This window comes from Elgaria multicarinata, chromosome 7, assembly GCF_023053635.1.
Source record: "Elgaria multicarinata webbii isolate HBS135686 ecotype San Diego chromosome 7, rElgMul1.1.pri, whole genome shotgun sequence".
In the NCBI taxonomy this organism is placed as follows: Eukaryota; Metazoa; Chordata; class Lepidosauria; order Squamata; family Anguidae; genus Elgaria; species Elgaria multicarinata.
In genome coordinates, this window is record NC_086177.1 from 34,270,006 (window position 1) to 34,403,577 (window position 133,572).

The 133,572-nt window shown below is 42.6% G+C and overlaps 3 protein-coding genes across 4 annotated transcripts; 2 read left to right on the top strand and 1 right to left on the bottom strand.

Annotated features, from left to right (window-relative positions):
* Nucleotides 1-23,937: 23,937 nt before the first annotated feature.
* On the top strand, nucleotides 23,938-71,609 carry GCNT2 (glucosaminyl (N-acetyl) transferase 2 (I blood group)). 2 transcript variants are annotated; one of them, XM_063130362.1, is made up of 3 exons: nucleotides 23,938-24,872; nucleotides 70,104-70,196; nucleotides 71,315-71,609. In XM_063130362.1, exons 1-3 carry the CDS (start codon nucleotides 23,951-23,953, stop codon nucleotides 71,506-71,508), a joined length of 1,209 nt encoding a protein of 402 aa, XP_062986432.1. In that variant the 5' UTR covers nucleotides 23,938-23,950; the 3' UTR covers nucleotides 71,509-71,609. The 2 variants fall into 2 exon arrangements, with proteins under 2 accessions (XP_062986432.1, XP_062986433.1); XM_063130363.1 differs by lacking the exon at nucleotides 23,938-24,872 and adding an exon at nucleotides 45,423-46,354.
* Nucleotides 71,610-81,279: 9,670 nt separating this feature from the next.
* LOC134401060 (transmembrane protein 14C-like) lies at nucleotides 81,280-88,203 on the top strand. Its single transcript, XM_063129770.1, has 5 exons — nucleotides 81,280-81,401; nucleotides 83,873-83,949; nucleotides 85,682-85,783; nucleotides 87,299-87,386; nucleotides 87,548-88,203. The coding sequence occupies exons 2-5, from the start codon at nucleotides 83,874-83,876 to the stop codon at nucleotides 87,603-87,605; spliced, it is 324 nt and encodes a 107-aa protein (XP_062985840.1). The 5' UTR covers nucleotides 81,280-81,401; nucleotide 83,873; the 3' UTR covers nucleotides 87,606-88,203.
* A 4,084-nt stretch (nucleotides 88,204-92,287) lies between these two features.
* MAK (male germ cell associated kinase) lies at nucleotides 92,288-125,261 on the bottom strand. The gene is made up of 14 exons (XM_063129771.1): nucleotides 125,215-125,261; nucleotides 118,961-119,253; nucleotides 118,521-118,575; nucleotides 116,721-116,842; nucleotides 115,571-115,650; nucleotides 114,520-114,652; nucleotides 114,265-114,436; nucleotides 112,193-112,360; nucleotides 109,937-110,272; nucleotides 106,532-106,722; nucleotides 105,083-105,213; nucleotides 103,506-103,634; nucleotides 97,237-97,362; nucleotides 92,288-92,587 (listed from the first exon to the last, which is right to left on the bottom strand). Exons 2-14 carry the CDS (start codon nucleotides 119,059-119,061, stop codon nucleotides 92,421-92,423), a joined length of 1,911 nt encoding a protein of 636 aa, XP_062985841.1. The 5' UTR covers nucleotides 119,062-119,253; nucleotides 125,215-125,261; the 3' UTR covers nucleotides 92,288-92,420.
* Nucleotides 125,262-133,572: the final 8,311 nt, after the last annotated feature.

A 133,572-nucleotide genomic window follows, 5' to 3' on the forward strand; every position in this document is an offset into this window, starting at 1 on the left:
ATCGCCTGGTGCTGCCTCTGAAGATGCATCTTCATGCTGCTGGTTCCATAATGCCCTGTAGATGAACCCCTGCTTAGGGTGAGTTTGCAGTGGCGACAGACAGCAAAGCGGGGATCCGTTCCCACCTCAAAGTGGTCCCACACTATGCTTGTCTTTCGCTTCCGTGGTGACACCTCCAATTGCCCGCCTGAGCTCTCTGGTGTTGCCACAGAAACAGGGGTTGCAGCGGAAGAGGGGTGGGATGAGACTGGGGAGAGTGCCTCGGCCTGCTGCTGCTCCTCCTCAGCACCCACATCCTGGAGGACCACCGCCTCCTCCTCCTCCTGCCCCTCCACTGTGCTGAGGACTTCGTCTAGGAGGTCTGGAGACAGGTCCATCAGTGGGCTCGTGGGCTCAAACGATAATGAAGGAGTTGGGGATACTCCTCCTCCTCCTCCTCCTCTAATGGCAGTGCTGCCACCTGCCTCTTGCAAACGGGCACTTTTCCCATTCCCACCCTCAAAAAGAGAACACCGGGCACAAGTTGCAGAAGAGACTGCCTCTGCCTGCTGGTTCTCCTGCTTCTGTTGTGGAGCAGCCAGCCAAGGAGTTGCCCGTTTGATTTTCACAGCAGGAGAGGCAGCCTGCTTACTGGTGCCAGCCTGAGCCTTGCCTTGAACACTGCTTTCAGCACACCCCGCCACAGACATGCGCCTGCTCCCTCTTCTCATGATGATATTATACTAATAATAATAATAATATGTATAAGAATAAACTAATACTAATAATAATATGTATAAGAATATACTAATACTAATAATAATATGTATAAGAATATAATAAGTATAAGAATATTACTATATGTAGGGAAATGGGAAAAGAAGTGTGTGTATGCTTTGCCCAAACAGGATTTGAAATGCTCAATCTGTGGCTGTTGCACTTCACAAACAGTGCACACAGCACACTCACACAATAACACAGTCACACACACACAGTCCAAGTAACAGAGAGAAGAAATAGAGAATATATTTTTTTTGGTATTTTTTGGTATTTTTTTGTATATAGAAGGAAGAAGGAAGATGAAACACAGCCAGGCTTTAAGAGAGGGAAGGGGGGGGGACAACCAACCAACCTAACAAACAAACACTCCAAAATTTAAAAATAAAGTTTATATTAAATCAAAGTAAGGGAAAAACACAGAGCAAACTAAGCAAAAAGTCAGAAAGAAGCAAACACACACACACACACACACCCCAAGCTAAATCCTAAATCTATCTCCAAACACAGCAGCAGCAGCACCTAACTAGCTCCACTCCCCACAAACGCCAAAACCCACAAGACGCTAAGAACTCAAAGCTCTGAGGGTGCCTCTGCCTTAGTCCCCCCCCCTCGAACGCTGGGATTGGAGGATGCTTCATGAGGTGATCAGTTCTCATCAGGATTGGGAGTTGAATGTGCCTGTCTCATTACAAACGTCTATGCAATGGCCCCTACGCTGCGCACAGGCACATGAGGTTTCTTCAGAATGGCCATAGGAAAACAATGCGCCTATCTGGCAGCCCCAGAAAATCAGGGGGAGCCCCGAAATTCTCGTAGAGGCTAGTAATAACACATTAAGCATGCTAAGAGTTTTTGGTGCAGTTGTGCTCCATTGCAATGGCCCCTACGCTGCGCACGGGCACATGAGGTTTCTTCAGAATGGCCATAGGAAAACAATGGGCCTATCTGGAAGCCCCAGAAAATCAGGGGGAGCCCCGAAATTCTCATAGACGTTTGTAATGAGACGCTAAGCATCCTAAGAGTTTTTGCTGCAGGCGTGCTCCATTGGAATGGCCCCTACACTGCGCACAGGCACATGAGGTTTCTTCAGAATGGCCATAGGAAAACAATGGGCTTCTCTGGCAGCCCCAGAAAATCAGAGGGAGCCCTGAAATTCTCATAAATGTTTGTAATGAGACCCTAAGAATCCTAAGACTTTTTGCTGCAGGTGTGCTCCATTGGAATGGCCCCTATGCTGCGCATGTGCACATGAGGTTTCTTCAGAATGGCCATAGGAAAACAATGGGCCTATCTGGAAGCCCCAGAAAATCAGGGGGAGCCCCGAAATTCTCGTAGCCGCTTGTAATAACACACTAAGCCTGCGAAGAGTTTTTGCTGCAGGTGTGCTCCATTGGAATGACCCCTACACTGCGCACGGGCACATGAGGTTTCTTCAGAATGGCCATAGGAAAACAATGGGCCTATCTGGAAGCCCCAGAAAATCAGGGGGAGCCCCAAAATTCTCATAGATGTTTGTAATGAGACCCTAAGCATGCTAAGAGTTCTTGCTGCAGGCGTGCTCCATTGGAATGGCCCCTAAGCTGCGCACGGGCACAAGAGGTTTCTTCAGAATGGCCATAGGAAAACAATGCGCCTATCTGGCAGCCCCAGAAAATCAGGGGGAGCCCCGAAATTCTCATAGCCGTTTGTAATAACACACTAAGCCTGCTAAGAGTTTTTGCTGCAGGTGTGCTCCATTGCAATGACCTCTACACTGCGCACAGGCACATGAGGTTTCTTCAGAATGGCCATAGAAAAACAATGGGCCTATCTTACAGTGACCAAATGACCGGATTTGCCCGGACATGTCAGGAAATCCCGCCCCCAAGCGGGATCCGGAGGGAGATTTCAAAATCCCCCCAAATGTCCGGGAAAATCGCGGTCTCGTGGTTTATCCAGGCCTTCTCTTGGCCGGCACAATCGCCATGCTGGGAGGGGCAGGGGCCCAGAAAAAAACCCAGATGGCTGAGTGGGCAGGCCTGGAGGATGCGTCTCCAGCTCTTTCCAGCACCATCCGGGGCTTGTTCGCTCCCCGGTGAACACCATGCCCCTCCCCTTCCCTCTCATCATGCTGCGACGAGGGCAAGGGCTCACTTTGCTCTTCCTCCCGCCTGGATAAGGCTTGGTGCAGCTGGGAGAAGGGGAATGAACACTGAGCCCCTCCCCTTCCCACTTGTCATGCTGCGATGAGGGACAAGGGATGGAGCTCACTTCGTTCCCCGTCCGGGCCTGGCACAGCCGCTGGAAATGGGGATTGAACAAGGAGCCCCGCCCCTTGCCCTCATTTCAGCATCCTGTATCCTCAGCGAGGTGGCCACTCATTCTTTCTAAAATCCCTTCGGGGAAAATGTCATTCTACTGGGTGAGTGGTCCCTCTCCTCTTCCATTCCTGTTTGTTTTGCTTATTTGTTTGTTTTCACTTTGCTCCCAGCCTTTTACTTATTAATTAAGTAAAACGGCTGGACCGCTTTTCAGTGTTGTTGCGTTTAGGGTTTGGGGCGTGTGAGGAATGCTTGCAAGGGACTGTGTTGTGTTTGTAGGTTGTGCAGAACGGAGGCAGGGCGCAGACCTCAGAGGGGCGCAGTACGGCCCTTTAAGGGTTACAGTTTTATACTGTATGTGGGATGAGAGTGGAGCACATGGCAGAGGAAGAACTGAGGAAGACACTTTGCTTCCTTCTTTTTTCCTCTCACCCTTCCCAAGTTTGTTGCTGCCTCCACTGCCGCCCCCGTCATGCAGGAGCTTATCGCCACGTGGATCACATCAACAAGATCACGGTGGAGCAACAGCTTAGGGCGTGGCTGCTGCCCTTCCCAGGCATGGACGAGGGAAGGAGGGACAGAAGGGAGAGCCCAGGCATAGCAGACCCGTGCACTGATCCACCACCCTACCAGGCTTGGGAAACACTTTTCTTTCCTTTTAATTATTAATTTTCTGATCTTCTTCCTTTCGTTAGTTTAGGGCGTGATCCTATGTCGGTTTAGGGGACAGAGTAAAAGCCGGAACGGAACGGAACAGGCCGGAACGACCCCATTATATTAAAAAACCATACCAAAAACAGTGGCATGTGTTAGCAACACTTGAGAACAATATTTTAGGAATAAAACCATGCCAATATTATATCACTATTAACCCCAGAACTCCCAAAACAACGTCTGGAAAAGAATGGGATGGCCGGAACGGCAACTACTGAACGAGCAATATCAACCAAACTCACCAGTCATGCATAACTCCATGGCAGGGATGCAATAAGCCACAAAACGTGCAAAGAAACTGCGTTCCGATAACCGTTTCGCGCACAGCGCATATTGCGCAAAACGGGCAGGGACAGCAGCTTCAAAGTGAAGTATGTTAATCAAACTCACCAGACACACATTACTAGGTGAGCCTGATGTAATAAGCTCCAAAAATTGCCCCAAAACCACGTTCAGATACCCGTTCCGGGCAAAAACGCATATTGCGCAAAACGGGCCGTAATGATAACTTACCAATTAGGTTATTTATTTATTTATTTATTATATTTTTATACCGCCCAATAGCCGAAGCTCTCTGGGCGGTTCACAAAAATTAAAACCATCATAAAGCAACCAACAAGTTAAAAACACAAATACAAAATACAATATAAAAAGCACAACCAGGATAAAACCACGCAGCAAAATTGATATAAGGTTAAAATACAGAGTTAAAACAGTATAATTTAAATTTAAGTTAAAATTAAGTGTTAAAATACTGAATGAATGAAAAGGTCTTCAGCTGGCGACGAAAGGAGTACAGTGTAGGCGCCAGGCGGACCTCTCTGGGGAGCTCATTCCACAACCGGGGTGCCACAGCGGAGAAAGCCCTCCTCCTAGTAGCCACCTGCCTCACTTCCATTGGCAGGGGCTCACGGAGAAGGGCCCCTGTAGATGATCTTAAGGTCCGGGTAGGTACATATGGAGGAGGCGTTCCTTCAAATAACCTGGCCCCAAACCGTTTAGGGCTTTAAATGTCAATACCAGCACTTTGAATCGGGCCTGGACCTGGACTGGCAGCCAATGAAGTTGTAAAAGGACTGGCGTAATGTGATCTCACCACCAGTCCCTGTTAGTAAACGGGCTGCCCTGTTTTGTACCAGCTGAAGCTTCCGGACCGTTTTCAAAGGCAGCCCCACGTATAACGCATTGCAGTAATCCAAATGATTGTGCAAAACGGGCCGTAACGGCAGCTTCCCAATGAGATAAGTGAACCAAACTCACCAGATGCACATGACAAGGTGGGACAAATATAGAAAGCTCCAAATGTTGCCCTGAAACTACGTTCAGGTACCCGTTCCGGGCAAAAACGCGTATTGCGCAAAACGGGCCGTAACAGCAGCTTCACAATGAGGGAAGTCAACCAAACTCACCAGATGCACATGACAAGGTGGGACAAATATAGAAAGCTCCAAAAGTTGCCTCGAAACCACGTTCAGATACCCGTTCCGGGTAAAAACGCGTATTGCGCAAAACGGGCCATAACGGCAGCTTCCCAATGAGTTAAGTGAACCAAACTCACCAGATGCACATGACAAGGTGGGACAAATATAGAAAGCTCCAAAAGTTGCCCTGAAACCACGTTCAGGTACCTGTTCCGGGCAAAAACGCGTATTGCGCAAAATGGGCCGTAATGATAACTTACCAATGAGGCAAGTCAACCAAACTCACCAGACGCACATTACTAGGTGGGACACATATAAAAAGCTCCAAATGTTGCCCCGAAACCACGTTCCGATACCCGTTCCGGGCAAAAGTCTGTATTGTGCAAAACGGGCCGTAACAATAACTTCCCAATGAGGTAAGTCAACCAAACTCACCAGACGCACATTACTAAGTGGGACACATATTAAAAGCTGCAAAAGTTGCCCCAAAACTACGTTCTGATACCCGTTCCGGGCAAAAGTCCAAATTGCGCAAAACAGGTCGTAACGACAGCTTCCCAATGAGGTAAGTCAACCAAACTCACCAGACACACATTACTAGGTGGGACAAATATAGAAAGCTCCAAAAGTTGCCCCGAAACCACGTTCAGATACCCGTTCCGGGCAAAAGTCTGTATTGCCCAAAACGAGCCGTAACGGCAGCTTCCCAATGAGGTAAGTCAACCAAACTCACCAGAAGCACATTACTAGATGGGACAAATATAATAAACTCTGAAATTTCCATGAAAGTCAGGTTCTGTTACCCATTCCGGGCCATAGTTCATATTCCCAAAATTAGCTGGAAAAGAAAATTATGGGGGAGGAAAATGAGGCACTATCTATTGTCGGGAAATTGCCTCGAAAGGCAACTTCTATGTGTGTGAATGCAATCAAATAAACCACTTTCATTGTACTAACTGGAACATTTAATAAACTTTCTCAGAATCCAGAGTGAAGTTCTGCAAAGATGGTTTTCTACAGAAGCCCATAGTTGTCATGTGGTTTGGTAGTGTGCTTAAAATATCAGTCTATGATGGCATTGTTGCGATTGGGCTGTCTCATTCTATCATGAAGCTTACAATGACCTGTGGCTATTCACATCTTTCAACCTAACCTATCCCACAGGGTTATTACAAAATTGGGAAAGACCACTGTAGTTCACCATGCGTTTCTGGGTGACGGGTGGGATATAAATGTTCTGCCAAAAAAGCCCAGGTCTTTTGAGGATTGCCATGGGAATACTGGAGGCTGCGTTCCAGGAAGTCCAAAAACGCGGCCCCCAACCCCTTCCAGGGCTGATGGAGGCCTTCCCCCTCAGCCCTTCCCTCCCAGGAAATTGGGTGCCAGTCCCGGTTGCCCTGGAGATCTCTGTTTTTCCAGAGGTCTCCTGGGTTTTCCGGGTCATCTGGTCACCCTTATCACACCAGGAGACAAAGCATTAATGCCCACATTCCAAAATCTTGACAGGTACCCCTCCCCTCCCCAAACATGGAATTTATTTTTAAAAGCCAATCACACAATTTTTAATGTGTTAGGTGTCTTGAATAGGTTAGCCCCATGTGAATAAGAGGGAGCTAGGTTGACCATTTGTTTGATTCAGTATAACCCATTGTCATTGGCTGTGATGTTCTGAAGCTTTATTAACATATACGCTTCTTTAGTCATATTCTTTATGAAAACAAGAATACAAGAAAAATAACCACAAACAGTAAGAACAAAAACAATGTACATAATATCTATATCTATATCTATCTATCTATCTATCTATCTATCTATCTATCTATCTATCTATATACTCTCTCTCTCTCTCTCTCTCTCTCTCTCTCTCTCTCTCTGTGTGTGTGTGTGTGTGTGTGTGTGTGTGTGTGTGTAAATGTAAATGCTAACATATAGCACCTGTTAACATAAATTTTTGCCTACAGTGTAGATTATTCATTTCTCACAACACTTTGGACATTTGAATATACCACGAGAAGCTTGATTTATCTCAAGGCAAGAGAGATGGTGCCAGTCCTGACATGCTCCCTCGCACAGAACCATGGTGTCCTCCTTGGGTTTCTTGCACTGATCACCCATTAAGCACAAAGACCAAGATGAAGTGTAATACTGTTGTATTGCTGAAGACAATGCTCCTTTTGGTGATTTTCTAGAAACAGGACTATTGAATTGCTTAATTTCTCTCTGATTTATTTGCTTCTTTATTCTCTGCTGCTGTCTCTGCATTAAACTTGGCTGTGGAAGAAATGATTTGTGCTTGAGAAGTTCATTTGCAATCCACTGCCGTACAGGCACCATGTCTGCTGGGAAAAGGACAGGTGAGCCACTGTGTAGCACATGTGCAAAGAGACATACAAAGAGTTTGGTTGACTTACCTCATTGGGAAGATGCTGTTACGGCCTGTTTTGAGCAATATGGGTTTTTGCCCGGAACGGGTATTGGAACGTGGTTTCGGGGTAACATTTGGAGCTTTTTATATGTGTCCCACCTTGTCATGTGCATCTGGTGAGTTTGGTTCACTTATCCCATTGGGAAGCTGCCGTTACGGCCCGTTTTGCGCAATACGCGTTTTTGCGGGTATCTGAACGTGGTTTCGAGGCAACTTTTGGAGCTTTCTATATTTGTCCCACCTTGTCGTGTGCATCTGGTGAGTTTGGTTCACTTACCTCATTGGGAAGCTGCTGTTATGTCCTGTTTTGCGCAATACGGACTTTTGCCCGGAACAGGTACCTGAACGTGGTTTCGGGGCAACTTTTGGAGCTTTCTATATTTGTCCCACCTAGTTATGTGCATCTGGTGAGTTTGGTTCAATTATCTCATTGGGAAGCTGCCGTTACGACCCGTTTTGCGCAATATGTGTTTTTGCCCGGAACGGGTATCTGAACGTGGTTTTGGGGCAACTTTTGCAGCTTTTTAAAGGTGTCCCACCTAGTAATGTGTGTCTGGTGAGTTTGGTTGACTTACCTCATTGGTAAATTATCATTTCGGCCCGTTTTGCGCAATACGTGTTTTTGCCCGGAACGGGTATCTGAACGTGGTTTCGGGGCAACTTTTGCAGCTTTTTATATGTGTCCCACCTAGTTATGTGCATCTGGTGAGTTTGGTTCACTTATCTCATTGGGAAGCTGCCGTTACGGCCCGTTTTGCACAACACAGACTTTTGCCCGGAACGGGTATCTGAACGTGGTTTCGGGGCAAGTTTTGGAGCTTATTACATCAGGCTCACCTAGTAATGTGTGTCTGGTGAGTTTGATTAACATACTTCAATTGGAAGCTGCTGTCCCTGCCCATTTTGCGCAATATGCGCTGTGCGCGAAACGGTTATCGGAAGGCAGTTTCTTTGCACGTTTTGTGGCTTATTGCATCCCTGCCATGGAGTTATGCATGACTGGTGAGTTTGGTTGATATCACTCGTTCAGTAGTGGCCGTTCCGGCCATCCCATTCTGTTCCTGACGTTGTTTTGGGAGTTCTGGGGTTAATAGTGATATAATATTGGCATGGTTTTAGTCCTAAAATATTGTTCTCAAGTGTTGCTAACACATGCCACTGTTTTTGGTATGGTTTTTTAATATAATGGGGTCGTTCCGGCCTGTTCCGTTCCGTTCCGGCTTTTACACCGTTCCTCGGTTTAGACAGGAAAGAAAGTCCTACAGCTCCCAGCATGTCCCAGCCAACATGTTTACTTCTGAGTAGACATGCATGGGGTTGCACAGGGCTCTTTTTAGGGTTAAGGTTAGAACTAGGTCCAAGAGAAGTCAGCTTGAGTTAGGGTGCAATCCTATAGACAGAAAAAGTCCTACAGCTCCCAGCATGTCCCAGCCAGCATGTTTACTTCTGAGTAGACATACATGGGGTTGCACAGGGCTCTTTTTAGGGTTAAGGGTAGAACTAGGTCCAAGAGAAGTCAGCTTGAGTTAGGGTGCAATCCTATAGACAGAAAAAGTCCTACAGCTCCCAGCATGTCCCAGCCAGCATGTTTACTTCTGAGTAGTCATGCATGGGGTTGCACAGGGCTCTTTTTAGGGTTAAGGGTAAAACTAGGTCCAAGAGCTTGTGCTTTTGTGAAGTTAGCTTGAGTTAAGGTGCAATCCTATAGACAGAAAAAGTCCTACAGCTCCCAGCATGTCCCAGCTAGCATAGATGGCTTGGGCATTCTGGAAGTTGTAGGACTTTTTTTCTGTCTGAACAGGCAGAGGATTGAGCCCAAGGATGGTAACAATATATCATAGAATCATAGAATAGCAGAGTTGGAAGGGGCCTACAAGGCCATCGAGTCCAACCCCCTGCTCAATGCAGGAATCCACCCTAAAGCATCCCCCACTTTATACTGTATTTTGTATTTGTGCTTTTAACCTGTTGATTGTTTTATGATGGTTTTAATTTTTGTGAACCGCCCAGAGAGCTTCGGCTATTGGGCGGTATAAAAATGTAATAAATAAATAAATAAATGAGTGGAAGTGTGCATGAGTGTGTTTTTGGAGTCGGTGATCTGAGTGTGTGTGTGTGTGAGTGCACGTGTGGGGGTGCTGGCAGTGTGTGTATTGATGTCTGAATGGGGTGCATGGGGTGTTTGAATGCATGTGCATGTTTGCAGTGTGTGGTGGGGGAGGGCTGTAGTTTTCTGTGTGTGAGTTGGGGGGGATGAGCTGGAGGTGATATTCCTATTAAATAATGCATTTTGACTCATAGACCTTCCTCTCCAATTTGTTTGCTATAATTGGCATGACGTATATTTTGTAACAATGGCTGTTAATTGTTCATCCTTCTTTAAAATCTTTTTTAAAAAATTACAGGGTAACCATTACTATTATTATCATCATCATCTATCTCTCTTTTCTTGCTCGTGGTGGTTTTTCTAGTTGAGCATGATGGGCTTCGCCAAGTCATGCTGTCTTTTACTGATTCAGAAATTTCCTGACTATTGAACATGTTTTAAGTAAGATTGCTTTCTGGATGTTGGTGTGCATGTAGGTTTTCTCTAAAAAAATAATAATGAAGTGATGCTGGTGAGTGATGTGATTAATGGAATAATTGTAATTTTTTCCTCTTGCCAAAGTTCTTTAACTTCCATAGCCAGTGGTGTATATTTTCCTCTCTTTTCCTCTTCCCTTTCTGCAACATTTTTGTCATTAGGTATTGCTATGTCAATGCGGTAGGTGTGTTTTTCTTGGTTGTTTTTGACTGTTATGTCTGGTTGAAGCTGAAACAAGCTAAGAGATGCTAGCCTTTAGTCCATTTTGTTCCATGGCTAATGTCTGCAGGGTAATAGTAGTTTATACTATTTCTGAATGCTTCGTTGCTTGTTCGTTGTACTAGATTTTTCTGTACTTGTCAACTACTTCATTTGTCCAGTGGTAGCAGTATGCTGAATGTGTGATAATGGATATGAGAAAGGTGATGGGGAAAGCGTGTTAAATGTTAGGAAAGGTTAGATTATGGTCATCCAGTGAAGGACTTGCAGTCAGAAAAGATATTTGAGGGAAGAGGAGACTGTATCACACAGAGTATAGCAAAAGCTTCAAAGTACAGCAAAAGTTACAAAAGTAGAAATGAGTGAAGTTAATTTCAGATATGTTGAATGTCTCACTTGTTCTTTATTCCAGTGATTTTAGCATTAAGATGTTATGTAGAAAAGGTTTGTTTTAATTGTGTGATGTGAAATCAGACCTGTGACCAAGGCCATGTTTGGGTGGGCACGCCCCCTTGGAGGCTGGGCATGTTGGTGGGCACGCCCCTTTGGGGGCTGGACATGTTGGTGGGCATGCCCCCTTGGGCGGCCATGTTGTCCTCCTTTTTGGTTTCCAAAATATGGTCACCCTAGCCTATCTGGAAGCCCCAGAAAATCAGGGGGAGCCCCGAAATTCTCGTAGAGGCTTGTAATAACACATTAAGCATGCTAAGAGTTTTTGGTGCAGGAGTGCTCCATTGCAATGGCCCCTTCGCTGCACACGGGCACATGAGGTTTCTTCAGAATGGCCATTCCAATGGAGCACGCCTGCAGCAAAAACTCTTAGGATGCTTAGGGTCTCATTACAAACCTCTATGAGAATTTCGGGGCTCCCCCTGATTTTCTGGGGCTGCCAGATAGGCCCATTGTTTTCCTATGGCCATTCTGAAGAAACCTCATGTGCCCGTGCGCAGTGTAGGGGTCATTGCAATGGAGCACACCTGCAGCAAAAACTCTTCGCAGGCTTAGTGTGTTATTACAAGTGGCTACGAGAATTTCGGGGCTCTCCCTGATTTTCTGGGGCTGCCAGATAGGCCCATTTTTTTCTATGGCCATTCTGAAGAAACCTCATATGCCCGTGCGCAGCTTAGGGGCCATTCCAATGGAGCACGCCTGCAGCAAAAAGTCTTAGGATTCTTAGGGTCTCATTACAAATGTCTATGAGAATTTTGGGGCTCCCCCTGATTTCTGTGGCTGCGTGACTGTCCAATGCTTTCCTATGGCCATTCTGATGGAACCTCATGAGCCCATGTGCAATGTGGGGGTCTTTCCGGTGGAGCATGTCTCCAGTAGAAACTCTTAGTATTTTTTGGGTTCAGTTCAAATCTCCATGAGCGTTTTGGGGCTCCCCCTCTTTTCTGTGTGCCTGCTTGTGACAGCCTAATGCTTTCCTATGGCCATTCCGAATGACCCCCCCGTGTTATGGCTATGCGCAAGTTGGGGGCATGTCCAATGCAACATGTATCAAGCACAGAGTCTTAGGATGCTTGGGTTTCTAATTTCAACCTCCGTAAGCATTTTCAGATTCATCTGATTCTTAAGGGGCTTGTGGTATCATTCCCATGTATTCCTATGCCCACTTTGAAATGTAAGCCTGTTGTGAGGAGAGGGTGCCGGTGGTGGTGGGGGGCATTTGTAAACATGGAAATAATCTGTGACTGTTTTTGGCAACCCCCCTCCACTTATTTTGGTCTTTTAAAACTGGTGCCTATGAAGCATTGTATGAAACGGCAGTCACCTTCTCTTTATTGTATTCTGTCTTTTTTTTACGTTTGGAGATGATCGCTAGAAACCACTGTGTTGGGGGTCATAGGAATTGTTCCCCCAAACCACTTTGTTGGTTTGTATTTTGATTCTGTGTGGTTTTCTATGAAAACTAAATGTTTAACTCCTTTAGTTATTTTAATTTGTAGATGATCCCTAAACTCCTTCAATGATTTCCTATGGCCATTCGGAATGACACAATGCATTTCAATAGCCATTCGGTGTCCTTCGGTTTAGTACGTCCCTCCAAAGAGAGGAGACACAGGCAATAGAGTTCAGACAGAACCGGTATGATTAAAGAAGCAATAAATTTCAAATGGATTTCCTAAAGGCGGGGATAATAATCAGGGATTTCTGAGTTGTTTTAGAGGATGAGGTTGCCCAGAGCTATTTTGAAGGAGGAGGAGAGGAGGGAAAAATCCATTAACAGTGACTTAGTGGGTGTAACAAGACTGAAGAGAGAAGCACCTCCTTCCAAAATAGAATTCTCTCCACTCCCTTTTCCACACAGGGATAGCATGGGAGTGTGGGAAAGAAAGTGTCACAATATCAGATTATTTACATATGCAGGACCAATTACCATCCTGGGAACATCCCGCAGCTGAAGAATAAGAGGTGATGACAAGGCTGAAGACTGTACACAGCCAAAGAAGATCAGCCAGAGACATGTTTGCCCTAAGAGAAGATACAAGAAGATAACTACTCACCATAGTGGACAAGCTGTAAGTGGGAACTGGGAAGACTTAAGGGGGGAGATGGGGGGAGGAGATGCAGCCCTGTAACCAGCTTTTTTTGTTCTGTGGGGCAGCCACATTTTCAGGTGGGACATTTTGGGGGCAGGGAGATGCCTAGCTCCAGCCAGTCACCTCTTCCTGCTCCGCACACTGCAGGCCAGGCCTTGCCCCTCACTCCTACGCCCTGCAGGGAGGCTGTTCACTTACATAATGGGCTATGTAAAGGTGAAGTTAGCAGAAAATTTAGCACGAACACCAGGAATTAAATGATTGGCATGTTTTATTTTATTTTATTTTTGTTTCATAAGAAAAAAAAAAGGGATGTTAAGGATACAGTGAACAAGGGGATACCAAAAGGCGTAAAGCAAACAAAATAATCTTTGCTATAACTAAGAAGTTTAAAAAAAACTAATGTGGCACTTGTTTCCCCCCAAAATCAGTTTTAATCTTGTGTCACGGCAATACTAATAAAGAAAAACAGGTTTAGAAACTGAGTAAAAGCACATTGCAATGCAACCATAGTCAAGAGTTTAGGGCGAGTGGTGCTGAGAACACTGTACATAACTTTGTTGTTGAAATCAATGAGATGGAATCCTCAATTTTTTAACATATTTATTATGTAACAGATTTCCTTTCATGCAGTTACAAAAATGCTTGATAAACATGCAAGGAAGCTTTCTGAGTGGTAGGTTCACAATGCACCTTTTCAAAGAGAGAAGTAATATATAGCACCTAAAAACCATACTTCAGAACAGCTGCTGTTTCAGTATGAATGAAGTTTAATCTGTTGAATTCTCTCACCTTGGGTGGGGGGTGGGGGGAGATCCCCATGAATACCAGATTCAAAAGCCACTTTCACCTGTGTTCTGTCCCTGTGTTCTCATTCTTTGATAATCACAGTAAACTCCTGAACTTGGTTTTAATGCTAGATTAGATATCTCGGTTTTAGATTCCACCTGAAAAACAATCTTGTCTGTATTATAAATTTAGGGAAGAGCAGAAACAAAATAAATAACTTAGGGTCTATTTGTTAACTCCTCCTTGAGGGCCCTCCTTCTAGTCTTGTTCCTGACTTTTAGATTTTCCAAACTGTTGAACAATCAAGGGGGAAATGTTATGGGTGCAATCGTATGCATGTTTTAGACAGATAAAAGTCCTACATAGTGGCTGGGGAATGCTAGGAGGCGTACGACGGTTTTCTGTCCAAACGTGCATACGATTGCACCCTAACTGGATTAACTCCTATTAACCATGGGCATTCCATTGGGTTGAGAAGATTCCAGGGATGTCAAAACCCTTCCCTCTTTCCAGACATTCACATTCTATGTGTCTTCACATTTCCCCATGTATTATTCGAATTTACATGTTACACAGAGCCATTGGAGCCTGTGGTTTAATTTCATCCTAGGCACTGGGAACACCTCTGGGGTTGTGGGGGCAGGAATTGAAGTCAACTATGAACACGCTGGACAGAACAATATCAAAGAGCAGCTGCCTGCCACACCTGCAGGTATATCCCATTTTCCAGTTCTTCCAGATTTTCTAGCTTTGGTTCCTTTTCTTTCTCCCTCCCTGCTTTCTACACACTCTCCGCCCCCCCTCCATCCCCTAGTTTAGATGCATCATTCCTGATTCCATCCCTGTGTTGATGAATAACTTTGCTCAAGGTCCCTTTCAGGGCTTCACTCCTCCCAGGACTTGGCTCCTCTGCTTCAGTCTTGCTTCCCTCTCTTGCATGCACACAAAATTATGCGTGGTGTGGAGAATGTGGATAGGGAGACCTTGCTCTTCCTCATTCCATGAAGCGGATTGCTGGGAGATTCAGAATGGACAAAAGGAAGTACTTCTCCAAGCAGTGCATAGTCAGACTATGGAATTTGCTATCACAAGAGGTAGTGATGTCCACCAATTTGGGTGGTTTTAAAAGGGGGTTGGATAAATTCATGGAGGATAATTACGACTAGTCCTGGAGGCTATATGCTCCCTGCAGTATCAGAGGCAGTATGGCTATGGACACCCGTTGCAGGGCAACATGGGCGTAAGGGTGCTGTTGCACTCATGTCCTGCTTGTGGGTTTCCAGCGGGCAGCGGGTCGGCCACTGGGTGAACAGAATGCTGGACTAGGTGGACCCTTGGCCTGATCCAGCAGGGCTCTTCTTATGTTCTTAAACATATATTGTACCTTGGCTGGCCATACAAAGCCTTCCCCAATCTGCTGCCTTCTGGATCATCTGGACTACAAACGTCATCATCCCCAGCCAGCATGATCTACTTGGGCGATGAGTGTTTTAGTCCAACCCATCAGAAGGGCACCAGGTGGGACAGGCTGCCCTAAACCAAGGGGGGATCTACACTACTGCTTTAAAGCACTTTAAAGCGCTTTATAACAGTTTTGACAACTGTTGGAGCCCAGGACACACTGCATATACAGTTTTCAAAACGTTTTCAAAGTGGTTTAAAGCGCTTTAAAAGCAGTAGTGTAGATCCCCCCCCCCAAATCCTGCCCCAGGCAAGGAGGTTGTTCAGTAAGACCCACCTCACTTCTTCAACTTTTGAATACCCCTTTAAAACACACACACACACACACACACACACACACACGTAGCCTCTTTCATGACTTTGATGTATGATTTGCACACTTGATGAATCTCTGTCATATTCTAAGTTTCCAAAGGGGAGGCCCGTTAGTCTATTGCAGCAAAAACAAGCAAAAAGAGTCTTGTGGTACCTTAACGACTGACGCATTTGTTGGCATGAGCTTTTGTGGACCGTAGCCTGCTTCATTGGATCTAATGAAATGGCCTATAGTCCACAAAAGTTTGTGCCATATTATAAATTAACATGCTAGGATCTGTAGAATTATATTATTCAGAGCACATGAACTGTTTGTACTATGTTTCAGCTGCAGAATGGCTATTAAGTGATGGCAGGGACCTCCCAAGCCTGGCGCCCTAAATCAAGTCCTGCATCTCCCCATCCACCTGCTCAGGTGTAATCACCTGGTCCCATGCAGCAATTAACCTTCCTTCCCCTGTTTTTTCATTCTTCATTTTCCTTCTTTCTTTCCTTGTCCTGCATTACGGCTGTGGATTCTAGGCACTGGAAAGCGTCTATAGCTGTACATGTCTCCCATTGTGGGGAGGGACAGTGGAGAATCCGCTACAAGCCTCAGTGAAAACAAAACAACAACGAAAGAGCAAATCAAAATTCTTGCTCTGCTGGCAGGTTTGCAACTGAACAAGGCAGGCAGTTTTGCAAATTGCTCCAGCAATTTATTATGTGTCGATTTAGTCCAAGGGTAAAGTCAGCTAATAATAATCATGGAATTATGTATTGCATGAGGAAGTACATTGCACAAGTCATTTAGGGTGCATTCCTATGCATTTAGATTTTAAAAAAAGAGAAGTCCTACAACTCCCAGCATTCTCCAGTCAGCATGGTATCATCACAGATTTGTAGAATCTGCCTAGCTCTGGCTATTGATCTGGAACAAAAGACTGGAGTAATCCCTGGTGTGATCATCACTGTGCTGTATGAGCTTTGCGGAGAAGTGTGTGCCATCATTCCATCCATGCCTTGTCATTCCTGCTTTAAGCAGTGTCTTGCAAATCCTCTCCACGTCATTCACTGTACCTGATTGGCATGAGAAACTGGTAAAGGCAGGGGAAGAAATTGACTAAGTTCTGCAGAGCTATTTGTCTGGTTGTGACTTGATCCAGATCAGGGATGGCTAACCAACACCCTTTATGCATCATTCAGCCCTGCCCTGTTTCCATCTGATCCACTTCTTGGTGGATAGAATTGAGAAGCATTGCATTTGCCCTAGCCAGAAAGGCTCCCCAAGTATTTTTGCTTGAGAAACATCACTGCCGAGTTTAAATTCTCTCTCTCTCTCTCTCTCTCTCTCTCTCTGTGTGTGTGTGTGTGAGAGAGAGAGAGAGAGAGAGAGAGGTTCCACTTTCAACTAGGCAGGTGTGTCTCCCATCAGGAAATGAGAATTTGCTTGAGAGGCCTCCTTGAATTGCCCTCCCAATTCTGTATTGCAACCTGTTTGAGCTAAGGCTGTTTGTGTACATTATCACCTTATTGACTTGAGTGACACAGAGAAGTCAAGGGATAATTGCTCTCCACGTTTTAGACTACAACTCCCATCATCCTGAGCATTGTCAGGCTGGTCATTTAATGTGTTGCCTAATGGCCTCTTGTCTGCTTCCTTTCCCCTTTCAGTCAGGGTTCCACAGGGCTCTGTGCTTGGCCCGTTGTTGTTTTTCCTTTATACATTATCATTGGGTAATCTTATTCATTCTCATGGTCTTCAATACCATCTGTATGCCGATCAGGGCCAGCGCGACCATATAGGCGAACTAGGTGGCGACCCTCAGAGGGGCGCAGAGTAAGCCCTGCAGCCGCGCACTGCCGCCACTGCGCCCCTAAATCCCAGGCCTAGCGTTTCCCACCATCCGGCAGGGCCCAAATTAACCTGAGGAAATGCGGGGGAGAGACACACCAACACTTTTGAGAGGACCGGGGCGTAGGAGACAGCTTCATACCGCCATGGAGCCACTCCTCCTCCTCCTCCTCCTCCCCCCCGCTCCCTCTCAGGTCCGCTGCCAGTCGCTGCATCTCGCCGCCCACTGACATGGCCAGGGCTGGTGCCAAACTATTTTGCACCCTAGGCAGGTGAGCTGCTTTCACCCACCCAGCCCCACCCCAGCGTACCTGGGTGCAGGGCACCATCTCGCCTGCCCAGCCAAAGCAAAGCCAGGACGCTGGGGTTGGGGGAGGGGGTGGCTTTGGAATGGCGCGCCCGGCCAGAAGCCACTTTGGGAGAGCGACTTTCGGGTGCGCCGTTCCAAAGCCGCCCGCCTGGCCCCCCCACCCCAGTGTCCTGGCTTCACTTCAGTGCCCGCCCAGCCAAAGCGAAGCCAGGACAATGGAGTGGGGGGGGGGGGCAGGCGCGGCTTTGCTTTGGCTGGGTGGGTGGGCGCCCAGCCAAAGCGAAGCCAGGATGCTGGGGCGGGTGGGAGGCTTCAGAACGGCGTGCCCGGAAGCCGCCCTCTCAGAGCCGCTGTGGGAGAGCGGCTTCTGGGTGCAGCGTTCGGCGCCCCCCCTTACCTTGGTGCTCTAGGCGGCCGCCTGAGTGGCCTCTATGGTAGCACCGACCCTGGACATGGCTGTTTCCCCGCCTAGCAGCAACACTAGACCAACAAGCGGGTTCCCTAGTGCTTGCCCCTCTCCCACCGTGCAAAGAGTGGCGGCGGCAGGCAGCAATAACGCTGCCCTCGGGGAAGCCTAGAGGCTGACAGCAGCAGCAGCAGCAGCACTACAACGCCTTGGTCTGCGCTTCCCCTCCCCTGTCTGTGTGACTGACCCACGCAGGAAGGGGCAGACGAGCAGGGAAGTGTTCTCTCCTTCCTCCCGAGAGTTAAGGCTGTGGATGATACAGAAAGGAAGGCTGTTTTGGCGCTATAGCAAGTGCTCTCCTAAGCGTGCTTACTTGGAAGTAAGTCCTCGCTGGGATCAATGGGACTTCTTGGGGAAGGGCATAATCTAAGCATGTTTCCACCCAAAAAATGTCCTACAATTTCCAGCATGCCTCAGCCAGCCTTGCTGGCTGGAGACATGCTGGGAATTGTAGGACTTTTTTTCGTTCTAAACATGTGCAGGGTTGCGGCCTCAAACTGCATTCTTGTGACTGGCTGTTCGTCCGGAGAATTTAGGAGGAGTTCCCCCAGAAGGCATCTAGGCTTCCCCCCAAACCGAATCCCTGGTTTTTTAAAAAATATAAAACTCATTCACCTCCACTATGAATGCCCATGATATGATTCACAGTTTAAATTTTCAGAGCACTACAGTAATTAGACCTGTCAATACACAGATGAGTACAAGCCTGGTGAAGATTTTATTTATTTGTTTCAACACATACACACACACACACACCATTCCATCGAAGCCAATAGCCTAGTTTCCCAATAGCATTTATTGACTTGCACCCATGGAAGGGGCATAATCCCATCTTAAGTCAGTATTGACCTTCATGAAAAAATATACTGAAGATGTACTTAAGGACTGCAAGAATTTGGAAAAATCATTAATGCATAATGGAAACAAAGATATTGATGCGGAAGATCTGTGTTGCAAACTTATAGCAATAGCTCAAAGACTTCCAAAGTCTATGCTGCCACAAGACATACTTCTCTTCATACTACAACAAAAACTCCTGGATAACGTGCCTAATGTTTCTAAGGATCTAAGGATCCTTCTCACACGTCCAGTATCAGTGGCAAGTGGTGAACATAGTTTCTCAAAGCTCAAACTTATAAAAACTTACATACGCTCTACAATGTTGGAAAAGAGACTAACTGGCTCCAAAACTATATCAATTGTTCTTAAAAATCAAAGTCGCCAAAATATATATATATATTGGGGTGGGATGCAAGTAGCTCGCCTTGCCTAGGGCGCAAAATCGTCTGGCACCGGCCCTGATGCCGATGATACCCAACTATACCTTTCATCTCCTGATTTGTCTTCCGATGTTCAGGATCATATCTCGGCCTGTCTCACCGATGTCTTAGCCTGGATGCTTCGGCATCGCCTGATACTAAACATGGCAAAAACAAAACTACTAGTTTTCCCTCCTAAACCCTCTCCTCTTCTCCCATTTTTTATCACTGTTAGTAATGTTATACTCTATCCTGTTGAGGAAGCTCATAGTCTTGGTTTTATTTTTAACTCTTCACTTTCTTTTCCTTCCCATATTGAGGCTGTAGCTAAGTCTTGTCATTTCTTCTTGTATAACATCTCTAGAATTTGCCCGTTCTTATCGGTCTCTTCCGCCAAGACTCTCATTTATGCCTTGGTTATTTCCCGCTTGGACTATTGTCATCTCCTGTTGACTAGTCTTCCTTCTTCTCATCTTTCCCCATTGGTTTCCATTCATCATTCTGTGGCTAAGATTATTTTTCTGGCTCATGGTTTTGATCACGTCACCCCGCTTCTAAAATCCCTTCACTGGCTCCCTATCTCCTACAGAATTCAATACAAGCTTCTCCTTTTGACTTTTAAAGCTTGTCATGGTCTGGCTCCTCCCTACCTTTCATCTCTTATTTCACCTTACCGTCCTGCTCGCACCCTTCGCTCTAATAACACTACGTCTCTTACTCGCCCAAGAGTTTCTACTTCTCTCGCTCGTCTTCTCCCGTTTTCACTCGCTGCCCCCTATGCCTGGAATTCTCTTCCAGCGCATTTGCGAGCCGCGACGTCGATCACAGTTTTTAAATCTTATTTGAAAACATTTCTTTTCTCAAAAGCTTATCATCTGTAGTGTGACGATACTAGTTTTTATTATTTGTTTTATTGTCCCCCATGCTGGTTGGCCTTTCCCCTCCCGGTTTGTTTGTTACTGTGATTTTAGAATGTATGCCATATGGCAGGCTGTTTTGGATTTTGTTTTATTTTGTTCTGTACACTACCATGAAAACTTGATGGCGCTATATAAATAATAATAATAATAATAATAATAATAATAATAATAATAATAACAACAACAACAACAACGGTCATGCTGGCTGGGGTTGATGGGAGTTGTGGACCAGAAGGTCTGGGGGGCACCAGGTTGGGGAAGACTGTACTAGTTACCATCACAAAACAATTTGTTGTTAATAATTTCTGCAGACATTATAACAACCCCCTGAAGAAGGCCTAAAAAACAAGAGGCTGAAACGCATCAGGTTTTTGTATAAGAAACCTTTTTATAGCATCCTGAGACTTCTCTCCCTTTCTGTGTGCATCTTGGATACTAGGGATGTGCTCCGCTCCGATGTGAATCAGAGAATCAGAAGCGAATTGGCCTGCTCCGCCTTGCCCAGAGGCGGAGTAGAAGCGGACTGTGGACCCGTAGAAGCATGGCAAAGAGAAGCGGCCATAGGAGAAGCGCTTCTCTTTTCATGGAGCGATCCGCCCGCCATTTTGGATAATTTCGCCCATAGGATTGCATTGCGGAAAAGAATAGGGGATAACTGTGTTGTTTTTTAAGCTATCTTTCTGAAAGTTCTTGTGCTTAGAGTGTCGTGGCTGGGGGTCATTTTGAGCCTACTCTCAGCTCTCTGTGTGGTGTGGTTCGCTTGCTATAATCTTTTTTAAAAATATGTAAAAATAGCGGGAGAGGGTAAAAGCGGCGGGTTTTTTTTAGCGATGACAGGCAGATTCAGCTCCCAATCCTGATGAGAATTGATGACCTCATGAAGCATCCTCCAATCCCAGCTCTCTGCCTGCCTGTCCTCCTCTGTGACCGCCTAGCAGGGATGGTTTGCAATGCATGACTTACTGCTGGCTTTGCCTCACTTCCTTGTGCCCCCAGAAATGTCTGCTGCCTGCCTGCCTTCCTTCCCTCCGGGGTGCTGCTGTGGTGGGGCATCTGCCGGGACTGACTGCCCCATACTAGATCTATGGCGTATCTCTGCCTGGCTCTCTGCCCGTCTGTCCTCCTCCTCTGTGACCGCCTCGCAGAGTTGGCTTGCAATGCCTTACTGCTGGCTTAGAAAGAAACAAGCCATCCTTTGCTCACTCCTTGCGCCCGCCTCGCAGGGTTGGTTTGCAATGCATTAATGCTGGCTTAGAAAGAAACAAGCCATCCTTTGCTCACTCCTTGCGCCCGCCTTGCAGGGTTGGTTTGCAATGCATTACTGCTGGCTTAGAAAGAAACAAGCCATCCTTTGCTCACTCCTTGCGCCCGCCTCGCAGGGTTGGTTTGCAATGCGTTACTGCTGGCTTAGAAAGAAACAAGCCATCCTTTCCTCACTCCTTGGGCCCACCACGCAGGGTTGGTTTGCAATGCGTTACTGCTGGCTTAGAAAGAAACAAGCCATCCTTGCCGCACTTCCTTGTGCCCCCAGAAATGTCTGCTGCCTGCCTGCCTTCCCTCCCTCCTCCCCTGCCCGCCTCGCAGGGATGGTTTGTGTGTGTGTTGCTTTGACTCAGGGCATAAGTCCTTCCTGTGCTCACTTAGACTTTTTGAAGTTCCAAATAAATTTTCAAGTGTGGAAGAAGATTCATATTTAGGGTTATCTACTCCCCAATTCATGGCATGTTGGGATTTCCTTTGAAATGGCCCCATTGGGCTGTCTGCAGCTTTAAATCCCTGAGATACTGGGGTGTCCAGTTTTCAAAAATTCCCCAAAAATCAGGGGAGGCTTGGATTGGCTTGAGTCTTGGCATGCGTGTGTATACGTCTATGAGGTGTCATGGTGCCAAACTTGAGGTTTCTAATGTGAAAATTGATGGAGATATAGAAAGGGGTGTTGGAATTGGGGTTAGGGGTGCTGCAAGCCCCCCAAATCAGGGGATGATGGAATCTGCTTGAAACTTGCCATGACTGTGGATGTGCCTGCTTCCAAGTTTTATCTGTCAAAATGTCAGAGAACAGTCCGTGTCTGAAAATGGGGTGTCCAATTTTCAAAATTTCCCCCAAAATCAGGGGAGGCTTGGATTGGCTTGAGTCTTGGCAAGCATGTGTATACATGGATAAGCTATCATGGTGCTGAGTTTGAGGTTTCTAAGGTGAAAATTGACATAGTTCTAGCATGGGACTTGATTTGGGGTGAGTTAAAAGGTTAAAGCCCCGCCAAAAATCAGGGGATGATGGGATTTGCTTGAAACTTGCCATGAATGTGGATCTAGATGGCATCTGTGAGGGTGCCCACTTCAATTTTTTTTTATCTGTCAAAATGTCAGAGCGAATCCCATGTTTGAAAATGGGGTGTCCGGTTTTCAAAAATTCCCCAAAAATCAGGGGAGGCTTGAATTTGCTTGAGACTTGGCATGCATCTGTATACATGCATGAGGTGTCATGGTGCCTAATTTGAGGTTTCTAACATGAAAATTGATGTAGTTCTAGCATGGGACTTGATTTGGGGTGAGTTAAAAGGTTAAAGCCCCGCCAAAAATCAGGGGATGATGGGATTTGCTTGAAACTTGCCATGAATGTGGATCTAGATGGCATATGTGAGGGTGTCTACTTCAAAAAAAATTATCTGTAAAAATGTCAGAGCGAATCCCATGTTTGAAAATGGGGTGTCCGGTTTTCAAAAATTCCCCAAAAATCAGGGGAGGCTTGGATTGGCTTGAGGCTTGGCATGAGGTGTCATAGTGCCTAATTTGACATTTCTAACATGAAAATTGACGGAGATATCGAAAGGGGTGTGAATTGGGGTTACGGGTGATGCGTTAGAGGTTAAAGCCCTGCCAAAAATCAGGGGATGATGGGATTTGCTTGAAACTTGCCATAAATGTGGATCTAGATGGCATCTGTGAGGGTGCCTGCTTCCAAGTTTTTATCTGTCAAAATGTCAGAGTAAATCCCATGTCTGAAAATGGGGTGTCCGATTTTCAAAAATTCCCCAAAAATCAGGGGATGCTTGGATTTGCTTGAGTCTTGTCATGCATGTGTGTACATGGATAAGCTATCATGGTGCCAAGTTTGAGGTTTCTAACATTAACAGAAAAAAAATTGTAGGGTTTTTTGGATTTCAATGCAAGCCTATGGGGGGGAAGCGGAGCTCCGATCCGGATCCGGAGCTTCGCAGCGAAGTGGAGCGGACTATAGGTGGAGCGGAGTGGAGCGGAGCAGACCCGATCCGGAAGTTGCGGATCTGGAAGAGAAGCGGATCAGGGGGTCCGTGCACACCCCTATTGGATACTCACCCATCTTGCACCTTCAATGGTCTAGATCAGCCTCCCCCAACTTGGTGCCCTCCACATGAGTTTTGGATCATCATCCCCAACCATTGGTCATGATAGGTGAAAATGATAGGGGATGTAGTCCAAAACATCCAGAGGGCACCAGTTTTGAGAAAGCTGGGCTAGATAGATGCCTTTGTTTCTTCAAGCAGTATAATGTTAGGGAAACTGTTTCTAGCTATAAAAACCACACCACTTTGAATGTTGTGTATCTTGTGTTTTTAAACCTAGGATTGGACAAAACAGCCATTTTCAGCATGAATTTACAATTACATCGCATTCTGGTGCTTTTAATTTTTGGCGTTTTGCTTTTGATCCTATTTTATACCATGAAACTACCTGATACAAACATCCCAAGGTCATACAACCAGTCGGCTGTGTCTGCCTTAGCAGATGCTTGCCAGGCTATTATTGAAGGAAAGAGACTTTTTGTGAAAGAAAACATGCTGAAGACATCCTTTGGGAAATTGAACTGCTTGGATTATGTGAACCAAAGTCACTACATTACCCAAACACTCTCTGCAGAAGAAGCTGCCTTTCCTTTAGCCTACATTGTAACTTTGCACAAAGACTTTGATACTTTTGAGAGGCTCTTCAGAGCTATTTATATGCCCCAGAATGTTTACTGTGTCCATGTGGATAAGAAGGCTGCAGGCAAGTTTAAGAGAGAGGTGAAGAAATTGCTGGGCTGCTTCCCCAATGCTTTCCTTGCTTCGGAATCAGAGCTGGTGGTTTATGGTGGGATATCCAGACTCCAGGCTGACCTGAACTGCATGAGAGATCTTGTCAGATCAGTGGTGCCCTGGAAATACCTCCTCAACACGTGTGGGCAAGATTTCCCCTTGAAAACCAACAAGGAAATAGTTTGGTACCTGAAAGGATTGAAAGGGAGGAACATCACTCCTGGGGTGTTGCCTCCCCCTCACATTATCAAGAGGACGAAGTACATCTACAGAGAACAAGTGTACAGTCTCTTTACCTTCATGCTGGGGACGTTTGTATGGAAAGAGTCTCCTCCGCATGATCTGACCATCTATTTCGGCTCTGCTTATGTTGCTCTTACAAGGGCATTTGCAGACTTCATACTCAAAGACCAGCGTTCCATTGACCTCCTAGAATGGTCCAAGGACACCTATAGTCCCGATGAACATTTCTGGGTGACACTGAACAGGATACCAGGTATGCTTTGTTTCCTCCACGTTTGGTCTGTTATTGTTGAATTGATCCACAGTGCAATCCATGTTTTGCCTGCTGGGTGGGGATAGGAATGTTATAACTCTTACACCAGCATCTCATAACCCTGTTACACTGGTATAATACTGACCAGCGCCGGCGCTACCATTAGGCAGAGTAAGGCAGAAGCTGATTTGGGACAGCATGAAAGGGCAGCAAATGGTTATTTATTTAACATAATGTCATTGTGTTTGTATTGCCCGGGAGCAGGGGAGGCGTTTGAGGAATTTTCTGCCTCAGGTACCAAAATAGCTTGATTGGCCTTAGAAACAATGCACCTTGATTTGTGTGTGTGTGTGTGTCTGCATAGGGGAGCATTTTCTGCTGTGTCTCAAGCACCGAAATGTTTTGGGCAGGCCATGATGCAGCCAGCACTGGGGGGATGGGGGATGGGTAGGATTTAAGACAGGTTGGGGAAAAGTTAAAGCATTGTTGAAAACCTATGCTCGCTCAGTCCTACTCTCAGTTCAGGTGTAACATTATAGGGTGTTCATATGAACTCCCTTATGCATTTAGTGAACACATAATGGGGTGGGTGGGATCATGGCCATTGGCCATATGCCCCCCCTCCCAATGTAGACATACCTGCTGGCCATGGTCCCCTTTGGCACCTACAAAATGTAAAAACTGGAAATTTCTCCCAACCCCTTACAATGCAGCAGTGAAACAGAACAACTGGGTTGGGTACACTGGTGACAATATAAGCGGTGATAGTAGCAATGAAATAACAATGAAGATGAAACAATTTAAAATTATTTAATCAATGAAAACAATTACCAACATATATTGGGCCGCTGTAGTATAATGTTAAAAAACTGATACCTAACGCGTCTCGACCAATGGTCTTCTTCCGTGGTAAAGTAAACATACACTCTTGTATAATACAATACATACAACACAAATATCAGTAAAGCACTATTGAAGTGTTAAAACCAACTTAAGACTCTTGCCAATCCTTCCTCTAATATATGTAGACTTATAGAACTATACATCTTCTAAAATAGATAACTGTGTTGAAGTCCTGGACTGGACTGGTTTTTGTACTTTTCCATATTTCTGTACAAGTCTGCAAAACCTGGAAGAACTGAAGACTCAGCATCAGTCAATCAGCTTAAAGGTCAAGTTTGCAGGTGGACTTTATTGAATAATTGAGATGTTGCACAAGTGTAATTTTCTCATGATTGCCAATTAGTGGTTTCATCATTTGTTCAGGGAAGTGTATATAAAGAGAGATTTGGATCATTGTAACCAGATTAAATGCTCTCTCTGCTGCTGTGAAAAATGCTGTAAGCTGTATCTATGACCAAGTATGTGAGTATGTTAGTGTGCATTGTCTTGCCATAACTGTGTTATTTCTATCAGTAAAATACTTTATTTTTGTACCAAACAATATAGACTCTGTCTTGAAGTTAATTTGGTCTTTGCTGATTTCATAGTTAAGAACCGCTGTTACTCTGCTACTTCACTGGTACTAGCTGTAACATAGCATAAAAGTACAGTGAATAAAACAAAAGGTTTAAAAATACAAACCCCAAGAAACTGTAGAGGGGGCCAAAGGCTCCACAAAGGAGGATGGGGTTTGGAGGTTTGGCAAGGAACTGCTATAGTCTCACATATGAAGATCAAATAATAATATCACAATAGCTCAAGGTGCTGCCTAAACAAAAAACATTGGTCGAAACGTGTTAGGTGTCAGTTTTTAAACGTTATACTATAGTGGCCCAATATATATTGGTAATTGTTTTCAATGATTAAATAATTTTAAATTGTTTCATCATCATTGTTATTTCATTGCTATTATCACTGCTTATACTGTCACCAGTGTACCCAACCCAGTTGTTCTGTTTTACTGCTCCGTTGGCCCCCTAGGCATTTGGTATTAGTGAGACAGGAGCTCTACACAAAGAGCTCTCAAGGGTATGGAGGAGCTCTATGCATACAGAGCTCCTCCATGCCTTTGGAAACCCTGATTGGCTAGAATCCCCCAAAGCATGAAGGGCCCTTACATGCATAGCCCCCCTTTACCACTACTGTTGAATGCTGTGAGGTGTGGCTAGCTGAGAAGCTGGCATTTATTCATTCATTACATTTCTATTCTGTCCAAGAGTGAAAGCATTTTGGGGGCTCAGGGGCCTGACCAGCGAGTGCGACCTTTCTCTGCTCTCTCTTATTCATGAAACACAGGAGGGATTCCTTGAGTGATGGCACGTTCCAGGGCAGTGCTTACCAAAGCTTACCTCCCTTTTGGCAGAGAGGTACCTGGGGACCTAATGGACAGTGTTTTTTCTCTTTTCGTATGACATTTGACATAGTTCCAAATATTGATTGATTGATTGATTTGATTTGTACCCTCCCTTCCTTCGAAAAAAAAATGACACTCAAGGAAGCTAATACTCAAGTAGAATGACAGTAAGAACTCCTACTGAACTCAATTTTGAGCCTCAGCTGACTGCCCCATCTTCCCTCTCCACCTCACACCGAGCTACTAACATCTGAACAAACTGAAAGTAGTTCACAAAACCTTCTGGCATAATAAAGGTGTTGGGGCACCATCCTATGGAGGTAGTCAGAAGCCTCCAAATATGTATCCAGTGCAGGGTGGCTGTAGAAGGGTGATTTTACCCATCTAGCAACAGTGCTCCATCGGGAGAAGGAAGAGGGCTGGAGGGGGGGCGTCCATAGGAAACATCATATTTATTTATTTATCCCACCTTTTTTTCTCCAAGGAACCCAAGGCGGCGTACATAATCCCCCTCCTCTCCCTTTTTATCCTCACAACAACAATCCTGTGAGGTAGGTTTGGCTGAGAGTCTGTGACTGGCCCAAAGTCACCCAGTGGGTTTCCATGGCTGAGTGGGGACTAGAACCCGGATCTCCCGACTCCCAGTCCAACACTTTAGCCACTACACCATACTGGCTCTCATATGGCTGCCACTTTGAAAAAACCATCACTTGCTCATCCGCCTTTTTAATCATCATCATCATCTCTAAATTGCACAAATGGGGTTGTATTCATTTCTTTATCTATTTTTGGCAATCTTTCACAAGTGCATAAGAGTACAGATTCAGCTGTCCAAGATGTGTAGTTTTGCCTGGTCAATTTCCTTGTATGGTTCAGCTGTCAAGGGGAGCAGGGAAGTCAAGTAGGTAACATGTAAGGAAATTGACAAGACAAGGCTGCATATTAGGGCTGTGATCCACTTCTCCTTGGATCAGAGAAGCAGAAGAGGATCAGGGTGATCCGCCTCCGCTACAGGCGGAGGAGAAGCGGATCGGGGGGCTGGAGAAGCATAGTAAAGAGAAGCAACCATAAGCAGATTGCTCCTCTTTTCGTGGAGCGCTCCGCCCGCCATTTTGAATTTTTTCGCCCATAGGATTGCATTGCGGAAAAGATTAGTGGTTAACTCTTTTGTTTTTCAAGCTATCTATTTGAAACTCACTGTGCTTAGAGAATCGTGGGTGGGGGTCATTTTGAGCCTATTTTCAGCACTTTGTGTGCTGCGGTTTGCTTGCTAGAATTTTTTTTAAAATAGGGTAAAAAAAAGCAGGAGAGGTACCCTTTTGAAGTGCTGAGAGGCAGATTCAACTCCCAATCATGATCACCTGATGAAGCATCCTCCAATCCCAAAGTTGGAGGGGGGGATAAGCAAAATGGGATACTTAGTAACTTGGGATACTGGGAAACTTTTCTTTCTTAGTCTCTGAACGGACTTTTCCCAGTGTTTTTTTAAACAATAGCCCCACCAAACGCACAAACACAACCTGAAATCATATACTAAGCAAATAAATAACAGATAGGAAACACAGCACTGCTACTCACCCTAACCTTGGTGAACAACTGAATAGATATGGTGCAAGGGGATGAGGTCCCCTAGGGCATGTCGACGTGCCCAGTGCACGCACTCCTGTCCTTGGAGGGTCATCAGAACCCTCCAAAGATTAACCAGTGGAGAAGCTATGCCTGTCATGAGTTGAAGTGTCAGGTAGCTTCTTAAAGACTGGTACTTAGGGCCAGTCAAATTGGCACAGTTCCCCCTCCCCCTGGGCACATCCACTTTCCTCTTACTGGTAAAAGACAGACATAGCCTTTTTTTAAAAAAATCTTGCTGTTGTTTAATCAGCAACACTGCTGCTTTTAATTCCACTCCTCCTTTGTTTATTTATTTATTTATTATATTTTATACACCCCATAGCCCAAGCTCTCCTGGCTTTTCCTCTTCAGTGAAGTCAGGCAGGCTTTCATTGTGGTTCAACTTCTTATTGTTGTTGTTGTTGTTATTATTATTGTTATTATTGCTATTAATATTAATTAGTACTGCTATTATTAACGTTATTATTTTGTTGTTGTTTAATAATGGCTGTGATCACAATGCAGTCAATCAACTCTGAAACCCTCTCTGCCCGCCTGGTGCCTGGGAGCTGTACTACATGATGGGCTTTGTGGCTCAACCCCACAAGCCTCGGGCATGCTTGCTCCCAGTGCTGCCTGTCCTCCTCTGTGCCCGCCTTGCAGGGATGGTTTGTGTGTGTCTTGCTTTGACTCAGGGAATAAGTCGTTCCTGTGCTCACTTAGACTTTTTGAAGTTCCAAATACATTTTTCAAGTGTGGAAGAAGATTCATATTTAGGTTTATCTACTCCCCAATTCATGGCATGTTGGGATTTCCTTTGAAATGGCCATAAATAAAGCCCATTGAGCTGTCTGCAGCTTTAAAAATCCCTGAGATACTGGGGTGTCAGATTTTCAAAAATCCCCCCAAAATCAGGGGATGCTTGGATTTGCTTGAGGCTTGGCATGCATGTGTATACATGGATCAGCTGTCATGGTGCCTAATTTGAGGTTTCTAATGTGAAAATTGACGGAGTTCTAGCATGGGACTTGAATTGGGGTGAGTTAAAAGGGAAAAAACCTGCCAAAAATCAGGGGATGCTTGGATTTCCTTGAGGCTTGGCATGCATGTGTATACATGGATCAGCTGTCATGGTGCTTAATTTGAGGTTTCTAACTTGAAAATTGACGGAGATATCGAAAGGGGTGTGAATTGGGGTTATGGGTGCTGCGTTAGAGGTTAAAGCCCCGCCAAAAATCAGGGGATGATGGGATTTGCTTGAAACTTGCCATGAATGTGAATCTAGATGGCATCTGTGAGGGTGCCTGCTTCAAAGTTTTTATCTGTAAAAATGTCGGAGTAAATCCCATGTCTGAAAATGGGGTATCACATTTTCAAAAATCCCCCCAAAATCAGGGGATGCTTGGATTTGCTTGAGGCTTGGTATGCATGTGTATACATGGATAAGCTATCATGGTGCCGAGTTTGAGGTTTCTAACGTTAACAGAAAAAAAGTTGTAGGCATTTTTGGATTTCAATGCAAGTCTATGGGGGGGAAAGCGGAGCTCCGATCCGGATCCGGAGCTCCACAGCGAAGCGGAGCAGACCATAGGCAGAGCGGAGCAGAGTGGAGTGGACCCGATCCAGAAGTTGCGAATCTGGAAGAGAAGCGGATCGGGGGGGTCGTGCACAGCCCTACTGCATATAACCTAATTTGCACACAGCTGAGAAAGAGCAGGGAGGGAAGTATACTAAGAGAAAGGAAGGACACAATAGAACAATTCAGAAGCACCATCCAAAAAAAAAAAAAAAAAACAGTCTTGGGGAGGCATATAGAATAAGTGCAACGAAAGTGGGCGGACACAATATGTCTTGCTTGGTAATGTAATTTTTTTGCTTTTAAGTTTTGAACTGAAACTTCTCAGTGTCCTCCACCTTTTTGCAAAAGTTGTGGAAGAATTAATAATTCCCATTTCTGGAGTAGCTGGAGACTTGGGGAAGTATTGAAAGGTTGGAGGCTGCAGGATCCCATTGGCTTGCAGAGTCCCCGCCCCATCCCTAGGTTACCACTGGTGTGATAAACTTAGGTCTTCTCCACATGAAGCTAAACCCCCACACCTTTACGAGGGTTCTGCTTCCAGATTCCTTGTGGGATTAAGACTGCCTCCTTTACACATGGTGGGGTTTTCTTCAGAGGGGCTTCTTTCTAGGCAAGTTCTATATGTTTCATTATATAGCCACTAGATGGTGCTGTGGAATCGCTGCATTATAGCAGGATTCCAGAAATTCACTGGGAATTAATTGCACTTAAGAGCACAATAAAATTGTGCTCTTAATAAAAATAAATAAAAAATTGTTGACAATAACCACACTAAAATGGCCACAAATCACAGGAGGGGCCCTGGAAGTTGATGGGAAAAACTGAGTGCCCAATCACAAACACACAATAAAAGCCTCATGTAGAAATGCCCTGAGCTTTCAGCTACATGAAGTGGAAAGTGATCCCCCAGGTCTTCTGGGGAAAATAGCCATCGTGATCAACCAAATGAATATGGGGGAGGTGTGGCTGGCTGAGATGAAGGGAACCTGGAAAAATTAAATGTATCCCTAAGGGCCAATTGAGGCAGCCGGCCATCAGAGCAAGCCCGTTGACTGGTGCACACATGACACATGGATTGAATCTGGGGCCTCTTGTTTACTTAGCTGGTCCATTGAGCTCCTGATCTATATAAAAGCACTTTGGTATGAGGCAAGATAGCTGGGATAATCCCATGCAGGAGAGGGAATGTGTCACAGGGTACAAGTTCCTCATCAAAAGCTCATACCACAACGACCCCTCCAGCAAGAATTGCATCCCTGAGGTGCCTGTTGCAGATCTGCAAAGGCAACATTGTGCCCAGGGGTAGGATTATTGGAGAAGGTAAAAGTGTCAGGATGAGAGGGGGGATGCTTAACACTTCTCACACCCATCCACACCCTTTTTTTTTTTCCTCCCTGCAAAGGCTCCTCAGCCAGGGCTCCAAAGCCAAGTTTGCAATGGCCCTTTAAGATATCAGAGGACTCCCACCATTTTCAGTTCTTATGATGGATCCATTCCTTGATGCTTGTTTAATATGCTTTGAACGAAATGTAGTACATTTCCGTTTTCAGGCTGGTCTCAACAAACAGGGAGAACTTTGGGAAGAAGCTGCTGGAGCTGCTTCACTCCATATTGGTATGGTGGCCTGGCACCAGGTTGGGGGAGGCTGGTAAAGATCATCATGTGGGGTGTTGCAAGTTTTATGCTATTGCCTACACTTCTGCAAAGGAAATGAATCATATGCAAAGTGCACACACCCAGCATCTTTTAATTCTCAGGCTTCCAGTCCATTAGGACAGAAATAGACCATTTAAAAAAACGAAATAAAACACAAGATAGACAGAACAAAAAGGAATCCTTACAAAACAGGCTAAATTGTATTCGGATGGCTTGCCAAACCTTTGAGTGATTTGTCCTTCAGCGCCTTCTACCGGTAATGTATCAATGAGTTATTCTAGCAACATGCCTCAAATGCTATCAAGCATTGGAAGGAAAGAAACTAGAATAAATTGTCCTCGTATTCGATTAAGAATACTTCTCTGCATCACAGTGCAATCCTAGACCTGTGTCCTCAGAAGTACGTTCCTCTGTGTTCAATGGTGCTGTCCCTAGATAAATGTGTGCCACACAGATTGGGAGCCTTTTTTTTCCTGTCGTGGCTGATTGGCCCACAAAAAAATCAGTTGGAGTGGGGGGACAGACACACACTGTATTCATTAATTATATTGAGTGCTTAATCATATTATAAGTAGCATAAATGACTAAAAAATACTGTCATGCTTAGGAAGATTTATTTATTTATTTATTTATTTATTTATTTATTTATTTATAGCATTTTTATAGCACCGCCTCACCATTTCTGGCATCGAGGCGCTTTACAATAACATATAAAACAATTCCATTAAAACCCTCAACCCACATTAAGACAATTCCATTAAAACCCTCACCCTCAAACCATTAAAAGCCCTCAACCCCAATTTAAACCACCTCCTCCCCAGACTCTTGTGAAAATAAAAACGCCTTACAAAGGCGTTTGAAGCAATTGAGAGTGGGAGCCTGTCTAATCTCCAGTGGCACGTTGTTCCATAACCGGGGACCAGCCACTGAAAAAGCCCTGGCCCCCACACATTCCAATTTGTAGTGGGGGACCATCAGGGCACCCTGCTCCTGAGAACGAGTCTGCCAATGGTGAGACACAGGAGAAAGGCGAGTGCTCAGGTATCCGAGACCCAAGCAATGCAGGGCTTTATACACGGTCAACAAGACCTTGTAGCGCACCCTAGCAGCCACCAGCAGCCAATGGAGCTCTTGAAGCACCAAAGTGATAGAAGACCACTTTGGGAGCCCCTTGACCAAACTGGCTGCTGCATTTTGTACAGCCTGTAGGCGTTGGATTTGCTTCAAGGGAAGCCCTGTATACAACAGGTTGCAATAGTCCAGTCTGGAAAGAACCAGGGCCTGGTGAGGTCTCATGAACTTCTGGATGCTCAGGTTGGGATCTCTTGACTCATTAGAACAATTATTATAACTGTCCCTGGAGAAGGAGATCAGTGAAGACCCACACCTACTCCCATTATTAGGGAATATTTCTGCCAGAGAAGAGCAGAGAAGGCCCAGTGAAACTGCTTGAAGGTGTTTGGGGGACCTCCCAATGGTAGCTCCCAAAAAGTCGCTCTCCTCTCAGGGAAGCCGTGTGTGTGTGTGTGTGTGTGTGTGTGTGTGTGTGTGTGTGTATTGTGCACTTTCTAGCAGTAGCACTTAGTGTTGTGGGTTTTCCAGGAGGGGAAACTGAGTTGGAATGTTTTCCTATGCAAATTACCCTAACTTTCATTGGGTAATTTGCAACAGAAAATTTCAGTTTGCATTGGGAAAAATTCTGAAGCCCTAGAGAGTGATCGAATTTATCGTGATTATGTTACCTGTATTTTGTAAACAAAACTACTTTACCACAACTGTAGGAATGGCAACACTCTTTGCAAGATGGTTTGCATTTCTAATTAAAAGTGAATGATTGCATTTGAACTGCCTGGAGCTCTTTAGTTAAAGCTTAACTTGTTTTATAAGCTGGAAGCTATACACTCAGAAGAAAGCACCAGTGAGTTCAATGGAGTGTTGCCCCAGGTAACTATGCATAGCATTGCAGTTATTCTGATCCTAACAACTTGGGTAATATGCTATGTTCTGCTGCATGTGTGTGTTTAATTGTAAATTGTATGTTCAAGTTTTTGCAATATTGTAAGCTGCCTTGTGAGGGCAGTGTGAACTGAAAGACAGGTTGACATTCTTTTAAATAAATACATTTCCAGGTGTGGTGGCCAGTGATGGAAATGCTAGAAGCCAGAGAAAAGTATGTTAGGGTGCAATCCTATGCATGTTTAGATGGGAATCCTACAACTCCCAGCCAGTATGGCTGGCTGGGGAATGCTGGGAGTTGTAGGACTTTTTTCCCTATCTAAACATGAGCCATCAGTGTCCTACAGTCACTCTTGTTTTTATGATGTGAACCCTTAAACAACCTTTGGCAGCTACAGTTATTGCCTTTCTCACACTTCCTTGTGTTCATATCATTCAAAATGTCACCCACTTGGCTTCTTTCCTATTGCACCTGATAAGAAATCTTTCATTCTTGGTTTAGAGTGTGTGTGTGTCTGTATGTGTTTCCTACCCAGGGCTGGTGCTAGACTATTTTGTGCCCTAGGCAAGGCAAGCTACTTGCACACACACACACACACACACACACACACACACACACACACTTGCCAACTTCGATTCAGCTGTTCAAGAAGAGTTTCTGAACTATTATATTTTCCCTTTATTGTGTTTTTTCTTAAAGCAGCTAATTTGTATAAAACTGTGACCCTTAAAGGGCGGTACTGTGCCCCTCTGAGGTCTGCGCCCTAGGCGGCTGCTTAGTTGGCCTAATGGTAGCGTCGGCCCTGCTCCTACCGTCTACATCCAGATGTACCCTTAAACAGGATTCCACAGCACTTTTTCTTCTTCCCAACTTTCCCCCATCCTCATAATGAATTGGGCCGATGTACCTATCATTGACTCAAATACTGATTCAGGTGTATATCTTGCCCCATGCATCAGGCCAACTGTCTGCTCTTTTAAAATTAAATGTTAAAGTACTCTTTATACTAAGGCTGGTTACTTTGTGGGGGGGGGGGGAATAAAAACAATTATTTGTACTGTGAGAGTATCCCCTTCTCAGTCCTTTGCAAGTCTCCCACTTGGCTTTACATCTTCGTGTGTGTGTGTGTGTGTGTGTGTGTGTGTGTGTGTGTGTGTGTGCGTGCGTGTGTGTGTGCGCTTGTGGCCTGTGCACATGTGCATGTCCCCCCCTCTCGAAAGGTGAATTGCCCTTTGTTCTGAGTTCTACTCTCCATTCTTTTTTGCAAAAGTCTCTCCCTGGGTGGCAAACTAGGCTTGGCCCCAAAGGGTCCTGGCCCTGAATCAAGGATACTTAAGTATGCTTTAGTGCCAATGCAAGGTTTTTCCCTCAGCTTAATTGCTATGCAGGAGGCAGTTTTCAAGAAGGATCACAGCAGGGAAGGGAAGGGTTAACTGTCCTTTCCCCACATGCTGGGACCCCCTAAAAAAAATCCTTCTGTATGACAATTAAGCTTAGAAAGAAAAAACTTCCATTGGTGCTAATGGAAGTTCTCCCCCTCCTTCCCCAACCTTAATTCTATGTGGAGTGTGTGTGTGAGAGAGAGTTCATGAAAAGGTTCTTTATTTTTTTATTGCACACTTTATTGAACACGTTCCCACACCTCTTCACAGCCATTGCAAATTCATTATAACTGAAGAGATGCCCCCAATTTAGGATGCCTTGGTTTTGGTGTACAAATTAAATAAATAACACATTTTATTTGGTGTGATTTGGACGGGAAATTAATTGACTGACTTTGCCATTTGTGATTTTTTTTTAAAAAATCCTTGTAGTTCTTTTTAAATTTGCACAGAGAGAGAGAGAGAGAGAGAGAGAGAGAGAGAATTAGCATGCATACATTTTATACCGCTTAGTGTCCTATGGGCCTGCCTCCCCCAATTTTTTTTAATTCCCAGCAATGGTTCTGGTGGCAAGGTTAGTCCTTCTCTGCTAAACTTGCCTCTGACTTGTGTACACTTTGATCTGCTCTGGATCTTTCCAAAGGCACAATACTGGAGAAAAAGAAGACAGGAAAAAGTGCCGTGTGAATGTACATTCATTTAAATATCCAATTCATTGTTGTTTTTAAATAAGTTTTGTTAAATTTCTGAAACAAAGATAGGGGAAGAGCTTGTAATGGGAGCTGTTCACAGTACAGCAGATGGTGCACATTGGTAGAGCCAGTTTTCCTTCAGCTGGATCCTGGAATTGTTCATATTGTACCCAACCAGTGGGTTTTGACACATGGCTTGACCATCCCAGAAGCGGGCAGAAGGTAGCTCTGTATCTACTAGTAGATCTTTGTGTGACTTTCACTATATCAGCAAGGATTTCTTACTCTCTCCACTCCTAAATTATACTGCTGAAATGCCGAAAGGTTGGGATTACCAGTAGTGGATTTTTGTGCAGAAGGACTGCAAGCTGTTCTGGTACTTAAAACAAATCTCTCCACTCAGCATTCTTTCATTCTAATTCAAAAGTGAATATCTTTTGTATCTGGGTCTGGCTGGTGGATCTCAGAATAAAAATCAACGTAGGTCATGTAAACCTGAAGTTTGCTCATGTTTGACATAGGTGGGATGCTCCTAGCCAGAAGTTCTTTCACGTGTCACATCTGCAAAACCCTACGGGGATCATTATGAACTCTATGATGACTCTCGCTAGTCAAAAGGCAGAACAGGGACTGGCATGATCAGCATAGATGATGGTGTAGTCCAAAACAAGAACAACTCTAGCCACATCACAAAAATACCGCACTACAGCTGCATCATTATTATTATTATTTATTTATTTATATAGCACCATCAATGTATATGTTTATTGGGGAATAGATCCCACAGAAATCAAAGAGACGGGCAAGACAATGCGATGGTCGGGCTAAGATGCTTCCACTGTGCCACACCAAACTAGCTCTCTATGCCAAGCTAGCACTGGGTGTGGACATTCAACCATGAGAAATATGTGGGCTCTGACAACTAGCTAAACAATTATTGCTAAGCAAGATAAACAGAAACAGCTGTTTTCTCTATCAGTCACATTGAGGTCAAATTTATGCTTTCTTGCATGCAAACAAAGCCTCATATTTGACAGCTCAGTATTTGAGGCTGGACACATCCTCAAAGTGGGGCATTCAGGGAGCCATTGTTTAGTCATGCTGTCCTTCCCCTTATGCATAGCATCAAGGTTACATATTTTTTTATTCGGCATCTGGGTTAGGTTTTGTGTTTGTGTGTATGTGTAGTTTGTACAGAAAGAAAATGCCACCATTTTCCAGTGGAGGTTGGTGGCTCCAATTTCTGAGGTGCTGAACCCCCATCTCCAAAATAGATTCAGAACTTTGTGTAGCTCCTTTAGAGTTCTAGCTGATTCTGATTGAAACCCAGAATGGATTCACAGTCCCACCGAAATCGGTGCCAACAGCTCTACTACCATTTCCCCTAAACTGTTCAGGAACAGTAGTAAGGCATGTCTACACCAGAGATTGATACCCATTCAAACCTGTTTAGTCATCATGACTCACAGCCAAGGAATACTGGGAATTGTATTTTATTTTATTAGTATTTTATTCATGTTTTATTTTAGTAGCCTTTGCATGTCACCAAGATCATATACAATAATACAAAGCAAAGCAATAATACATAAAAAAGGCAATAAAACCATATTAAAGCATTAAAACCATGATTCCCAATTTAAAAGGTCCAATTGAAGACATGGGCCTTAACTCCTTTTGGAAAAGTCAGAAGTGGGGACCAATCTTACCTCTAACAAGAGACCATTCCCCAATTTGGGAGTGATACAAGTCGACCGCTGTTTGGCCACTGTGTGAACAGAGTGCTGAACAATATGGCCCTTGGAATTGATCCAGCAGGGCTCTTCTTATGTTTATTTATTTTTGTTTTTTATTTATTATTGCATTTATATCCTGCCTTTTTTCCTCCAAGGAACCCAAGGTGGCATACATAATCCTCCTCCTCTCCATTTTATCCTCACAACAACAACAACCCTATGAGGTAGGTTGGGCTGAGAGTCTGTGACTGGCCCAAAGTCACCCAGTGAGTTTCCATGGCTGAGTGGGGGCTAGAACCCAGATCTCCAGACTCCCACTTTAGCCACTACAGCACACTGGCTCTCACACTGTTCTTAAGTCCTTTCATGCATGCCCAACAAATGGGGCTCTGTGAGTGCTGGTATCCTCAAAAGGACTTTTCCTGCAGATCTTAATAACCGGACCGGTTCCTGAAATGTGGAGAAGAGGAGGATTATGTACGCCGCCTTGGGTTCCTTGCAGGAAAAAAGGCAGGATATAAATGCAAAAATAAATAAATACCAGACTGCATCCAGACCATGGGCCATGTGTTGCCCACCCCTGCCATGGTACCAAACAGAAGTTGTGCAACATCACCTTCTGAACGCGGCACGTGACAGAAAGGATTGGAACCACTACAATACAGTGCCCCTAAGAGCCAACCCCACCAGGCGATCCAGAAGTATGCCATGGTTAATGATACTGGAAGCCACCGAGAGATCCAAGAGAACATTAGGGGCACGTTCCACTACCCACCCAACTTCTGGTGTAGATCATCCACCTAAGTAACAAAGCAGTCTCATCTCCTGGTGAAATGTAATGAATAAACAAATAAATAAATGCCCAAATGAAATGTAATACATAAATGAATGCCCAACTGAAATGGGTCTAGATAATCAGTGTGATCCAGATATGTTCTGGAATTTCAACACTTCCGTTTTTTCAAAATATATTTTCTAAATAAATTTGCCATGGAGGAGGAGAGCCCACAAGGCCTCCTTTGTATTGTGAGAGCACTTCACCACCTGATGCCCTCTCTTCTGCTTTTGGAAGGTAAGGTGTTTTGGGGCTGGAGGGACAGGAAGAACAGGAAACAGCAAAGGTACAGTTCAGGCCAGGTTTCTCTCTCTTCTGATTTCACAAGGTTTTGCTTACTACAAAAGACTGAAACTGGCTTAATCCTTGCAATACTTCCTTTAACGCTTGGCCAGTTCATCCCCTAACCTTTCAAAAGCCTATGACAACTTGGAGTCCAACAAAAATACCTTTTGAGGGAGCTATTTCATCTTCAGGGCAAAGCCAAATTGTGACTTCCAGTGCACAGGTGTATAACTAATGCTAAAACCAGGATGAATGCCTCCTCCTCCTCCTCCTCCCTCTTGCCATTGCTCTCGATCTGGCCTGTGTAGCAAATTTACCTGCTCCACATAGTATTATTATATCACCTAAAAGAAATTCAAGTTCAGAAATTACGTACTTTTTGTTTTGTTTTTGCTTTGCCTGGCCTTCTTCTATAGGATTGCTCTTTTTGTGTGTGTCTAGAAAGGATATACTATATATTATTGCATTTATATCCCGCCTTTTTTCCTCCAAGGAACCCAAGGCGGCATACATAATAATCCTCTTCCTCCTCTCCATTTTATCCTCACAACAACAACCCTGTGAGGTAGGTTGGGCTGAGAGTTTGTCACTGGCCCAGAGTCACCCAGTGGGTTTCCATGGCTGAGTGGGGACTAGAACCCGGATCTCCCGACTCCCAGTCTAACACTTTAGCCACTACACCACACTGACTCTTGAGGATTCCCTCAAGTTTAGACATGCTGTGTGCTAACATATACAAATATTTCCATATCTCAGAAGTGACAGAGCCATAAATAGTTTTCACAAGCGTTGATCAGGTTTCTAAAAACATAACATGAGATAAGATCTTGGATCAGCCCCAGAACTTTGACAAATGCATATGGTCAGTTTGAAGGAAATTGTATAGCATAATGAGAAATGGGCACTAATGTTACCAATTCCAATTAAATCGAGCTAACTGAGGTGAACTGCAAAGAACCAGAAAGCTGAATTTGGATCCAAGCCCAGCTTTGAGCTTGAGGCTTTTCTGGACAGAGACTCAAAATATTTTGTTAAAGATCAACTGTACAGCTACACCCAAATGAATATTGATTCACATGATTTCCCCTTTCCTATGAAATGTTCAGGGCCATGTCTATACGATGCCACTTTGCCTCCTGATCTCCCCAACCTGATCACATCCACAGCCTCATCTGTTGAAGATGAAAAGGAGAAATAGAGCTGTGTGCCATCAGTGTACTGATGACAATGCACTGCAAAACTCCAAAAGGCCACACCCAATGGTTTCATGTAAATGTTAAACAGCATGGGGGACAAAACTGACCCCTGTGAAACCCCATACTGGAGAATCCACGGAGCCGAGTAATGTTCCCCCAGTACCATCTTCTGGCGCCAACCAGCCAGGTAGGAGCGGAACCACTGTAATGCAATACCTCCCACTCCTAACTCAGCCAGTCGCTGAGTTACAGGTGGTACATACAGGTGGTACTGAAAGCCATGGGATTTAATAAGGGACTGTGTAGAGAGAAAAGAGCAGAGGACTAACAACAGACCTTTGAGGGGGTATGGCTCAGAGGTAGACCACCAGCTTTGCATGCAGAAGGTCCCAGGTTCAATGGTATCTCCAGGTAACTGCCTCAAACCCTGGAAAGCCACTGCCAGACAGTGTTGACAATACTGGGCAAAATAGACCAAGGATCTGTCTCAGTGTAAGGGAGCTTCCTATGCTCCTATGGACCCAAACAGAGAGAGAGAAAATGGAAGAAGAGGAAGAATAGCTGGTTGGCAGGTGCCTAGAGTCCAACGCATTTTGAAGGCACGAGTTTGGGAAAGGCTGCCCTATAGAAACAATGAAAGAACTGTTAGGCAGGTAGGAGGAGAACCAGCTGAGGAGAGAATCAGGGAGGCCTAGGGCATAAAGGAAATCAGTTTAGTAGCCATAAACATCATACGTTTTATTTCCCATTCATAAAACTGAAATTATTTATAACAACAGCCGAAGCTAAATACAAAGGCATTTCCCTTTCAGTCCCAGCTCCAGGTTTTAGTGGGCCCTTGGCAAGACACCCTCAATGGGCCAACTCAGACAATAAGTCTCCCTTCTCCCCACCATTTCCACCACCTGCAATTGCTCCCCCTCCTCTTCCTCGTCATTCCTACCACTTGCTTGCTTGACAGTCACAGAGTGAGTGAGCGAGCAGGGAGGCCTCTTTATTATAATTATTATTATTTATTTATATAGCACCATCAATGTACATGGTGCTGTACAGAGTAAAACAATAAATAGCAAGACCGTGCCGCATAGGCTTACATTCTAATAAAATCATAATAAAGCAATAAGGAGGGGAAGAGAATGCACCAAACAGGCAGTATAAAAGTCAGAACAATTCAAGTTTTAAAAGCTTTAGGAAAAAGAAAAGTTAAGCAGGGCAGGTGAACAATCAGGTTGCGATGGCAACTCCGGGGGTTTCTTGCCAGGGGTGGGGCTGCCGGGGTATGAGCCCTCGGCAGATGCCTGACCATGCTGACTTTTGGTGACTGCCCTGTTTTCTTCACACACACACACACACACACACACACACACACACACACACACGGATTTTGCAAGCTGGCTGAGTTTTTTTTTTTTATTGCTTACACAACACACCCAGAATTTTTCAGGGTCTTCTCCACCACCTTAAGTACACAGGGACTAGAGAGAAGTCAGTTCATTGCCAACCAGGAAATACATACAGTCCATGTTAACAATGTAAGCATAGTTCCCATCTTGCAAGTGAGAGAGGACAGCGGCTGCTCCCACTTCCCCTGTCTTACTCACCTTGCCTGGGCACCACAGTGTAGAGGTCTGAGCCCCCATGGATGCTTCGAGGCAGAGCATTTGCTAGCCGCCTCTGCCCACTTGCATGCCCTCTCCCTCTCCCTCTCTTTCTCTGTGGGCGGCACAGCACAGAGGGAAGGAGCAGTTGCCGCATCCTCTCCCTTGTTCACCTGCACACTCTCTTTCCGAGTGTCATGGTGGCAGGGATTGTGCCCAGCTAGCACCAATTCACCCACCCCACCCCAGGAGAGAGGAGGAGTGAGAAGAGAAAGGGGGACTGCTGGTCCTTCAAAGAGCAGCCTCCTTGTACTCCCTCCCTCTGGATGGCTCAGCCTAATCCTTCCCAATGTATCACCCAAGAGATAGGATGCACAAGCAGGTAGATCATTCCATAGGGAGAAGGCAGGTGACAAACAAAGGAAGCCGCCACCGCCGAATCCTTCCTGATGAGAAAAGGAAAAGCTGAGCGGTTGTGTGGAGGCAGCAGTTGCTGTTGCAAGATGCAGCCTCTGCTTCTTCACATTCATCCTCTCTATCTTTCTCTCTGAGTGTCATGCAGGGAAGTGTGTAAGGAAGAGAAGGCAGAAGCCACTCCTACCATCCCTGGAAACAAATGGATCGAGTTTGGGGGGGCAATGTCAGGCATATTCCCCCCCATAACCAGGTCAGGAATGCAGTAGAGGACAAAGGTTTAAAGCTCCCCCCACCCCACTACCCACCATACACTGTCTGGAGCCTCGTGTGGCGCAGAGCGGTAAAGCAGCAGTTTCTGCAGCTGAAACTCTCCCCACGGCCTGAGTTCGATCCCAGTGGAAGCTGGTTTCAGGCAGCCGGCTCGGGTCGACTCAGCCTTCCATCCTCCCGAGGTCGGTAAAATGAATACCCAGTTAGCTGGGGGAAAGGGAATAACGGCCGGGGAAGGCAACGGCAAACCACCCCGCTATAAGGCCTGCCAAGAAAACGTCAGCAAAAGCTGGCATCCCTCCAAGAGTCAGTAATGACTCAGTGCTTGCACGAGAGGTTCCTTTCCTTTCCTTCCTATACTTACTTTCTGAGTTTGAGAGAGCTAGGCCTTAGCTAGACCAAAGGTTTATCCCAGGATCATCCCAGGATCCATTCCTACCTGCTCCCGGGATCCCCTGTGTGTCATTTACATGAACAGGGATGACGCCGGGACGATCCCGGGATAAACCTTAGGTCTAGCTAAGACCAGAGGGAGAGAGAGAAGCTGTAGCTGCTAGCAACATATTTAAAGTAACATGAAGTTTGGCTCTTACACAGGGCCGGCCCTAATGTTAGACAGAGTGAGACAGCCACAGGGGCAGACGCTAGGAGTTTGGGGAGGGTGGCAAAGTGTTGAAGGACAGTAGTGTGGGGCTAGATCTACACCAAGTAAGATAAAACACTTTTGAAAATGTTTTGAAAACTGTATATGTGTCATGGACCCCAACAGTTGTCAAAACTGTTATAAACTGTTTTAAAGTTGTAGTGTAGACCCTGCCTGGGTGACATGGAGGACTGGGCTTTTGGGCATAGAGCGGCGTGTGCCATGCAGCTTGCCCTGTGCCCCAGGTGCAAAGGAGGGTGCTGTCTTCTTGCCACAGTTGAAATAAGATTCAACTGCCTGTCTAGTTCGTGCCTGTATAAGGAATAACTGGGAAGGTGGCACCATCTTGTCCTTTGTCTCACACAGCAAAACATCTTGGGCTTATCTAAAAATAGCAGACGGTGAGTTGGTTCAGATGACACAACAGCCCACACCCTCGGGGCACCACAGCACATACCGTCCATCTGCAATTATGAGTGTGCAAGTCCTGGCTGGAGTTTTGCATGGCTTGTTGTGCTGTCCAAACCTGAGTGGAAACCAAGTTTGCATGATTGGGGAAAGGGGGAACAAGCCACTGCAGTTTATTTTCCTGCCCCATATATGTCGGTCATGTGCCTCCAAATTATCATAATTATGCTCGCCAAGCATGGTTTGTCATGTTGTCTGAACCCAGCGAGGGTAGGATTACAAACCACCCTGGAACCCATGGCTTATTCTAGGGCTGCAGGGTGGTTTGTAAACCTCCCCCGCCCTCCACTCCTGCGAGGGTAATTATGGTGATTCCAACATATGCAGGTCAGGAAAATATGCTATGGGGGCTTATTTTCCTTCACTGATCATGTGAACGCTCTCAGAATTTGTTTTTGGTTTAAGCAAAAGTTGTTTGACCCTCAAATAATTGTGGCCAGGGCTTGCATGTTCATAATGGCAACCGGCATGCACTACAACTCCTCACAGACAAATTAACCGACAATGGGCTGTCATGTTGTGTGAACTAGCCCAGCATTAATACTTGTTTTATGATGTAGTTAGGGCTGGAACTTTGGGGCCAAAATCCAGGCCCCACAGCTCAGACTCCCCTCTCCCCCCATAGTGCCAAATAGGGCCCATGTCAGCAGCTGGTTGTCATGTACAGCCTGGGACCCTGGCTCATCCTTTCCTCTTATTTTAAAAAACATATTTTACAGTCAGCAGTAGCAGTCCAGGAATGCCCATTTTTACAGGTGCTGAAATTATTTTCTCTCTCTCTCTCTCTCTCTCTCTCTCTATATATATATATATATATATATATATCAGAATAATATATCTAGATTCTACTGAGTAATATATATGACATTCATTCTTAGTAACAGGGAAAAAATCCCTGTTATCCCTGTATCTATGATGATGCTATAATTTGAGTGACTTTAAAGTGCAAAACTGCTCATGCTCAAGAGTATTTTGTTTTGCGTGTTATATCTGGGTTGGCAAAGCGTTGTTGTCATCTGCTCAAATCTATCAGTCATATAGAAGCAGTTGTAAAGCTTGGAACAGTTGGAGGGAACTGTTGGCTGTGTGCTTCTCAACTGAAGTAATGCACATGGATGTCTAAAGGATGTCATAAGACCGCCAAGTCCAGGGTCTGAACCTACCTCGCTTCACTACTACGTATGATAAGACTCCTAAGTTTGCACTAGTGGAAGCTGGTGGCTCCAGTTTCGATGGGGCTGTGAATCCACTCTGGGTTTTAGTGCGAACCAGCCAAAACTCTAAAGGAGCTCTCCAAGGTGCTGAACCCTAGCCCCCAAATAGGTGCAGCATCTTGGATAGCTCCTGTAGAGTTCTGGCTGGAGCTCAGAATGGATTCGCAGCCTCATGACCATCGGAGCCATCAGCCTCCCTGGTTTCTGCGCATCTTTGGCCTCTCCAGCCGAGCTCACAAGGGCCGGGCGCTCTTTCACCAGCTTGGGAGGGGCGACGATTGGACACCACTACCTGCTCCGCGGCGCACACGGGGATTCCTCCTCCGCTGAAGAGAGGGGGCGCCCTGCCGTCTCCAGCCAATCGCCGGCAGCTTCGATATGCAAATCACCCGGTTGCCCCTTCGAAGGGCGGGGGACGCTAAAGAAGTCGGAGGAGGATCTCAGTAGGCGAGAAGGAAAGCGCGGAGCGGAGCGCGCAGCTCCCTGACCGACGGCGCGCTCGGCGAGGATCGACTGCAACCGCCCGGGGAAGCGGTGTGGAGCTTCTTGGAGCAGCGGGCGAGCCGAGAGCCCGGCGCGGCCGAGGAGTGAGCAGCTGGCTGAATGCATCGCTCCGAGGGCTGCAGGGGGAGCGTCTCCCTCGGGCGCTCACCCGTGAGAACGGAGCCGCGGTAGGGATTCTCCTTCCCCTCCTCTTTTCCTTCCAAGCAGCCATGCTGCCGCCTCGGAAGACTCTTTACATGCTCGCTCTGGTCCTGTGCAGCGGCCTGGCGGCTCTGCTCCTTTTGCTGCACAACCAGCCTCCTCCTCCGCCTCGAAATCCGCGCCAGCGGCCCCAGCCCCGGGCAAGCGACTTCCTTCGCCGAGCCTGCGACGCTCTGGCGGACGAGAGGAAAGCCTTCGTCTGGGGAAACCACTTCCACACGTCCTTTGGCGAGCCTCCCGCTTGCCCGGCTTACGCGGCGGACAGCCACTACCTCAGCCGCCCGCTCTCTGCGGCAGAAGCCGCCTTCCCCCTGGCCTTCGTCATCACCCTCCACAAAGATTTCGAGACGTTCGAGAGAGTCTTCCGGTCCCTCTACGCGCCCCACAACGTCTACTGCATCCACGTGGACGAGAAGGCGCCGGCCCAGTACAAGGCAGAAGTGGGGAGACTGGTCGCGTGCTTCCCCAATGCCTTCCTGGTGTCCAAAGCCGAGCCGGTCATATACGCGGGCGTCTCCAGGCTTCAGGCCGATTTGAACTGCATGAAGGACCTCCTGGCCCACGAGATTGACTGGAAGTATGTCCTGAACATGTGCGGCCAAGACTTCCCCTTGAAAACCAACAGAGAGATGGTCCAGCACCTGAAAAGGTTCAAAGGGAAGAACATCACCCCCGGGACCCTCCCTCCACCGCCCATTACTGTCAGGACCAAATACGTTTACAAGGAGCACATGAGCAAACAGGCTTCTTACATGAAAAGGACCTCGGCACTAAAACCGCCAGCACCCCACAACCTGACCATCTACTTTGGCTCTGCCTATATTGCACTCACAAGGCCCTTTGTGGAGTTTCTGTTCCGTGACAAACGGGCCCTCGATTTGCTGGAATGGTCCAAGGACACCTACAGCCCGGATGAACATTTCTGGGTGACGCTTAATCGGATACCAGGTAGGTTGTGGCGGCATCTGACCTTTCTGGATTTCAAGAGCTGGGATTTCACTTCCGACTCGAAACGGTGCACTGTTCCCAAAGTTGATGTTTGCTAAGGGCATCTTTGGATGGAGCATTTCTCCTTGCATGCATCTGACAATCCACATGCAAGCTGATTATCGCTTGTCTGTTCCACAGACACCCACACACATCAACTGAGGAAATTTCTTTCACAACTTTGTACCTCCACCCACCCACCCTTTTTCAGGGATTCATTTCCCACCTTCCAGTTTAACATAAGAACACACCCAGCAATGCAGGGAATTATGGGGTGGGGGTGGGGTGGGAGGCAGACGTAGAAATGGCCAAGGACTGAAAACCTATTTTTTTGAGTTGGAGCTATAGGTACTGGTGTATGGAGTGAGAAACAAGCAGTTTCCTTTTGAGTTTCAATTTGGTTGTTTTAATTGATTAGTTGTGAATTAGTTTCAATTTTGGCTAGCGGTTTATCAAAGGTGTATTTATTGATTTCTGTTGATATTGCTGTGTTTTGTATGTTTTGGTTAATTGGAATGCACTCTGGCATAGAATGCAATATAAATTTGTATTATATTATTATTTCAGAATAACTCAATACAAATTGACTTTTGATAAGATCTGTGCTGGCTCCAGGGTTTGGTGGGACCTTGGGCAAGGCAAATAGACCCCCACCCTCTGTAAGTCTCCCTCCTCACCTCTATTGTCACCAGCTGCTACTGTTCCTCTCCCTCTTTCTCATCATGGCTGCCACTTGTTGGCTTGACAGGAAGAGAACCAGTGGGCAAGCAGGCAGTGGCATCTAGTACTCCTCCTCCCCATCACCACCGTTGTCTGGGCCAGAGCTAGAAGAAGGTGAACAAGCAGGGTGCAGTGGTGAAGAGGATGAGCAACTCCGCAGGGCTCTTGTCAGTGGGCCCCAGCTGGGGTATGGCCCTTCAGGAGGGGCCCAACCGTGCCTACCCTTGACGCCAGCTCTGTACATCACAGCTAAATGCTAAGATTATTATTACTGGGTCATAAACAATAGGCAGACTTGTTGCATGGGCCACCCTGATTCTTTTGACTGGCCACTATTAAATGGAAAGTGTTGAACAGCCACTCCCCTACTGTCCCTCCAAATGGCAGCTTTACACAGATATAACTCAGTTTAAAACAATACAAAACAATTGGAGACTAGATATACATCTTCTGCTTATCATCTGCTTTAGCCATTTCTGCCTAACCTTATGTATATTTATTTAGAAATACACCCGACTTGCTAACTTGATTAACTTGAACATTTTTGTGAACTGCCCAGAGAGCTCCGGTTATTGGGCGATATAGAAATGTAATAAATAAATAAATAAATAAACAAACAAACATAAGCTTCGTCCAATACACCTGGGTAAACATGCATAGGACCAAGTTTTTGAGAGGTCATTCTCTTGACCATTTTCAAGAGCAGCTTTCCAATTCAGCAGCTTTCCAATTCAGTTTTCACATGGAAAAACAATATGCCCCCATGTAATAAAATAGCAAGTAACTAGCTGTGTGTTGTCTTCCAGCAATTTTTTGGAAATAGCAAAATAGGTTGTTTTTTCACAGTTTGACCACAGGCAAGTAATTCTATTCCTCTTGGCAATTGAAATCCTTAGTTCCCAGACAGCATTGTAGGGAGTGCCTTGATTGAGATATAGGCATTAGCTAGATGGGGCGAAATCCCAGGGCGATCCCCAGGTCGTCCCTGAGCGTCCACATGATGCACAGCGGATCCCAGGATCAGAGAAGGATGATCCCTCCCTTGACCCAGGATCTCGCCCTACACTTTAGGCCCACTTTTTCCACTGTCTGGGGCTGAGCCCGAGACCACGGAACGTGTGACTGGGTGTTGCAGTTTGTCCTGGTTCCTCGCGAGGAGCCGGGACCCGCGCATGGGGCGCAGAGCTCATCAGGAGCACTGTGTCCATCGGGGTGGGGTGGGGGGAGAGGGGAAAATCATTTTTTTAAAATCTTACCTTTTGCGCATGAGCACTCGTGTGCATCTTCTTTAAGAAAAACCAACAAAATGGTGGGTGCGACGCCTCTCCCTCTGAGGTCGTCGCGCACCACGTGTCAACCGAGGGGGAGATCTCGCGATAAAAATATCGCGAGATCTTCACCCCTCCATCCCGCTAGGATGGAGGGGTGAAGGACATAAGGACATAGTTAACAAATACCATGTTTTTTATAAAATATTGTGCTAAGATATAAAAATAAGCAAATGCAATGATGTACTTGGCTTGGTGGCAGGATCCAGTTTCACAGCAGGCATGCGACAGGTTAGCATTGTAGTGGGTGGAACTGATTCTACAAGTGTAGAGTGGGAGACGAAAGAATAATAACATCCAGTCTACTGAAGAGCTTATTCATAATGCAGAGGGTGAGAGATTAACAAAATATGTAAACAGCCCATACAGACTAAAAGTATCCGCTTGTGTTGTCTCGGTAAACTTGCAAATATTGGAATATGCATTAAAATTGTTACCTCTGTGAAGGCCTTTCCCCCTGGATTCCAAAGACTTTCAAGACTTTTGCCCCTGGACTTTCTTTGTTCAAGGAAGCTGCCAGGCCTCATGAATCCCAGGAAAAGGTTTGAAAGAGTAGGACCATAGTTTAATTTCAGAAACTAGAAAGAAAACACAATGACCACCACTCACCCATTAGTTATATTTATAAACTTATAAATAGAAAGATTGCATCAAAATATTCTCGATAGTTACATCACATGTTGGGTTAGCATCCTAGAATCATAGAATAGTAGAGTTGGAAGGAGTCCACCCCCACCCACCCCGTTCGGTGCAGGAATCCATACTTGACAGATGGTTGTCCAGTTTGAATGCCTCTAGTGTGGGAGAGCCCACAACCTCCCTAGGTAACTGGTTCCATTGTCGTACTGCTCTAACAGTGAGGAAGTTATACTTTATTAATAGTTATCAGTCTACCATAGCTCTTGGTTACTTCCAGTGGTTGGAAAAAATAAATGTATAAATTAGTGTTGGTTTATCACTGAAGTTTTTACATATTCATTATTACCCAGTGTCAACTGAGGATTTAATCTCTAAAAAAATATTCAAAGCTGCTATAAGAGCTAATTTTGTTGAATCATTCAGTGGGTCCCAGTTTGCTGAAGCCTGCAAAAATGTTCTTAATCCTGTGGTACATGCTACAACTCCTACCTAGGCTTTTCACCTTTTAGCTGCTTTGCCAGGCCATTCAATGACGGTGCAAAATCATCCCAAGTGATTTTCTCTATATACAGACTTGCTTCTTGCATATTCAACTGGATTTTTACTCAAAAGCCTTATTTTCCCTTTAAGCAAGCAATAGATATGATTATATAGTATAGGTATGAAATGTAATAACATCTGCCAACCCTGATACTTGACCTGTGATGAATTACTGAAGCTAAGGTACGCCAAAATGCTCACCAAAGATGACTGGATGCTAGAAAATTCCAAGATTTTCAAGAAAATCTTGGAAGTGTATTTTTTATTATTTATTCTATTTATTTATTACATTTATATCCCACCCTTTTTCCTCCAAAGAACCCAAGGCAGTGTACATAATCCACCTGCTCTCCATTTTATCCTCACAACAACAACCCTGTGAGGTAGGTTGGGCTGAGAGGCTGTGACTGGCCCAGAGTCGCCCAGTGAGCTTCCATGGTCGAGTGGGGACTAGAACTCGGAACTCCCGACTCCCAGTCCAACACTCTACTACACCACACTGGCTCCTTCTACCTACAATGGGCAGTCTGGAGAGGTATTTAAACTTCTTTAGTTAAAGCAGACACCGGATTTTACGTGTGCCAACATTATGTATTACCCCATGTGTAACTCATACCAAAGAGTCCAGCCTTTTCTTCCTGAGCTTCTTTTCCTGACCTCAGAGCCTGTCTGGAGGGCACCCTCAGAAATAGGAGTATTGCAATGTGCACATACTTGTCACCTGGGGCAAAGGAATGTCACAACTATCTTCCAGATGACACCCTTTGCCCAACAAATGATGCCTGCTTCTGGGATCTTGTGAGAGCTCCTCTGGCTGGAAAGACAGGTCAGCCTTCTTCAGAGCTTCTGTTTCATCCATTACAGAGCTCTGGGCAATTCCACAGTCTTCAAAATGACAATACTGTATTTCTTCGATTCTAAGACGCACTTTTCTTCCCATATAAACATCTCTAAAAACGGGGTGCGTCTTAGAATCGCAGGTGTGTTTATTACTTCTTAGAATCAAAACTTTTTTTCTGTTGGTGGTACTGAAATTAGTGTGCGTCTGACAATCGATGGCGTCTTAGAATCGAAGAAATACGGTACTATGGAAAAGTAGAAGCAACGTATACTGCCATGAAATGTCCAGATATTTACATGTAACAGACATTCATCGTAACCTTTCATAAACTGTTAGCATACTCTCATCTATTTTCTGAAGAAATTGAGCATTGTTTCCCTGCCCCACCCCCCAACCCGTAACCAAATGAAAGAAAGGAAGAAAATCTGTGATAAAATCCTGGAGGGGGGAAAAACACCCCAAAATTCTTTTGATATCAGGAGTCAAAGCACATGGACTTTAGCTACTTTAAAATTGGTTTCACTGTGGTGATATCTTCACCTACAGAATCATCCGGGCAACCTAGGATGCAGCCCAGTGTTTTGCAGTCCTAAGTTTATGGGTTATTTGAAGACATGTCGTTCAAAATACAAATCTAAAGCTAATCTGTGAACCGCTCTGATTCTCTCAACTGCCTTTAGTTATATGTTGTTGTGGCACTCTTCCATTTCTGTTTGGTCAGACAATAAAGGAAACACTTTCCAGTGAGTTCTTGTTGAAACGTTTATACACACGTACACCTCTTTCCTAAAGTTATTCTGATCAGCCATTGTAAAACTAGTATCTTAGAAATCTTTAATTCATAATGTATGTGATGCTGGAGAACCCCAGAACAATTGTCCTTTGTGACTTCAACATTCATTCAGTGGTTTTAATTTGCATACATTACGGTCACAATTTACACAAATTTGCATAACTGGTACAAATCTCAGCTGCAATTTGCACATACCATGCAAATTTCAGCTGCATTTTGTGAAAATTTCTATTTGTGTAAATTGCACCTGACACCAAAACACTAGTGCTGTGCTGAAAATTTCAGCCAGGACAAACCGTGACTGTGGAAAAAGCGGGCCAGAACTGTAGGGTGATATCCCAGGGCAAGGGAGGGATGATCCCAGGGATGATCATGTGGACACACAGGGACGATCCCAGGGTGATCACTGGGATATCGCCTAATATAGCTATAGCCATAGTCACCCTAGCTGGGGTGGGGAGAGATCTTTTCCCTGTGGTATTTTTTCAATATAACCCCTCTCCCAAAGCTGTAATTCGCTCCATTAGGGAAAAATTGTAGGCACCCAATTGTGAAATTGAAGTCATAATTTAAAACAAACAAACCAGAACACACAATTGCTATGGCTGCAAAGAGAAAAGCAGGAATAGAAGCTTCTCTGACCCAGAGGGAACAGGAACTAATGAATGACAATACAAAATGTCATGGCCACTACCATTAAACAGGAGGCAACTAATTAGCTACTTCAAAAGAAAGGATGCTACTAATGCAGCAGATGGAAGAAGACGCTGCAGAATGGGACTTGCTTCTGAGACAACATATTGTGGGATCTTGCCAATGTGGAATGACGTTACTGACTTTTTCAATGAGGAATACAGTGCTGTGTTTTATGCGCTGTTTTATACTATGCTATAGTGCTATGTTTTAATTCCACTTCCAGCTGATTGCAGAAGAGCTCAGCAGCACTAGACAGTCCTTCTGTGAAAACAACCAAGGAGTCCGGGGAAAGAATGTGCAGGTGTTTAGGCAAGAGAAATTCGGGAATGCCTGGCCGCAGGGACCAAACAGGAGGAAACATACTAGCAGTGTTAAAAGAAAGGGGCAAGGAGAACGTTGCTAATTAAAGCAGCCTTCACCAAGCTGGTGCCCTCCAGATGTGTGTACTCCGCCCTGAGATCTTAATGATATAGGGCGGGATACAAATGTTTTCTATCAATAAATAAATAATAAATAAACATAAGAAGAGCCATGCTGGATCAGACCAAGGGTCCATCTTATCCAGCATTCTGTTCACAAAGAGGTCAACCAGCTATTGACCAGGAACCCACAAGCAGGACATGAGTGCAAGAGCACCCTCCCACCGATGTACCCCAGCAACTGGAATAGATAGACATACTGTCTCTGATGGCTAGAGGTAGCATATAGCCATCAGGACTAGTAGCTATTGATAGTCTTTTCTGGGAATTTTTCTAACCCCCCTTTTAAAGCCATCCAAATTCACGGCCATCTCTACATCTTTATTTATTTATTTATTTATTTATTTATTACATTTTTATACCGCCCAATAGCCGAAGCTCTCTGGGCGGTTTACAATATATGTGCTTCTGAATAAGGGAAGGGGTTACTTGATACCTGAATGTACATAACAGTTTAAGTCTATTTCATGTTACATATGAACAAAGTCGGTGAACATTTTTGGAAGCTCTGAATCTCAATTAAGAAGTGTGTACTCTTTCAGAGAAGAGTGTCTTTGATCCTCTTACATGCCACTGCATTTCAACTCAGGTTAGACTTCAACAGTAAGCCGAGCAAATCTGTACTGTAGGGATGCTGGATTTCTTAACACCACGAGCCCTTCCTTGTCTGCTGGTTGCCCAATCAACATTTGCAGCAATCCTGTCAGACTAACAAACCCCAGAGCTTCACCACAGCCAGAGGCTAAGGAGAAGTCCCCTTGAGTGACAAAACCCAAGAGGACTCTGGAGCAATGCGATGCAACTTCTGGCAGAGAGTCAGGCCACAGGCCCAGAATGAGATCTTCGTGTTCAGCTGGCATTACACTCATGGCATTGGAAGCACTACTTTCTGTGGCCTTGCCAACGTTCTCTCTCTTTTTCCTTCCCTTTTGTTTCGACACTTTGCTCTTAAATCGATCCCTGTGTTTGGGTTCCTTAGGTCCACAGAAGTGCTGGTCTTTGCAAAGCTCTAACAAGTCTTCTTTCGCTGGAACGCAAATCATACTGTGTAATTCGGGGCTACCTTTTTTGAGGAAGGACAAGCTGACCCACACTAGTGCCCTGGGATAGCGGAGACAGATAGGCAAGAGGGCATCCCCAGCCAGCTTCTTCTGATCTGGTTTGGAAGCAAGGAGCTGGATCTTCCGGTTTCTGGCGGATGTAGGCTGACACCAGACTGAAACCTGCCTTAATAATTTTCTGCTCCTGAGAACACAGAAAGCCCAACTTGATGTGACTTTGCTGCCCAAGAGAGATGCAGCCACTTTTTCCTCTTCTTCCATCTGCACGTTTTGGGAGCACGTCTCCGTTAGCTGATCTGATTCGCTGGTTATAGAAGATAGACGATCTTGTAGTAGCGAATCCTATAGTTTTACTATGCATTGTGAAGAAGTACTTCCTTTTATCTGTCCTGAATCTCCCACCAATCAGCTTCATGGGATGACCCTGGATTCTAGTATTGTGGGAGAGGGAGAAAAATATCTCCCTATCCACATTCTCTACTCAATGCATAATTTTGTATATTTCTGTCATGTCTCCCATTAGCTTCCTTTTTTCCAAGCTAAATAATTCCAGCTGGTGTGACCTTCCCTCATAGGGGAAATGCTCTAGCCCCTTGATCATTTTACTACAACTATGTAGTCCAATACATCTGGAAGGCACCAGTTCGGGGAAGACTGAACTAGAACATCCATGCCATTCCACCATATAAGTGCAGAACCTTCTAGCTTGCTGATGTTGAGGACTGTAAAGGTTGAGCAAGTCTTACCGTGACGTGATTTAGCATGGACCCAAGCCAAGAAAAAAAGGGCTCACAGAATGTGAAGTAGAAGACTTTATTAAGGCTAAGGGTAGGGTAAATACATGGAAAGAATAATTAAAAGTAACTTGAAAACATGCATAACATAAAAACCCAGTAACGTATAAAACAATAAAATCTTAACTGATGCTACCTACTCGCAGGTAGGGCCTTGCCCCTTTCTACCATGGTTCTCTCTGCATGCTTTGGCAAAAACAAGACAAGGCATTTGGTGGGTCCTCAGCTATAAACCTTTTCCCTAGTTTTATTTCCCCTTCCCCCCCCCCTCCAGGTGGTACCTTAGTGTCACACACACCCTTTCTCCTTTGAGATGAATGGCTGGCCACTGTCTGACCTGTCTGAAGCCCCCTCCAGGTGGTTCAGCCAGGACTCTTTGTCATTCAGACTTGGTGCATAAAAATACTAGAATAGAACTACCTTTCTGACCTCTGCTTCCCCCTCCCTTGGCCTCCAGGTGGCCAAAGGTTCTTTGTCATTTAGATTTTGTACATATCAATATCAATCCAACTACATCACCCATTTGTCCTCTGCTCAGCACAGTCTATCTGTTCTCCTTTACAAGAATTAGCCAGATGCTAAGCTTATATTTTGACCCTGTTCAGATCACACACTTAAGACATGGTGGTTAAGCATTTTGAACTAAACATTATGGCTTAGCATGTCATGTGAACCATTTCTAACCATGGTGGCTACACAACCACAGTTTAAACATGCTCACTAAGTATTTGCCGCAAAAAGGGTTAGCAGCCTAACCATGGCTTATCATGTTGACTGAACAGGCCCATTATTTTAGTCTCTACTCTGTTTACCTCTCTCTTGGCCACCTTTGCTTTATCTTTTTAAATAAGCCATTGCATTTCAAAATTCTGGGGGTTGGCTAGTTACTTTAGTATGTCCTATACTTTATCTCCTACAGATTGTGCTGTTCAGGCTTCATGCTCCAAGGTCAGGGCAGATGATGAATGGGAGGAATCAGGAGAAGACAGGCTGACTTTTCCTTGCGTGGCACCTAGAGAGACTGCTGGCAGTTTGCCAATTCCCAGAAGAAGAATGTAAGGGCTGTAGATTTCCCTGCAATCTATCAGTCAAAGGATTCATAGGAAAGGCAGTGGCAGAAATCCCTAAGATTAAAGAGTCTCACCACTTCAACAACTTCAACCACTTTACAGGGTCGCTGTGCACTATGGGCTCCCTTCTCCATCCATTCAACAGTGAGAGAGAAGTTTCCATCATCACTGAAGGTGGACCTTTAGTGTAGAAAAGAGCAATCAAAATGATCAAGGGGCTGGAGCAATTCCTTTATTAGGGAAGGTTACAACATCTGGGCTGTTTATCTTATAAAAAGGGTATGTAAAGGGAGACATGATAAAGATGTACAAAATTACGCATGGTGTGGAAAAAGTGGATAGGGAGAGTTTTTTCTCCCTTTTCCGTATTACTAGAACCTGAGGTTATCCTATGAAGCTGATTAGTGGGAGATTCAAGATCAATAAAAGGAAGCACTTCTTTATTTATTTACTTATTTATTTTATTAGATTTATATACCGCCCCATAGCTGAAGCTCTCTGGGCGGTTTACAACATGGTGCATAATTAAACTATGGAATTCAGTGCCACAAGATGGCCACGTACTTAAGATGGTTTTTAAAAGGATTAGTGTAATACAAGTTAAGTCTATCCATATCTGCTAGTCATGATAGCTATATGGTAACTCAAGATCAGAAGTGATATCCTCTGTATACCAATTGCTGGGGAGCACAAACAAGAGGGTGCTATTGCACCCATGACCTATTTTTGGGTTTCCCACAACTGTCCGGCCATTATGTGAACATAATGCTAGATTAGACTCTTCCTGTGTTCTTATGACTGCTGGGTATATTGACCTTGATGTACAAGTACCATAGGTCTGCATTCTTCAGATAGATGATAGATAGACAGAATAGATACGTTCTTGATGTATTTGGCTGCCCAGTGTACAAATTGCCATCTGGCCTGACGCATTGTTTTGTATACTGTGGTTTTTCTCCAGGCCTGTTCATAACCCTTACCAAAAAGATGGATATAGACAGGGACATGAATTGTAAACTGACATGAAAAGTGTAGCCAGTGTTTTCATTTGCTGTTGAACAGAAATATTTCTGGGAAGACTGCCATAATGAGAAGAAAAGTCAGGATTGCTCACATCCAGTGATCACCCTGAGAATAAATTTTGTGTTTGGGAGTGTTTGCATCTATTGCTTGAAAAGCCTCGAAGAGCTTTTCAAATGACTGATATGCACTTGAAAGGGCCATCTTAACCACCCCTCCCCCTGTTCTGCTGGCCCGGTCTCCATGCCCCCAAAAATCTTGCCTTGGGGAAAGGGGAAGAGGAGCAGATGAGGGAGGGCTCCTTCAGGACTGGAGAGGCCCTATGGACTCTCCTTCTTAGTAGGAAACAATGGTCTTCAAGCCCCATGAATCTGGCATGATATAAGATTCTGTGTGTCCTTTGCCACTGAGGAGGAGGCCTGTGCCACCTGCACCACCTAGCACTTCCCAAAGGTAACATGCTTTTTTGGCTCGGGGATGAGACATGGGAGGGAGGGCAGGGAGCAGCAGAAGTGGGGTTCAACCCCCAATTTGATGAAAGACATTTTGAGGCGGAGGAGGAGGCCATATTTGCCTTGCTTTTAGGCTGCTCTAATTCATCCACGGTGCTCACATTTTGGAACCTTTTACTATCCTGAAATGAAAAGTATGGATATTGTACGTTCAACAGGTTATTTGGGTGGCAACACAGAAGGATTTGGCTAGGTCCATTTCCATGTTAAATGTCACTAGAACATGGAGTTTGTGCTTACCTATTGAACTGATCCTCAAGATATGCCCCATTTTGTGATTCACAGCCAAAGAGAATTAGCCCAGAGGGGATGAATGCCCTTCTGAGCTGTGATGGCTGGGATCCCATAAACTCTTGCCAGCTTTGTTCACACAGTGGCCAGCATGTGGGAAACCGCCAAGTATGACATGGGAGCGGCCTTCCGGTTGTGTTCCGTAGCAACTGGTGTACATAGGCATAGTGCCTCTGACCTTGATTCCCATCTCCTTCTCTCTCTTTCTCTCCCTGTTTTGCACAAGTTTTTGATTGCTGCAAAATCATTGGGAGTGTCGTATCAGCTGCCTGAATCCATGCAACATTTCCTCTAGGGCATGACCAGCTCATGCTCTGGCCTTTCCAAAGCCTGTGATAACTTGGAGTCAAACAAAAATACCTCTTGAGGCAGCTACTTATCTTCAAGACAGAGCCAAATCGAGTCTTTACGTACACAGCTGTACAACCAATATTCATATCAGCAGGAGTTCAGCCTGCAGCAGAGGCAGAAAGTAGACTTCTCCTGCCTAAAAAAAAATGCTGAGGGCTTTCAAACACCAGGCCTGAGCTATCTCAGGTTCAGGAAAAGCAGAATTGACAGGCAGAAACATGAGCTACTAGTTATGTAATCTAGTTCTTCTCAAGAGCGGCTATTATTTGCCATCATATATCTATGAGCCTGACATTGGACCCACACCCAATCCTGTCTCCTATTGCATAGAGAGAAACGGAATGCATATTCTCTGAACCCATAAGAAAGGGAAAAAAGCTGGATCAGACCAAGGGTCCATCTCATTCAACATTTTGTTCACCAGCAGCCAACCAGCTACTTATGGAAACCCCAAAAAAGGGCATGAGTGCACCTTCCTGACCATGTCCTCCAGCATAGTGGAAATAGCTTATAGACATCAGGATTAATAGGCATTGATACCCTTCTCCATACATTTGTATAACTCCTTTTTAAAGCCAATCACTACATTTTATAGTAGCAAATTCCATAGTTTAACTGTTACCAACATTAACTGGGGAATGTTGGGAATTGTAGGACTTTTTTTGCTTAAACATGCATAGGATTGCACCATTAGTTAATTTTGTAATATTGAAATGTTCCATGTGTGCAAGTCAATGGAGCAAGAAGCTTCTGCATTAAACTGAATGCTGATAATGTTATCCAACTTGGCTTCTATCAGCCTTTTACCTACTGACCTCCTAAAACTGATCTCCAGCTTTTCTAATATAATGACTACCATGTTTCTCTTTACTTTGATTTTATCTCCCTTGCTACTTATATCAACATGAAACTGCTTGGGGAGGTTATCTGGAGATGTGGGCTGAGGCATCATCAATATGCAGATGCCATCCTGCTCGCTCGCTCTCTTCTTTTTATCTAACCCAGGGGAGGCAGTGGATGTCCTGAATTGGGGCCTGAGCAAGGTAATGGGCTAGAAAAGGCCAGTAAACTAAAATTCATTCCAGACAAGGTGGAGGTATTGTTAGTGGGTGATTTACCTACCCACCCGAGTGGTGTGCAACCTGTTGTGGAGGGGGTTGTACTCCCCTGAAAGATTTCATGCAGAGGTTCGGTGTGTGTGGATCCATCATTGTCACATGAGGCACAGATGGCCACAGAATGCCTTTTATCAGTTTAGGTGACAGTTATCCATGAACACAGGTGACAATTATCTTGCTAGAGGAAATCTGCAGACACTATCTTCTAACAACTCCCTGAGGAATGCCTTTGAATAAAGTACAGGTCGAAATGCATTGAGTTTTGTGAAAATGAATTATTTGTATCCTGAGAACCCATTTCTCCTTTTTCTGAGACAGTTATCCATGCCCTGGAAACCCCCTGGTTGGAATACTACAAAGTATTGTATTCGACACTACCTTTGAAAACCGTTCACGAACTTCAGCTAATCCAAAATAGAGTTGCTAGACTACTATCTGTGATTGGTGGATGTGATCATGTGACACCAATGCTTTGTCAGATGCACTAGCTTCCAATCCAGTTCATGGCCCAATTCAAAGTGTTAGTGTTGGCCTTTAAATCCCAAAATAGCTTGCAGCTAGAATATCTAAGGCACCTCTCCTCATATATACTTGTCTGGACCCTTAGGTCATCATCAGAGGACCTCTGCTTGGTGACTCTTCCAAATTAAGTTAGGTGGGTGGCTACAAGAGAGAGGGCCTTCAAAGTTGTGGTGTCCCATTTATGGAATGCCTCCCCAAGGACACTCATCTGGCACCCACACTGTTATCTTTTTGGTGCCAGGCATAGCCGTTTCTCTTCTTCCAGGCATATTAGATTTCTCTTATTTGTGATTTTATTTCTCAAATGTTTTTGTAGTAATGGAATTTAGCCTCTTTTCAACCTGACTTCTTGTGTGAGCCACCCTGAGAACTTTGGATTATAGGGCAGCAGTTAAACATCATTAAAAACAAACTTCCAAGCCTGATGCTTGGCCTGTGATGAGCTACACCAAAACATTCATTAAAGATGACTGGATGCTACACTGTACAAGAAAATCTAGGTACAGTATTTTTATCCTTCCTTCTATCCACAGTGGACAGACTGGAGAGGTGTTTTCAACTATTTTAGCTAAAGCAGACACCAGATATTATGCGTGCCAACATTACTTGTTACCCAATGTGTAACTCATACCCAAAAGGTCAGCTTTTCTTCCTGAGCTTCTTTTCCTGACCTCAGAGCCTGTCTGGAGGGCACCCTCAGAAGTAGGAGCATTGCAATGTGCACATACTTGTCACCTGGGGCAAAGGGATGTCACATCTATCTTCCTGATAACACTCTTTGTCCAACCAAAGTTGCCTGTTTCTGGGATCTTGTGAAAGCTAGTCTGGCTGGAAAGACAGGTCAGCCTTCTTCAGAGCTTCTATATCCATCCGTTCTGGGAGATTCCGCAATCTTCAAAAGTGACAATATGGCCAGATATACAGCAAGCAGGATATAGCACTATGAAAGCAGTATATGGTATGTGTCATGGGTCCCAACAATTGTCAGTGCACTTCAAAACTGCTACAAAGCAGTTCTGTGGCTCCTGCCTTTTACAGTATATACTGCTTTCATACCACTTTCAAAGTGCTATATCCTGCTTGGTGTAGATCTGGCCTAAGATGCACAAGTAGAAATAATGCATACTGCCATGAAATGTCCAGATATTTATTTGCAGCTGACATTCATCAGGATGTTTCATCATCTGTAGGTGTAGTCTTAACTATGTAGAACAAACCAACTCTGATAAGCAAAAGAAACAAAGTAAGGTCCGGGCCCGATTCAAAGTGCTGGTATTGACATTTAAAGCCCTAAACGGTTTGGGGCCAGGTTATCTGAAGGAACGCCTCCTCCCATATGTACCTACCCGGACCTTAAGATCATCTACAGGGGCCCTTCTCCGTGAGCCCCTGCCAAAGGAAGTGAGGCAGGTGGCTACTAGGAGGAGGGCTTTCTCCACTGTGGCAACCGGGTTGTGGAACGAGCTCCCCAGAGAGGTCCGCCTGGCGCCTACACTGTACTGCTTTCGTCGCCAGCTGAAGACCTTTTTATTCACTCAGTATTTTAACACTTAATTTTAACTTAAATTTAAATTTTACTGTTTTAACTCTGTATTTTAATCTTATAATCAACTTTGCTGCGTGGTTTTATTCTGGTTGCGCTTTTTATACTGTATTTCGTAATTGTGTTTTTTAACCTGTTGGATGTTTTTTGTGGTTTTAATTTTTGTGAACCGCCCAGAGAGCTTTGGCTATTGGGCGGTATAAAAATGTAATAAATAAATAAATAAATAAATAAATAAATTTTAATGACAACCTTTTTCAGTTTTGTTTTCTTTTGTTAGTCGTTTGGAATAAAAGCACAGCCGTGTATGCTACTATAAATTTGGTTTCCAGCAAGTTTTCCAAAGGAATTGTAGTTCTGTGAGAGAGTTCTAAGTAGCGCTGAGCCGCCCCCCCCCCCCCCGCCCCACCATCACCATCACAAAAAAACAAAACAAAACCTTTCCTGGCCCCATTTTATGCTGTGGAAGTGGGGAAACATTTCTGCTATTTTATTTATTTTTAAGGTGAAGAAGAAATCCTATTTGTTTGTTTATTTATTTCTAGTGTGGATGACTTGCTAGTAAAATGTCAATTGCAGCAATCTTTTGTTTGTTTGTTTCTTTCCTTAAACTAAATTGCAAGCTACAATTAAGTCTGGGGTTATAAAACATCCACTCTTTTATAATCCTTTAGCTTAGTCAGATGATATTAGTCAAATAGTAATAAGAAACTCACACGCATGCACGCACACACACACACCTTCCTTCCTTTCTATTGTTAGTCTGATTTACTGTTATATAAATACTGTTTTAGTAATCCTTGCGACATACTTTCCATTAGGAAGCATACTTACTGATAAATGCATTCATATACATTTTCCACCGCAGATTGGCAAAATTACTATCATGTGAGTTTACAATGGGTGGAAAAGATGAATTAATAATAACAATAATAATAATAATTCAAAATGTATGACCTCACAAAATCACAGAATATCAAAGAATGCATATATGGTATCATAAAAATATTAAGGACAAATAAAAATATTAAGGACATATTGATGTAGAACAGATATGAGGAATGTGTGACCCTCTAGATGTTGTTGGACTGCAATTCCCATCAACCCTATTTATTTTATTAAAACATTTGTATCTCGCCCTATTATCACTGGGATCCCAGGGCGGTGTACAGATAAAATTAGAACAATATAAACATAAATAATTTACACAGCTAAAAAAGTATTAAATTGTTAACAATTTAAAACCGGTAGAATTTTTTAAAAAAGCAATAAAACAATTAAAATCCATTAAAACTATGTGTAATCATGGGGAATTTAGCCCTTGAAGGCTTTGATAAAAAGCCGTGTTTTAATATGGTGCCGAAATGAAGCCACTGTCGGCGCCAGTCAGGACTCCAAGGCAAGGGTATTCCACAAGCAGGGTGCCACAACAGAGAAAGCCCTCTCCCACGTCCCACCATAATGTATTCCTCGCATTGGTGGGACACAGAGGAGGGCTCTTCCAATAGATCTCAAATCTCGGGCAGGCAGGTATAGGGAGAAGCGCTCCCTCAAGTACCAAGGCCCCAAGCTGTTTAGGGCTTTGAATGTCATTGCCAATGCCTTGAATTCCAACCAGAAGCGTATAGGCAGCCAATGCAATTCTTTTAAGCCTGGTGTTATATGGTCTTTGCACCAGCTGCAACTTCCAAGTCATCTTCAAGGGCAGCCCCATGTAGAGTGCATTGCAGTAGTCTAATCAGGAAGTTACCAGTGCATGGACTACTGTGGCTAGGTTGTCCTGTCCAGGAAAGGCCATAGCTTGGGAATCAGCCGAAGTACTCTGGGCCACAAAGTCTACCTGGGCTTCCAGTGACAAGGATAGATCTATTTTATGTATTTATTTATTTATGACATTTCTATACCACCCAATAGCCGGAGCTCTCTGGGCGGTTCACAAAAATTAAAATCATTCAAAATATAAAACAACAGTATAAAACCATAATATAAAATATAATATAAAAGCTCAACCAGATAAAAACAGCAGCAATGCAAAATTACAAATTTAGGCGTTCTCCCAAGCTATGTACCTGTTCCTTCAAAGGTGCTTCAGTCAGTATGATGAGGGCTGATGGGAGTTGTAGTCTAGCAACATCTGGAAAACCATACATTTCCCACACCTGATCTAGAAGAAAGCCATATGAAACTCCAACCCAGATATAAAATACTGTTATGACTTTCGCAGTTAATTGCTTCTGCAATACAACCAGATGAGCTTCCACTGTCATTTTAGCCAATTTGAGCATTATAAACACACCTTTCCCACTCCTAAAAGCTTTAATACAGAATCTCATGGACTGATTGTACATTGTTTTTAGAAAAACACCAATTCTTCTGTATTGTGTAATGGAAAGTACGATAAAGAATGAGCTAGATTTCCGGCATCCATAAGAGCACAAATGTACATGCTCCGTTCCCACAGAAAAAGCTTTCTGTTTTGCTCAGTCAGTTAATGCTCAAATTCAAAACTTTGCTTTGAAGTTTTATGTCCAGACAAAAGTGAAAGGAATGGATTGCTGCTCTATCAGGTTATTCGCTGTAACTTAGTAATAACGTAAGAACATCCATGCTGAATCAGACCAGTGACCTATCGAGTGCAGCATTCTGTTCATACGGTGGCCAACCAGTTGCCCGTGGGAAACCCACAAGTAGTACTTCAGTGTTTAGGACTTATTTGATTTAAGGAAGTTCACAGGAGGAAGGCTTCCCCTCCCCACTTTCCCTCATACCCTAACCCATTGTTCAGAAATGCCTCTGTTCTTCCGGGGGAGGCTTTTTGCGTACATAGGTGGCTGCAGGGGGTAGGAGGGGAAATGGTTTTTTTTACTTACTCATTTAACTTAACCACAAACCAAACATAAGATATGAAAGTACACAGCAATTAAATGCCACTCCTAAAGCCTGCTTGCTCTGCTAGGTGCAATTCTTTTCTTCTCTCCAGGAGCATTTGATGTATAACGAAGGCCAGTGTTAGCAAACAGCATTTTTGAGCAAATACCAGGACACTATTTCTTCATTTGGCACAGCCAATTTTCCTGTGAGTGACACTGCTGGATTGTCTGCAATGGCATGCAGCCAGGTATTGGTGGCCACAGGAACACCAGCTGGGCCCACACAAAGGGACTCCTAATCACCACCATTTCCATTCCCACTAACATGAGGAAATTAAAATGGCGGTGCCAGGGAGTACAGCTGCATGATCCCAATAAGCCCACTGGGACGACTCACTGGCCTGGTTCAGATGACACTCTGGGCTTTGTGGTTAGCTTAACCATGGTCAGCTGTGGTTAACGCTAACCACAAGCAGAATGCTTGCAGACAACACTTTTAACCCTTTTGTAGTTGTTTTCCTCAACATACTAACCACAAAGTGGTTAGTGGAGCACCTGATTCCTCCAACTGATCCACCCTGTATCCCAGCAGCCCTAGCGCTAGGAGCCCTGGCAGTTACGGCCGTCATTTTAGAGCAGGCACCAATGAAATCAGCAATTACATGCTTGCATTGCCCTGTTTAGTGACCGGTTCCTTTGCTTTCTGCATCGCCATGCCTCCTATACCTCTACAGTCATCACAGGGGAGGCAGAAGCCTTCCGGGACAGCTGAGCTAGCTGCGTCATCAGGCAGCGCCGCCACAGTAATTAGAACCTGAGGGGTGTAATGGCGCTTGATGCTTCGTATGGGGAAATTGCAAACGGGGATTTAAAAAGCTCTGCTGTAAGCAGGCTCTGCTAAAAAGAGCAAAAGTCGTTCCAAAAAACCTAATGTGAAACACGAAACGGCAGCCACAGTGAGCGTATCAATCAGCAGTCCAGAGCAGCCATAGAGACCGCTGGCTAGAGCGGCCCTGCCTAGTTAAGAAACTCTGTACTGGAAGCTCTATGCCAACCCCTTAACCATGGCCCCTTAACCACAGACACCTGTCAGACAACACTTTTAGCCATGGTTAGTGCTGCTAACCATGCTGCATAACGTGGTAAGTGAGCCTAACCACAATGTGGTTTTTGGTGCAGATGGTCAGGGAAAATGTGTGTCAGATGACACCGTAAACCATGGTTAAGCAGCATGGTTTAGCATGTCCTCTGAACGGGGCCACTGAGGGCATTTTGCCCATGGAGCCCTCAAACCTAGAGCTGGCCCTGGATATAACTTTACTGCAATACCTGCCAAACTGGTGAATGAGTAAATAGTTCAGATTTTTTTATTCCCCTTGCTTGAAAGTTAACACCTCTATAATAGTCTCCCAACCTGTTTCATTAATTGTAATGAATGATACTTCACACCTCAGACCTTCGCCAGTTAAGGTTGGCTTTAAATCTGCTGGCAAATAATTTTCCCCAGGTGCCTTAGAGTTGCTGAATCTTTTAATAAGATGTCCCATTTTATCAGGGGACATGGTAAGCCAAGTAGGAATATCACCTAGATACAGCTCAGTATCTATTTCAGTGGCGTTTACATTCTTTGGGGCTGTTCTGTGTCTTTGCAACTTGCTAGTGTTAACAGGGTATAGTTGTTGTTATCAGCTGACACTCAGTTTCAGGAAAACACAGTCCATCTGCTTCCACCAAAGGAAGGAAATGGAATGAAGGATTTTAAGAGAAAGCTACATTTTTTGAACATCTGTTACGGCTTTGTTGCAGAAGGTTATGTTACAATTAGGATGTAAATAATCTTACGTATTTTATTCACTGAAATGCTGATGGTTTCCCCAAAAGAAGAGCTAGAGAACTAGCTCAACTCCATATATGCCTGTGCTTAGCATGAGCCAGAAAATGATTCTGTTCAACTTTTATTTATTTATTTATTTATTTATTACATTTATATACCGCCCCACAGCCGAAGCTCTCTGGGCAGTTCACAAAAGTTAAAACAGTAAATATTTTAAAAAGTATACAAAATTTAAAACCCATCAGGAACATAAAAACAACAGTATAAAAACAACAGCATTCATTTAAAAACAACAGTTCTGGGGTCTGTTAGAAAACAAACTTAGCGTTGTTAAATGCTGTTAAATGCCTGGGAGAAGAGAAAAGTCTTAATCTGGCGCCTGAAAGATAACAATGTTGGCGCCAAGCGAGCCTCATCAGGGAGATCATTCCACAGTCGGGGAGCCATCACTGAAAAGGCCCTCTCCCTTGTTGCCACCCTCCAAGCTTCCCTCGGAGTAGGAACTCTGAGGAGGACCTTAGATGTTGAGTGCAGTGTACAGATAGGTTCATGTCGGGAGAGGCGTTCCATCAGGTATTGCGATCCCAAACCTTGACATGGAAGTTTCAGATGAGGACAAGGTTTAGACCACTTTCCCCAGGGGAGAACATTCAGTACCTTCTCTCATGCTCTCCTGGCCAGAGGATTTGACGCTACCAGCATCCTTGGACTCAAAGGATGGAGCCCCCAGCAGCCCTCCCATCTGTTAGACCTCACAGAAGCCAAGAGATACAGAATCAGGTCTGGACTCTTCAAGTACAGCTTGCTCCTTCAAGGAGATGGGGCCTAATGCAGAGCAGGCCTTTGCCTGCTTTTATAGGGCCTGAGATGGCTTCACTTCCCTGTTGAAGCAACATCTTTCCATAGGCCAGCCAGTTTTCAAGGGTCTTGATTTGTGCCTAGAGAGAACTGCCTTAAACTTTCCTGACTGTCTAGATCCTCTGTAAAAATCCTGCAAATTCATAGTGATCTGTTGCCATTTTATAACTGGCCTGGACTTCTCCAGTAGCCATTTCATCATTTGGAATCTTCTCAAAATTCCAAATGTGTCCATGGGCTCAAAAAGGTTGGTGATCCCTGGTCTAGAATATGGATGGTAGAAATAGTCCTTGTCAGGCTGGTACAGCCAGGGCCAGTCCAGGACATTTTGCCACTTGAGGCAAAGAACAAGCTGGCACCACCTCCCATTCCATGATCAAAAGCCAACTTAAATAGCAGGTGAATTTGTCTTCAACACTGGAGATGGGACAGTGTCCTCCAATGCAGCAGCCTACCTGATGGGGTGCAGAGCACGCTGGGTGGTTCAGAGCTCTCTCCTCCTAATGAATTCATAGAATCATAGAATAGTAGAGTTGGAAGGGGCCTATAAGGCCATTGAGTCCAACACCTCGCTCAATGCAGGAATCCACCCTAAAGCATACTTGATAGATGGCTGTCCAGCTGCCTCTGAATGCCTCTAGTGTGGGAGAGCCCACAACCTCCCTAGGTAACTGGTTCCATTGTCGTACTGCTCTAACAGTCAGGAAGTTTTTCCTGATGTCCAGCCGGAATCTGGCTTCCTGTAACTTGAGCCCGTTATTCCATGTCCTGCACTCTGGGATGATCGAGAAGAGATCCTGGCCCTCCTCTGTGTGACTGTGTGATTCTTCTGCCTCCCAACACTGCTTCACTCCGCTTAATGGTAGCGCAGGTCCCTTCCTGTCCTTTTGAAACTGCAGCTGACTATGGGGCATCTTAATGTCAAACTGGTTTCCTGTCTTCACCTTTTCTTTTCTTTTTACTCTCATTATCCATGGGTCTTATTTTGTAGCTTATACCAGGAATTGTATATACTCACAGTTGTCTCAGTTCATTTCATGCACTGATCGGAGCACTTTTGGGTTACAATCTTACTTTCTTGCGGTGGATTAAGTGGGCTTTCTATGAATTCCAGCTTAACCCTTCAAGTTTAGGCCCAGATACCTGTATGGGAGAAAGTGGTCCAAACAGTCTGCCTGATAACTGATATAATTGCCTGGGGTTCTCTTCTGGGGACCCCTGCCTTCTGAGGTAAGGCAAGAGGTGACTGAGGACAGAGTTCTTTTTAGTGCTGCCACCTTCTCTTTGGAATATTCTTCCCAGGGAGGCATGCCTCAGTGCCAAAGAAAGACCTTTTTTAATTCTCTTAGGCTTTCAAAATCAATTCAGTGTCTATGGAAGTATGAACTGTGAGGATGATGATGCTATATCTGTTTTAAATTGATTTTATGTGGTTGTATTGTATTAGTTTTATTGGATAGAATCCAATGCAATATGCTGCTTTTAATAATGTATTAGTTTTAAATGTTTTAATTATATGTATTTTATGGCATTTGCATTTATGTTGTACCCCACCTCAATCCGGAGGGAGAGGCGGGTAACAAATACATTATTATTATTATTATTATTATTATTATTATTATTATTATTATGATTATTATTATTATCTGAAGCCCTACTTAAAGTAAACGTGAAATGAATGGGACATAAGTTAATAATGCCTAGCTGGTCCCTTTCATTTCAATGGGTCTACTCTAATTAGGACCTTGGTTGGAGTCTACCAATTGTGAACTGTCCTGGGAGCAACAGGTGCTTGACGCTCAGGTTACAAATGCAACTAACAAAGACTCCCTTCAAAGACTCAGTGCTGGGCACATCAGTGCTACTCTGAGTGCTCTGCAATGCACCATGCCATTCAAAGCAAGCCAAGATCTTCCCATGCCTTAACTGGGATCATGTCTGGAGTTGAGAGTTGCTATTACTCCTCAACCAGTTTTTCTACTACCATTATTTAAAACAAAGAAATGAATAGAAACCAGACACAGTTCCCCCACACACACACACACACACCTGAGCAATGAAACCAGAAAAGCCTGGTCAAACTGAGCCAAATTGGGGGACCCAACTTCACTGTTCTGCTTGTGAAACGTGAGCAAGAGCCTTCCTTTGGTGGCAGTGATGGTGACAGGCTTGCAGGCAGGTGTGTGTGTGTGTGTGTGTGTGTGGAAACTTGGCTGGTAAGCAAGTGAGGAAGCGGGCAGGCATGGAGGAGCTGTGATGGGGGGCTTTGGCTAATGAACGAGTGGGCAGGTGGGGGCCTTGACTAGTGGGTGGTCAGGGACTTCGGCAGGGAAGGGACGCAAGGGCGGATGGTGTGGAGGAACCCTGAAAAGGCAGGTTCCCTCTAACTGAGATTCGTTGAGTGGCGGCCAGAGCAGTGCTGCAAGGTGGCAACCTCTAGAGCAGCGGTTCTCAACCTGTGGGTCAGGACCCCTTTGGGGGTCGAACGACCCTTTCACAGAGGTCGCCTAAGACCATCGGAAAACACATATTTCCAATGGTCTTAGGAAACTGTATTGACTGAACTATGTCATGTATCATCTTTTGTATTATTAAAGCTATTGTTATGTATTATTTCCATTAGCAAACCATCCCATGATAATGGATTGTGTAGAGAAGAACGAAAATAATTTTATGGTTGGGGGTCACCACAACATGAGGAACTGTATTAAAGGGTCGCGGCATTAGGAAGGTTGAGAACCACTGCCCTAGAGGATCTGAAGGACTGCCCACTAGTTGCAGGCAAAGCTAACATACTTAGAGGTTAACATCCTCAGAAGCAACAACAGAACCTCCTCATATACTAAACCAATCATAATACAATAATAGGTAAGCTTTTCAACCAATGATAGGCATGTGCAGAGTTCTAAGGACAGGAAAAACAAGACGTGGATGGGTATTGCAGTCTTGGAACATCTGTTCCTTGTGGTTACTACTCTTCCTGTCCTCGCCGGGAGGCTCAGACTCTGACTAATGTGTCAACACTTCTTGTTGGTTGAGCAAGTGTTACTCAATATATTTTCGGTTACAGCTTGGATCAAATTGCCACAGAATTTAATTTCTAATAGAAGGGGCTTACAGCAAGATGGTGGGCACAGATAAAACAGCCCATTCACACATTTCCTCGACAATGGCCCCATCTGCAACACTATGCCGAGGGGCACCTGGAATGTGGCACCAGCCCTGGTTCCCATCTTCCTGTTTTATTTATTTATTTATTGCACTTTTATACCTCCCAATAGCCAAAGCTCTCTGGGTGGTTTACAAAAATTAAAAACCATGGTGGTTTCGTGGTAACACCCACTGTTCCTCACCGCTATTTTTCCTTTGACTGCACAATGCCAGACTGAGAACAGGAGGCACAGGATATAAACCTTGTCTTTAGCATTATGCATCATGTGGGCTCATTCTCTTGCACGGATGTTCATGTTTGTTTAACTACAGAGATCACGGGTCAAAATGACACTCGTGCCACACTTTGTCATAAAGATACTGTTTGAACAGCGGGTGATATAGGAAGAGAGACTTTGTGTTGGGGGGGGCTTTTATAAAAACTAGAAAAATTGCTGTTTAAACACAAAAACAAAAAAGCTTTAAAATATATGTTGAGCTGGCTTAACGTGAAATTCAAGGATTTTAAGTGAGATCCATTGCCTTTACCAGGATGTCTAAGAGCGCCCACACGATGCCAGCAACATTAATCTTTTCAATAATCCATCTGACATTTTAAGAATAAGCACTGTGCCCTCACAAGACACGTCTTTCTCTCTTGTTCTCTCTTCAAATCACAGGTGTCCCTGGTTCCATGCCAAACGCTTCTTGGGAAGGTAACCTGAGAGCAGTGAAGTGGAGCACTGGAGGCCAGTCCCATGGAGGATGTCATGGTAAAGCATGCAGCGTTTCGACAGCTTGTTTTCTAGCACCAAAAAATTGACTTCTTCCACGTCTGATTTTTATTGTGTCCCGTGACAATGCTCTCTGCTGGTCCTGCCTTTCCTTCCACTCTGTGATGGTTTCAAAAGGGTTCAGAAAACTACTTGTTGCATTTAAGAACTTGCAATGAACAGGCCAAGAAACACCATTCTGGCCCTTGGCCCTCCTCTGTTCCTGGTAGGCCACACTCTGGAAATGGGATCAGCCGAGTCTCAGTGACCAACTTCCTCATTTAAAATGTGAAAAGAAAACTAAACTGTCCTTCTTTTGCATGATCATGCAGGGTTAGTTTTATGTACTTGGCTCATCCAGCCGTAAGCACCACACACATCTCCTTGGCTTCTAAAGAAAACCAAATGGGATTGTGGCTTAGCCACACAGCATAATTATCCCTCCTGCCTCAAAGCTCTCGCTATTTATTTGAAAAGAGAAAATACTTCCATTGGTGCTGGAGTAGCATGAGAGAGCTTTGGCTATTGGGCGGTATAGAAATGGAGAAGAAGGCTATTAATGGCTACTAGTCCTGATGGCTATGTGGTCGCTCCAGTATCAGAGGCAATAAGCCTATATACAGCAGTTGCTGGGGAACATGGGTGAGAGGGTGGTTGGTCAATAGCTGGTTGGTCATTGTGTGAATAGAGTGCTGGACTAGATGGACCCTTGGTCTGATCCAGCATGGCTCTTCTTTTGTTCTTAAATATAATAATAAATAAATAAATGCCTAGAAATCATATTATAGTACAGAGAGAGAGAGAGAGAGAGAGAATGTATAGCACAGCCTGGACCAACCTGGTGCCCTCCAGATGAATTGGCCTGCAGCTCTTATCATTCCCAGCCAATGTGGCTAATGGAATTATGGGAGCTGCAGGCCAACACATCTGGAAGGCATCAGGCTGGTCTAGGCTGTGATGTACATTTACATGGGAGCAAGTCTCATTGAAATTGGAGGGACACCTTCTTCGTTTTAGGATTGGGCTGCAAAGATCTTGGCACAGGTATGCATTTTGGCCCTTCTTGTCCTGCCCATAAAATGCTTTTGTGGTGATCTTGATATTTTATTCCTTGGCAGGTCATTACATCAGGGACATTTGTATCTATGGAACCGGTGACCTGAAGTGGCTGCTGAACTCCAAAAGCCTGTTTGCCAACAAATTTGAGCTCAGAACATACCCACCTACTGTGGAGTGCCTGGAACTGACACTTCGGGAGAGGGCATTGAACCAGAGTGAGATACCAGTGGAGCCAAGTTGGTACTTTCAGTGAAAAGAAAGAAAGGAATTGGTGAACAGAAGCAATAATGTAGAGCCAACATTCTGGAAGAATCAGGTTTACTTTGAAATCATACATCTTTAGGATGTTCAATACGGGTGATTTTTCTACTGTCTTGAATGATTTTTGCACTAATTCTGAAATAAGATTTCAGGGCCATCTGTACATTAGGCGAGGTTTTTAAAAATATTTTTAAAATACGCATCCCTTGTTGGAACTGGATTATCCATCTTCCCCAAGCACTCAGGTATTATGTCTTAACACTTTGGGAACGGTTTCTGATTAATGGGGATGAATGGACAGTGAATTTAGATTTCAAGCTGGTTGAGTTAAACCATGAACATGTAGCAATCAGGACTCACTAAGTGATCATTCAGGTAAACGGATTAAAACGGTCTACATCTCCTTGGAAGATCTGGCGATGTGATTTCATCTTCGAACTCAACAGTTGGACAGTTTATATCAGCTTGTACCTGCACTCAAGCATCGGACTTGATATTGAATAGGCCAAGGCCGGCAATTCAGAAAGACAATTCATGGACTGTCAGGGGTCTTCCATTATCTGCACTGGAATGAGAAAGGGATCCATATGCTAATAGAGATCCATCTCATGTCTTTAATGATGGGAATCTCATGTGTGTGGCAGAGTGGTGAGGGTGGTTCAGATCATAGTAATAAGGGTATATATGAAGGAGCATAAAATATAAAACTGGAAGAATTAGTTTTGTTGGACCAGTTGTATGTTTACACTTTTGCTGTGTTTGGCTTGGCTGGTTAATGGTCCCAAAAATGATGAAGAAAAGTGAACCACCAAGGAAATAGTTAATTTATTAGTTTTTGAATCAAGAGATTGTACCAGGTATTTTTTTCAGAGCAGAGGTAGCTTGTAGGGCCAGCCTTTCCCAACCTGGTGTCCTCCAGACATGTAGGGTTCACAACTCCCATCATCCCCAGACAGCATGGCCATGGGAGTTATAGTCCAACACATCTAGAGGGTATCAGATTGAGGAAAGCTGGCTTCTTGAATGTTGTGTGCTTAGTTAAGGGGTAAGCTACTGCTCTTTAGAAAACATTTGTACACACAGTCCAAATTTCCATCTCATACAGTTTGGAGAGAAGACTGAAAAGATGATATCAGTATATGCTTGAAGCCCTCAGGAGAAAAGGTTTAAAAAAAAGAAGTAAAAATTTCAGAGTAATTTTTCTTCAAACTTTTCAACTATGAGATCCACTCATAGCTGTTGTGGCTGGAATTTTACACAGAAGGATTCTAGTAATGTAAAAGGTCCACCAGTTCTTGCTTGGTATCCGCTGCATGCATGAAGAAGGTATGGTTAAAAAAAGGGGCTCACTGATGTGTTAATAAACTCTCCAGCACATGATAATTTCCAGTTAGCCCTTTGCTGGGGAAGATGTTCCCTGCGTCTCAGTTGTAGTCTGTTTTTCTACTTTTAATTTAACTGAAATTATTTTTCCCCACAGTCAGACACACTTTTAGATACCCATCTAGGATACAAGGCTGTTCATTGTATTTTTCAGTTCTTAAATGCAATGGTTGCTTGTTAAATTAACAATAATAAAAAAGAACACTCACCAAACTGCAAGAAAATTCCTTTACTATTAAGTTACATTAAGGTTTCCAGCTTTTCAACCAGATCTGCAACTGTGTCTTTACAACAATGAGCTTACAAACATGAGCAAATGTCAATCCGCACAAAAAAACAGTTAACATGAGAAATATAATTAAGACCTAACTGAAAATACGATGTCCAAGGTTACACAGAGACTGGGTTCGGATGATCATGGAGATAAAAGAAGCTGTCATGGCTTTAACCCCCACCTTCATGCGCCTTGCATGTACAACCTTCATTTGCATAATTCCCCGCAGTGCAGCATGGGTTGCTGTGTCATCCGAATCTGCTGCCTGGCACAGCAGAGGGTATCTTTGTACTGACCCTACAACCCATGACTTGCAGTAGAGGGTGGAGGGTAGGTACAAAGTTACCCCATCACGTGGCGTGACAGGTTCGGACAACATGGCAACCCACGCTGCATCGCTGGGAATTATACAAACGATGGGTGTGCACACAGCACACGCGAGGGTGGGTGGGGGACGAAACCATGATGGTTTCTTTTATGATCGTGCTAACACCCTCAGAGACTGATCAACCAAAATTAAAAGGTTTAATATTAAAAACAAGTTTCTAACCCCTTGCATTGTATAGAAAATCTAGAAAATAAGGTTCTTGTACCTTAACAGTTGTGTAGAAGAGGGAATTTCAGTGCCCTGCTGGCTGGGAATGATGGGAGTTGTAGTCCGACACACCTGGCAGGCACCCAATTGGGAATCCCCCTCTTCCTCTAGAAACTCCAGGGCAGTGTACACATGTCCCCTTCCTTTATTCCCACAGTAACCCTGGAAAGTGAGTTCGGTTGTGAGACAGTGGCCGTGTTCAGAAGACACCTTAAACCGCGGCTTTAACAATGATGGTTAAGCCAGAAAGCCAGGCTGTGTTCAGAAGACACCTTAAACCATGGCTTTAACCAGGGTCAATAAGGCTTTCTGGCTTAACCACTGTGGTTAAAGCCGTGGTTTAAGGTGTCTTCTGAATCAGGCCTCTATCTAGCCCAAGGTCATCTAATATAAAGCAGTTTTCTGTGCTGTTCTTTCCTTGCTGTAACAGCAAGTGTTTTCTCTGCCACTAGTGGAGAGGGGGGCTCCCCTCTAATTTGCCTTTCTCCCCAGTGAGACCCCACCATCAAATTGAAATGGAAACTAAAAGAAGGACATTATCACATCCTAAAATACACTTACCAGGCATTAAGCCCCCTTCAATTCTGTGTGAGTTATTTTTGAGTAAATGTGAATAGGTTGGCTCCACACATCACATTGATTTCAGTGGGATAGATTACTGCAGGTATGTAAATGTCCCATTTCAATCAGTTGGGCCTACAGGGACTTAATATGGGCTGGACTGTATTCTGTTCCTTTGGAAATGTTTATGATAGCAAAAGTCCAGAGACAGCATGTAGGATGATGGCAAGCTACACCTGACATTCTCTCTTACATCTACACAATTATAGGAGCAGGAGTCCTGTCCTCTTTTGCACCTGGTCACTCTGTCCAAGCACACAAGATCCACTTGGCTTGGCTTCACTGGGTTTGTTGTCTGTTGGGACGGAACTGCACATTTCAGATATCAAATGCTTTTACTGATCAACTTTCATTGCATTCCATTGAAAGGCTTTGTTCTTTTGCCCCATGCCTGTTTTCTTAGATAAGACTTCCCTCTTCCTTTCTTGTTTTAAAGTGGATCTGTAGAGAAAAGCAGAAGAAAGACAGAGCAGGCAACTCTGCCATCTGGTTTTGATTACCTGTCGAAGAATCAATTGTTCATATGGAATGTTAATTAACACCCAGAAAATTAGATAGTGTTCCCCCCTCCCTGCAGTGCCTCTTTTAACGCTACTGATTTCTTTGGAACAACTTTAGGGGTGTTTCTTCAAAAAACCCTCTTGTATCAACAGGGGAAGCCAACTGGGCAGCACCAGCTCCAGATCGTTGAGGGTTGCAATACACCCTCAAGGGTCTCCCTCCCTCAGTGGGCTTACCTTTTCACTGCAGTTGCCCCCAGCTGCTATTGCACCTCATCCTCCTCATCATTGCTTGTTTGACAGGCAGTGAGTAAGGAGGCAGGGGCATCTTCTCACCGCCACTGTTGTCTGGGCCAGAGTGAGCGTTAAGAGAACAAGCCGGTTGCAGTGGTGAAGAGCAGGAGCAACTCCAGGAGGCGTTTGTCAGGGGCCCTTGCTGGGGTGTGGGCCCTCGGCCAGTGCCCCACTGTGCCTATTCTTGACACTGGCGCTGCAATCAGGAGAATGAAACACCCTCCCAGAGGTACCTCGGTTTGCAGCATAGAACCCCTTCACATACACATCGAATGTGTAGACAGCACTGGGTGGGGGGGCGACCCATGGGCACGGGGTGCAGAGTGGCAGTGAAAAGTCTAGTTCATATGTTCCTTGAATGTGTTATGCAGGCGTCTAAATCCCCCTTTGTGTTCACAACTCAAATCACTGACCATTTCTATTTGTTTTTATTTTGTTACTAAGAGGGCCACGTTGCTACTTGAACTCTGGACAAGCATTTCTATTACACTTTTTCACAGTGCTTTTATTTTTACCCTATTCTTCACCGGCCACTTTACACTCTATGTGACGCTCCTTCCTCGACACCATTTCTTATGCTACTCATTTTGTCTTTACATTTGAGTCATATTTTTCTTCCCCCATCCTACTTTCTCTGAACTGGTGTACCTAGCGTTCCTATCTCCATTTTATAGTCATGTTTATCTAGTTTATCTTCATGACAGATAACTTATCTTCAGTCTTGTGAAGTAGATTGGGCTGAGACTGATTGGCTCAAGGACACCCAGTGAACTTCGTGGCTCAGTGAGGCTTTAACCCTGGGTCTTCCCAGTCCTAGGCCAGATGATCTATACTAAGCAGGATACAATACTTTGAAAGTGGTTTGAAAACAGTATATGCAATGTGTCAGTATTGTTGTAAATACTGTTATAAACTGTTATGAAGGAAAGGAAAGGAAAGGAAAGGAACCTCTCGTGCAAGCGCTGAGTCATTACTGACTCTTGGAGGGACGCCAGCTTTCGCTGACGTTTTCTTGGCAGGCCTTATAGCAGGGTGGCTTACCGTTGCCTTCCCCGGCCGTGATTACCTTTCCCCCAGCTAACTGGGTACTCATTTTACCGACCTTGGGAGGATGGAAGGCTGAGTCGACCCGAGCCGTCTGCCTGAGAACCAGCTTCCACTGGGATCAAACTCAGGCCATGGGGAGAGTTTCAGCTGCAGAAACTGCTGCTTTACTGCTCTGCGCCACACAAGGCTCAAGCAGTAATGTAAATCCTGCCCTGGGCTCCACCGATCAACTGCCCATAATCTTTCCCATCCAACAGGTTGTTTTGCTACTCCTCTCTCTGAAATACCCCCCTTTTCCTTCCAATCTCTCTTTTTGCTCTGTTTCTCCATCCCCACCACCTTATCTCTGTTCCTCCTTCCTAAGTTAAGCAGCAATAACACACAAGGCTTTTACTCTGCCAGCAATTCACACCAGTGAAGGAGTCTCAGATACAGATGGAATCTGCCGCTCTGCTGACTAGCTGGCAAAACCAGCACCAATTCGACCATGAGCCCCTGGATCCAGGTGCAAAAGGGTCGTCATTCTCTCATCACTGCCGTATTATTTGATTGACTTGGGAGAGCCTTACATGTATTTCCACTACCTTGTGGGAAATGACCACAAACAGTGAACAATTAAAATGATGACTGATGACACTTCTATTCCAGCCATCCTCCAAGGAACTCCAGGTAGCATACTCTGTTCTCCCACTACAGTGGCCATCTATTCTCCTTTACAGAGGACAGTTCAGTATTTGAAAGCATCCTTTATTTGAAGTGTTTGCCAATCCACATCAGGTTTAAAGATCAAGGACCATTATTATTACTTTAATTAATTAATTAAATTTATATACCGCCCCATAGCCAAAGCTCTCTGGGCGGTTTACAAAAGTTAAAAATAGTGAACATTCAAGAGAAATATACAAAATTTTAAACCATAAAATACATACAAAAAACAGACAATATTCATTTAAAAACTATTCTGGGGTCAGTTAAGAAACTCAGCATATGCATTAGAAGCAAGAGCAGAGGCCTTGAATTTTCCTAGCAACAGTTAGCAACTGGACAGCAGACATCTGGTTATAGTTGCCATCCCCATGGTGAGATGTATTGAATTTTTATTTAAATAATAGTTTAAATTAAATTTGCATCTGTACATTTAAATTAGCCTATAATGCTTTAGGCAAATTGGTGCTTTTGTCATCTTCTTGGGTGATGCATTTCCTCTTTTTTGATGATGGGTAAGTGGCCACCCTAACTATTATTATTATTATTATTATTATTATTATTATTTATTTATTTATTTATTTATTTATATAGCACCATCAATGTACATGGTGCTGTACAGAGTCAAACAGTAAATAGCAAGACCCTGCCGCATAGGCTTACATTCTAATAAAACCATAATAAAACAATAAGGAGGGGAAGAGAATGCAAACAGGCACAGGGTAGGGTAAACAACAGGCACTGGGTAGGGTAAAACTAACAGTATAAAGTCAGAACAAAATCAAGTTTTAAAAGCTTTAGGAAAAAGAAAAGTTTTTAGCTGAGCTTTAAAAGCTGTGGTTGAACTTGTAGTTCTCAAATGTTTTGGTAGAGCGTTCCAGGCATAAGGGGCAGCAGAAGAACTACCACTATTTTATCTTCACAGCAACCCTGAAAGGTAGACCAGGTTGGAAGATAATGACTGGGTCAAAGTCAATTGGTGAACTTCATAACTGAATGGGGGTTTGAACCCAGCTGTTGCCAGTCCTAGCCTGACACTGACTGCTGCACCAACCTGGTTTTCTCTGTGGGGGATTTTAGCCTACAAGCTGCCTGGATGGGAGACCACCTGAGAAAACTACATATAAATTACTCTGAGCTCTTAGGGGAAGAACAGGGTAGAAGTGTAGATTGATTATTTATTTATTTATTTATTTATTTATTTATTACATTTCTATACCGCCCAATAGCCAGAGCTCTCTGGGCGGTTCATGTGTGTGCATGTGCATGTCAATATACACAGTATTTGAAATATAACTTTTCCCAAGCATGTATGTGCGTACATTTGGATTATTTCCTTTCACCTGTAAATGCCATAGGTACAAGGTGCTCTTTCTAGAACAATGGATGTTATCTTTCACCTTTTTGTAGCATAGCTAGGGGGAAAATGTCTTGCATAGAAACAATAAAATCACTCGTTTTCATACTGCACAAGAAAGCAAAAAAGGTCAAAAGAGGTTACACGGAATGCCATAAAAGTTATTGCAGTTTGTTGGTTTAAAAAGCAGTAAAATGCACAAAGTAATCAAAAACACCATCAATGTTCTTTAATGCTAAGCATCTTGTTAGAAATGATTTCTGACATGGCTGCATATTTGTAGCCTTCCGGTTCCTACTGCGAAGAAAACGGAGCACTTTTTGTGAAGGAAAGCAGAAACCTAATGGGAAGACTTGCCCTAGTGGTTGAAGATGTTACTGCAGGCTTCAACCATATGGATATATTTAATTAAAAATAATACAGGTTCACAAGCAGGTTTCCCATGAAATCTAGGTAACTGGCATAAAAATAATGGTCAAGATGACCTTGATGGTATCCACTTGGACAAAAACATTATTTGAGTAATAAACATGTGAATGTATTATTCCAGGTCAAAAGTCTACTTAAAGTTTTCACCTAGCAATTAATGAGCAAAAATATTGTGTAAGGTATACACATCAAAAAGTTTGATATACATATGTGTAGAAAATTTTATTTACTTAAGTTTATTTAGCAAAGATTTTCTCAAAGGTATAATTCAAAGTTGATCTTATCTAGCTGGTAAGGAGTATGTGTAAAACTTATATGTATGTTCCAATTTTTTTAAGGAAAGTTTAATATCAATAAGATCCTTAAGACTGTGAGCCCAAATTTAGGGGACAGTAGATAATATTAGTTATGGGGTAATTTCTACACAAAAAAGGTATAAATATGTGTTGATTTTAAAATGCGGGAGCTTCTTTTTAGAAGTTCGCTTGGCCTGTATACCTGTCACCTGAATAGCCTATTTAGTATTGAATAGGGAACTTGGAACTTTTTCATTCTCCTTTTTGAGATGTTAAGACTAGAAATCTAACAACAAGATGTGTTTAAAAAAATCTTATTTCTTGTTAAACTATTAAGGTTTAAGGATCTTTAACAGAGCTCTGTTTAACAACAAAAAATGTTTTATAAGTTATATTCTTATGTGACATTGTAATAAAAACTTCCTGTACTAATTCTTGTTAGATTGTAACCCATGAAACAATCTTAGGTGTATAGTTTGTTTAGAAGTATTTAATCTGCTACTAGGTGGTGAACAGGAGGCTAAATACTTCCAAAGTACTGAACTATTGATAGATAATTGAAACAAAGTCCCTCGTCCGTAACACTACCAGCAAATGGACCCGGCTTCACATGAGTTGGAAATGCCCTTTGGTTGATACAGAGAAGCCTTCAAGCAAACTTACACAGCTGTCACAGTTGGACACATTGTGCTTGTCCCACCTGAGTGAAGGCATGCCTGCTGGCACCCCTAGACACAACCTCTGCCATGGCCCACCCCAATTGCCCCCTGACCCAGGGGTCTGTCCACTACATCCCATTAGATGGAGCTGCCCATCAGCAAAGGGGAGGGGGGCGGCCTGTAACCTGGCCTACTAATTTTCCTATGCATGTTACTTGTAAGTCCCACACTTCAATGGGGCTTCCTTCCAGGTAAGTGTGGATAGGACTGCAATCTTAGTAACTTCAAATGTTCCAGCTTGCTCCACACAAAGAACGATTTGCTATAAAGGGGTTAAAGCTAGACGTGCTGAGTCACATCTTTCTTAATGCTGATGAACAAAAGCCTGTACTTTCATAACCTGAAAACAAAGGGTTGCTTTAATGTAACATTTCCTGGTTTGATCTCTCTGGGGACAGTGTGAGCTTCCCATGTATGATATTCAGTTGTATTTGATCACCTTTGATCATTTTCACACCCATTCCCCCACATGTAGCTATAGTTTCCTACAAAGAAGCCTTTTGGTGTGCAACTCTGCTTTCAACCCCTGCTCCCTAGAGGGGGTTGTGATGAAGAGCATGTACTCTGCGCATGTTCTGGAGCACTTTTATGATCCCACTTAATTTAGAGATCTGAACTGGCACTGCAGTTCAGACGTGATTTTCCTAAAATGAAATGCACAGAAAGAAATCCTATTTCAAAAACCACCCATTTTGACTGCTGTGATGCAAAGGGCTGTGCTGGGATGGTGTAGGATAGGATGGTTGCTAAAATTATTTCAAACTTCACCATAAATTATTCTGAACCTGCTTGAGAACTAAAATCAAACACACAGAGTTGGACAGAAATCCCAAAACAAGTTTCATAATATAATAAATATAATTGTTGGATGCAGATTTACTCATAAAGTAGACTAATTGAAATAAATAGTACTGAGGTTAGGGATGGCTAACAAGTCCCATTGATTCCAATGTCCACTCTAAATATGACTCAATCAGGATCCAATTCAATATAATAAATAATATAACAGAAGTTAGAATAAAATACTATAATATGATAAAATAATATATTAGATTGACGTTCACATGTGACATTTCTGTTGAAATAACATTGACTCTTGAGCATAATTGCTTGGAAATAAAGCCTCTCGCCTTCTATGGGATTTATGGTCAAACGTGTGTTTAGGCACTATAACTAACAGCAGTATATGACCGAATGGACGGTCTGCTGTTATCCCCAGTGGAGGCTGGTGGCTCCGACTTCGGTGGAGCTGTGGATCCTTTCTTCAGCCAGAACCAGACAGAACTCTAAAGAAGCTATCTAAGTGCTGAACCCTAGCTCCCAAATGGGTTTAGCACTTTGAATAGCTTTTTTTTCCCCCCGAGTTCTGGCGGGTTCTGACTGAAACTCAAGATGGATTCAGAGCCCCGCCGAAATCGGAGCCACCAGCCTCCACTGGACCTGTTGCTACCCCACCCACCGCTTGCACGAACTCCGGGAAAGGCGCCGCTCGTCCTTCTCTCTCGATTTAGGAAACGTCGGGCGTGCTGCTAGTCGTCCCCGCCTTGCGCGCTCCCCGCCGCGACCTACTCGCGCGAGGAATCGACTCGATCGCCTTTGGAAGGCGCTGGGCGGCTCCGCTTTCGAGGGGAGGGTTCCGGGCCCTCGGCGTGACCTTGGCGGAAGGTCAGTTTGTGCAATGCGCGGCGGGGGGGACGGGACCCCTTGACTGCGGAGCTGTTTCATTTCCCGGTGTAATTCAGCGGGAGGGATTTAGGAATGATCCCGCCTCGTAATTTAGGTGCCTTTTGGCTGGAGCACATTTGGGGCTGGGGCTGGGGCGGCCGCAATCCAGATGGGATTGTTAGCAGCGCTTAGTAAAAGGCGGAGTGTTCTGGCCCTTTGGGGGTGGGGGGGATGATGGGGGGGAGGAGGAGACGCTTTCTTCCTACCCAAAGGTTGCTACATCGTTCTAGATCAGCGATGAGCAACGTGTGGCCCTCCAGAGGTTTTGGCCTACATCTCCCATCATCCCTGATCTTGGGCCATGCTGGCTGATGGGAGTTGTAGGCCAGAAATATCGGGGGTGGGGTCACAAGTTGCCCACCTGGGTCTTGCTGGAGGCTTTGTGCCTTTAACAGCGGTGCAACAGGTGGATGCTCAGCAGGCGCCATGGAGGGGTGAGATCCGAAGTGGTGCAGCCGCCATCGCGAAGCCAACCAGGGGCAAACCCTCGAAGCTCCGGTTTTAGAAAGTTTGGGCACTGACTGCTACTTTTTCCTCTTGGAGCGAGGCGCTGTTGCCTTGCTTGCTTCGGAGCTGCGGGCCGGGACCAAGGGAATGGCCGTTCAGCAAGCGGAATGGCCGCTGGGCCGCCTCCACAAGACCTTGCGGAGCTTCGCATAAATAAATAAATCACATAAGGAAAAGAAACTCCAGCTAAGCACGGGAATGCCAGAACAGGTGGGAGGAGCAGCTAAGGAAGCCGACTAGCCACAGGGCTGCCTCCGTGGGCCCACAGAGCAGCGCACTTTAAAGGCAAGGGCGCATCGGGGTAGGTGGGAGGGGCAGCCAAGCCAGCTGAATGGCCACTGGGCCACCTAAGCGCCTCCGCACATTGACACAAAACGGGGAGGGGACGGAGCACAGTCTTCCCTCCTTTGTTTTAATTATTTATTATTATTATTATTTATTTTAATAATAATAATAATTTATTTCTTACCCACCTCTCCGATTGGATCGAGGCAGGGAACAATAGCAAGCATGAAATACATAAAATACTGATTAAAAACATAGTATACACTGTTAAAAACATCCTAAAAGCATACTAAAAGTATCCTAAAATTCTACTGGATAGGACTGCCGGAAGAGATCAGTCTTGATAGCTTCCTTGAATGCTAAGACTGTCAAGCTGACATTGGGGGTGGGAGAGTGAAACAAGGGAGTGGGGTGGGGGGGGTACTAGGAGCTTGGCACAAGAGGTGAGGCATGGAAGCGTGGAGATGGCACAACTAAAGTCAGATTAAGTTAGATGCTTTGACTTCATGGTCTCCCTAGCAGTTTTTGTTTTGTTTTTCATTTTTAGACTATAATTATCCATTTTCACCAATGGTGTAGTTTAAATGAATTTTACACGATGTATTGTGAATTTATTTTGGGTTAAGCGTTTCAGATGTTGCTTTATTTTGTATTAATGTTATTTTGTCTGAGCTGTTTTGTATGTGAATGGCCCATAGCCTGAGCAGGAAATAAAGATACTTGATATTATAGCAGGGGTGGGCAATTTCTGGGGGCTGCATTGCCAGGGGATGTATCCCCACCGCATTTGCTGCTGTAGTAGCAAAAATCGTGGCAGTTTTCCTGGGAAACAGTGCTCACAGGGAATGCACACCTTGTTTGCAAGCAGAATTGCACATCCTTTAGGCTTTCAGGTACACAATTCTGTTTTCACAAAAGCTGCGAACTCCCTGAGCACCTTGTTTCCCTCAAAAAATGCTGTGATTTTTGCTACTGTCGCTGTGGCGGTGGCAAATTCAGCAGCAGCACAGGGAAACACGGGGTGGCACACAAACATGACCATGGGGGCCACTTACAGCGTGGGTGATACCTATTCCTGGATTAGAGGAAAACTGAGCAAGAAGATGGTGCAATTACTGCATTCCTCAATTCAACAGCAAATTTAAATATAAACAGATTTGCACACCATTCCCATCAGCATGGTGAATGGTCAGGGATGATGGAAATTGTAGTCCAATCTGGAAAGCCCCAAGTTGCCCACCCCTGTTGCAAAGGGAGAATCTCCAATAGGCAGTCCTGTTTAACACACAACATGTAACTCACTTGATCTCACGTTACTTGATTATTAGCCCCTTGCAGTGAACTGATCCAGTGATGACTTGAATGCTTTGAGTCACTGGGTGATAGAAATTGCCCCTTCAGAATGCAATTAAAAAAACTAGGGGTACTCTTTTTTAATCATTGCAGCATAATCAAGTATTACACACACACACACACACACACACACACACACACACTTACTTTTTAACTGAAATAACCAATTGCTAATCTGAAAAAAACAGACCCTGAAAATTAACAAAAACAAATAAGTCCTGGATCTGATGTTTGCATAATTCTATACGTTCATGTTTATATTCCAGAATGAGTGTGGACTGGCTTGGCTATGGTTATGCAGCACTGGTTGCTTCAGGTGGAATAGCTGGCTATGCAAAAGCAGGTATAGTATTATGAAACTCCCAAGCCCATTTTCTCCATCCTTTAAACATTATGATATGAACATTTGTTTGTGCCCTATAGCTTTTGCTAGTATAAATAAGAGGGAGGGTTGGATCCAGGATCTGCTGTCCATAAAAGGTACCTCTGCCTGATTTTCCAAGATCCCCCTTCATATACGCATAGCTCACCCTATTCAGCAGGGTCCCCCGACTTCCCAATTTTCAGGGGGCAGGAGGGGTGGAGAAGTTGCACATGCCTAAATCTGAATCCAACCCATCATAATTTTTGGAATATACTGATGTGCCACTAGAGCTTGCAGGTCAATATTGAGTTGTGAGGGTCTCATTGTACCAAAAGCACCAGAGGCTGGGTATCAGCAATATAGGCAATGTTGGCTATTTAGAATATAAAAAGCAACAGTTTCCTTTCTCTATGATTCATGATCGCAGTCCTTGCTCGCCTTCTTAGAACTCTGTAGTCCAGCTTTCCCCACGTGGTGCCATCTAGTTGTGTTGGGAATACAACTGCTATCAGCCCCAGCCAGCATAACTAATGGTCATGGATTATGAGGGTTGTAGTCCTAAGCTTCTAAAGGACACCTGATTTGGACAGGCCCATCATTTTATTTTAACTCCCTCCCAAAAATGTGTGTGTGTGTTTTTAAGTTCCCATCCCTTAATAACTGTCTGGCTTTTTTTTTTAAAAAAAAAAGTGTGCTCGAATGCTAGGCAGCAGACAGGAGCCTTCTGCAGTATGAATGCAAATGAGTAGTAAGGCAGGACAGGCAAGGATGTCTTCAATCTGCACATAGTTAAACTATGGAACCTGGATGGTTTTAACGGGAATTAAACAAATTCATGGAGAGTAAGGCTATCAATGTCTACGAGTCAGGATGGCTATATACTACTTCCACTATTGGAGGCAGTTTGCCTCTTAGTACCAGTTGCTACAGAGCATGAGTGGGAGGCTGCTGTTGTGGACTTCACATGGACATCTGGTTGGCCACTGTGGGAACGGAATGCTGGACTAAATTGATCGTTTGTCTGATCCAGTTCAGCTCTTATGTTCTTGTAAAATACTGTTAAAGGACATCCATAAAAAAAGGAAGTGCACAGAGAATCGTACAACTGGTTGCAGACGTCTTCTTGAAACTGGTATTGCAAGCCACTCCATCACGTGTAGCTAGCACTGCTCCCTTTACTGAATTTTCTCTGAGCCAGCGTGTACTTTTAATCATAGAAATCTCTCCCCAAGGAATCTCATCAGGCTCCGTTCCCACTTTCGGATAAATTAAAACTTTTCCATTCCAGCAGGCTTGCAGGGGCAAGCCTGAATTCTAATTGTTGTGTGCTTCCCTTGAGTAGAGGCTTGCTTTTGGACTAGGTTGGACTAGATGGCCTTGTAGGCCCCTTCCAACTCTGCTATTCTATGATTCTAATCACCATAGCCCCTTTTAATGGATTGTGGACATGCTGTTGTTTATACCCTTTTAGGATTTTGAATCTAATGGTCATGTGATTTTGTAAGCCACCTTGAGAGGCTTGCTGTGATACGTGATGTGTTAGACAGCTAAATAAAAGCTGGACGGTGGGCCACCACACATATTTGTATCCTCTCCCATTTTAGTAAGCTTTAAAATAGTGAATAAAGGGAAGGGGAAAGAAGTGTAGTTGCTGCTAATTGGACTTATACAGTCATCTTCTAACAAGTGTAATCTTATTCATTTGCTCTAGGTAGTGTCCCCTCCCTGGCTGCTGGTCTCCTGTTTGGTGGTTTAGCAGGATTGGGTGCTTATCAACAGTCTCAGGATCCAAAGAATGTTTGGCTTTCTCTAAGTGAGTATGTCCTTCGTATTACAGATAAAATGTGCAGGCATCATTTTGTTTATTTTCCTCAAAGCTGAATAAATAAATGTGGGTGCACACACACACACACACACACACACACACACACACACACACTTACTTTATTCAGATTTGAGAGAAATATACACGATGATTACTTCCCCCACCATCCCCTCCCCACAATTCATAAGCTTATAGGCAGTTCTGTCAGTGCAACTGGGAGAGGGATGATTCCCTCTCCCCTGCCCCTCCGTAGCCCCCTGCACACCCAAAAATCTGCTCTGCTGCAGAGGGTTAGGAAACCCTTGGGGGGAAGTTTTAAAGTAGTGCAGAGGGCTGCAGTATGATCATGGATTTAACAAGAAGAATCTTAACTGTCTTCACATTTATAAGTCATAACATAAGAAGAGTCATGCTGGATCAGACCAAGGGTCCATCTAGTCCAACACTGTGTTCGCACAGTGGCCAACCCAGGGGGGCTGGACTAAATGGTCTTGAAGGCCCCTTCCAACTCTGCTATTCTATTCTATGATGGACAAGCAAGACATGGTGCAACAGCACCCTCCCACCCATGTTCCCCAGCAACTGGTGCACACAGGCTTACTGCCTTGAATACTGGAGATCGCACACAACCATCAGGGCTAGTAGCCATTGATAGCCTTCGCTCCAGGAATTTATCCAACCCCCTTTTAAAGCCATCCTAATTGGTGGCCATCACTACATCTTGTAGTGAGTTACATAATTTAACTATGTGCTGTGTGAAGAAGTACTTCCTCTTATTTGTCCTGGATCTCCCACCAATTGGCTTCATGGGATGACCCCGGATTCTAGTATTTTGAGAGAGGGAGAAAAATGTCTCCCTATCCACATTCTCCATACCGTGTATCATTTTGTCCTGATGTCCTTTGTATAGTTTGCAATTCAGGCGTATTTTGAATGAATTATTCATTGTTGAAAACCGCCCAGAGAACTTCTGCTCTTGGGCGGTATAGAAATGAAAGAAGCGTATACCTTTAGTAAATACTTATCAGCCCAAACCTGTCATTCACCTGCACCCTTGCTGGTCCAGGTATTTTCTAAATCCTGCCATTCCTCCTTTTCCATTGTTTGTAAGTTGCACTCTGAATTAAAATTCTACCAATAAAACAGAGTGAGGAAGAAGAAATGGCAGAGTTTTGAGATCTGTAGCAAATAATTCTAGATCCTTGGCTCCAAAGTCAAGGCTGTAAGTTTGATGCAGCAGTGCTGGGTCTAGTTAGTGTCTACATGGAAGATTAGTTAGGGTGCAAATCCTATGTACATTATGTTTAGGTAGAAAAAAGTTCTACAACTCCCAGGATTCCCAAGCCAGATTTTTTCTGTCTAAACATGCATAGGATTGTGCCCTTAGAAAATTTATATATGCCATCTTGAACTCCACTAAACAAAGGCAGGATATAAATACATAAAGCTTCAGCTAGCACTGATGTGGATTATCTCTTCAATTGTTGTGATTTTTCCCCGTAGTTGCATCTGGGACTTTGACTGGCGTGATGGGAATGAGATTCTATAACTCCAGAAAATTCATGCCTGCAGGGTTAATTGCTGGTGTCAGGTACTATTTCTGCTCTTGTTCTCCAGCTCTTTAGTTTTGAACTATCATTTGGTTTAAGTACATAAGGAATATTGGTACACTTTAAGTAACTATATCACTTAGGTTACAACCATTTAGCTTAGTGTTTACTGAGATGTTGATTTGCATTTGTATTTAAACAGTCTACTAATGGTGGGCAAACTTGGACTACAGATGATGGAGAAACCCCTTCAGCCATAATTGTGCAGCAGATGAAAAGCAGGTTAAGATGCCCGAAGACGCAGCTTTCTGAATGCCTACCTGGAACAAGCAATGAAGACAACTGAAATTCTTGGATTTTTTAAAGTTTCGCATCTGCAAGGATACTTGTAACTACCAACGTAGTATGTTTCTATGTGATCAGGATATTATCTTTATTGGCTCCTTTTGCACAATTGTGTAGAGACAGTGACTACAGAATTACAAATTTCATGTCTCATTTTTTAGATTTATACCAAGAGCTTTGAGCACTTTAAGATCATGAATGGGAGAAAGTGATGATGGTAACCATCGTACATGCCTATCATGAAACATGCTTGCTTAATTTGTTCCTTATCTCCCTGTCTTCAGTTCTGCATTTGTCTTGACAAGATGAAATTCTGGATGCTCTATACAGGAATTTCTTAACTTAAATGTGTATCCTTTCTTAAGCAGTTGCTATCAAGGCAAAACATTTAAGAAAATAGTCTAAAAACAGTATTTCATCCCCTTTAAAAGAAGGTGAAAGGTTGCTAAATTTCTGTAAAAAGCCACTGGAATAATGACATGTACTAATAAAAGAAACTTTTGGGGTTTCAAAGGTTTTTTGTTTTGTTTTTTTACAGCTGACGGCAGATTCCTTGATGACTAGCTTTCTTCAAATATATTATTACACTGACAGACAGTCCTGTGGGTGCAATGTTGCATACACAGTTTTGTATACAAAGTCATCCCTATTCACTTCCAGGGAAGTAATGTATTATTTATACATTAATCATTTGCATTTATATAGGGATGGATCCAGACTTAAGTCAGTAGATCCATTGAAATAATGGGACACGATAGTCATGATTAATCTTGGATCCAGTACATTGCTCTTATGAATGTTCAAAGAATTTCACATTCATCTTCATGGCATTTATTTGGGCCCACTGAAGTGGCTAGATCAGTTTTGGATGGGCATTCCCTTTGGGACTACAAAGTGTTACACACACCTGCAGCTGTATTGGTCCAAACACACACTTTCGAAAAGAGTTTGTATCCAGCAACTCCCTCTTAAAGATTTTTTTCCAGACAGCTGTAAATGCACACACCAAAATATACAGTGCTTTGTCATTTTGTTATACGTAAATAACTCCAATAATTTTCTCCACATAGCACTTGCGTTGTGAGGAAATCCATTTTTTTCAGCATTCAAAAAGTAATTGTTTACTCTTTCCACACCCCTATACACACCACGCTGATGCAACATGTAATGTTGGATTCATCAATAGGTATTCAGTAGTAGATGATGATGAATGACAACTCATACAATTGTGAACTGTTTAAAAACATTTTATAGAAAATTTTCAGAAGTGAGCACTTCTGCACTGTACTACTGAAGGGCAGGAGCAAACTTGTAGCCCTTCGGCTTTTTTGTTAAACATAAACAAGGCTGTCCTTTCCCCACACAGCACTGCACCTTTTCCTTTAAAAAGAAGGCACAGCCCGTCCAACGTTAAGCAGTTTTAAGTCCCACTGATTCTAACAGGAAATATTTAAGCACATATTTAACATGACTAATTAAATCAATAGAACTCAGAACTGCTTAACTTTGACTAGACTGTGTTCAAAATCCTTGTAAAACGCTGAATTTCCAACTTCTATGTCTTGTTCCCTTCATTAAAACAAAAATCACAAAACAAAGTACTGCTCTCCTGCAGCAAAGCAATACATCCTCCTTGCAATATCATATGATGCTGGAATGTTGCATTGCAGTCACCGGTTTGGATGGTAGTGCAAGAAGAGGAAATATTTTTACAATTGCCCTGAAAGGCCCTAGGAACAGGTCTAAATTACTTCATTGAACACATAAGCCTTACTGAAGCAGCAGTAGGGAATTTGTTCTCATATTCTTGGTCTGATGCAAGTAGTTTGTATGACAACACACACAGGCTACCCTAGCTGCAAACCAGAAATCAAATTAACATAATTACGGGTATACTGTGTTTCGCAATTGCTTGCCCCAACCAACACCGTCTCAAAATTTGAAGTCATGTAAAGGTTTTATTTATGAAAAATGGTGCAGGCACAATTCTAACCATGAATCTACACATTCCAAAGGGCTGCCAAAACAGCAGCCCTGTGTTAATCTCCTCACATCCTCCTTGTAACAACAGTTTAATTCCATGGCGCAAGATGATTACGATGTGCAACTCCCCATCCCATTCCACATATCAGCTCATGTGGGTGGGGAAAACAAAGGAGAACGATGTAAACATACAAGCTAAGTTGACTTAAGCATTACAGAAGAGAAACCAATAGAGGAGGGGCAATTTTGCACACACACACCCCATTCTTTGTAATGAGTAGCTCCAACCCAAGGTAGCAACCTCAGTGAAGGGCTAGAATGTTAATATTACATTGCTTTTCTAATGGAAGACTTCTACTATAGTCTCGTATTCCTGAGAAGTTAACTTTATTATAAAACAAACAATTCAGTTGAAAACCAGCCCAGTCACAAAGGCAAGTTTCTTCTTTTTTACTAACATGAAACCTTCAAGAGAGCATTTCAGCGACACTGTGAACTGTGTCAGTTTTGGGAGACTGAAACACAGTCTGATATTCCTGCAACTCTGCACAGAGATATAATATTGTCTGCATAACAGTAGTTTAGAAAAAAAAACTACTTAATAACATCACTTGGCCCTTAAACTACTACTTAAATCAAGGTTTCAATGTTAAACACACTTAGCACATTAGTAAATCCTACTGAAATTGAGAGCTTATTCAAGTGCATTTTAGCTTAAGTCCTAATTCAAGCCTTAGATCAACCAACAAATAGTCTATACAACAGAAATGTACATTTTTTAAAAATAAAATACATAAAAATACTTGTTAGCTTGCAAGTAACTCCTTTTAACATTTCACACTTGTAGAAGAATGTATAATACATGCTACTTTTAAAACTTTGGATTGTCAGGTTTAACTTGTTAAGTATTACAACATTTAGCAACTGAAGTATATATCTTAGAATGATCAATTTTACAGATTTAGCAAGGGTCTCTGTGGTTTAGTATATTATCAGATGTACTAAAAACTGAAATATCTTGAAGCACATAGCTTTTGCGCCACTGTAATTTATGGCATCCAAAATGGGAATGGAAGTTATATTTGTGCCCCTGGCCAAATAATGCCACTAACTCATACTACAAGGATGAAGCTTTAAGAATAAACACTGGCAGTTGTTACCAGGTTTAACCTATTTCTTCAGGAATTGGTAGGGAATTCGGTAGTTGTTTAGCTTTGGTGACTAAGAAAAGGCACTACAATTAAGTGGGATTAATTAAATTGTCCAATTCAACAAAAGTAGTAAAGTATTTTTTAAAACAACAACAACACATAGAAACATACAGTGGCTTGGACTTTCTGCAAATTATTTGTTACACAACACCAGAATTCCTGTCTCATGAAAAAAGGGGAGGCCATAGGGTGAAATGCTTAGGTAGGAGGGCCTAAAAGTGTTGATTGCAGAATACAGAGATTAGATTGCTATTTCAATAAAATTACAATTAAATTATCTATTTCCTGGCTCAGCAGTTATGCTATCTGGTCTTTTAGGTAGGAAAACACCAGTCTTAACGCCATTCACACATATTTCCCAGTCATAGGATCACACCTGCAAGTGAAAACATTCACCTCAATCCAGTGGGTCATGACACATCTTAGGTTTCCAGTGCTTTTGTTCACACATCTTTTGTGCAATTCTAGGCTTCTTTCATTTCAGTGTCAAGCAGAACTCGATGCAGATTTATGCATGTGGTCGACTACAGCACATGAGGGTCTGTGGATCAGGGTCAATGTGTTTTACAGATGAATCTCTTTCCTACCCACTTGTAGGTTCTATAGTCAGATTCAGAAACAAGCTGTGTATGGGTCCGTAGGGAAATGGTTTGTGTGTTTTAACACCTGTATGCAGACTTTCACAGGAATTCCCATGCCTGCAAAATGTACCATGGCCCTTAGGGGTGCATCAACTTTATAAATACTTATATTAGTGGGCTCATTAAATATCTATGGATTCACTGTCTGCAATCAAAGGCCCAAAACAAAGAGAAGCAAGGGCACAATACTATGCATGTTTAGACATAAAAAAAAGTCCTACAACTCCTAGCATTCCCAGCCAGTATGCTGGGAGTGGTAGGACTTTCTTTTCTATCTAAACATGCATAGGATTTGGGTCTATGTATAGTTCAGTTCTGTACCCTTTGTACCTTTCTGTACCTAGGCGATACAATATGCTTCGTTTTTATAGTTCATCTCTGGGTTTTTTCAAAAAAAAAATGTTCTGGAAGCAACATCTGTTTGAAGGCAACTCTTTACTCCACGTTTTAGCCATCTGTTGCCCTCCATATACAAGTTAGCCATAGCTGTCAAATGGCTAATATGTTTATTTGCATTTTTAAGACATTTAAAAATGTTTTATAAGGAGGGGAAATCAAGAGCACCCCATAAAAGTTACCACACAACTAGTAAGAGTTCAAATACTCATTAGCTTTGGCAAGTTCCTGTATAGAATACTTTGTCACGTAAACAAAACAAAACCCCTAACCCTTAGAGACACTTTTTTAAAGAATGCTTTCTAAGTAAAATGTATTTATTATATATTATATATGTATATATATATATATATATATTTCCCTAGAGATAATAAAATACAGGCTCTCAGTTCTTTCCAGAATTGATATTCTATTAGTAGAAATGTGTTTTAAAGTGTCCTAGAATGAAGGAAAGTATGTAAACAGCCTCAGTAAGCATAAGTGGAATAAGAAAGCACTTCTACCGATGCCCTCCATACTTGGCCACCCAGTCCGTTCTTCCATGTACTGGTTGTACTGGCGGTGGTGGGCGAGTTAAAATGTTCATGCCTTTTGCAGCTGTATTGTATGTAGGCCCTGGTAACTGAGCACGGGCAGCTTTCGTTTTCCAAGCATATTCTGCATATTCTGAAAAGAAAAGAAAACCACAAAATTAATACAAGCCAGAGTCCAAAGACTAAAGACTACTTCTCTCACTATTAAACGTGTTAGAAAATCATCCAATGGGTTGAATCTAATGTTAATCTCACTTAAACCCCATTCATTTTAATGCGTCTACTCTAAGTCAGACCAACACTGTGGATACAATCCCATGATTATATGACAGGAGACTCTGCACAAACGATAAGATTATAATCTAGTTTTAATAAGGTTTAGAATACAGTAGTAACTGGGGGGAATTTATCAATGTTTCCTAAAGAAATGACAGACTTCATTACCAAAGCCACACAACTAAATATCTATGCCAAAACCACACATGTATACAGTAGTAAGACAGACAATCAAACTGTCTCAGGGTGAGCTCTTCCACCCTAGGATAGCTCGGTTGTTTCTATCATAAGTGTCAAGTGGTAAGGAATATTTCTGGAGCCTCTAATCTGTCATCCCTCATACTAGGCAGTGGCAAGAACATCTGGGCAGGCAGCAGCTTGGTGAGGAAATGAAGTTATAACTTTGCATCAGATGCAGATGTATGGCAGAACATGTAGCAAAATGGGGGGGAGCAGGGGGGCCAGTTGGCATGGGCCTACGATTTTGAGGGGGCCTACTCCCTCTGGTAGAGGCAAAGGGGGACCCTTTGGTAAAGATTTCTTACGAAGTAGCTCTCCTGTGAGTGAGCAGTACTGACTCCATTTTGAGACAGCCAAAAAGCCAAGGTGTCTTCACTCCCCCATCTCCAGCAGAGCTGAGACAAAGGCACGTGAATGGGGCTGAGAGCAATCACAAAAGGCCAGATCGTCATATTTTCGGTCCGCAATGGTGCAAGAACATTTGAATGGATTAGCAGTTTTGAACATTAACATTGGCAAGGCAAAGTTGCTTGATTTTTCTGTTGTTGATGATGAATTTGCCCAAAGAAAAGCATGTAAAGCATTTCTGAATGTGAAGAAGTGTTGTCTTATATACATCTTGAATAAAAGTGCTTGCCATTTACCTTTTTATAAGATAATTCTAGTTCATATGTATTTAGAACTGATTAAAAATACTTAATGAGCAGTTTGAAATGGGGCCTACATTTCCTATCTGGCCCAGGCCTTTTACCAGCTTTGCCCGGCCCTGGTCATCGGCAAGGGCTTGTGTTGCTGTTCACAGTTGAATACCCCCATTAAGCACTTCCCCAGGATATTTTAGAAATCATTTTAAAACCACCCTTGAGTGTCAAAACCAATTTGCCATGTGGCATTGGGCATACCAATTGAAAGGCAAACCGAATTGGATGCATACAGCCACAGTTGTATGGCTCTCTTGAGCATGGCCATAGAAATGCAGACTTATGATTAATTCCCAACATAAAATCATGATTTTAAAAGAGTTCTCTTCAAGAACACTCATACAATAGATAACCTAAACATGATACACTCAAAAAAGCACTAGTGAGCTATCTAACTCAAATGAGAAAACAGATCTACTTATTGTTACCATTCACAACAATCAAAACAACTTTGAACCTACAAAACACATCTCCATGAAGAACATGAACCACTTCAAATATACACAACTCAAGTAAATGCCATGAATATTAACCATTAATCGTATCTGATTGGCCACTATGTGAACACAATGACCATTGAAAAAAGCATCTTGAAACAAGAAGTACAGATAGACCCACCACCATCAGGTTATCTTTCTTTCGCATCAGCTGATGGGGGTGAAGAGACGGTTTTTAACCACATAACTCGGTGGAGGATGCTTGGATTTCCCTAATCCAAAGCCTCTCAGAAACGGGAGAAACTCAGACTATCCCTCTTGCACTCCTGAGAACTGTCCTCCTTTGTCTCACATCTGTTAATCTAAGGGCATGTCTAGACCTAAGGAGGGGGAAGATCTTGCAATATGGTGATCCTCCCCCTCAGTCTATACACGGCACGCGACAGCCTGAGAGGAAGAGGACGTTGTGCCCGCAATATTATTATTATTATTATTATTATTATTATTATTATTATTATTATTATTATTATTATTATTATTATTATTATTGAAGATGGGCACATGAGCACTCCATCGAAAAGGTACGTGTTTTTTTTAAAAAAAAAATCCCACTCACTCACTCCCACCCGCAAAGACATCAAATTTATTATGGCATAAGTGTTTGAAGACTAAAGTCCACTTCATCAGATGTATTTTTGTGAACTGCCCAAAGAGCTTCAACTATGTGTGGCACAGAAAGGAAATAAATAAATAAATGCCTGAAATGTGTATATGTATGTATGCATTTATGTATATCACTCTCATCATTACAGCCACCATTTTTATGAGCAGATGTGCCACAAAAGCTATTTAAGTGGCTTCCAAATTGCATACAAATTTTAACCTATAGGGTTAATATCAAAAGGGCATGCTGAAAAAATTGCTTCTCATTGTTGTTCCTCATTACATCACCATTAGTAAGAAATTAATTTCTATTTTGGCTTCATAATTTTACCTTTCTTTGTGTCACAGATAGTAGGAAAGTCTGACAGGCAGAATAAATGAAGAGATGAAAAAAACAGAAGGATATTTGATAAAATGTGCTGAGAGCATGACAAAGAAATGAACAATAACATATTTTATTTATTTCATTTAAACCCGGTGTTTCTACGAAAAAATGGCACGTCAAAGCAGCTTTGCTCTGAAAAGGAGGAAAAAGCTAAAATAATACAGTACAGTTAATATTTCAGAATGGATGTTAAAGAAGAAGGGGGTTTTAGATGTTGATTTTTCCCCTGATAAAAGCTTCTTTCTGTACAGTACTTCTTAATGGCACAAAAACATTTAGTAAGTGAAACTTTTCTCCATCATGGAGATACAATGATGGGGAACCTGTTGAATTTCTATTCATTGGGCAATTATTAAAGGCACAACATATTTGTCAGAAAAAAAGCTGGTAACCCCTCTTGACAGCTAGCCACTTAACAAGCCACTGGTAACTGCATTCCAATGAAGCAAAGGTTCATTTTGTCTCACAAATGGATAACTACCATGCATGTAAATAAATGGAGATTAATTCATTTCTAAAAGGTGACTGAACATGGTGTTGGCCAAATAACACATTTTGTGGACTGTGACAAAATGGGGGTGCCTCAGACATGACATTGGTTATCCAATTGACTTGGGGTGGGGTACCCACTTCTATTATTCCTCACCTGTTGTTTGTGGTTTCAAGTATGTACGTTTTCCTTATTGCAAAAGTAAAGGACCATGCAGAATAAGGAAGTTAGGCCTTTTTCACTCAATATGGCTGCTCCTAGGTTTCCTACCTCAAGACTGCTCTGCCCACACCCTGGGTCCGCTCTCTCTCTCTAAAAAGCCACTTCCACATCCCTTATATCCAGGTGGAGATAACGAGCCACCTGCAATAGTGAGCCAGTAAAACATACAGTTTCTAAGAGGACCATCACCTTCCAAAACACGGGGGTTTCAATATGTATTGCCAAATTACTCCACTTTAAATTTAATCCCTATAAAAATAAAATAAACTAAAAATACGTGTACATGCATGTAACTTTGAAGAGCTTCGACTATTGGGCGGTATAGAAATGCAATCAATCAATCAATCAATCAATCAATATAAAATGTGTGTGCAGCATCCCCAAAGCATTCGTTATAACAATCCAGTATAGTGGAGAAGTAGTTCAGACATTTCACTATATTCCTGAAAGGTGAAGAAAGAGATTGCCAACTTTCCGATCTTACCTCCATTTGCTGTGGCTTGATCAATAGCAATTAGTAAATAGTAGCATTTCTCTCCATGCAGTGAAACGCTTCACCTGCTAATCCCTGCATATCAAGCTGCTTTTCAAAGCCATAGTTACAGAGGCTGGTTGAAGAATTGGCCGTTCTAAGGTGAAGACTCGAGTCTCATTTGATCTAAGTTTTGATTTTAGACTCGAGTCTTATTTGGATGCACTGCTGTCATCAACAAAGCTACTAGTGGCCTCTTGAGGAGTAAATTCCTAAATACATCTACCCGATTACTGGTTTTATTCTTTAAAATGCTCTATCAACAATTCTTTGTCAAAGGGATTTCAGGCATATATTGCTTATCACAGAAGTAATAAATGATTCATCAAACATACTTTAATATAGAGCCAAATTTGCATCTGTTATACCCCCAAAAATGATCATAGATTTAACAGAAAGCAGAAGTTAATGCTGCATACGGCTAGAGTTCTAAAATTTAGAATTATCAAAGGCAATTACGTTCTTTGTCAAATAACAATTGTAAAGTTTAGGAAAAGATTTTGCCAGCTCCTACATAATGAGATAAATGTGCACTTTAAATGACTACTAATGAGAATCAAAGCTAAATGACAAAGTTGAACTAAACTTTTTATATGAAGGCCAAAAAAATATATACTTGAAAGCAGTTTTATAATGGGAACTTAATTAAACTTCTGTGTTATTACTGCTGTTAGAGGAATTTAAGGCCCCAATGAAAGTCCAATCTAATATGAATTTAAAATACAATACATTTCATCCTTAACAAATCTATCTCTATTTACACCAGTGGAACATCTGGCCCAAATCCTTCAAGAGATAAAGAAATCACTATACATCAAACTGTCATGTAAGCTAACCTGTGGCTGATGGACCAAGTGGTGCTAGTTGTATCCTTTGACCAGCTGAACCAACCTCTTTTTTGTGAAAGGAGGGGATATATCCTCCAGGGGCATTATAAGCAGCACCAACAAAACCAGGATTTCCTGTTGAGAGATACAAAGTTGTTTAAAAATACATAAATCAAGGGGGACTCACAGAACCAGCACATTCTTACAAATATTTGTATGTTAATTCAAAAACAATACTAGCCATACAGAGGTATTATAAGATGTGTTCATAATTTTATAGAAGTTAGTGTAAATTTCCATTGCGTAGAAAGCGATATGACAACCAGTTTTCCAAGTGCAGGAATTTTTTTAAAATAATTACTTTTATAGACAATGAACATTCAGTCATGTGACCATCCATTCGTAGATTTACTTGGTATAGGCACGAGATTTACCAACTCAAGAAGAATTAAACCAGAGTATTCCATATCATATAAAGTCCAGGCAAGCCATAAAACAGTGGAAATACTGTGACGGAGTGTTCTTAGATACAAAAACCAAAAGAGAAGAGTTCCTTGTGGACAAAACCTCCAAATTACATCCAGGCATTTACTCCATCTCTCAGCTCTCCAGGTATGTCTAACCAGCACACAAATAAAAAAATACACTCCACTATAAAGGTTATGTTGACATGAAAAGGCCAAGGGTAGGTTTAAGGGAAGAAACAACATTCCAACTGGAGGGAACCCCTCTCCCCATATGACGTTTTCCTCCCATCAAAGTCCTGTGGTACCATCTCTGTACTGCAGTAGAACCACAATTAGAACCACTTCAACTATAGCCCTGGATTTAAGGAATTCCATCCCCAAGGCAGCCTCCTAAAGTCCAACAGTAGCATCGTCCATCCAGTAGTATTCTCTTATCCAAACATTGTAGTCCACATCAGAGCAGCTTTGTGGAAGATTCATACACAAAGTTGATTTTGGACCATCCTGTAACCCCACTACATGTATCCAAGTCCTCTCTGGATCAGGGATTAATGCAACTGTGCCAGAGAAACTGATTTACCAATTTGCTCTAACTGAAAAATTGGCAAATAATTTATGCCTGGCTGGAGGACAAAAATATAACGACATGTTTTCTGTTTATTGGTCTTGCTTTATTAGGCATACAGCTCAAGAATACCTGTATAAAAGACTTCCAGGTTATATCAATCATTTTGGCTGACGTAGAAATATGATACCATGACAGCGGTTCCTTTTTTATATTATTTAAATGTCCCTGGTTCAGTTAACCAGAATTGGCCTCTGTTTCTTTTCTTTTTTTCCTTTCTTTTCTGTTCGTTTATTTGGTTGGGGAAGTTGATATGTATTGAAAAAATTGCTTAATAAAAACTAAATAAGTAAATGTAGCATAGGAATGGGCACAGAAGTAGCCAAGTTTGTGCCAAATTACTTAGGAGAGTGAAAACTTTTCAAAAGAGCTCCAAAAGTATCTCTCAAACCTAGATGAACGGGCATCAAATTGGCAAAAGAGGTTCACACACATTAGCACAAAAATGCTTAATTTCCTATATACACTGATGGGGGATGAACTACTAATGAATAACTAAGGCAAGGATGGGCAACTTCAGGAGGTTCAGGGGCCACTTGACACCCTGCCCCCGGCAGGTTGTAATCTATGACCCAAAAATTAACTTTATTGATTTATTAGGAAAAGATGGCGTCCATAACACTACATGGTGCCACTACAAAAAAAAAAAAAGCTAAATTTGACCTTTCTGATATTCTATAATGCTACGAATGGCTTTTCCCCCCTTAAAAAATAGTTTCTATTTGGGGAAGGGGGCAGCGGGGGCTACATGCAGCCTAAGGGGTGTATGTTGCCCACCTCTGAACTATTATTTATTTATTTATTTATTTATTTATTTATATAGCACCATCAATGTACATGGTGCTGTACAGAGTAAAACAATAAAATAGCAAGACCCTGCCGCATAGGCTTACATTCTAATAAAATCATAATAAAACAATAAGGAGGGGAAGAGAATGCACCAAACAGGCAGTATAAAAGTCAGAGCAAAATCAAGTTTTAAAAGCTTTAGGAAAAAGAAAAGTTTTTAGCTGAGCTTTAAAAGCTGCGATTGAAAGGATCTTGGAGTTGTAATGGATTGTTCAATGAAAACATAATCTCAGGGTATAACAGTTGCGAAAAAAACAAATTCAATCCTAGAGATTGTTCAGAAAAAGACAAAAATTCCCAGTATTGTATTTCCTTTATACTAATCTATCATGCAGCCACATTTAGAATCCTATGTATAGTTTTGGTCACTCCATCTCAAAAACAGATAACACAGAACTAGAAAATGATTAGAAAGGGGGAATCAAAATTATCAGAGGGTTGGAGTACATTCCTTACAACGGAAGATGAAGATGTTTGGGGTTTTTATGGTACACCATACACTGATGTATGGTGTACCATAAGTGGTCAGAAAGAAAATCTTCTCACATTGTACTAGAGAATTAGAATCAGGGCAGACAAAAGGAAGGACTTCTTTACACAACACAAAATAAGGTATGGATTTCAAAGATGTGGTCACTAGCGTAGATTACATTTATAGCTTGTGTAGGAGTGAGAAACATGATGCTGGACTAGATGGGCCTTTGGTCCAGCAGGGATGGGCTCTTATGTTTTTATCTTCAATCAGTGACCTGTTTCACATGACAGGACAAGCCATGGGTGATCAGCCATGGTGGGTTGTCATGTCTCATGAACCCAGTGCAGTTTCTGCAGAGTGACTTATTTTTCACGAACAAGCCACCCTGAGAACCTATGGTTTTGTTTAGGGTTGTTGATACTCATGGTGACTTCTTGTGTCATCCAAACAAGGCAGGACGAGTTTCCATGAACATTCAAGTCTCTCAAATCAATGGCCTAAATCCAATGCACCATTAGCAGAAAAAATTGCTGGGCTACCAGAGCTATAATGTCTTTTCCTGTTGTGCAAGCACTAGTGGGTCACTTTGTAAACCAAAGTTCTGCAAGCAGTTGAGCTAGTGGTTGTGCAAGAGGAACTTAGTTGGATTCTCCCCTTGTGCATAGTTCAGAAGTGGGTTTCTTTTAGCACAACGTCATTTGTACTAACAGAATAACACCAGCAGATACACCTCAGTCGAAGTGCTTCAGCCCCCACTCACCCCATTTTGTACATCTCTGTATGCAGAGGCACTTCTTTTTCCTGACTGACAAGTATTGCTTGGCTTGACGGTTTGAATCACCTGGGTCCAGTAAGTCTGGAACCATTTTAGCCTGGAAACATTTGTGGCAGATAGTGACCCAGATAAGTGATGCATGGATTGGGGAGGCATGGAGCGACCCTGCATTTAGACCAGTGTTATATTAGATGGCCCTATCAACTCTAAGAGCCTTTTTTTATAAAAGGAAATGGCCCAATTGGCCCATGCAAACATGGAGATTCCCCTGATCATATAAGAGGACAGGGAAGCCTCTGCACAAACAAGATTCTCTGTGAACATAAGAACTGCTAGACTGAAGCCATGACATATGTCACACTAAAATACTGAAGATCAATGATACCTTTTCCAAAAGCAAAATAAATATGATTAGAATATGAAAAACCCTAAATCTACAAGGATTCAGTGCTGCCAAATGGCTACGAATTACCTTTTGGATCCTCTAATTTTTCATTCACTCTTTCTTTGCAAGACAATTTTTCAATTGGTTTAATTAAGTTTTCTTCTTCAGAGGAGGCAGAAAAACAGATGGAGGAAAGAAAAGAATGAAAATAAATACTTTCAGAAAACAGAACGAGTGGATGAAATGAACAGAAGAAATACAAAACAAAACAAAAACAAAGAAATCTGGAAATAAAGCAAATGTGAATGAGCCTTTAGGATGCCTTTAAAATATCAGTTCCCTATCTATTGAAAGGATCATCTCTAAAATAGGAGCCTGGAGCTGTAACTACTTATTACTAAGATTCAAGCAAACAAAGAAAAATGTAGCTTAGATCTGTTAAAAAGATATTAATTGTGCAGCAAACATGACACTGCAAGGCTAAATTACCTTTATTAGTCCTAGGAAGAAAATACTTGAGAATTCTAACATATATACCTATATCAGAAAATACAGTGTACCTTTCTCTTGCAAAAATTCGTACAGCACTATCCTATATATGTCTACTCACAAACAAGCCTCTTTGACTTCAATGGGACTTACTCCCAGGTAACTGTGTACAAGATTACAGACAGCTAATACTCAATACAATAAAATAATTAGTGTTAATTAGAATAGTGCTTAAAATAGGTTAAATGAGATATCTAATTAAGTAAAGATGCTCTATCTGCCTCTGAAGCCTATTTAGAACTGTACAAAATGTTGAATGTTGTGGAGAAAGTGGATAGAGACATTTTCTCCCTCTTTCATACTACTAGAACCTGTGTTTGGTTGGAAATTCAGGATAAATAAAAGGAACCACTTCTTCACACGGCACATAGTTAAACTATGGCATTTACTGCCATAAGACATAGTAAGGGACACCAATTTAGATGGCTTTAAAAGGGGATTGGACAAATTCAAGAACGATAGGGGTATCAATGGCTTCTAGTCCTGGTGGTAATATGCTACCTCCAGTATCAGAGGCAGTATGCCTACGCAAATCTGTTGCTGAGGAACATAGGTGGAAGGTTGCATTTGCACACATGCTCTGCTTCTGGGTTTTCCATGGGCAGCTGGTTGGCCACTGTGTAAACACAATACTGCACTAGATGGACGTTTGGTCTGTTTCAGCATGGCTCTTCTATTGTTCTTTGTGCTATAATAAACTTACAATATTTTCATATGTATTTTTAATTGTTTATGCAATAATTCAATACAACCACAAAACAATTAAGCAAATCCAACCCACATTAAGGTCAGAGCAAGATCAACTATACTCCACGTGCTGCAAAGACATAAATTGAACAACCTAAGAAGCCAACAACGGTGCCCTCCACATGACACGATAACCAACGGTGGTTTAAATAACCCACTCTGCACATCGTTGGTTATTTGCATGGATTATTTCTGCAGTATAACCCATGATGGGCTAAAAAAATCCCGCCACACAACAAGATAACTCATGGTGTGTCAAATAACCTACAATAGATTATTTAACCCATCATGGGTTATCACGTTGTCTGAACCCAGTCAAAGACAACTTAAGTTACTGGAAAGTATTTGCCCTCCAATTTCACAAAATATACCATGACAGCGTAATTCTACCAAATAAAGTGGACTGATTTATATGGATTTCTGATTATTTTAATCATTTATTCAGGAGTTAAACAAAATTGACATGTAACTGCAGTTATAGGTGTAAAAATCCATACAACCACCTGATAAATGTTGTCTAGATGAAAATAGAAGGGAAGCTAGATCATATCCCTTTTAAGTTTGTTAGTTCAAAATTTAAAATATTTGAGAACTGGTACTATTGTTTTAATATTTTCTTTGATACTATTTTAAACCAATGGAAAATAATGGTCAGATTGCTTGCTTAAATTAATACAAAAAACACAGTAATTTAGCCAGAATAAGAATGAAAAGTCTTCAAGGCCATGTTTCAACAAACGATTTAGCACATACTTCCTTCACACAATAAAATGGATTTTTAAAAAATATATGTCACTAATAATTTGATTAATCAAGCAGGATAACAATGTTTAAGTGAAATATAGTTAAGTACCATATAAATAAGGAATTCACTTGTCCCATCTCGCAAGAAAGATACAAGCCCTGTTTTCCTTACTCGAAGACACAGAATTGCAAACATGTGTATGGATATTACAATGTGCATTTAGATGAGAGGCACCTGGCCCAGCCTCTTTTTGCACTATATGGTGTCAACTTGATGTACATTTCCTACTACATTGTAATGCTGATACAAATGCACAACCTTTATTTATTATTATTTATTTTATTTATTACATTTTTATACCGCCCAATAGCCAAAGCTCTCTGGGCAGTTCACAAAAACTAAAACCATAATAAAACAACCAACAGGTTAAAAACACAAATACAAAATACAGTATAAAAAGCACTGAACCACTGCCTCTAGTTGCTATGCATCTCTGTGTTTAAAACAAGGCCAGTATTCAAAATGATGTTGGATGTTAAACAAAGAAAAGGCCACTGTGTTTTTAAGCAATCTCAAAAATAATACTGTAAACTAATTTTATAAAACTTATCAGAGAACAATCTAGGGGGCACTGAATTTAGTAGTATTTTATATTAGTTACCTGCATTGAGTCGGCTGAAAGACAGACCTCTAATTGGTGCTATTGGTTTTGAAAATAAGGAATTGTTCCAGGTACCATGGGATCCTTCTTTACTGACTGCTCCTGAGGAGACATTCTTAGGGTTTACACCTTAGAAAAACAATCATTTTAAAGGTTAGTGTATAACTTTAAACTCAGGTCACATCCCTTCAAGAGCCTTGGAGTCACAGTATACTTTCCAACGTATTTTAACCCAACGCTGCTTTCTTTAAAAGCCCATTTTAATCCATGTGTGATTAATTGTTACTTAAAAATAACCAATATGAGCAACTTAACCTTAGTGTTTGATAAATATGTGGGAGGGAATCCACAAGCCACATGGATCAGACTGGCTTCACTATTCTGTTCTACAGTGGGTCTCACCCAACAAACCCCCAAACTTTGGTTGTTTGTGCTTCTACAGCTGGAGGCTGCTGTAAAAAATGTGTAAGAAAAGTCACACGGTATTGCAGATGCCAATGGACTGACTGTATTCTAGGATCCAACTCAACACATATCCAGTTCTCCAGCACTGAGATGATTAATCAGAAAGCCAATAATTGGGTCTATTCTAGTGCTCTGAGTTGGTCAATATACCCAGTTATGGAATAAGAAGCTAATAACGGCCTTATGAGTTGAATTAAAATTATATTTTATGTCTTTCAACAATAAACATTATATATATATGTATATGGCTTACACAGTTAAACCACTGGTACATCTAGGCCAGTAATAGCTAGTCTCACAGGCAAGAGCTCTCCAGGATTTTCTCATCCTGCTAACCAAGTCCCTGTTGTTTTTTTAAACTGGAGATGGTAGGTATTCAACTTGGAACCTTCTGCATGAAAAACATGTGTGCTCTACAACTGAACTATAACAACCTTTACAGCTACTTTACGCATAACCCAGCAGGACCATTGCTTTTTGTTCCTTGAGTAGCAGGCCCTTGTGTCATATTGCAAACCACTGTTGATATTGTTGGCAGCCGGTGCAGTGTGTTGTTGGACTAGTACTGGGAAAACCCAGGTTCTAGTCCTCACTTGGCCATGAAGCTCACTGGGTGACTTTGGGCCAGCCTCTGACTCTTAGCCTATCCTACCTCACAGGGTTGTTGTGAGGATAAAATGGAAAGGAAAAGGAGGATCATGTATGCCACCTTGGGCTCCTTGGAGGAAAAGCCGGATATAAATGTAACAAATAACCAAGCAAACAATTCCTCTGAGCTTGAAAAGCAGCACACCATGCAGAGTGGGACTGCTGTTTGAGAAATACACACAAGTCCAAAGTCACAGTTGACATAAGGAGCTAGTTGCACAGTTCTCTGAACAGCATGCTACTTGAGACCTGGCACTCAGTTTCACCTCCTCAGATCATAAGAAAAGCTAGTTACCAAGGGACTAAACAGTATGGGAGCAACAACTATTTCAATCTTTACCCATATAATCTTCCAACCTACGTATGCAAGCAGAAAACAGGTTGAAATTGCTCCAGCATGTGAAAATTTTGTCAGAGTAAACCCCCCAGAAATATTCAAAAGCATTAAAGAACTTCCCCTTTACCAGGTAAGTATCTTGACTGTTTTAAGTAGTACTGTTTTGCTGATGTAGTTGATATTCCAGAGTCATTTCTCTTCAGAACCTTGTTTTCTCCTCCTGACTGGCCAGAGATGGGGGACTTCGACTCAGGAACACTGAAAGTGAAGATAACCCATGGCGACACAAATTAGCTCCTGATCCAGAACAATAGAGTTTTCGTCCTTCAGCCAGAGAACCAAGAGCCACTGGGAAGCTGCACCCCCTGCATCCCAGGAGGAACATCATGGCAAAGGGGAGACCAATGTGGCCCCATACATCAGTCAGAGAGGAAGCAGCTGTAGGGAGATAATTTCACCCTTCTCTGCTCCAACTGGGACTGCAGGCTCTGGCCTCATCCATCTGCCAGGGAACCAAGGACCACTGGAAAGGATGCACCCTGTCTTCTAGGAAGAACATCACAGCAAGGAAGAGGCCAAACTAGTCCCATACAATGGCCAGAGAAGGAATCACCTGAAGAGAGCTTGTTTCACCCTTCCCTGCCAGAAAGAACACCTATAAATACATCTGGAGTAAAAACATTCCCATGGTCCCTTCTGCCTCCTCCCAATGGTAGTACAGAAACATCTCATTGTTCTTGGCCAACCTCCTCAAATCTGTAGCTCAGTGGCAGAGCACATGCTTTTCCATGCAGAAGGTCTGAAGTACAATCCCTGACATCTCTAAGCAGGGATGGAAAAACTCCTGCCTAAAACCCTGGATCAATAATCCTGAACTAGATGGACCAATACTCTGACTCAGTATATGATAGCTTCCTATGTTCCTAATCTTGCTGGCACTAAAGTCAATGGCACTCTAAGGCTTAGTCACTTCAGAGCTGGTCACCATCCTTTCTAGTTCTGTCTGGGCTTGTAATCAGCACTGTTCCTTATCTCTGTACTTCATAATTCTTCAATGAAGAGGCTGTGCCTTTTCTTGGCTACAAGAATTATAAATACATTTACATCATATACAAGCATTTCTTGACAGATTAACAAATGATCAGTATTTAGTCTATTCTGATTGTAATACACTTTTACAAGAACAATTGACCTAAAATTGGGGGGAAGGGGTAAAAATGGTGTACAAAATCTTTTCAAACTTTTTGTTAAAAGAAAGAGTAGTTTAAAAGGAATTCCGCATGTACTTTATTTGGTTGCTGTGCATTAAATTAAAAAAAAGAGAGGAGACAATCCACTGAAATACTCGTTCAATGTATATTCACAAATACTCACTAAGCATATATTCAATTTAATATGAAATATTACAATATTTAGAATATACATTTTTAAATGTTACAATCAGCATAAAAGAGCTAGTCCTGTAAGCCAGTCAGAGCCTATAAGTGCATATAAGGTTAGCAATGATTAACTTTGTTTGTGCCAAATGTAGGAGTTATAAACTAATTAGAAAGTAGTAAGAAACAGAATGCCTTACCTAAAGAGAGATTCCTTTGTTTTCTTTTCACTTAACATGGCAATGCTGGGCTTCTTGGAATATGAAATTCCAAATTCTGTGTCATCAAAATCGTCCCAACTATCCATGGTCTTTAACATAGTCTGTCCCCACCGGCGCCGACAGTTTTTCAGGCCTACAGCACTATTTGAAGGTCCTATGGCTACTTGCTTCTGTTTTGATTACAGAAAAAAAGGATGACATTATTTCTGACATATTTCACAACTTGTACATTATTATTCCTTATTGGGAAAAAATATGGTTGGAAGTATTTGTAGGTTTTGCAGGGTTTCTGAATGCAAAAATGTAGTGAAGAATACCGTGACCTGACCCTTTGAAAAGTATAAAATATGATTAAAGCTCCTCAAAGAATGAATTGAAGATGGAGGAATGGCTGAGGACAGATAAGCTGCTCCTCTGCACCACCATGTGTCAAGCAAGAAAAATGGGGTCAGGCGGGAGGGGATGTGCTTGGTTTGATTATCATAAGAAGAGCCATACTGTACCAGACTGAGAGTCCATCTAGTACAGCATTCTGTTCACAGTGGCCAAACAGCAAAAGCAGGTGGAGAAAAGCATCCAATGAAGTGAAAAGAAGGGAGAAACAAATTCTCAGGATGCAGAAATTTTTATTGTAGATTGTAAAGCCCGACACATTTTGGCCTGTACCTTTTCAAGGCCTTTTTCAGGGGGCTGTAAAAAGATGTCTGCAAAGATCTTCTTATCAACAAAATGGAAGATCTTTGCAGACATCTTTTTACAACCCCCTGAAGAAGGCTTTCAAAAGGTGCAGGCCGAAACATGTCAGGCTTTACAATCTACAATAAAAAGTTCAGCATTCTGAGAATTTGTTTCTCCCTTCTTTTTACGCAGTGGCCAAACATCTGCCTACAAGAACCCCCAAAGCAGGACATAGACTCATAGAATAGTAGAGTTGGAAGGGGCCTATAAGGCCATTGAGTCCAACCCCCTGCTCAATGCAGGAATCCACCTTAAAGCATACCTGACAGATGGTTGTCCAGCTGCTTCTTGAATGCCTCTAATGCAGCAGAGCCCACGACCTCCATAGGTAACTGGTTCCATTGTCATACTGCTCTAACAGCAGGAAGCTTTTCCTGATTTCCAGCCAGAATCTGGCTACCTGTAACTTGAGCCCATTACGGTGCAACAGTACCCTCCTGCCCAAGTTCTCCAGCAACTCGTGAACATAGGCATACTGCTTCTGATACTGGAGGTAACATACCACCATCAGGACTAGTAACCTTTGACAGCCTTCTCCTCCAGGAATTTCTCTAACCCCCTTTTAAAGCCATCAATATTGGTGGCCATCACTATAACTCGTGGAAGCGAGTTCCATGTGCACTGTGTGAAGAAGTCCTTCCTTTTATCTGTCCTGAATCTCCCACCAATCAGCTCCATGGGATAACCCAGGGTTTAGTTTGTGTATGTGTGTGAGAGAGATTTCTCCCTATTCACTTTCTCCACAGCATGATTAGGCAATGCTGCTGGAAGGACAGGGAAGGCTGGATTGCATGAAGCAACTCTAGTGTGAAAGGATGGGATAAAATTGCTTTCCCTTCTATTCCCTCATTCTGTGCCATGAAAAAAACATGAGACTTTGGAAAAAGGAAATAGTTGTAAGAAAAGACTGGGCCCTTCCAACAAAAGACCAGATCATTTTCTCTGGAGAGTTGACACAAAGCACCAAGATGACTGAAGCCAAAGCATATTGTTTCCCCCCCAAGTTGCTGTAGAGAAGCAATTTGAAGTAAGAAGATCATTGCACCCCTCCATGGTTTATTAGCCGTGGTCGGTTGCAGCACCTATGGGTGCCAGGCTGGCGATTCAGTCTCCTGCTGCTGCTTCTCATTTCATGCGAACCTGGCAAGTGTGGGTAGTTGGGATTGTTAACCCAGGCTGTTTTAGGGTTGTTGGTGACTTGTCAACCACCTAAACAACCCATTCTCGCCAGATTCACATGTAATGAGAAGCTACGGCATTCCCCTACTGCACCTTGAATATCCAAAATGGCAGCAACCGCCACAACAAGAAGCCCCACAGGAAAATTCAACCATGGTGGCTTCTTTTTATGTTTGAGCTGGGCCATTGTAACTTTGCCCTCATCAATTTTATGCATGAACCAAAGAGGCATAGTGAGAGCTACAGATGAACCCCATCAGCCTGATTCATCTTAACCATTTCATGAATACCTTTTGTCATTCTCCCTCCCTCCAGAGTTATTGCTTTGTTCACTCCTATCCTAATTATGTGACACACCCTAACTCTTCCTCTTTCCCTTCTTATAAAAGACCAAATCTATTGAGTTTTTCTTTGAGTCTTTGCTCCTTTCCCTGGGGTTCCTACATACCAACCCAAGGATCGACAATGCAAGTGATGGGAGTATATTCAGTGGCTTTTAACTTACCCCAATACAATTGTGTGGGTAGATATTGCAATGATACTGTTTAAAATAGTCCAAAACTTCATGTTATAAACTGGAGATAATTACCAAATAATAACAAGTGGCACCCCACTTATATTTCCTTCCAGCAATGTCTTTGTAAATACAAATTTATGAATGTATACAAACAATTTATTTATTGCATTTATATCCTCCCAGGAACCCAAGGCAGCATATATAACCCTCCTCCTCTCCATTTTATCCTCACAACAACAACCCTGTGAGGTAGGTTGGGCTGAGAGTCTGTTGCTGGCCCAAAGTCACCCAGTGAGCTTCCATGGCCAAGTGAGGACTAGAACCTGGAACTCCCAGGAATTCCCAGTCCAGCACTCTAGCTGCCATACCACACTAGTTCTCAATTATCAAATGTTACCTGCATTTTAAGCCTGACTGTGTACTGCTGTGGCCAAGCTTAGTATGGACTAGAGAATGGGAAAGGATATGGAGGAAACAGAAACAGAGGGATTGAAGAAAGGGGGACTGAGAAATAGGGGTGCAAACAGACCTGTGGGCAGGAGCCCCTGATCAAAGAGAAGATAATCAATGGTGCATAGAAAGGATATAGGCTACAGAGTGGGGGTGGAGCGGAAAGAGCGCTATAGAGTGGATAGATAAAAGGAGACAGGATCTAACAGATCTGTAGAGGTTCAGAGGGGAAAGGAGTGTTATGAGGCACATGGATAAAAGGGCTTATAAAGAACATGTTAAACAGAAAGCACCAAGTTAAAAATGTAATCAATATGTTTCTCTACTGTTAAGTGATATAGCCCTACTTGAATGAATGAAAATGTAAAACTGGACCTCAGAGTGACTTATTTAATTTTATTTGCAGAAGTAATACCCCACCCTTTAGACTTGAGCTGAAAATCCTGAGTAGCTGTACTTTGACTTGTTAATAGATAAATAGTTCCTTGATGACAACTTACTGGTGAAGAATTTTTATTGATGGCCGGAAGGAATGAGTGTGGCTGCTGTTGTTTTGATGGTTGCTGGTTGGTTGCATTCTGTGGCAGCTGAATTGGCTGGAGGGGGTGTTGGTTATTCTTTGATAGACACTGCAGCTGAAACTTGTCAGGCGCATCTGGTGAAGACTGAGATTCTGGCTTAGATACAGATTCTAATTTTGATACAGGGTCTAGTTTGGGTAGAGATGGCTTTGGCTCCATTAGCTGAATTGACTTGGGATGAGACAGTTTCTGATCCAGACACTGTAGAGGTGGTCCTAAAACCTGGCCCACTTGAAAGTAAGGATACTTCAATGCCTGAAGAAAAAGGCAACACCATTAACAATAATGCAGCTAAATGTCTACAATGCTTCTAGTGTAAGAGTATCAAACAGGCCTCCATTTGGACATAAACCAAGTAAAATCTTATGAGGGAAATGAGGCAAGTTTTGAGGTATGAGGAATATTACACACAGGATTGAACAGACCAGCTTTACTGGAGTCAAGAAGGAATTTTAACTCCATGGAAAACTGGGGAGCTGGTATAGTACAATCACTAAGGGGACAAGCCAGGAAGTTCCTGATTCAAATCTCACGTCAATCAAACACACTTTAGCCATCATTTCCTGGTTCCTCTACAATATGAGAATGACAATAATAATGGTGTGCCTTAACGAGTGATATAAGGATTAAAGAGAGAATGTATGAGAAGTGCTTTGGTGCACCTGAAATGCACTAAATAAATAGCTTCGGCTATTGGGCGGTATAAAAATGTAATAAATAAATAAATAAATAAATAAAATATTTTATGTATTTAAAACACATTTTTCTATTCCTGCCTTTCCATAAATACGCAAGGCAGCTCATAGAACTAGTAGACACTGTGTTTTGATGTTTTATACAGAATAAAACAACAAAACATAGTGCAGCAGAGAAAAACCATCCAGAGGCCAAGTTTTTCCTTCCCCTTGGTCAACAGGGAGGAGCATAAACATGTCTTTTGGGGAATATTTGTCCACAAAATCAAAGGAAACACCCCAAATGGCCTGCTTGTTGTCAATGACCATCTAATTTCCCAGAAAGAAGGAATTTGAAGTGGGCTCATACAGGGAGCTCAAACATTTAAGGCATAACCCTATGCATGTTTAGATAGAAAACGTGCTATAGCTGCCAGCATTGGAGTTGCAGGACTTTTTTCTGCCAAAACATGCAAAGGATTGCACCCATAATGATGTAAATTAGGTACTTCCTGATTTACATCATTCCAGGCCATGAATTGCTTTAAAGGCAAGAACAACCTCCTGAAGCCCCCTGGCAGGCGGAGCAGATGATGAGGAACTGCCTTCTTGCTTGCCTACATCTATCAACAGGGAGTCTGTGAAATTTTGCACCACACGAAGCTTTCAAATAGTCTTCAAGAGAAACCCCATGTATAGCACATTTCAGTAACCAACCTTTGAAGTTACAAAGTAGAGGGCAACTGTTGCAAAGCCCTGATAAAAGGATGGGGTTAATATATCAGATGTAACTAGCTTACAGCAGTTCTGGACACCACCAACACCAGTTTACCAATAAAAGTGGCAGGGTCAAGGAGAACCTAGGTTGCATTAAAAAAAAATGCTATAAAGATTGGTCTCTTCCAGCAGGCCTATCTAGTCAAATTTTAAGATGTTTAGCTGTTATTTTAGTAATGTATTCATTTTATATGTTTTTAATCAGTTTTATGTATTTTTTTATTCAGTGTTGTTCCCCACCTTGATCCAGAGGAAGAGGCGGGTAATTAATAATAATAATAATAATAATAATAATAATAATAATAATAATAATGCAATGCATAACCCATCTACAAGTAAATCACATTGTCCAAAGCCTCTGGACTCTCAAAAAGGCATTACTTCTATGTTGACTGTGTTTAACTGCAGCTCCAAATACTTATTAAAACTAAATTTTATAGTCTTGGAGATGGGGGTAGAGATTTATTCTTCTTTTACATATATCTTGGTCCATGTACTTGGTTACCTGGAAAATTTTACAAAACTATTTTACATATTGTGCAGGCATCTCTAACAATAACCTTGCTCACTACTTCTTTCTGGTTTTGGAAGACTACAATCTGGATGATGCAGGTGATGCTTTAATAATTTTAAGTAATGCCTGAACAGGTTTTGGCACTAGCCTGAACTCACGCTGTTCTTGACGTGAAATTTCCAAATTTCTATTTCTATAAGGCTTGCATACCTGACTTGCTGTAGGTCGTTTCTTTGGATCCCAGTTCAACATATCACTCATAAGCTGTACAGCTTCATTGCTGGCATTTGGAATGAGAGTCTTTAGGTTTAGTGAGACACACTGAGGGAAGCGAAAATTCATTGCAGTGGCAAGCTGGTATCCTTCTGGCCAATCACCCTATTAAAAAGACATACAAAAGCAGTCTTTAAAGCAAAAAGACTGTGTTCTATGATAGCAGAAATAGTTGTAGGGGTAATTGGTCATCTTTGGCAGAGGCTGCTTGTGAATCTTGTCAGGTTCATGTGATAAAGAATGAGACTGAAGTTTAGGCTGCAATCATATACTCTTTTATTTCTGTGTAGACATGGTAGGAGTGCACTGAATAGACATAGGATTGCACTTAATCATAGAGAGACATAGCCCTTATTTAGCTTAAGAAAATGAAACATATTTCACATGTGCTAAACAAGTAGAAGTTTGAAAATGTTTGTGAAAAGTAGCCTTCATCGCCTCTCTGCAGCCTTCCAACCAACAGTGCACACCCATGGCAGAAGCAAAGAGAAAAAGGTCAGTGGATGTTTTTAACAAAGAAAAACAGTGAAGTCTAAGCCTACCTGGATGTGGTTTAGTGCTTGGCATTACTCAGGGGTAAAGAAAATGCACTCAATGAAAGCTTAGAAACACCTTCAAATGCTACTGGGCAAAGCACTGGTATTGAAAACACACGGGGCAGAATCGAATGGGATGCTTCTGCCTGGGCCAATTTTCTTCTGCCCAGTTGAATATGTTGTGCAAACGGCTGATTTAGAGCTTCTGCAGCAAACTGAAACAAGCGGAAACGCTCAATTCTGGAAGGAGGCAAGGTGGCAGAGCTTGCATAAGGGAGCTTTGCCTATCTCCTGCCTCCTTCCAGAAACAAGAGTTTTCGCTGTTTGGGGGCTTCCTCTAGGAAACACTAAATTTCCTTGTGTTAAGTGGCGAGCCACCGCTTGTAGAACAAAATTGGCAGGGCAAAAAGGTATCAGGGGGGACGTAAGTGTCCCATCAAATACTGCCCCATGTGCCCTGCACCATTCTCCCATCCCTAACCCAAATCCCCCTTCAGCATTCCCTTCTAAAGCTGTGGCTTTCCAAATACCTATCTCTTCTTGAAATACTCTAAATGTTACCTACGCTTTTTAGGGTTAGGGGAGGGGGAATTTCTGGATTGCAATTTTGAAAGGAAATACTATGTATCTATGCATTTATTGTTCTTACTCATCACTTCTAGTAATAAAAAGCATAGAAGTATGACTGTTGAAATTTGAACTCTGCTGTAGAAGTGGCATTTCCCTTTGCTTTAAGACTTACACTAAAAAAAAACACAATTTGGAAATTGTAAGATATGTACATTTACTCTTATTTAGTTTACCCAAACACAGAATTTTATGTTCAGTGTGTGTACAATTGTACATTGATGTTTCATGTTCATGTCATTTAATAAAGCACATTGAAGAGCATACTTAGAAAAGTGTTTTATATAAAGTGTTTTATATGCCAAAGGTAGCCTGGATCTTGGAAGCTTGATTCACACTATATTTAATGCTTAGAATTCAACATAACTGTATTGCCAACATATACTTTCTGTTGCATTTATAGCAGCATGACAACCAGTTTGTGTCTAACTGCATCTTCCATTATTGTAAGGGATACATTTCTATTTATGACACCACTTCCATCACAAAAACATAAAGACAAATTTCACACTCCAACTAAACAGAAAGAACAGCAGCAGAGCTGGATGTAATCTTAGCAAAAACCTGTTCTATACAAAGCCACCTAGGAATCCTTTTTAAAAAATATATTTAAACTTATCTGACTTTCATTATCAAGACACAGTATATAGAAATGGTTAATTTTCAAAGCATTATTCTCAAAATGGAAACAAATAAATCCTATTCAGGCAGCATCAAGTAGTTACCAAAGCAATTAGCAAAATGAAATGAAATTGACTGGCAATTCAGGACCAAACTAGTACCCAATAGTAGCTGTTGATTTTATTCCTACCAATTGTAATAATATGTATTTTCAAAATAGCTTACCTTCTTTGGGGTTCCTAACACTTGGCAAATTTTGAAGATTTCATCAACTTCACTTGTTCCTGGGAAAAGAGGTCTTAGTGTGTAGAGTTCTGCCATTATGCTACCAACAGCCCATATGTCAATAGGAGAACTATAAACAGAAGACCTCAGTAAAACCTCAGGGGCACGGTACCTGTAATGTGAAGAGAAACAACTGAATAAGTTTATGTAGAGATATAAAATTTAAGTGATGGATCTGTTGAATAATATACTTACCATCTGGTGGATACATAATCAGTATATGGAGGCTGCGATCTTAGTTCTCTAGCCAATCCAAAATCAGCTATTTTAACAAGTTCTGGACCCATACAGAGAAGGTTTTCAGGCTTCATATCCCGATGGAAAAATCCTGTGAATGTGAAAAAAGACAAAAAAAAAATCATCTAATTACTGTATCAACAGCTACTTCAAATAGAAAATAGCTTTGGAATTCTATTGGACAATAAGGAAATTCTCTCTTCTGAATTAGATTTAAAATAGCTTGCCATAAAATGTTTTTAATTCTGTTTTTAAAATTAAACACAGGCTTCACAACATTTTGACCTGAGCTACCTGGTAATTGATATATTTATGGAAACTAATGGACCTGATAGATTTTTAAAATATAATACTGAATGCATAAAATCTAGGGCTGCAAATTGATCAAAGAATTTTTACTTGATTAAAAAACTGTTTAGCTACTTAGTTACATACAAATAAAAGGCACATTACCAAAACCTCAATATGGCTGCCTGAATGAAGCATGAGTAATTTGCAGTTCAACTGAATGAACAGAAGTTACCAAATCATTGTTAGAAGGAAAGTCCATAGAATGGGTTGTATCCAGACTTGGAAGCCTAGAGTAGACCAACTTAAATCAATGGGACTTGAGTTAATCATGACTAACTGTCCCATCAGTTTCAACAGGTCTACTCTAAGCATGACTAAACCTAGATCCAATCCAGATTATTCTCATTTCCCAGTAATGTTACCTACCAGCTCCAAAATAGCCTTTTTAAAAAGCATGCCTAATTCACAGCAACATACAAGGAATTCAGATTAAGAATGACACGGTCAAAACCATCATCTTTGAGCATTGTGAAATATATATTAATCAGAAACTATATTCTCCATTTAGTTCTTTGGCACTGCATAATAAAACTAATATATCCCAATTACACTTCAACAAACCATGAAGTAGTTCTTTTTAAGTTAGAAGGCATATTTCTATCTCATCACTGTACATTTATGTCTTTACTCAGAAAAATCAGAGTAGCAAAAGACTTACCATGTTTATGGATAAAAGCTAAACCTTGTAATATTTGATACATAATGTTCCTGATGACAGACTCAGGGAACAACTTATTTCTGTGAGGAAACAAATTGACAATGTCAGCAGATTTTCATAACATTAAAGTTTTGTGTGCCTATAAAGCAGGTTTTGTTCCAGTTAAAATCAAAGAAAATATTTTTGGGTGCAATCCTATCCATGTTTACCCAGAAAAAAAGTCCGACAACTCCCAGCATGCCCCAGCCAGCCATACATCAAGTTAAACCTGCAGGGTTTAAACCTGAGTGATATGCAAGTTAAACCTGAGAAATATAAAAGCTTTTCTTAGAAAAATAACTGATCTGGAAAATGTACCTTGGCTTACAAGAATAACACAATTCTCAATAGGACCCGGTAGTTGAACAAATTAAACCAGTTTCTTTGGCACACTAGGGCTCAGTTCAGACAACACGTTAGTCAATGGTGGTTTTAGAACTCCACAATGGAGTTCTTACACCACCATTGAGAAACGTATTGTCTGATGGGAAAACTTCATGCAATGGTGGAATTTTTTTTGGATAACACTCCACGCAGAATATCCACGCTGTGCAGAGGAGAGTTCCAGCACAATCATTGTGTTGCGTGTTGTGTAGTGGGCTCTGTGGAGTTTTCCATTGCATTGAGTTGACTTTTCCCACTGGGTACAGAGTTCCCTGGCAAGAGTGGCGAAAGGAGCAAGTGCCGCTCCAGGAGAGCCGCTGGGATTGGTTTGGGTTTTTTTTGTAGCTATGGCTGATGGGATACCATCGGGAGGACAGGGGAAGGAGATGGGGTGGAGGAATTGTCAATCAAACATCATGATGGATTTTACTCAACTCCACAGCAGCCCACAGTCACACACGGTGGTGTTAGAACATGTTGTGTTCTAAAAACTCAACTGTCTAAAAACATGTTGTGTTCTAAAAACTCAACTGTTGAGTGGAGTTTTCACTCTGCGTTGACTAATGTGTTGTCCAAACTGAGCCTAAGTCAAACTTTGACCTGTTTATTAAAATATCAATCACTTTTCTGTGACATACAGAGAATTACAGCACAGCTCAAAATATAAAAAGATGCTCTATGAAAATAGCAAGCAGAATGCTGCATTAAGTTTTAAAAGTAGATATACCTATCTTTCATTAGCTGATAGAGATTTTCCTTCATATATTCAAAGACAAAATAAAGATGGTCATTCTCTCGAATAACTTCCTTCAGCTTTATCACATTGGCATGATTAAGTTTTTTCAGAGACTGCAATACATAAAAAAATACTTTTTACTTTGTCTTTGGTCATAACAGAGGCTGGAATAGAGCTGTTTACTGAAAATATGTAACTGTTCCTAAAAAGCTTGATATTCCACGTCCACTTTAAAATATGAAGGATAGGCTTCAGAGCAAATAGGTTGTGAAGGCAGGACTGAGGGTCTACTTGCGTACTATAACCTGTTCCAGGGAATGTGCACATCCAAAGCATGCTATGTATAAATTTCTTATTTTCACATTTCACCATTACATATAACAGTGACGACAGACATCCTTTCCTAAATGCATCCAGATCTCATTTGCTTTACAACTTAAGATACAAATTAAAGCTAACATGTTGGCCATTAAAATTATATGATGCAAAGGTCCAAATCTCTGTATCAGCTAAATGGCCTTTCCTTAACATATCAGCAGTCCTACATAGTCAGGGCAGGAGGTAGATCTCCAAAAACACAGGACTTCTATTCCCAGAAGCCCCTTCCATCATGTAGTCAGGAATGTTGGGAGTTGAAGTCCAAAGCACCTGGAGAACTACCTTCTCCCAGCCTTGGGCTAGATCAAAGTGTCTACATAGCCCTCTACATTAAGGTGGCTAGTTTCCAGACAAGCCCCTTTTCCATAGCTGTTTATATTTCTGTGCCACCAAATATTTTTCTACAATTCATTCTTAAGTTTTGCAAAATCACACAAATCCCAATTTTTTAAAAATTAAAAATGTAAAACATTGCAGTCAATTAATCGGGGTGGCAGACAATGGAAGTTTAACTCCCACCAGTAGAGTTTGAGAGAAAGTCACACTAACAAGGTGGGGGTTCCATTTTGGCACAGGATAGCCAAGAGCACAATCCCATGCATGTCTAGAAAGAAAGAAAAGCCCTGCAACTCCCAGCATTTCTCAGTCACCATGGCTGGCTGGGGAATGCTGGGAGTTGTAGGACTTTTTTTCTGTCTTAATATGCATAGCATTGTGCCCAAACCTATGTAAAATGCAATATGAAGCCCTGGTCAGCAACTAATTTTCTTCAAGGGCCAATTTGATCATTTGGGCTGGATCCATTGGTGAAGGGGAGCAGGAGGATTCCCGCAAGGCATCTCAGGGACATGGCACCAAGTTCAGACCAACATAGAGGTTGCAAGCGGGCCATGTCCATGGTGGTGGAAAGGGGTTCATACTAGAAATCTGTATCGTGGTGTGCCGCTGGCTCTTCCATCCACCACTAGCGCTCCTGGCATGTGGGCCAGGAAGGGGAATAGGTCAGCAGACGGACTGGCCAATGACAGGATCCATGCCCTATGCTGCCGCCAAGCCTATTAAAATAAGTCAATAAAGTTGTGGCCAATTTATTATCTCAGCTATGCCCATATGTCTATTTGTTCTTGTCCCTTCACCACAGTACTAATCCCTGGTCAGCAACTCATTTTCTTTATGGGCCAATTTGACCATTTTTTGTGTATAAGGAATAGAGCACCAAGAATCCAACCTATGAGTGGCTTTCTAGCAACTACTGTTTCTACACACATCACTCCCTCTACAACGCACTTTTTCTTCTATATTGATAACAGAGCAGGAGGTACCTCTTAGGAGAGCCAGATTTGGGGCCTCCACATTGAGCAGAAACTACCAGATCTAACACTCCTCTCAAAATTAGCATTCTATGAGCATTACCTTGACTTCTCTCAGGTTCATACATTCATCCCAAGAGTAGAACTTCCGTTTCATTCTGAAATAAAAATCATAAGGAATCCATGCTTAAATATAAATGATGAAACACACAAAACAAAAGAAAACAGAAAGCTGGGTAAACTCTGTAGTTCAAGCAGCCAGAGGCAGCAGCCCAATCATAGGGTAAGATGTCTGGTTATCTCAGACAGCATATATTTTTTGCGTTACTGTGGAGAGCAAAGTGGAAAAGAGACTGATCTAGCCACCATGCACAAGTAACCAGAAATTAAATTTCACCAGCTTCCTAACACTAGTTAAACAGCATAGTGAGACTTTGATCCTATAGATATGTTATTATTTTTATAATTAAGTTTTTAAAACATCAATATTGTATGCTATACATACTTACCGGAGAGTAAGCATTACAATTTAAAGGCACATACCTTTTGATGGCCACAAGCTCCCCTGATTCATTGCTCTTCCCCATCAACACGCTGCCATATGTTCCGTCCCCAAGCTGCCTCATGGTTGTGTACCGATTCATTTTGTAAAAGCAGGTTAGCCAAATCCCAGAAATGTTGAAACTGTTTCTTTCCCAGAATGTTGTTGTTACATAAGTGAGTAATCTCTCATAGTAGCTGCTTAAGTCATCAGTCTTCTTTCCCAGTATTATAACCACTCTATCCGGAAATAACGTAGTAGTGACGGGAATAATGCTGCCATTCTTACAAGCATCCTTAACAACAACAACAACAAAATATATTTTTATTTAGTATGTTGTGGAAAAGAACATTACTACCATGTAACAGCAATTTGATAGTGCAATACATTAAATGAATATATTATCTATATAAAAAGTATGTATACAAAGCAGAACTGAACTAAATCCGTGCTGTATTGTAGACGGATAAATACAAACCCAGGATAGCTTTCTTGCAAAGTATGGTCATGTTCTCGAGGGTAAAAATGAGAACATAAAGAGCTAATAATACAGTAGAATCCAATGAAATGAAACTCTAGGCTAGTATCCAATAGGGGCCATGCACACACGGCCAGCCATACCAGGCTTCAGGCCACACGAGGCCGCAATATAGTGCTTCTAGTGGAAAGTCCCAACGCATGCGAAAATGCTCATTTCTGGAATGGGCACGATGTGTCCCTTCTAGTGTTTTCACATGTACGTTGGGGCCTGCACCCGGAGGCGCTGTATCGTGGCCGCGCACAGTAGGCGTCATATGTGGATCTGCTCTGGCAGGGCTGGAAGTGCCCATACTAGAGCCAGTGGGACTGGCCACATGCATCCCCCCTATTGGATACTGCCCTAGTCATGGGTGGGCAACCTGTGGCTGCCAATTCCCAGCATAGACAATGATGATGTATGATGGGAGTTGTAAGCCCAAACATCTGGAGGGCCATCTGTTGCCCATCCCTGCTGTAGATCCTGATTATTCTGGGTCATAACAGCTAATTAATACTACTATCAGTGTGATAAGCTACCTCAGACATATAAGTTGAAACAATTCAACTGCAGTCCTAAACTCACTTACTAGTATGCGTTTGCTTACTTCTGAATAAACATGCATAGGACTGCGTTGGATGTCAGTAAGGTGATCAGTTTTTTATAATAATAATAATAATAATAATAATAATAATAATAATAATAATAATAAATTTCTTACCCACCTCTCCCTCTGGATTGAGGTGGGGAACAACATTTAACACAAAAATAAAAACATATAAAACCAATACAATATTAAAATAATATTCAGACATTTTAAAATTTATCTAGGAAGGCCTGTGGGAGGAGACTAGTCTTTTTGGTTGCCTTAAACTCAGAGAGAGTACTAAGTTGACAAATCTCTCCCGGCAGGCCATTCCACAGTCTGGGAGAGGCAGAAGAGAAGGTCCTTTCCCCAGACAGCTAACACACTAGCTAGAAGTCTTAATAGTTGGCACTTTCACTTTTAAAAGTAGGTTGCAGTTCTCCATTTTCTGGTGCTGCTGAAACATATACATACAGGGCCTGCATAAGATTTGTGTGGCGCATTAAAGTGATGAACTGGGAGCACAGAAGCAACCATCTAGCTATACCTGAAGACCACAAAGGAAACAATTATTAAAATGGAATTAACTGGGTAACATCTGTGAGTGGCATATATAGCATTTCATGGTTTTGCCACATCCCACTGCTATTATTTAATGGCATAACAAAGCTTTTTGATGAAGTATGAAAGAAAATCTGAGAATCGGATGAGAATATAGTCAGAAACAGAAGGAAGAACTCCTGATTATTACAGCGCATGCCTCACTTTTCCTCAATGAGAATTGTATTATTTATTCTTAAGAGTAACTGGTTTGGGTCCACAAGGTATTCTATACAGGCCCACAGGGTATTCTATACAGCCTCATCTCCTGAAACATACGTAGAACTGGGATACAAAAATGACATCACATGCCCCTGGGAGTACCCCATTGGAGAAGGAGAAAAAGAAAAATCCCATTGTAAACAACAGATTGTTCCTTATTGTTGAGGACATGCTGCCAATAATCTCCTCAAGCAGGATTAAGGAAGGATTAAAGGAGAGGACAGATAGAGGTTGCCATTATTCCACGGTTCCTAACAGTATCAGAAAAGTTGCAGGAATAAATAGCTGAGAATCAAAGCAACAATGAGTTAACTGATTCACTGTCATTCTTCCATGACAAATTTCAATGAGAAGAAAATTTTCAGTAAAGCCATCATTATTTTAAAGTGTAATTACATAGCTATAAAATGGCACTATACTTGAAACTGAGTTTGCAAGAACTCTGATAAATTTGCATATGCACGTATCTATATTCCCAGAATTGGATGCCTGTACTTCCCAATACAAACCACTAAACATAAAGACCTTCAAAAGACTATCTGCACCCCCAAAAAACATGCAAAAACAACAAAAGTGGTTAGGCTGGCAGAACTGAAACCCAAGCAGTCACACTCTAAAAAGTCACCTGTGCAAATGTACTATTCTATTGGCAATTAAAGCCATTAGCAGTAATAACACTATAGAAAGACATCGATATAGTCTTCAGTGTGCTAATGGATTTACTTATTGCTGTGGTTATGCCAAACCAAGAGAACCAGCACACAGCATTTCTGTTTGTCAACCTAATCATACTTACTCAAAATTAATAGCATTATTTTCAATTGTATTTATTGGTAAATACAGTATTAAAATTAGGGCATGGCAGCCAGATCCTAATTTAGTGACAGTAGTTTGTGAAGATATCAGAAATAAAGAGCGTTATTAACAGCAGGTTTAGGGAACAGTAACAGGAGTATTGGCAAAATGGGACAACAGGAGAAGAGTATGTGAACCACCCAGAGAGCTTCAGCTATGTAGAAATGCAATAAATAAATACAGATTTTGGAGATTCTATTACATAGTGTGACAGAGCAAATTCAGGATGCTTACTGGGCACTGTGCTTCATGACATTTCTACTGTATAGTCAAGTGTAGGTTCCAGGCTTTGCATAAAACTAGAAATCCTGCATAATGGGATTGTTCTAAGCATAGCATGGAAAGGGAGTTTTCCTTTTCTAGATTTTTCCCTAAAGAGTATTGTGCAAGACAGAAAGAAATGTGACAACATTATGGTGGGTCCTGTGGAATTTTTGAAGACTACTGGATTGAGTGGTAATACATTTGACACTAGAGGGGGCTTAACCTGTAGGTAGTTGTCTGAGAGCCTTTTCAGGCTTTGCTAAGCCATTAAATAACAGCAGCAAGGAAGTGTGACAAAGCCATCCAGCTCTACCACACTTGCAGAGGAAACACCAGATGTGCCACTCTACAGCAACAGTGTAGAATGTAACATTTTGTGCTGGGGGACGCACAATCCCTTCCTTACTCAAGGCAAACATGTTACTCTGCACAATAGTGTAACAGACGGATAACAGCAGTCTCAAAAGTTACAGTTGCACCAGAGCTAGGGTTGGATCATAGGAACTGGCTCATGGAGATAATAACTGATATCTGTATGATGCTGTATGACTCACAACACTTCCCATAAAGCTGCCGGTGATGGGATGCTAATGCTTAATCCTATACATTGCTTGGCACATCAGTTTGTAGAATTGAATAGTAACCTCAGTACTTCTAGATTAATACATCATGAATATTATTCATAGGTGCTGTGTGTCCTATCCTACATCCTGTGAGTGTTTAATGCAACTTTTTAAAAAGGCACTTTCTACTTATACCTTTTCTCACTATAAAAGAGGCCACACTGATCAGAAAACTCATGCTTTTCTAAATTGGGAGTTTCATCTTAGTTCTCATAGATAAAAAACAAAGGCAGACCTCATGAATACTAAGCAACTGTAAGCCTGATCATGCTCACCTTGCCAGCAATTTTGCCACTGGCTTCACCAGAGCTAACAATGGTTGCACATTTCATTTAGTTGTTTTTTGTTTTTCATCTTTCTCAGCAGGCTAAGAGTTATAGAACTTTGATACAATTCATCTCCCATATACATAAGACATAGGCCTAATCTACACCAAGCAGGATATTGCACTATGAATGCGGTATATGTCAATGGGCCCCAACAGTTGTCAGTGCACTTCAATACTGCTATAAAGCGGTAGTGTGGCTCTTGCCTTTTACATAACACTTTCATACTGTTTTCATAGTGCAATATCCTGCTAGGTGTAGATTAGGCCTAAGTTCATAACAACTACACATGTATTTTTTTTAATGCAGGAGACCAGAGAATGCACATCCATCAAGTTAGCATATGCAGTAACAAACATTGACAATTTACACAAAACTCCTGCTCCCATTTACATTTGGGAACAGAACAGTTTTGATTGTGAAAAGATGGAATGCATGATCAGCATCTTGAAAAGGATTCATTTTGCTTTTGCTTTCTTTCCTTGTTTACTTTTACAGGACAAATTCCTGCTGTTGCTAAACAGTGACAAGTGGTTGCCAAGGTAGTAAAACAGACATTTTACATCCTTTCATTCATGTGAAAACTGCAAACTTCCTTTCATGACTAAATAATATAATTATGCTTTCCTTTCCTGGGTATTTGTGCATCTGTCATCATTTTCAAAGATAAGAAAAAGCACTTTCCCCACAATGATACATTATTGTTCAGCACACCTAAAATAATATTTGTTCAAAATTCTAACCCTAATCTTAACTATTTACTCTAAAATGTGTCCCACTGATTTTAGTGGAACTACTTCCAAGTAACAGTCCAATGCTATTGAAATCAACACAGAATTTATCTGCATCAAATTAAGCTCAGAGTATATTTAGGATCACAACCATAAGTTTGAATTGTCATAAAAGTGGAAATTACAGATACCTGAATTTTGGTTAAATAAATTGTTTAACTACTTAACTTCTGACAGACTGTGGTGACTATGTCTTTGGTCAAACAGTATGAATTTCTGAGGGAAAGAAAATCCCTCCCACTTTAGAGTCTGTTAATTCCTTCACACCAATGTCAAGATCCAGACTCTCCAATTATCAACAGAAAATATCTAATTTTGTGTGATAAAGCTAAGAGCTGGGACATATCAATAACTCTTTCTCACCTGTTCAGAAGTAAGATTATTACTGGAGAGCATGTGGCTTACTTCAAAGGCCGCGTTATAACTCCTATATACATCAAAGTACACCACAAAAGCCAGTGGTTATTGTTGGACTGGGAGTCGGGAGATCCAGGTTCTAGTACCCACTCGGCCATGGAAGCTCACTGGGTAACTCTGGGCCAGTCAGACTCTCAGCCCAACTTACCTCAAAGGGATGTTGTTGTGAGGATAAAATTGAGAGAAGGATTGGGTATGCTGCCTTGGGTTCCTTGGAGAAGGGGAAGGCTGAATATAAATACAACAAATGAATAAAATATACATTTATACATACATATCTATATAGGTAAGAATGTGAACATGTCAGTTAGGTGGAAGTGGTTTTAAAGGACTATAATTTGGGGGAATGTCAAGACACTTCTTACAAGGCACAATTCACCCAAAATGAAGCTCTCTTAAGAGACGGTGTAGTGCAATGGTTGGAATGTCAGACTAGGCCCTGGGAGACCAAGGTTCAAATACCCACTCCAGCCATGAAGCTAACTGGGTGGCCCAGTTACTATTTCAGTTACTATTTCACAGCCTTACCTACTACACAGGGTTGTTGTCAAGAAAAATGAGAGCAGAACCTTGTACTGAGTTTCCTTGTTCGGAGGAAAGGCAGGATATATGTGAAATAAATAAATAAATAAATCTGGAATGCGAAGGATGTGTTTAAATGCTTCCCAATGAAATTTATGAGATTTTAAAGGTCTTTAGCCTTGACTAGATCATGCCAGAAACACTTTCAGCCGGATTCCGTGCGTGTTGCCTCGGAAGCGAAGTTTCACTACTTTCAATGAGGCTTAGGTGTGAACAGGACGGCAGCCTTGGAAGTAAATCCTATTTAACTCCGTGGGCTGAGTTTTACTTCTGAACAGCGAATTACAGAACGGGATTGTAAAGCTATGACCCTCCACTAACTCCGGAGTGAAACGCTTTGGAGCCGGCCGATCTAGCCAAAAGCGGGGACTCCGGCGCCGCCTCGACTCCCTGCGTGCCAGGCAGGCTGCTGCGACTTCTCCTTCCACCTGGCCTCGTCACCACTAATCCGCCCTCGCTCGCCACACACTCACTGCTGCGCTGCTGGCCGCCTCTGGAGGGTCCGGGGCCTCCCCCTCCAGGTCCTTCTTCTTCCCTTGGCCGCCTCATCCCAACCTCCGAACCGCCGGCAGCTCCCCTCGTCTCTGCCGGGCCCGGGCTCTCGGCCGGCGACGACTCGTCTCCTAGGCAACAGCCCGCCTAGCAAGCCGCCGGGCCGGCGCGAGGAAGGCACGGGCGAAGTGGGCGGGGCCAAGAGAAGGAGAAAGCGCACGCGCAGAGAGGAGGAAGGCGAAGGACGGTAACAGAGGGGGCGCTCGCGCCCACCGCCCTTCGTGGTTCTGATTGGCTGACTCGGCGACCGGCCGGCCCAGCCCACCAAATTTTAGGGGGACAAACTGTGAGCGCGAGACTTATTCTTAATGCAGTAGGAAAGGCAAGCGAAGGGATGCTGGGAGCTGGAATTTTGTATGCGAATTAAGATGCCTTTTTTTAATGGTGTGCTGCTTTTAATGATGCACTGGTTTTAAACGTTTGAATTAGTTGTATTTTATGGTGTTTTTATTTGTGTTGTACCCCGCCTCGATCCAGAGGGAGAGACGGGTAACAAATAAATAAATATATTATTATTATTGGTCTCCATACTCAAATACAATAGAATTTAGGTTGCAATCCGACGCACACTTACCTGAGACTTACTTCTAAGTAATGGCAGTATAGGCCTTCTCCAATGCAACACTAACTTTGGTGCCAATAGTGTTTTGGGAGAACAGCATGATAGCAGTTCCTGGCATAGCCCTTTTGACTATGCTTGAATTTCCCCATAGTTTGATTCATTTCTCATATGTTTGGTCCTGTATATGTTTTGATTTCTAAATCCTCTACCAAGTTAATTTCCTCTATTGCTTTGTGTATATTTTAAATTCTCTATTGTTTTTAACAAATTCACCGCTTACTGAAGACATTAGCATGTATGTCAGTGAGTCGTTGACCTGGTTCTCACAATCACTGTAACAGAAACATGCCACTGTGACTTGTTTAAGCAGTGGCACCTTTTGGCTAATTATCCCAAAGGTGTGGCTTGTTGTATCGTCCAAACCAGATGGCATGGCTTGTTGGAGGGGAAAACAATCCTCAAATAACCCAAAGAACAGGTCATAGGTTATTTGGGGATTGTACAGCCTCTAGAATGGTTGCTGATAGTGACAGTTGAGGCAGACCTCAAGAGATCTGTTGTGAAAGGACACAGGATACAACTCTCTGTTGCATTATGCAACAATTCCTAAAGGGCTCAGCTAGAATCATCAATGATAATACGCTGGGCGTGGTCAGACAGAAAAGAATGAAAATGAATTCCTAGACTCAACACTTCTGCTTCAGGATAATGGTGTAATCCATAGTTGAACTGCTGAAAAGCCTAAGGAGATCAACAGAGATACTCCCCCCATCAGCTTCAGACATAGATAATTGAGCAGGGATCCTAAGTGAAAATAAAATAAAATCAAAAAACCATGTAACAGAAGTTGCTCTGATATTCCATGCTCAATTATCTACCCTAACAAGGAAAATTAGAGACTGTCCTAAAGCTAGCTGTTTTCACCCTGACCTAGACCTTTCATAATCCTTTCTCAAATTTCTCATTTACTTTGAGCACACTCCATCATATCTATTCCATAGACATGAGTACAGTAGTGCAAATTCACTGCTAATTTAGGGGTGGGGGGAATGAGCATGCAGTTCTAGGTGGAGAGAAAATATATGTCCAAAAAAACATATAAATATAAGTACAGAGTGAAAATGAATGGAAATTAGATGAAACGTTAAAAAAAAAGATACTGTTGCAGACAAACTCCGAGATGTCTTAAGTGTGAGGGTATTGAAAAGGCAAAGAAGGAAAGTATTATTTCAATGCAAAGTACAGTAATGCATGTTGGGGCAAAAAAACCAACACCCCAACTTCAAGTATAACCTGATGGGATCTGAGCTGGCAGTGACCAAACAAGAAAGAGATCTTGGTGGACAGCTCCAAGAAAGAGATCTTGTGGTGGACAGCTCAATGAAAATGTCCACCCAATGTGCGGCTGCTGTAAAGAAGGCAAACTCCATGTTAGGCATTATAAGAAAAGGAACTGAGAATAAAACTGCCAGTATCATCCTGCCTTTATACAAATCTGTGGTGCGACCACACTTAGAATACTGTGGACAGTTCTAGTCACCACACCTAAAAAAGATATTATAGAGCTGGAAAAAGTGCAGAAAAGGGCAACTAAAGTGATTAAGGGGCTGCAGCATCTCCCTTATGAGGGAAGGTTACAACAGCTGGGATTGTTGAGCTTGGAAAGAACGAGGCTAAGGGGAGACATGATAGAGGTGTACCAAATTGTGCATGGTGTGGAGGATGTGGATAGGGAGACATTTTTCTCCCTCTCAAAATACTAGAACTTGGGGTCATCCCATGAAGCTGATTGGTGGGAGATTCAAGACAAATAATACTTCTTCACACAGCACATAGCTAAACTATGTCACGGCCACCAATTTGGATGGCTTTAAAAGGAGGTTGGATAAATTCTTGGAGGAGAAGGCTATCAATAGCTACTAGTCCTGATGGCTATGTGCTACCTTCAGTATCTGAGGCAATAAGCCTGTGTGCACCAGTTGCTGGGGAACATGGGTGGGAAGGTGCTGCTGTACCATGTCCTGTTTTGTTGGTCCCTGGTCAACAGCTGGTTGGCCAGGGACAGAGTGCTGGACTAGATGGACCATTGGTCTGATCCAGCATGCCACTTCTTTTGTTCTTACAGATCTACCAGTTGTATGTATAAAGCTGAAAATTAAGGCTACAGGTCTATGCACTCTTATACCCATTGGACTCAGTGGGTTTTACTTCTGAGGTACCAAGCATAAGATTGTAATGCATGGTGCATTTACTTTGGAGAAAGCCCCATTGAAACTATTTCTAAATACATTTGCGCAGGATTGGGTTGCAAAAGTCTGTTCATGATTGCCTGTTTAGGACAAATGAGAAGTGGGAATTCACTTGTTTCACTTGTGTCCATCTGTTAAGCTGATTGGCATTCTTTGCTCTAGATTTGAACATGTGTTGACAGATAAATTGATTCTACAGTAAGTCAACCATGTAGAAAATCAAGGTAACATAGTCCATTTTCTGGAATTCAAAGGATAAACTGTTGAAAACATCAGAGACCTTCGCAGATAGAAAGAGGTTCAAAAGAAGTGTTAAACCTAGTGCCATTGAATGAAATTAGGCATGGTATTGTTTACATAATACCAGATCTAGGTCCTGGTTTAATGAACAACTTAAATGGAGAGAAAAAGATGAAAAATGAGCTATTTTGGAATTCAAGTAATAAAACACATTGCCAATTAAACATCACTAACAAAACATGATACCTCTCCTGGCATGACAAATTTCCATCAGAATCATCAGCTTTATAGCTCTGGATAAGAACAGCATGACTTCCTGCACTGTTCATTAACAAGATAAGAATTCCCAGGAAACATACATTTTTAAAATCTTACCTTACACTGCAGCCACTGATTTTTAGATAGGTTCACTGATTTGATGCCTAGAGCAGGCTCAGTGCCCATGGTTCAAGATCTTTGCGAATTGATTTAAATGATTTTATTATAGTACAGATTCAGTTCTGTTGCTTCATCCTCATCCAGTGAGGCATGTTCATTGGATAGAATGGTAATTGAATTTGTACATACAAATTCTAACTTGACATGCAAAATTATATTCCTGTTGTTGTTTTTTAAAAGACCTAATTAAATGTCAGAATATGTAAGGGATGGGATAAAAATCCATTGAGACTGGGATTACTCATCAAGCCTGGGTGGGGAACCTTTTCCATCACAAGGGCTGAATTTTAATCTTGGAAAGGTTTGGTTGATTGCATTCCATCTGTATGCAGGGCCAGAAGCAAAGTGGGCATGGCCAAGGCAGAGTGGGTGCAGCCAAAATATGATTATTACTGGTTTTAAGCGTATTCAGAAGAAAGCAGGACAAGGTTTCTGGGTGTCTATTCAGAAGTAATCAACACTGATTCACTCAGAAGCACTTTCAAATAGTATCCCAAGTACCAAGCTTCTGCGTGTCTACTCAAGACACAACAAGCTTCAGAAGTAAGCAAGACTGAGGGCTCATCTACACCAAGCAGATATTTCACTATGAAAGTGGTATGAAAGCAGTATATAAAAGGAAGGAGCCACATTACTGCTTTATAGAGGTATTGAAGTGCACTGACAACTGTTGGGACCCATTGACACATACCATATACTGCTTTCATACCACTTTCATAGTGTTATATCCTGCTTGGAGTAGATGTGTCACGGGACCCAACAGTTGTCTGTGCATTTCAGTACCACTCTAAAGCAGTAGTGTAGATCCTGCAGAGCACTTCAATACCGCTCTAAAGCAGTAGTGTGGCTCCTGCCTTTTATATACCACTTTCATAGTGGTATATCCTGCTTGGTGTAGATGAGCCCTGAAACACTAAGCAGCTTCCTCCCCAGGTCCCGTCCCCTCTCAAGGCAGGAAAATGCTCTTCTCTCCAACCAGCAGCTGACAGGAGATGAGAGCTTTGCCCTACTGCAGTGACAAAGGTTCCCTTTCTCATTGCACAGCAGGGAAAAGCTTTCATCTCCAATCGGCTGCTCATCTATGATAAACTGGTGGGCCATCCCTGCCATAAAGTATGGCCTGCTTTTAAAGGCCTGCGACTCTCTCCCCTACCCTCTGTGGCCTTAGCTAGACCTAAGGTTTATCCTGGGATTTCCTGTTTTCAGGAAGAAGTGTCAACTCAGGTCATGTGATACAGGGAATCAATAGTACAGAAAATAGTGAGATAAAAGCTTGTGTAGGTCTATCCCCTCTCCCACTTTTTGAGCTCTTCCAGTAGCACTGATAATTATAACTAATCCTTTTGGCTTTCCTATCCGTCATATGCTTTGTTTCAAAGCAATTTAGGCACGCATAACTCTACATTGGATGCCACTATATAGCCTGTGGATGTTTACTCAGAAGTAAATCTCACTGTGTCCACTGGGCCTTATCCCCTAGTAAATGTGTTGCAGCTCAAAAGGGATACACTTGCTGTACAATCAAATGCAAAATCATGTATCACTGAGTTCAATTAAATTTATTCCCAAGTAAGTGTGGCTACAGCCTCTGAGAAGAGGAACTGCTATTGCTATTTCTTTTAAGTAGAAGAGGTATCTGGCAGTAGTTCTTTTGAAAGCTTATCATGAAGAATAAATATGATTGATGCTGGTGGTTTTATGCATTCGTGTTTGCTTGAATCTGTGTTGCTCTTCATGAACCAACCTCCCTACCTATCATGCTGTATTCCTTTGTTGTTCTTTGGTATCTGCTCTTAAGTTTCATAGATAATAGGCCAGCCTGACCTTAGAAGGTACATCTTGTTGTTTATACAAAACGACCATGTTTCCCAAAGCAATGAGATGAACAACACATACTGATCACTTAGCACATCATTTTGCCGTACAGACATAATAACTGCAGCATGCCTTGCTCTTGCTGTGAACCAGGAAACTAAATGAAAGATAATAGGCAAGAGCTGAAAGAGCCATGAAGAGCAACACAGCTTGCATCTTTGCAAAAGAAATTGGAATCAACAACATCCTGATGCACCTGTTCCCTTGCTCGTTTTGTGCTTTGGCTTGTATAGAACATTCCCAGGCAACTTAATAAATAAAATAATGTATTTTATGAAGTTTAGTTTGAATCTATTTAACAGTCTGCCTTTCCTCCATGAAACTCAAAGAGGTGTACTTGGTTCCCCCTCCCTTCCTTATTTTTATCCTTCCAATGCAATCCTGTGAGGTAGATTAGGTTAAGAGATAGCGACTGGCCTAAGGTCACCCAGTGAAATTCTGTGTCAGAGGGGGATTTGAATCTGGATCTCCTCAGATGCACACATGTCTAGCCACTACATCACACCATAACAAATTTGCTGAGTAAAGTATTCTTTTGGTCAATATTCGTTAGAAAGGACATTTAATAAAATGACTGGGAACTGTTGAGCAGGGTGGCTATGTGTCCTCTTTTACAGAGGACAGCCCTCTATTATGAAGGTGCCCGATATTTGGAGGGCTGTCCAGTCCAAGTCTGGTATAAAGATAAACAAAACCATCAGAAGGAAGAAATGACCCTTCAAGTTGCCCCCAAACACCTGAACAGCAGACTGAGCAAGTCACCCAAGTCTCCTAGTCACAGCCTTCCACACTATGGTGAGATGGACTGTATTTCTGTTTAAATTCTAACAATAATTTCTAAATTTGCATCTATACATATAAATTAGCACATGCAAATTGGTGTCCTCTTTTTTTGGTGATGCATGTCCTCTTTTTTGGCAATTCACAAGTGGTCACCCTAAATAATAACTTTAACCATTTCAGCTTTCAGCGTGGGTGGATGTCATATCAAGGTTTGCAGTGCATGCTTATTCAGATGTAACGTCCATTGAGTTCAATGGGCCTTACTCCCAGGGTTGTGTGCATAGCATTGCCAGCCTTAAAGACTTACACTTGAATATACTCCATAAAGATTGCAATACTAGCACCCTTACTAAGGAGTAAGCCCTCATTGAACACAATGTGACTTGCTCCTAACTAAGCATGCATTGGTTTGCCCTGTGAATTTCCAAATCTGTACGCACTTACTAGGGAGTAAATCCCATTAAACTCAGTGGCATTTACCTCTGAGTAAACATGCTTAGGATCGCCTGGCTCACAATGGGGGGGGGGAATGTTCTTGTTCAGCTGAACAGAAACCAGAATGCAACAATCCCATTGAACTCAGTGGCATTTACCTCTGAGTAAACATGCTTAGGATCGCCTGACTCACAATAGTGTGTGGGGGGGAAATGTTCTGTTCAGCTTAACAAAACCCAGAATGCAACAAAATAATTATTCAAAAGAATATATCGCCTCAGTGCTGGCTTTAGACATTTTAGAAAATGGCATTATTCATAGCACAACCTGCTGTAGGTTTACTCAGAAGTAAGACCCACTGAGTTCAGCGAGGCTTGCTCCAAAATAAGTGTGGAGAAGAATACAGCCTAAAAAAACCATATCCCCACTTTCTATTGGAAAACACTCAAGGTGGTTCATGCCTACAAAACGTAAAAACAAACCCTTTGCTTTCAACTGGAAGGTATTTCTTTATAGAAGGAAAAAAACATCTTGCGGAATGAGAGTGGAAGCCGGAAAATGATGCTGCCAGATTCTCCTGCCAAAGGGAACTGGTTCACTTTGCTTTGTGGTAAGGTCAGCTGTGTCTACTGTTTATAGTGGGGGTGGGAGATTTCAGGCCCAGGTGATAAATCCAGCTCTCCTGGGGTCCCAGTGTGGTCTCTAGGGTTCTCCAGATGTCTATTATTTTATTATTATCACCATCATATTATTATCATCATTATCATTATTATTACTATTTCTATACTGCCCCATAGCTGAAGCTCTCTGAGAGGTTTACAAAGGTCTATGCCCTTTCCCCCTCTAATATCAATCATTTGGTGGTTTCCTTGCTTTTGTGCAGTTTTTCTCCATTCTTCAAGGTTGAATTGCCTCTCTTAAGACTTATTTTTGGCTTCTGTGTCAATATGGTGGCAGCCATCACCCATTTCCCCTTTGGCCTTGGTATTGACCAATTGGTATTGACCAATGCTTTTGGCCCCATTCACCACTGGAATGTGGCCTTCAGCTTCTCTGAAATGGAATTCAGCCCTCAGATTGAAAGAATTCCCCACCCCTGTTTTAAAGTGTCTCCTCTGGATCCAGAGAAGCATGAGAATAAGGACATAATGCAAACATCCTTTCCCATCCTCCTCACTGCAGCCACGTGTCGCCCCCCTAATGATGCTCCTGAAGTTTTTTGGGGGGAGAATAGCATAGGATGGGCATACAGGGGGATGCAACGGAAAGGATGGGGAGGGAAAAGTTTGGTATTGTTTCTAACTTTTAAATTTGCGCATATGGAAGGATGGCACCATTTTACATGTAGTATAGTTGAACTGGATTATAGCTTATGAAGTGATCCATTATTCAGTGAATTAAATAGCAACATATGTCTAGGGACTGTGGCCAGAGTGCAAGGAGCCATGAAATTAATTTTCTTTGCTCAAGAGCGTTTAGGACTAGTTTTTCCCTCTCTCATCAGTTCTTCAAGCCACATGGCAAACTGCTCTATATACTGAGAACTGCTAAGCAGTATAGGCTGAGGAAGCAACCTTAATACCTGTTGAACAACTCTTATTTAAATGAAGGTGTGTTAGGGAGGGGTTGGTTATAGAGAAGAGCTATTGATACAGATAGGCAGGACAGAGTAGTGGTTAGAACCCTGGTGGTAAGAC

Excerpts from the sequence above, each read along its gene's own strand:
- MAK (XM_063129771.1), bottom strand. The coding sequence starts at position 119,061 with ATGAATCGGTACACAACCATGAGGCAGCTTGGGGACGGAACATATGGC. Across the intron at positions 114,437-114,519 it reads GATTATGTATCCACCAGATG|GTACCGTGCCCCTGAGGTTT; the intron begins GTAAGTATATTA and ends TTCACATTACAG. Across the intron at positions 112,361-114,264 it reads TGTTAGGAACCCCAAAGAAG|GGTGATTGGCCAGAAGGATA; the intron begins GTAAGCTATTTT and ends TCTTTTTAATAG.
- LOC134401060 (XM_063129770.1), top strand. The coding sequence starts at position 83,874 with ATGAGTGTGGACTGGCTTGGCTATGGTTATGCAGCACTGGTTGCTTCA. Across the intron at positions 85,784-87,298 it reads GAATGTTTGGCTTTCTCTAA|TTGCATCTGGGACTTTGACT; the intron begins GTGAGTATGTCC and ends TTTTCCCCGTAG. Across the intron at positions 87,387-87,547 it reads GGGTTAATTGCTGGTGTCAG|TCTACTAATGGTGGGCAAAC; the intron begins GTACTATTTCTG and ends GTATTTAAACAG.
- GCNT2 (XM_063130362.1), top strand. The coding sequence starts at position 23,951 with ATGAATTTACAATTACATCGCATTCTGGTGCTTTTAATTTTTGGCGTT. Across the intron at positions 24,873-70,103 it reads GACACTGAACAGGATACCAG|GTGTCCCTGGTTCCATGCCA; the intron begins GTATGCTTTGTT and ends TTCAAATCACAG. Across the intron at positions 70,197-71,314 it reads GTCCCATGGAGGATGTCATG|GTCATTACATCAGGGACATT; the intron begins GTAAAGCATGCA and ends ATTCCTTGGCAG.